At 39.8% G+C, this 144,179-nt stretch overlaps 8 protein-coding genes across 11 annotated transcripts in view; 3 read left to right on the top strand and 5 right to left on the bottom strand.

The window, feature by feature from the left end:
- Positions 1-22,938: 22,938 nt before the first annotated feature.
- Positions 22,939-24,341, bottom strand: LOC131103379 (cytochrome c oxidase assembly factor 3 homolog, mitochondrial). The gene is made up of 2 exons (XM_058049626.1): positions 24,125-24,341; positions 22,939-23,820 (listed from the first exon to the last, which is right to left on the bottom strand). Exons 1-2 carry the CDS (start codon positions 24,339-24,341, stop codon positions 23,714-23,716), a joined length of 324 nt encoding a protein of 107 aa, XP_057905609.1. The 3' UTR covers positions 22,939-23,713.
- Positions 24,342-27,451: 3,110 nt separating this feature from the next.
- On the bottom strand, positions 27,452-76,413 carry nags (N-acetylglutamate synthase). Its single transcript, XM_058049931.1, has 11 exons — positions 76,294-76,413; positions 73,634-73,770; positions 63,297-63,364; positions 33,180-33,554; positions 32,391-32,656; positions 30,840-31,053; positions 29,435-29,615; positions 29,295-29,334; positions 28,125-28,256; positions 27,842-28,018; positions 27,452-27,755 (listed from the first exon to the last, which is right to left on the bottom strand). The coding sequence occupies exons 4-11, from the start codon at positions 33,543-33,545 to the stop codon at positions 27,581-27,583; spliced, it is 1,551 nt and encodes a 516-aa protein (XP_057905914.1). The 5' UTR covers positions 33,546-33,554; positions 63,297-63,364; positions 73,634-73,770; positions 76,294-76,413; the 3' UTR covers positions 27,452-27,580.
- LOC131103566 (homeobox protein Dlx4b-like) lies at positions 66,142-78,142 on the top strand. The gene is made up of 3 exons (XM_058049933.1): positions 66,142-66,750; positions 69,780-69,976; positions 76,791-78,142. Exons 1-3 carry the CDS (start codon positions 66,426-66,428, stop codon positions 77,031-77,033), a joined length of 765 nt encoding a protein of 254 aa, XP_057905916.1. The 5' UTR covers positions 66,142-66,425; the 3' UTR covers positions 77,034-78,142.
- An 8,854-nt stretch (positions 78,143-86,996) lies between these two features.
- LOC131103261 (homeobox protein Dlx3b-like) lies at positions 86,997-102,333 on the bottom strand. Of its 2 annotated transcripts, XM_058049372.1 has the most exons (4): positions 102,298-102,333; positions 99,057-99,700; positions 90,809-90,993; positions 86,997-88,610 (listed from the first exon to the last, which is right to left on the bottom strand). In XM_058049372.1, the coding sequence occupies exons 2-4, from the start codon at positions 99,376-99,378 to the stop codon at positions 88,158-88,160; spliced, it is 960 nt and encodes a 319-aa protein (XP_057905355.1). In that variant the 5' UTR covers positions 99,379-99,700; positions 102,298-102,333; the 3' UTR covers positions 86,997-88,157. The 2 variants fall into 2 exon arrangements, with proteins under 2 accessions (XP_057905355.1, XP_057905356.1); XM_058049373.1 differs by lacking the exon at positions 102,298-102,333 and having other exon boundaries at positions 99,057-99,775.
- A 1,282-nt stretch (positions 102,334-103,615) lies between these two features.
- LOC131103163 (26S proteasome non-ATPase regulatory subunit 11A-like) lies at positions 103,616-114,814 on the bottom strand. The gene is made up of 13 exons (XM_058049192.1): positions 114,602-114,814; positions 113,712-113,813; positions 111,524-111,720; positions 109,763-109,820; positions 109,421-109,615; positions 109,104-109,248; positions 108,903-108,963; positions 107,569-107,631; positions 107,377-107,502; positions 107,229-107,264; positions 107,085-107,136; positions 106,547-106,690; positions 103,616-103,979 (listed from the first exon to the last, which is right to left on the bottom strand). Exons 1-12 carry the CDS (start codon positions 114,690-114,692, stop codon positions 106,548-106,550), a joined length of 1,269 nt encoding a protein of 422 aa, XP_057905175.1. The 5' UTR covers positions 114,693-114,814; the 3' UTR covers positions 103,616-103,979; position 106,547.
- A 744-nt stretch (positions 114,815-115,558) lies between these two features.
- On the bottom strand, positions 115,559-117,230 carry rpain (RPA interacting protein). The gene is made up of 7 exons (XM_058049428.1): positions 117,040-117,230; positions 116,762-116,935; positions 116,590-116,662; positions 116,398-116,509; positions 116,249-116,312; positions 115,954-116,094; positions 115,559-115,663 (listed from the first exon to the last, which is right to left on the bottom strand). Exons 1-7 carry the CDS (start codon positions 117,109-117,111, stop codon positions 115,634-115,636), a joined length of 666 nt encoding a protein of 221 aa, XP_057905411.1. The 5' UTR covers positions 117,112-117,230; the 3' UTR covers positions 115,559-115,633.
- A 2,630-nt stretch (positions 117,231-119,860) lies between these two features.
- On the top strand, positions 119,861-130,936 carry LOC131103690 (cyclin-dependent kinase 5 activator 1-like). The gene is made up of 3 exons (XM_058050156.1): positions 119,861-120,350; positions 122,548-123,168; positions 125,493-130,936. Exons 2-3 carry the CDS (start codon positions 122,653-122,655, stop codon positions 125,982-125,984), a joined length of 1,008 nt encoding a protein of 335 aa, XP_057906139.1. The 5' UTR covers positions 119,861-120,350; positions 122,548-122,652; the 3' UTR covers positions 125,985-130,936.
- A 1,992-nt stretch (positions 130,937-132,928) lies between these two features.
- The window catches only part of LOC131103034 (vesicle-fusing ATPase), a 33,905-nt gene continuing 22,654 nt past the window's right edge, over positions 132,929-144,179 (top strand). For 2 of the 3 annotated variants that reach the window (XM_058048884.1, XM_058048882.1), the window contains exon 1: positions 132,965-133,035. In XM_058048884.1, coding sequence (XP_057904867.1) covers positions 133,024-133,035 — 12 coding nt within the window. In that variant the 5' untranslated portion in view covers positions 132,965-133,023. Of the gene's footprint in view, positions 133,036-144,179 lie in introns of all 3 variants that reach the window. The other variant, XM_058048885.1, reaches the window with a different exon arrangement.

Here is a 144,179-nt window from a genome sequence, read left to right as displayed (position 1 = left end):
ACCATAGGTGAGGGTAGGAATGTAGATTGACCGGAAAATTCTGAGCTTTGCCTTTAGGCTCAGCTTCCTCTTCACCATGACAGACCGATGCAGAGTCTGCAACACTGCAGACGCCCGCAACAATTCGATCTCAAGACCCCCCAGGGTACTTAAAGTCCTCCACTTGGGGCAGGATCTCATCCGTTCTTGCAAGCTTAAAATGTTAACACAAAATACGTTTTTATTGTTTGACAATTATAGTTGGACATGCAGAAAACTGTTATACATATGACTGTTCCCAAAGACACGACGTGGCAGCGAGATCAACCACCACCACCTTTGTGTTTTGCCATGAAATATTTATTTAATTCAAACATGTTTCTCACCTCAATAACCCACAATGGAGCCTAAGACAATAAAATACTAAGATGGTGGTGGTTGATCTCGCTGCCACATCGTGTCTTTGGGAACCATCCTGTCTTCAATGAAGGTAAAAGTCAACATCAATGTTCATTTAGCAATTTCGAATATGTATATGCACGGAAAATAATTGTAACTGTAGTATACTAGTGTACTAAGTATCACTAGTAATACTCACCAGACTTGATCGGCGACATTATCTTCCTGTCCACACGTCCGACACATATGATCACAAGTCTTATTAGTGTCTTCAATGGCTAATTTAACTCTAATTATATCTATCATATTGAGTAATACAAGTGTAAAGATGACTATAGGGGTGTTATTTCATGTCTTGAGGGCTCTAATTAAGTTAAAAACTAAATGTAGAATATTGTAAACAGGTTTTCTATGCTGTAACAGAAATATTTGATTTATAAATAAGGAATCCTACTATACAAGGGATTACTGTAAGTCCATTGCCTGTATGTACTTTGAATCTTTCACTGGAGCTTACTCTTAAAAGGAAAAGCCTTCTCGTTCTCCTTGCCAATAAAGTTTTTTCTTCTTCTTCTTCAGAAATGAAGACCTAAAGAAAGTCTCTTCATGTACATTTTTTTACATTTTACATTGAAATCTATTTATAAGACTTTTCAAAGCCCAGTATGGTGTTAGTCAGTCTCATGTTGAGTTCTAATTCCGTTTTATAAACCCTTTTGACCTCAGTTTGACGGAGGGAAAGCGAAAAGGCGGACGGCCCATCCTCTACGTGGCAGGGTGATGTTGCAAAAGCCAGACGGCAGCACTGAGAGAGGCTGAAAGAGAGAGAGTCAAAGTTTTTTCCAGACTGAATGTAGACATGATGGTTGTTGAGACTTTGAACAATAATGAAACTCTACGTCTGGTGGTTTATCCGCCTGACTTTCATGCAAGCGGTGTGGGTTCCATTCCCAGATTGAGTGATTGTTTGTCAGCTGGGATAGGCTCAAACAGGCTAGTATTCATTACTGTGTTATTATTTTTGATGTTAAATTATCTGCAGAAACACACTGTCTCACATCGCTTATCTTATCATGGCAGGATATCCTCACTTGGGAGTGGGTGGAGCTTACATGTGCTGAGCGTGGAGGGAGGCGTGGTTATAACATCTGGCTGTAAGATGACTCCTGTCAAACAAGTGCATCTTTACACTCACGTTGTGCTCCATGTTAGACCCATAAGTGACTTTACATCACTATTTTATCGGCTAGGGGTGTCCAAAGTGTGGAATGCTTTTGTCAGCATGTTGCCACTATATATGGAATATCTTTAATTGCTAATCAGACAATAAAATACAGAGAAATTATAGGAGCGACATAGTTATCCACCTCACCCTGAATTGGTGGGGTGTGCTTGTCACTGCTGTACTTCCATTTACACATCAGCAGTGGAGAGCGGCAAGAGATGCAGACTACATTTAAAAAGAAGCAATATATATTTAAAGGGGTAAATGTGCCAATAAAAAGCAGACGCGTGCTGCAAATGGTCCCCATGCCTCACTTTGGAGACCCCCTGGTGTTTATACATAGATTCAAGCAAAGTGCTCTCAAGATGATACATCTCCGAGCTTAAGTCAGAGTCAGAAAGTGACTACCATTATGGAGAAAAAAAGAGTGAGAAAAGTCTGGGTCAAAAGTGGAAAAAAAAGAACATTCTCTCTCTCTTCCACTCCGTGGCAATTTAATCTAACCAATATGTGTGTGTCTGCACAGGAGGGGGAGGAGAGGGAGAGCGAGAGAGAGACATTGAGAGAGAGAAAGAGACGTAGAGAGAGGGTTTGCATTCTTTTCTACTTAGGTCAGTCTTTTGCTAGCTTTTGCACAGAAACAAAGAGAAGAAATCAAATATTAATTTGAGTTTTACTCAACACTTTACACATTTGACCGACTGTGGTATTGTTCAAATCTATAATAACACAACAGCATTGTCCCACACTGATGACTTCACCAGATGTTTTCATTTTCTGTACTATGAGATATATTTTATTTACCATACATGGTTTATAGGTCAAACAGATCTACATTATACTGCAGGGGCATAAAATATAAACAGCAGGTAAGAGTTAAATTCACTTAACACATAAAACTGAGTGTTTTCTCTCCTTTCTTCTCCTCCCATCTTCTTTACTCTCCTCCTCCAAAGTCCCCCTTTTTTCAATGTGAATGTGAAACCCTCACTAATGTTTTTATGACTGCAGAGGCCCACATGTCATTTTCAGCAACTTCCGTTTTCCTCTTTTCATCACTTCCTCCCAAGTCTGTTATCTTTATTTTTCTGTCCAGTTAACCTTTCTGTTCTATCCTTATCGAAATCAGTATGTACTTTATTTACTCTTTAAATGAAACAACACTTTGATACAATGTAAAGTAGTCAGTGTACAGCTTGGATAATAGTGTACCCTCAACACAGCACCTCTAAAGTCCAAACAGCTGACAAAAAAACCAAGTACGGTACCCAACCCCTGTTGGTTCCAGACCCGGCCTTGATTAGTGAATTTGAGGTTCCTTCCTTATAAATTGAATATTTTATAGTTTGAGCGTAGAAAACGTGTTTAGAAGCATCTAAATACTGGTTTTAACATTATTAGAGCCCTAGATGGAATATTTTTATAGTCAGCACATGTAAAATCTGTTTACAACCTTTTTAAACATTAGAGATCTCTAGAATGGAATAACACCCCTATAGTCACGTGTAGATTTGTATTCCCCAATATAGTACACATTCATTCATTGATTTTCTACCTCTTATCCTCAAGAGGGTCGTGGGGGTGCTGGAGCCTATCCCAGCTGTCTTCGGGAGAGAGTACACCCTGGACTGGTCGCCAGCCGATCACAGGGCACATATAGACAAACAACCATTCACACTCACATTCATACCTATGGAAAACACGGAGTCACCAATTAACCTAGCATGTTTTTGGAATGTGAGAAAACCCACACAGAACATTCAACATCAGGGGAGGGCATGTAAACTCCACACAGAGATGCCCGACGGTGGAATCTAACTCAGGTCTCCTAGCTGTGAGGCCTGCACGCGAACCACTCTACCGCCGTGCAGCCCCTTATAGTACACATAATAAGTGTAAATAAGCCATTTAAGACATAAATAATGGTTGTCCTTTTGTGTTGATATAAATCAAAGAGTGAGGAGAGGACAGGAAGTGATGAGGCTGGGGGGGGGGGGGGGGTCAGAGTTGAGTTTTGGCTTGTTGTGGGTTATGGATGCAGCTGTAGCCCGTGTTTTATTAGGGACTGTTGTGACTGAGAGATCATTCAAACCTGCAATAAAAGCCTGTTGATCACCTAGAGATCAGCGTGGAATACAAAAAAATCATCAAAGTCTTTGAATGCGTCTTTTGAAATCCTTATATTTGTATTTCAGTTCATTTTGCCATTTTTATGTAAAGTAAATTTGCTTCAATATGCATATATATATATATATATCGACTAAAAATAGGTTGTATTCTACCATGAATTAAATATGACCCTGATGACAAAGTGTTGTGGACAAAACTACAATGGTATGTTGCAAGTGTCACACAATGCAATGGTGGAAATACAACATACATGACAACACATTTACACCCACATGGCCTCAATGCTAAAACAAGTGGAACCAGACAAAAAGAAGCACACATGCTACAAACAAAGCTAAATGTTGTAGTCATATGTAGCAGTGACACTAATGCAAAAAGAACTACACACACACACACACACACACACATATGTATTATTTTTATCGGCTTCCCTGTAATTTCACGGCATGAACGCGGTCAATGTGGAAGGAGCGTGAAGGGTTAACTTCCCTGTAGACGACTTCTCTACACTCTGGTTTCTCTCACACTCTGGCCACTCCCTAACATGAGTTATACGGCCGCCGCAAGAGTGTGTGTGTGTGTTGGTGCGTGTGACCTTCCAGCTGGGTTTGAAGTCTTGCTGAAGTCAGTTGTGCTGCACGTAGATATCGTGAATATGTTTTTAGATTGTTCTCAGTGATGATATTGATAAAGAATTCATATAGTGTATATGCTGTATAACATTCCCTTTATTCCCGTACACCACAGCCACAATAGTCTTGTATACAGTTTACCAGGAATATGTCTATTTGTGTTACTGACTTGCTTTGCTTGCTTTCCTTTTTTCCTCCTTCTGTCTTTTTCCTCCATCTCCTGTTACGACAGTCTGCTTATTCGCTTTAAGGCTCCTCTCTCCTCCGCCATACTAAGTCACTCACCCACGTGACTTCACAGATTCCCCCATATTTTTTCTGTCCCATTTTGTTTTGCTGCTCGTCTTTCTCTGAACCAAATCTGGTCCAGCAAGCGTCTTAATCCGTCATTCATAATTTTTAAAACCTTTAATATCGAAGCTGTATCTACCCACATGACTTGCAGTGCTATTGTGGGATGCTTGAGTCGTACAGGAAATAGTCAGATGCAATCTGTAGTTTATACAGGGTCAGGCAAAATGATGTAACACATTTGTAGGTTAAATAAAAGGCAAATTAAGTAAAAAAACAAAAAAGGATTTTTATTTTCCAAAAGTACATATTTTTGAAAAGGCAATTTTTTTAATATGAGGCAATTTTGCTTTATTTCTTTATAATTCATTCATTCATTCATTTTCTACTGCTTTTTCCTCACGAGGGTCGCGGGCGTGCTGGAACTTATCCCAGCTGTCTTGGGGCGAGAGGCGGGGTACCCCCTGAATTGGTCGCCAGCCAATCACAGGGCACATATCGACAAACAACCATTCACACTCACATTCATACCTATGGACAATTTGGAGTCGCCAATTAACCTAGCATGTTTTTGGAATGTGGGAGGAAACCGGAGTACCCGGAGAAAACCCACGCATGCACGGGGAGAACATGCAAACTCCACACAGAGATGGCCGAGGGTGGAATTGAACATTGGTCTCCTAGCTGTGAGGTCTGCGCACTAACCACTCGACCGCCGTTCTGCTGTTTCTTTATAATGATTTATATATTTATTCATTCATTCATTTTCTACCGCTTTTTTCTCACAAGGGTTGCGGGGGTGCTGGAGCCTATCCCAGCTGTCTTTGGGCGAGAGGCGGGGTACACCCTGGACTGGTCGCCAGCCAATCACAGGGCACATATAGACAAACAACCATTCACACTCACATTCATACCTATGGACAATTTGGAGTTGCCAATTAACCTAGCATGTTTTTGGAATGGGAGTGGGAGGAAACCGGAGTACCCGGAGAAAACCCACGCATGCACGGGGAGAACATGCAAACTCCACACAGAGATGGCCGAGGGTGGTTTACATATTTATATTATATATTTTTATTTATCTTTGTAATAATTTCAGTTGCTGCCATGAATTGGACTGGTAAGCATTGCGCTTTCATTGTGGAAACGTTTATCAAAACAAACCAATCTGTAACTGCAACAACCGTCCGACCTTGCACTGCCAGAACTGATTTAATTATTAAAACATAATGAAACAGAATGGCATTATATGTACTTTTCGAAAATAAAAACACTTTTTTGTTTCTTTACTTTATTTGCCTCTTATTTAACCTACAAATGTGTCACATCATTTTGCCTGACCCTGTACAAAAACACACACATGACGCACAACGTACATACTGCACCATGTGTGCATGCAAATGAATAGGACAAAATTACACCCATAGAGTCCTACCGCAAGGCATGCTGGGTAGCTTGTGGTACTCTCTCTCCCAACATTTTGCTGTGTGCCAAGGAGGGACGTTAACATACTCTTGATATCCAGTGTTTTATTGCTCATTGCACTACCCAGCATGACTTGCGGGCATCTGTAAATGACAGTTTGTTACATATTAGCTGTTTTATCACCCACATACAGGTAGTAGTTGATTAACTTGCTGTGGATGTGTTGTGTTTTTGTTTTGTTGCACCGTGAGTAAGTATGTCCCATTATTACCCATGTATGGTGAATGCGGTGTGTTTTCTGGGGGTAAAAAATTGCCTATTTTTGCAGATATTCTTTTAAAATTGCAGATGCAGATGAAGAAAAAAACATCAGAATGAGGGGGGTATATTTTGGTGCAGCATCAAGACAAATACCTTGGTGGAAACAAGTACACACATTTAAAAAACATTCCTCACGGTCTCAAATTGCATGTTGGACCACTTCCTTTAAAGACCCCACTCCTCCTTCTCTTCTGCCGTGTCTTTCTAGTTGTACCACCTGTATTCATGAAGCAGGTGTTTCCCATGCTGTCTTCGGTCTGAAATATGTGACATTGAGGAAACAGGTTTCACGTTAACACTCATTTAAGACTGTATATGCTGTACTGTACTGAGAGTTGGTCCGCTTCCTGATTTCTCGTTTTTTTGCACGTTTGTCACACCTAAATGTTTCAGATCATGACAAAATTTTAATATTAGTCAATGACAACACAACTGAACACAAAATGCAGTTTTTAAATGAAACCTTTTATTATTAAGGGAGAGAAAAAAACTCAAAACCTACATGGCCCTGTGGGAAAAGTTGATGCCCGCCCCCCCCTCGTTAAAACTTAACTGAGATCAATTGAGATCTTTTCAGCAAACCACAGTGAGAGCCATTATCCACACGGATAATGGTGAAAACATGGAACAGTACTAAACCTTCCAAGAGGTCACAAAAGACCCCACAACAACATCCATAGAACTGCAAACCTCACTTGCCTCAGTTAAGGTCAGTGTTCATGACTCCACCATAAGAAAGACACTGGGCAAAAACGGCCTGCATGGCAGAGTTCCAAGACCAAAACCACTGCTGAACAAAAACAACATTAAGGCTCGTCTCAATTTTACCAGAAAAACATCTTGATGATCCCCAAGACCTTTGGGAAAATACTCAAAAGTTGAACTTTTTGGAAGGTGTGTGTCCCATTACATCTGGCGTAAAAGTAATGCTGCAGTTCAGAAAAAGAACATCATACCAACAGTAAAATATGGTGGTGGTAGTGTGATGGTCTGGGGCTGTTTTGCCGCTTCAGGATCTGGAAGACTTGCTGTGATAAATGGAACCATGAATTCTGCTGTCTACCAAAACATCCTGAAGGAGAATATCCAGCCATCTGTTGGTGACCTCAAGCTGAAACCAACTTGGGTTCTTTAGCAGGACAATGATCCAAAACACACCAGCAAGTCCACCTCTGAATGGCTGAAGAAAAACCAAATGAAGACTTTGGAGTGGCCTAGTCAAAGTCCTGACCTGAATCCTATTGAGATGCTGTGGCATGACCTTAAAAAGGCGCTTCATGCTGGAAAACCCTCCAATGTGGCTGAATGACAACAATTCTGCAAAGATGAGTGGGACAAAATTCCTCCACAGCGCTGGAAGAGACTCATTGCAAGTTATCATAAACGCTTGATTGCAGTTGTTGCTGCTAAGGGTGGCCCAACCAGTTATTAGGTTTAGGGCAGGGGTGGGCAAACTTTTTGACTCGCGGGCCGCATTGATATAACAAAATTTCCGGGGGGGGGGGGGGGGGGGGGCAGACTATAATTATATAATAATTATTATAATAATTAAAATAAAATTATTATTATGTAAAATATGCAAATATAACAATATTATTATATATAATTAATATAATAATTTGCATTCATATAATAAATATAATAATCATAATAGTTATAATAATAATATAATAATTCTTATTTTAATTTTTATTATTATTATGTGCTTGTGTCTCTTTTTTCAGGAGCACTAAACAACAGACCATGTCAAACAACGAAATTGATACAACCATCAAAAGGTTGGCTCAGGCCATGATGCCAGGTTGTATGTTGAGTTTAAATTAAATACTTTTGAAAGATTGGGCGGGCCGTATTCAAACACTTGGCGGGCCGGATGTGGCCCCCGGGCCGTAGTTTGCCCACCCCTGGTTTAGGGGGATCACTTTTCCACACAAGGCTATGTAGATTTGGATGTTTTAGCTCCCTTAATTTAAAAGTTTCTTTGAAAAACTGTATTTTGTCATTTGTTGTGTTGACATTGACTCATATTTAAATGTGACGATCTGGGCCATCTTCTTGACACCTGAGTAACAATCACACTGTTGAATCAGCATCTTCATATGCTACACCTGTGAGGTGGATGAATGATCTCATCAGAGGAGAGGTGCTGGAGCTGCATGGCGGTCAAGCTAGGAGACCTGAGTTCAAACCCACCCTCGACCATCTCTGTGTGGAGTTTGCATGTTCTCCCCGTGCATGCGTGGGTTTTCTCCGGGTACTCCGGTTTTCTCCCACATTCCAAAAACATGCTAGGTTAATTGGCGACTCCAAATTGTCCATAGGTATGAATGTGAGTGTGAATGGTTGTTTGTCTATATGTGCCCTGTGATTGGCTGGCGACCAGTCCAGGGTGTACCCCGCCTCTTGCCTGAAGACAACTGGGATAGGCTCCAGCACCCCCTGTGAGGATAAGCGGTCGAAAATGAATTGATTAACATCATTAACTCTACCTTAAAACCCTAGACAAGGTACAACCAGTTACTCGTATTCATCTAAAAAGCTGAAAATTGCGACCCAACAGAAGACTATTGATGAACAGAGTCACATGGTAGGAGGAATAGATCCACCTCAGAAAGTATCTGCTCTTTTACTTGTCCTCTCAAGGTATTTTTAATCCATTTACTTCTACTCCCGCCAATATTTCGGGGACTGGCTTTAGCTTGAGGCCTGTGGTTGTAAACGGTCATCAATCTTGTTGTTAAATTGAAGGTACACTCATGGAACGCTTGAATCTTCAGGGGAAATGATGCTTTAGTGTATTTATTCAACTGGCCCACTGTCCACCGAAAGCAGAAACAGCAGCATTTCGGACCTGGCGATGTCAAATGAACTGCATCTGCTTTTTCTTTCTGTCATACGTAGCAAGGAAATGGTGTATAATATTAGGACCTATGCATAATAAATGCTGCATATTAATACTAGAGATGTCCAATATTATCAATGTAATGTATGTAAATGTAACATCGGTCAATATCGGTATTGGGCTTTTTCCCTGTAATGAACTAGGGTATGCTGGAGCCTATCCCAGCTGTCTTTGGGGTACACCCTGGACTGGTCGCCAGCCAATCCCATAATTCGGAGTTGCCAATTAACCATGCGGCCCTCACAAATATTCTTGAAATTAATGCCTCATAACTTTGGGTTTACATTTTCCATCAAAAAAAGTTTTTGACGCAGATTTAAGTGGGTTCTGTCATATTATGCAGTGGTCATAATGCTGTATCCATCCATCCATTTTCCATTTCCATTATAGGGGTATACTGGAGCCTATCCCAGCTGTCTTTGGGCGACACCCTGGACTGGTCGCCAGCCAATCACATAATTCGGAGTCCCCAATTAACCTAACATGTTTTTGGAATGTGGAAGGAAACCCACGCACGCATGGAGAGAACATACAAACTCAGGTTTTCCCGATCTCTTGACCGTGGGGTCGAACATGCCAACCACTTGTGCACCATGCAGCCCTCGCAAAAATATTCTTGAATTAATGCCTCATACTTTGGGTTTCACATTTTCCATCCCAAAAAGTTGTTGACGCAGATTTAAGTGGGTTCTGTCATATTATGCAGTGGTCATAATGCTGTATCCATCCATTTCCATTACAGTGGTATGCTGGAGTCTATCCCAGCTGACTGAGGTGTGGTACACCCTGGACTGGTAACAGTGTCATCCATTACATTTCAATAGTCTTCTATCTCGTAAAACCTGACTAATTTCCAGTCCTGTTCCCCGTCTGCTATTGGAGTGCCTTCATTTCTTGTAGTTTCCTTTTTGTTGCCGAGCAAAAGTCCAACAATAAAGACATGGTGTGGCGGCTACAGGAAGGGAGGAAGAGGAGCGCTGTGTAATCACGCCTTTCCATTTTCCTCCATCCACTGTGGCGTTCAAACCATTCAGGCCACTAGGACTGCTATAAATACACATCAAATTAGAGAGTCTCTTGTGTGTGTGTGCGTGTTTTGGAAGTGTTCCTACTTGTGTGCGTTACATTGCTGCAGTGCTGACGTTCATGTATTTAACTCTTTTGAAGGGAGCTACAAAAGTTGGATTTTAAATGTAACATTTTCCCTCAATGAACTCCGTTGTGACATAACCGAAGTTCACGTGTCCATCAACACAACCTGCGATCTGCTCTTAACATACTTGGAGTGGACCAGCAGGTGTGGAGAAACTCTAAAAAGCCTCCAACCTTTTCATTTAGTTGCACGGTGGATGGAGAAGAGGAGATGTTTGTGTGTGTAGGCCGTCATTCACAGCACATCTATTAACGTTACTACCACTGCTTGTCTTTTATTAAAGGAAAAGACCTCCAAAAGACTGTAACTTGCCTCAAAGCAGCTGTTGCTCTCATTCCTGCTTGAATATTGTAGTTTTGTGAAAATATTTTTTCAGCTTCTTCAGGTATATATTTAGAAATGACTTTAGTTTATAGCTTGCTACATAGAAAGTAGTTCAAATATGACAATAACTTAGATATCTAAGTAATACATTCCACTTAAACAGTTGATATATAAAATGAATAACATATTAACAGGGCTGCACGGGACGCGAGTGGTTAGCGCGCAGGCCTCACAGCTAGGAGACCCGAGTTCAATTCCGCTCTCGGCCATGTATATGTTCTCCCCATGCATGCATGGGTTTTCTCCGGGTACTCCGGTTTCCTCCCACATTCCAAAAACATGCTAGGTTAATTGGCGACTCCAAATTGTCCATAGGTATGAATGTGAGTGTGAATGGTTGTTTGTCTATATGTGCCCTGTGATTGGCTGGCGACCAGTCCTCGTTGTACCCCACCTCTCGCCCGAAGACTGCTGGGATAGGCTCCAGCATACCCGCAACCCTCTTTTTTTTACAAGGCTCAACAAGAGACAGGAGTGACAGTAAGTTAGTAAACTACTAACTCATAGCACAACAGAGAGGGGTGCATCCATCCATTTTCTATACCGTTGGAGCCTATCCCAGCTGAGAGGCAAGGTACACCCTGGACTGGTCGCCAGCCAATCACAGGACACATATAGACAAACAACCATTCACACTCACATTCATACCTATGGACAATTTGGAGTCACAGATAAACATGTGGGAGGAAACCGGAGTAAACCCATGCATGCGCGGGACACCGCGCGGCAAAAGTAAGGCATTTAAAACACAAATAAAGCGTCCTGGACATGTGGACAGAAAGTGACATCTGGGGTAGAGTTTTAGCAGAATTACGGCTGCAAAGCAATAAAAGGCTGTTGTTCTGGCGATCAAGTCTGGTCTGATCAAGTTTTGGAGTCAAGTTTCACTGACAGCTAGTGACCGGGGTAGAATACTGCATATCACAATCTAAATGTGTCTTCTCTATGTTTTATACTTGTATTTTAGTCAATTTAGCCATTTTTATGATTGAAAAAGCTTAAATTTAGGGCAAAAAAACCCCATAAAATTGTCAAATTTGCTAAAATATAGGCATATTTTTATTACAAATAGGCCGTATTATACCATGAAACAGCATGATGTATAAATTCATATATTTTGGAAAAACCGTGATAGAATCTGAACCGCCAACCGACACGGGACGACTGTACAGTGGATCCTATGTTTACAATTCAGGATTCACAGCCCCAGCTAATTAAAAAAAATCCCAAAGGAGCAGATAACTTAAAACAAATAACTTAAACATGTTAAATAAAGACTGGAATTTGAGAAAAAGAGCAATGAAATTGGGAATGATACATTTCACTTGACATCCCTTCAGCATTTCTTCTTGGCGCCATACATATACATATTCTACACATTTTTACACCCGAGGCACCAAAACATTCCGGGAAAGCCCTGCTAGGAGGCTTAACTTCTCATTAATGAAGCTCTATTCATGTCGCTAATTAGCCTCTGGAAAGCAACACACAGAAAATGAGTTTACTGCTCCATACGTGCATAGTACATGTGCACACACTCTCACTTTGCCTGGAGCTGCTGAAGGCATCATTTTTTTTTACACAACAAAAGATCAAGGGGGATAAGCAGAGTGCCTGGTGGGATACCCGGTGTGTTTACTGCTTCCTTACAAACCAGAACCACTGACTAGGATTTTACTGCATGTTTGTGTAAAGCCAGCAATACAGAAAGATGACGTTACAAAAATGCTCTTTGGTATTTTTCATGTCAACATTCACGAGGAAACTTGGTACACAAGTCCAGAGACCGTAACGTAACATCTTGAATGCTGCAATGTCACAATGTTTCATTGCTTAGCCATTTGGGAACCGTGTTAGCTTTTTGCTAACCGCTAGTAGTCTTTGGCTGTGTTCAAAACAGCATACTACTACATACTTCCAAGCCCATACTATCCACACTCCATACTGCAAACCCAATCTATCAGACGGTATGCAAAGCATTTACACTACAGTGTACTACATGATAACCCACAATGCATTGCGCTCCTACCCGAGCCGAAATCGACAGGCTGAAGCTGATTTCACTTTAGCTCTAAACTCTTTAAATACATCACTTTATTGAGATTTTTTTTTAATCATGCGAGAAAGTGGCTGTTTAGATCCAGAGTGTGCCATTTATTTGTCCAAATACCAACCGTTCGGACGAATTTGGCAAAATTTGAGTTAGCCGAGGTTAGCAACACCCCCTTACTTTTCTCATACAAAAAACCATAGTGATAAATCACTGCTTTGACTTTGAAAACAAGAAGCGAACCAACTCGCAATATATCCTGCTTGATACCGCCGTTTGGTCCATCATGCTGTGCTCCGTTGTGCTCCGGTTTCCTCCCACATTCCAAAAACATGCTAGGTTAATTGGCGACTCCAAAGTGTCCGTAAGTATGAATGTGAGTGTGAATGGTTGTTTGTCTATATGTGCCCTGTGATTGGCTGGCCACCAGTCCAGGGTGTACCCCGCCTCTCGCCTGAAGACAGCTGGGATAGGCTCCAGCATACCATTCATAGAAAATGAATGGATGGACATTTTGTGTCATAATATTATGACTTTGTTCTTATATTTTTACTTTCTTGTACTTTCTTTACTTTATTGTAATATTCTAATTTTTTCCCAACCTAATTTTCCAAAAATTACAACTTTGCTTTTTGTTTTGTTTGTTTCTCATATTATTACTTCTTGTTTTCATTTTTTCAGCTTTTGTAATTTTTTTACACTTTAGACATGTACTGTATCATACAATTAACTCACCTTTTAAACACGTTTAACATTATTTTTTAGGTTAGGTTAGCACTTGGTCAGGTACTGCATGTGTGTGTGTGTGTGTGTGTGTGTGTTGTTACTCATCCTAATATCTGAATATTCCACCCTCTTGCACCCCACTCAACTCACACAAGTTAGCCATTTTTGTTGTCAGCTCATGATAGCAATTTGGCAAAGTTTAGCTACAACATGTATAGCATATAATAACCACACACTGACTCCACGTTCTCTGTACGTTCTATGAGAGGCTGCTTTCGTGTATGTATACACACCACGGACATGTGTGTGCATTTCTGCCTGTATTATCACATGGTGGTGAATGTAATGTATATTTTCTACCTATTTTCAGAGAAAAAAAAAGTTTGACCCAAAATCCACAAACTGAATTGTGAATATGCATCACATGCAATATGCATAACTTTGGACTACATATTGTCATATCTTGCATAAATTGCCACATCATGAACTCGAATGCAAAGGTTCCCACCTAAACATTTAGTAGGGAAAAGCCCCACAAGTCCTACTTAAGAGGCCACCATAAAACATCAAAAACATGCAGGACCTAATGTAAGCATTTCACCCCCTGCTAACGTGGCTAAGTGCTAACAGGAACCAGCAGGTTTCGAGATGTGCAAGCGTGGGTGGGTGGTGGGGGGGCGGGAGTTACGTTAATAGGCTTTCAGCGCGGCTAATATGGAAAAGAAGTGTTTCAAAATTGCTGAGAGCGATAGAAAGAGGGACATGAAACGAGGAGAAGAAAGAGGAGGAAGAGGTGACTTGGGGCCCCCCTGATGTCATGCTGGAAACTGCTAGAGGGAGGCATTTTAAAACTACTCCATAAAGACATTTAGGAGGGCATAGGTGCCAGCAAGGCAGCCAGGTAGCTCTTTAAGCGTGTGTGTGTGTTTACATGTCTTTAATTCTGATTAGAAGAGTCATAATCAACAAATTAAGAGCAGATCTTTAAAACACTCAAATAGTGAAAATAGTGAAAAGAAAATACCGACCCTATATTTACTTGGTATCACATCAATACCAAAAATTGCAGTATCGTCCAACCCTAATTTCCAAGCAGGTGAGGTTCCAGGACAATTTACAGTATGTCCATACGGCTGATGAAGCAGCAGAGGCAACATCCCGGGGTGATGCATTAACGCTTCTGAGCATTTTTACCACATAAAAACAGCCACCAGATGGCAGAAGTGCATTTGAGTTCGGCAGGGATCGTGTTCAAGAACAAATCACCACATGACAGGAAGCAGGACTTGAGCGAGCGTGGAGGAGTGTAGCGTACAGAAGGTTACGCATTGTAGGAAAATTTGAATGCATACACACGTGTACCCACACATAGTTCAGTTCCAAATGTGAAAATTGAAAATTAAAATCAACCCATTTTTGTGTTGTTTATGTTGGTATGTTTCCATATTTCAGCTGTCACTAAAGGAAAAAATATTTGTGTCAATGTGAAAGTTATGCTTGAAATTGAAAAAAATTAGTTGGGAACTGATATTTTCCTGAAACTTACCTATGCTGTACTGCTGATTAATAAAAAAACAGGAAAAGGTTGAAACTAACTTTTTTGTGTGATGAAAGCCGCAAGTCTAACCTTTATTTTGGCGGGTTCCATATTCATATACCCTAAGAACTCAGCATTCTTTGTGCTTTGAAAGATCAGTCAAAATTGTCTAAAATGGCCCGTACCAAATCCAAAGGAGTCACAAGAAATTAACAGAATGTCGACTATTGACCATGTTGACCATGTACTGGAGTACATGGAGTTCATTCATTCTTTCATTTTCTACCGATTATCCTCACGAGGGCCACGGGGGGTGCTGGAGCCTATCCCAGCTGTCTTCGGGCGAGAGGCGGGGTACACCCTGGACTGGTCGCCAGCCAATCACAGGGCACATATAGACAAACCACCATTCACACTCACATTCATACCTATGGACAATTTGGAGTCACCAATTAACCTAGCATGTTTTTGGAATGTGGGAGGAAACCGGAGTACCCGGAGAAAATCCACACATGCACAGGAGAACATGCAAACTACACACAGAGATGGCCGAGGGTCAACATGGAGTTAAAAGACTTAATTCAGCAGTACTTGATGAGTTCCCTACATACAGTATTAGTATCTATGTGCTATGTTTTCTATGCTGTCTGATTCTAGTGACAAGAGTCAAGCCAGAAAACACATAGACTAGCGCTAGGGTTGGGCAAACTCCATTAGGCCCGCCATGCGTCTTAAACACCCATATATTCCCACCACAAGGTATGCTGGGTAGCTATTTCTCCCAACATTTTGCTGTGTTTGTAGCATTTTTTCTTGGGAAAAGAAAATAAGTTGAGGAGGTCATCAAATAAGTGAACAAGGTTAGCATACTATTGATATCCAATGTTTATTGTTCATAGTTGATATTGTTGGGCTGCATGGCGGTCGAGTGGTTAGCACACAGTCTCGGAGACCTGAGTTCAATTTCACCCTCGGCCATCTCTGTGTGGAGTTGGCATGTCCCGTTTTTCTCCGGGTACTCCGGTTTCCTCCCACATTCCAAAGACATGCTAGGCTAATTAGTGACTCCAAATTGTCCATAGGTATGAATGTGAGTGTGAATGGTTGTTTGTCTATATGTGCCCTGTGATTGGCTGGTGACCAGTCCAGGGTGTACCCCGCCTCTCGCCCGAAGACAGCTGGGATAGGCTCCAGCACCCCCGCGACCCTCATGAGGATAAGCAGTAGAAAATGAATGAATGAGTTGATATTGTTGTTGTAGCTGAACTACCCAGCATGCCTTGTGGGCATTTGGAAATACAATTTTTAAGTGTTATGTTTAGCGCTTTGTTGTAGATTTATGTGATGCATTAACTTGCTGTAGGTGTGTGGTGTTTTTGTGTCATGCCCGTCTCCGCAAAATATTTTAAGCCATTGTAGCCTACGTGTCGGGAAAAGTTTTCCCATCCCTGGACCAGAGTCTAGTCATTCTACATGTGAACCATTTCAAGACATGGTTTTCCATCCAAAGCTAAATGACTTTCATGTTACTGATGCAAATGAGATGCGGCATCCGTAACAAAGAATTTCAAAGAATTGTCCTTGAAATGAAAATATATCCATAAATGTTCTTACTTTCTGCAGCAACATTCACAAGATTTCATGTTGGGGCCTCCAGGCCTTGATGGGTAGGGCTTAGTCAAATGGGCGGGTTCATCAGCATTTCTTGCTTGTGATTGGTTGATGCCAACACGCTATTTGCTGGTGTCTTGTTGAGATGCAGTGGTAGACGACGAGGGGACGAATACACACCAAGTACTGGCATTCAGTGGCATTGAAAACACTCTTCTCTAATGTGTCCCTATTTATTTGTCTTGTCACATATTTGATGTCACCATGACATTCATATGGGTTGAGGAGAGAGAGTGAAAATACCTCCCCCGAGTGAGCTGTCACATAGTTTCATTTGTTATAAACAACGTTGAGCATTTATCAGTTCCGACTTCAGAAGCAGTCGGAACAGTTGGAAGGCGTAAACAGGAAATAGAACCGCAGTCCGTTCTAAATGCTCCATGCTTCCATGGTAGATCCCACCATGAGATAGCCATTTTGAACACAGATAATATTAATATTACTATACTTTCTGCTCTAAAACACAAAGTGGACTTCAACGTTCAACACCCTAAAAACTTTCTCTGCAGTTTTTTGGTCAAGCTCTCTATTTTTGGAATAGCATGCATGCACTTCGGTTTCAGCTGGAGGCATCAAAGAAAACACAAACAATTGCTACAGCGACCCCTGGTGGTGATTACAAAACTATGTCCTTCCTCCAACCAGAACTCCCATTCACACCCTGCTGCTCCTCCATGCTGGTGGCTGAACAAGCACTGGTTTGGCTTATTGGTGGACCAGTATATTTATTAGTAAAGTCATATCAATTCACAATGAGTGATATAACAATTAATAAGCAATATGAGGAAAGAAGTCGGTAAGAAGGGAGGGAAGATGGTCGGGCGATGGAGCGAGAAGAGGCGTGGTTTATAATTGGGTGGAGTTAAGGGATGATGAATGGTCTCCAGGTTGTATTTGAACCACATGTTCAATACTCTTTTTTCAGTGAGTATGGGGAGATTATATCATCAAATCAGCTGACTGAATAACACAAACACTAACACATATTAATAATTTATCAACAGTTTATTGAACCTAACATAGAGTACCAGTCAACACACCTTTTTGATCGATATTGCCCTCTAATGGCGTTTAAACTTTGACCGGCATTGTGCAGGGTAGCCCTAAAGTCTTGACATATTTTTGTAATACAAATATACTATATAATAAATATTTTATTCATAAATACCATAATAATAATAATAAATATTGTCATCCTTTGAGTGGAATGTATTATTTTTTATTTGGATTATAATACTTATTATTTCTTTTATATCTATTTTTAGGGTTAGGGTTAGGGTTAATGAAATAATGATAAATTATTTGTTTTTATTTTAATTATTTTTAATTATTAATGAATTTAATTACATTAAAAATAATAGAACTTTCTTATTTCCCCCTTTTACACAATCTACAAATAAAAACCTGGAAAATAGGTTTAAGAAATTAAATTCCAAATGTAATATGTGATATGTGACGCCAGGTCGTAGGAGGTTAATAAATAATAAATCAAATAAATAACATTAAAAATAGATGTATATCATAAATAAATAAATACAGGAGGAACATATTGATCAACATTATAAATAAATATTATTATTATAAATATATATATATATATAATAGTTATAAATAAATAATAATAAATCATGGAAAATAAATTGAAATAATATAATTTCATAGAATAGCACATAATTAATATATTACTAAAAGATACTGTACTTTACTGTATTAAAATAGACATGAATAAATAATCTGTAATATAATATGTTATTTTATGTTAGTTCCTTAATCAGGAACTTATAATATATACGATACATACACACAATTAGTAAAACATAAATAATGAAAGCTGTGGATATTAAAAAGAAATCATGCGTAAATGAATACCTGAATAAATAAAGACAGTAAAAATGGACAGACATAGTGTATCATGAATGACTATATTCACTAATGGTATATCAGTGAATGAAATGAATAATGTATTGCTTCTACTACAGTCCACGTATGGTATATCCTGCATGTATTGATTGATGCCAGGCTTTAACAGTCCCTATTTAGCAGCTAACACTTATGTTGGTGTATCTTATGTATCTGTTTGTGGGAAGTGCTGTCTTAGAGCTGTGCTGTGAGATGAAAAAGATTCAGCAAGTAACATCAGCACACCAGATGTGTGTGTGCGTGTGTGTGTGCGTGTGTGTGTGAAGAGGGCGGAGTCAATGGAACTTGAAGACTTCTGAGTGGACGGCCTACGATGACGTTGCGAGTCATGTACTTTTGGCACTAAATATTTCCCTTGCTGTGGTCAATCTTTTTCTGATTTTCCTCTCTCTCTGGCACACACACACACACACACACACACTCACTTCTTTCCCTCTGTCCCGGATGGAAAAAGCAGACTTTTTGCTAAGCTGACTTTGTCTCTCCACGTGTAAAGTACTGGGTTATTGTGGTTGTTCTATGCAGTGGTGGACGACGCCATCATAGGGAGAGGTGTTTCTAATATTTGGACATGTTCGTGTAGCCACAAATCAGTCTGATCAGGGTCACAGGTGAGCTGGAGCCTATCCCAGCTGGTCTTGAGTTGGGGGGGGGGGGCGCAAATCCGGATCCACCTAGCTTTGAGGCAGATGTGCTAACCACATAGTACACCACTGTGTGGCACAGAACATTCCTGCTATAATAAGACTTCACAAAAAGTCTCTATATCGGTTGTTATTAGGAAGATCCCGATACCGATATCATCCGATATCAGATTTTTAGGCTGATATTTTAGACTGATAATTATCACTTGCTGATATGATTTTTATTATTTTTATTTTATTTTACCAGATTTTTGTTGTAAAATTGGGCCTTTTTCCCCACATTTTTTATTTTAAATGTACGTAGTATTTAAACGTAATATTTTATTCTTGAAAAAAAATTGTTTTCATTCCTGCTGCCTTCCCCCAAAAAAGTTTTTCTTCTTGTATATTGTCTTCCCGTATTCATGACTATATTCCCATATTATTATGACTTTATTCTCATAACATTCCAACTTTTATTGTTTTGTTTGTTTCTCATATTGTATTTTTTTCATTATATTTTTAGAATGTGCAGTATAATATAAATATTTTTATATTTTATATGTAATTTATTACATTTATTATAATTTATATTTTTATTAAAATTTTGACATAATATATTTTTATTTATTGCATTTTTATTGTTTTCATTGTTACTCTCGAAATCCATGTTTGTCTAATGTATGTAAGGTATGCAATGCCTCACAAAAGGAAATATAAGATTTGATGATATCAACAGTAAAGAAATGACACTTCCATAAAATGGAATGGCCTGTATGAATGATAGGAACAAGGTCTCAAACATCCAGCAGCTCCATGATGGAAGAGTGGAAGCTGTGAAGCTCTAGTGAACTCCATGCCCAAGAGGATTAAGGTTGTGCTGGAAGATAATGGTATCCACAGCAAATATTGACACTTTGAGGATTAATGGCTGTGCGTTGACTTGATGCTGACTACTTTACGTTGCATCAGAATGTCATTTATTCATTGTTGTCTCATGAAAAGACGTAAGGACCTGCTTTTGGACCAAAAATATAGAGAAAAAGAACATGCCTTAAAAGTTAGACACATAATGTTTTGGTTAGATGAAAAAAAAAACTACTTTTCATTGTCCATAAACCTGTGGCTCACGTCATCCAATGTAGCAAAGTGTTCATGCTAGACTCCTTATACTATTTCCTCTTTTTTGCTTCTTCACTTGTCCGTGCCTGCATGCCTCCAGCATACCTCAACTTTTTGCATTTTTCTAGCCAATCATATGAACTGCTCTTAGCTATAGTTACTGGTTACATTCCCCAAAGATGTAATTCAATTTGTAATTCACAAATGTAATTAGTTACCAGGAAAAGTAATATTTGTGTTACTTTTTAGAGAACCCCTCAAATATGTAAGAGAATGTGGAGTTTGACGAAACATGACTCATGAGACTAACTTGCAGTGACTTGCAGTTCTCTACCACAACACCAGTGGGCAGTGTTTTCCTGAGACTGAACATCTAAAGTTCTTGTTGGCTAGCTGTTTAGCTTCCTGTATAGTTGTGGTGAATTATGGCGACTGAAGCCACATCCAGATGATTGATATAGATATTGGTACATAATAACGTACCACATTTCACTGTTGGTAACGTTTGAACTAGTTTGAACTAGTTCTTTATAGCTTGTGGTGGTTGGGTGTTTGACAACAACTACAAGCCAAAATAATTCATTGAGTTGAGTTTGTGATGCAGTTAGGCACATCGATTGAATGTATTTCCAATACACTTCCTATGTGTCTGTAAGTAATGTGCAATTGTAATTATATGATACCCATGTGGGTTGAGAAATGTGGTACATATTTTTGGACTGATGTCAGTTATAGTTTACAAAGTATATTTTACTGGGTTCTTGTAGGAGTTGCATATGCTTTCACTATTCATATGCCTTGAGACCCATTTGACCATTGAGAACACAAACAGACAAGCCAAGACAGGCCTGCTGCTGTATAGACGCTCACACATTCACAGGAAGATGTCTCCACTGCCTGGTGGTGTTGATTTTACAACTATTTACAATGTTCTTGTTTTGTTGGTTTACTGCAAACTACCACATTAGTACTGAAGATGTTGAAAATAAAAGCAATTGTACACAGTACCCGATATTTTAGACAATTTTGACTGATCTTTCAAGGCACAATACACATACGTAGAACCTAAAACATAGGTAAGTTTCAGAAATAGTTGTTTAGATTTTTGAACTGTCACAGGTTCAAGTATCTTGAATGGGACCTATTATGTTTACCTATTATGCCCTTTGTATTGCGTTGTGGACTCCTATAGAGCAGTTACACATAATAACCAGCACACAAAGCATCATAGTTCTTCCAGGATCTGCACCTATTCAGCTGTATTTCTTTGGATTCTGTGGTTCCCGCAAAAACGGTTTGTTTTAATTCATTACTGTCACGTCCAGTCTACAGGCACCCACTCCGCTGTGGTCGGTCACACTCGCCGCTAGCTGCGAACAGGATAGGAGTTGATAATAAACAGCAATGTTTTTAAAATGTCGGCTTTTAACATACAGCCATATGTGTTGGATTCCGAATCCGATCTGGAAGTAGAGACTGGACAGTCTGAAGTTTCTCAAGAAAAGAGGTTACTTTAAGACATCTCTCAATGGTAAGTAGCATTAGCTTTTTAGCATTAGGTTTTTGTACAGCATCAGTAACGTGTAAAGTGTTTTGCCGGACTCCCAGTGTGCAAAAAACTTGGGTAGAGCCACTGATTGTGGTGGGAAAAGGCTACTAGCAACCCTGCTCTCTGTATGCACACTCTTTAATGCTACACAGAAAAGTGCTTTTGCTCCATGACTTAAACAAAATAAAAACAGTTAGCACACTGATAAATTGTTACTTACCGCTTACTCTTCTGACTCTTCTACGACCAAGTAACGTGGAAAAGGCGTCCGGCTTCAGCAGCAGTTTGTCGGCTAGTCCAGCTGAATACTGGCGGAAACCCGCTCCTCTATGACATCACAAAGAGACAGTTTTGCTGTTCCCTCTGGAACCCAGCATTTCGAGCCATCGCAAACTTCTTTCAGGGCTCACTTCTAAATGCCTCATTATCTGAAACCTTACTATCGTTTAACACGGGAATTCTAACTACATTTATAGGGCACAAAAGTGGAAAAAGCATAATAGGTCCCCTTTTAACAATAATTACATCTAGTCCTCACAGTGTCTGCCAATACATATTCTGGTCCTTGGATACATGAAATTGAGGATGCATCAGTAATAAGTAAAAACTACGGATTGTTAATAGGAGTTATCCTTCAGTATTTACTAATTAACTCCTGAGTGTGTTCATTTATTTAATGTGTACACATGCAATTTACATTATTTGCTGTGTGGTGTTCAGATCGTGGTGGGCTAATTGAGGGGTGTCCAAATTGCGGCCCACAGCTTGTTTATTGGCATAAAAAAAACTAAAGCAAAAGCAACTAAAGCAAGTAAACAGCAAAAATTGGAAATTAAAATAGAGAAAAAAACATAGTTTTGTCTTTATATATAAAGGGTTTCTTTAAAGCTTTTTAAAATCATGGTATCACATAACTGTGAGTGGGATTATCTAATAACTGCCTGATGCAGTTGTATAATACAATGAAAGGCGCCCTCTAGTGGAGATATCCTGTAAATCAGATTAACACGTCCAATTGGTATAGCACGCTCATCATGCATGAGGAAACATCTGTGCATTACGGAAGTGGAGTTGACCAATCAGATTACTCGGTTGATGGGACCACTGTTTTACGCCTCATTTCCTAGAGAATGCCGCCCCCTGGCGGACATTTCAGACGTTACAATAGTTTATCATGGTTGATTTTCCTGTGTAATTAGTTTTCATTTAAAAATAATAAACAATGGTGTTCAAAATAGCTTGTCATGAATATATTTATAATATATATAATTATATTATATATCGCTTTGTGTCCTGGTATGGTTCTATGAGTCTATGCCCATAATAGGTTATATTACAAATGCAAAGGTCAATAATACATACAAACTGTATAAATACATGACATTGTAAAAGTGACGTCATTTCAGGCTACATTAAATTCTCATTACAACGTACTTATTCGTATTTGTAACAGTCTTATTAGACACTGAAATTAAAGCACCTATTTACAAATGGATGCAGTCCTGTTAGTCGATATTATTATTGATATTTATACTTTATTCTCACATTTAACTGAAAATCAGATCCATTGCTAACATTGGTGCAGGTTTTGAGGGGCTAAGTGTTACCAATGACATGAATAATAAAATAACAAATAACATCCTTAGATGGCCTGAGAGTTCATGTTCTGTGCCCTTAAGAGTTGGCCCCAGTCCTTGGCCCCCTGATGATATGGATCCTGGCTTCGTCGTCTATTTCCTCCAGGATTCTCTCCTGTTTGACGGACAAAATGGTGTAGCTGACTGGACAACACGTTAAAGGAAAAGCTCATATATGAACAGCAACTAAGCTTCTTATTTATATATTTTAAATATTACAAGTGCATAGTCAAACCCCACGACAAGCTCAAATAAAGGACGAGGTATAAACCTGCTCAGAAGGAAAGGTATTCTCAAATGACCCTATACAGAAAATAACATTGATCTTCCAAAGTGTAGTAACATATATGATTATACACTACAAACGTAAATAGTTCTTATATTGTTCTACATTTGGTGTTACATCACTGCACTCCAGATTGAAGGACACGGCATAAAGGAAGGATACACATGCCGACGACAAATGCCCCAATGCATAAGCCAGTCACAAGGTTCCTGCTGCGGATCCGCGCTGCGTTTTTCTTCCAGTAATCCAACTCTTGTCGGCGGCGAAGAAGCTGCGCTTCTGCCGCTGTCATTCGTTCAGCCGAGCTCTTCGCTGCTTTCTCCGCCATGGCTTGTTTAGGTGTAACCGCGCATGCCGATGACGTAATTATTTTCGGCATTCTGATTGGCTGAATGGTTAAAGACGTTGTTTGATTGGCTGTTTGGCGGGGTTGGGGGAATTGGCTGACGCTTATATACTGTACATTAACGTTTAAAAAAATTAGATGACATAGGTGTTTTAGGCATGGTGATTGGCTGAGCGGTTAAATAAGTTTTTGATGGCTGTTTTCGAGCGGTGTGGATGGTAGGGAATTGGTGGAAGATCAGCTAAAATTAGCTAAAATGTAAGAAATATTCCCGATGGACGCTGTACAAGGTTCCAGAAGTATGTGTACAGAAAATCTAGCCACTACACAAATGTAGGAATTGTAGTTCCTGAAAAAGTACATGTTAAATTATAACATTTTGTTCCCTTTGCTGAAAGTGTAAAAACATTCTAAGCTCCATTCAGAGGTTAAGAAATACAAATATTCTTCATTCATTTATAAAATTAAGTACCATAAAACATATCTGATTTGACGTTGCTTCGACTCTCCTACTATACAGTAAAAACAGCTCTAAGACCTATATTATATTTTTCCCCAAATGATATTTTGTATTTTTTGAAACCAGCATCAGTTTTCTCAAAAACTAAGAATTTTTCTCTTTTCTTTAAAAATTCAAATTAGACAAGTCTCACACAAATACTTAACACAGTATAAAATGTATAGGTACCTGTCACTAATGAATTATAATATAAGATGATCCGTAAGATGATTTTTTTGTTTACACCGATGTCCAGCGGTTGCAGTTCTTTTGTTAATCCTCCTGGAATTCATGGAATGAATCCTCCTACATTCATTTGCTTCACTTGTTTTTTCACAGTAGCGGAGAGATGGGCACAATCTTGTTTTGCAGCCCCGAACACTGCGGACAATACAGTAATAATATCGATGGCCATTTTTTTTTTTTGTAAATGTCGACCTGAAATCGTAGAACTCAACATCAAGTTTGTCAAGTTTAGAGGGGGCGGGGAGCAATCCATGGGTCAAAAATAAACATTTTTATGTGCATACTGTAACTGCCTCTCAGTCACTGTATGCTGTCAGTATTAAGTTCCCACCTATTTTCGTTTTTGGTTCCTACTTAGATGTTAATAGTTAATAAGGCGGAACAAATTTTCTGTAAAATCGTCGTTTCCACATGTGCACGTTTAATCGTTACACCAATAGAAATTAAGATCAGTTGTTGCCACACTATTTAGAGCTCAAGGGCTGATGGGTGCTGAAGGATTAAAGATCATCTCTATAATTCCCTCCTAAGGCATGCGTGCAGCCATTAAGTTCTCATGTTGGTTTTGTAATAAATCCATCAGTAAACACAGGAACTAGTTGCTGTCTGATCGTTGCACATCCGAGGGAGTTACACATACCAATTGGGGTGGTCCTACGTATTCAAGAGGAACTGCACTTTTTAAGGGCGGCACGGCGGTCTAGTGGTTAGCGCGCAGACCTCACAGCTAAGAGACCAGGGTTCAATTCGACCCTCGGCCATCTCTGTGTGGAGTTTGCATGTTCTCCTCGTGCATGCGTGGGTTTTTTCCGGGTACTCCGGTTTCCTCCCACATTCCAAAAACATGCTAGGTTCATTGGCGACTCCAAATTGTCCATAGGTATGAATGTGAGTGTGAATGGTTGTTTGTCTATATGTGCCCTGTGATTGGCTGGCGACCAATCCAGGGTGTACCCTGCCTCTCGCCCAAAGACAGCTGGGATAGTCTTCAGCACCCCCGTGACCGGTAGAAAATGAATAAATGCACTTTTTAAAAAGATCTTGCCCATCATTCACAATCCTTATGTGAAACATGAACATATATTTCTTTCTCTTTTCTGTGCATCATAACACGAGAAAACAGAATTTGAGCTGCTGTAGCTTACAATGATGTCATTGGGATACACCTATTTCCACTATGAAGACCTCTAAAAAAAAACCCTTGAACAACGTTGCATGGTTTGATATACATGCTGTGATCTGTGAACTTATGATGATTTTTTTTGGCGCATTGATACACATACTTATGCTAGTTCCTTCAATAAAAACAGCAGCAACAACACCTACGATGTCCGCTCTCTTTGGGATGGCTGTGTCTTCCAGCACAAGACATGTGCTCCAGTCCTCAGGTTAAAAATGTTGCAACAAGCATCTTGTTGAGACTTTGTAGTGAAATGAAATAAGCTACGTATCCATTCTTCCATCTGTGAATGACGCTGAGACTAGCGATTAGCAACGCTGCTACAATAATAATATTGTTGTAGCTAGGTTAATATACGTATAAGTCAGGTATGTAAATGGAACACTGTTGGCGTTTTTTTTAAAGAATCAAAATAAGTATTTCTCATGACGTTCCTTGCTAGATAGCTGATATAAACTCATTTTCTCACGCTAGAATGCACATAAAAGGGAAAGAAATATGTGTTCATGTTTCACATAAGGATTGTGAATGATGGGCAAAATTGCAAAAAGTGCACTTCCCCTTTAACCCCCATGAAAAGCTGTACAACACTGTTAAACACATGTTCTCTTTTGGAGAACATTTAGAAAATTCTCTAAAAATAGACTGACTAGACTAGAAGAATGTATAGCTGTCAAAATTCTTAAGACACTGCACTTTTTGACTGTTCCTGTTTCAGTGTGCTTAAAGGGGAACTGCACTTTTTGGGGGGGGATTTTGTCCATCATACAAAATCCTTACATGAAACATGAGCACACATTTTTATTTCCCTTGTCTGTACACTTTACAAGAAAAAACAACTTAGTAGCTAGCTAACAATGCATGTCATTGGGACGTGCCTATTTCGACTACAAAGCCCTCTTAGAAAAACAATGTTTTATCATTGGATGTACATGCTGTGGTGCTTATGCTACTTCCGTCAACAACAGTAGCACAGAAACAGACACTTACAATGTCCGCTCTCATTGGAATAGCTGTGTCTTCCAGCACGAGACGTGTGCTCCAGTCCTCAGGTAAAATTGAGAGCTAGGTATCCACGGGACACTCAATGGAACACTTTTTTTGTGAGGGCTTTAGTGTAAAAATAGTTACTTCCCATGACGTCCATTGTTAGCTAGCTCATATTAACTCGTATTCATGTTTCACATAAGGACTGCGAATGATGGGCAAAATAAAAAAAAAAGTGAGATTCCCCTTTAATGAACAAATCAAGAGAACTTTAAAAATACACAAAGGTTTAATGTGAAGCATTTTTGTAGCTAAAAGGAATTATTGCTTAACGTCATGGAAGATTAAGGAGCTCACACATCAGTCATAGGATGCTCTCACGCTCTGGGAAGGCATGAGTGGGGAGACATGGAAAGAGTTTGGAAGATTCTTAGCGTACTCCACAAGCTCATATGATTCTCGGATGTCAGTCAGACCGTACCAAAACACGGTCCATTCCCCATTTACAAAGCTACCATCACAATGCTTGAAGTACCTACAGTAGATACACAGAGGGAGAAAAGAACATCACGCAACTGGAGGTGTATAAATCTATAAATGCTGTCTTTGTGTATTCCTTACCAGGGATTAACCTTATTGGTGGTTCTGGACCTCCAGAAGAGTTTACTGAGATCTTCTCTGATACACTCCAGCATCGCATCACCGGTGCCCTGGCCCTGCTCACTGCTGCTCACCACCAGCTTATCAAGGTAAGGCGTGTTCACCACTTCCTTGGTGACAATGCCTGCAGCTGTATAGCTGAACAGAAAGAAATTATGAGTCAGTCCCTCACCAGCCATGAATGTCGCCGAATATCACTGATGGTAACATGCATACTATATAAAAAAGTAGTAGCTTCACGTACCCTTCACAGAGGTAGACAGAATGCAGCCGCCCTTTTAGAGAGTCAATGTAATCTTTCTGTAGAGTTTTATCGAATGCCTCGTTGATGAGAGACAAAAGACGGTCCACATCGATCCCATCAAAGGAATTATACCTACACAGTTGTACACCATGCAAAAGATTCAGACTGTGGGGATGAGACTAGGAATTATTTGATTCCCTGACAATTTTAAAACATGGACAATCCAAAATATCAACAAAAGATCTAGAAAAAAAACACATGAAATGAGTTTGTATTTGTGTGAAAGTATCTCCAAACACAATGTGATGTAATACTTAGTGGATAAAACCTTGCTGGCAAGCACAGACATCGAACATTACATGGTTTGATATACATGCTACGATCATGCATTAACACATACACTAATGATAACGTGTGACAGTTGCAGTATCTTGCAACTTTTGATGATTTAAAACACTACCGAAGCTTTTTTTTTTCGGTGCATTGATACACTTATGCTAGTTCCTTCAATAAAAACAGCAGCAACAACACTCATGATGTCCGCGTCTTCCAGCACAAGACATGTGCTGCAGTCCTCAGGTAAAAAATGCCGATGGCAAACGAGCATCTTGTTAAGTCTTTGTAGCGAAATCCACTCATCCGTCTGGGAATGACGCTGAGACTAGCGATTAGCGGTTTGCACACATCTGAAGAGGGACTTGGGCCCATTCAGCTTTACAGATACCCCCAACCCATAAGAATTTACGGTGAAGCCGTCCTGTACTCTTAACTGAGAAACAGCCCAGATTTTGTACAAATGGAATGTTTTTCTTAGGGTTATATTCAACTTTGCACTTTGGGCGTGTGACCAATCACAGAGGAGTGGGCATGCCCGTAGGCGGACCGTGGGTGGAATACATTAAAACAGACCGTTTTGGAAGAAAGGACATATCAAAGAAAATACAGCTGGAATAGGTGCATATTCTGGAAGATCTTGAACTTTTTCTTTGTGGGTTATTTAGCATTTAAAAAAAAGAAAAGAAAAAATCTGACACTGATATCGAGCGATATCACATTTTAAGGCTATATAATTATCGGTACCAATAATAATCGGACATCCATTCATTTCAATGTTTTTCTTACAGATTTTTTTGTTGATATTCCATGTCTCTTTAAAAAAAAAGTTTTTACCGGTGTATGGGGTTTCTGTTTTTAAAGAGCGATCCAGACCCTGAAACAGAAGTAAAGACAGACATCGAAAAAGCAGATGTACAAAAGGGATAACATTAAGCACAATTCAAACACATTTAAAAGGCAAAGTCAGTCTGCACCTCTGTGACTGAACAGTTCCGTCAGCAGTGTGTCAGCAGAGGTGATGACTGCAGAGGACTCCGTAGGCAGATAGTTGAGCAGTCTGGCAATACCGACGACCCTGTGACGCTCGGCAGCACTTAGCCATGGTGCTGTAGACAGACGAGGGAGGTTGCCAGGCAGCGCCACTGTACCCAGCACCTGTAACACAAACAGGCTATTAAGTAGCACCATCATTACATTTAAGCTGCTGCATTTCATTGGCTGTGACCTGTATAGTCGTGCCTCACCACATCAAATTTAAATACATATTCTAATGAATAGATCACGCTGTTTTGTGGTTGAATATGGCCTAGGACGCAACTTCCTATCCTGCACACATCTGGAACAACTTATCGAACGGACGTCCTCGATAGGCGTGTTTTCATGACACACAGGCTGGATGACAAGAGTGCGCATTGGTTCTATAAGTGGAATGAACCGAGAGAGTGGGCTCTCATCTCATTCAGCCTCTTTGTGGAGGTGGGGCTACTAGCTACGTAGCTACTCCCTTAGCTACAGTTAGCCAGCTCCGTGAGCATACGCTAACATGAATGACAACACAAAAGCGTTTTTAAGGTGAATGCCACAGCCACATTGTGGGAATATTTTGGTTTTAAACACAATTCAATTTATGTCTCCCAACTAGTAGTGTGCCAAAGAAAAGGAAAGTCATCACCATGGAAGTGAAAATGAACATGATGAAAAGCTGAGAGATAGGACACACACCCACCAATATTGGCCGTTCTTTCGGTCACAACCGCTTGACTGTTGTTTCCATCATTAAGGATAAAGATTATTGAACGCTAAAGCGGTCATGGATTCTGTGTGCTGCTACACGGAGATCTGGGAGAAGAGGAGAGGAAGTTATCCTGCCAGACTAGTGTGGGAAAAGCTCAGGGATAAAAAAATACGCAGTTATTCTCTTTTTATTATAACATTTTCCTGCTGGAAAATGTTGAATTAAGCTCTATTGGGTTCATAGCTGCAACAATCATTTGCCCTGCAGGTAACGCCATCACTTTCTATTTCAAAAATAATTACAGTCAAACCTCAGTTTTCAGACGCCCTAATTGTTCAAATGTTTTAGAAAACAATTTTCACCAATGTCTTGGTTATCGTAGAATATTCTGAGGAACATACTACTCTCTGTACTGTATCATTTCGTGAAACTGAGTGCCCAAACACATTGATTTTTGCAGGTAAGACTAACATTTTTCTCTATATATATTTCCTTGAGGAAACAATTTTTTAGGAATAAATAACAAAACTTGAGGTACTAATATAAAGTCGATACAAGAAATCTGTGAAAATGTGGGGTCGCACCACAAATAGGCAGGAATTTACTGTGCATTGATTACAATTAGTAAATGGTAACATCCATGCCTTGTTTTCCTGGTCTCGCAGACCTCCAGATTTGGTCAAGAACATGACTTTGTGGGGCTGCAGTGCACGAGAAACTGCTGCCGTAACTTCCATCGGGTCCAGAATTACTGAGCAACCTTGGTTATTCTTCCCAACAGGGCAAACCAAAGGAATCATCCCACATTTTAGACACCATTGGAGAAGGCTGGTATCAACGGCAACAGACGGTAGAGCACTATCGAGAGGAGATTCAGAGATGTTAGGAAGTGGTAAGAAAGAAGACCAAATTCTATATACATATACAGTGGTGTGAAAAAGTGTTTGCCCGCTTCCTGATTTATTTTTGTTTTGCATCTTTGTCACACTTAATAGTTTCAGATCATCAAAGAAATGTAAATATTGGTCGATGATAGTCGATGACAACACACCTGAATACAAAATAAAGTGCTGAAATGAAACTTTTTATTATGTGTGGAAGCAGCAACAGCAGCAACAACTGCAATCAAGCGTTTGTTATAACTTGCAATGAGTCTCTTCCAGCGCTGTGGAGGAATTTTGTCCCACTCATCTTTGCAGAATTGTTGTCATTCAGCCACATTGGAGGGTTTTCCAGCATGAAGCGCCTTTTTAAGGTCATGCCACAGCATCTCAATAGGATTCAGGTCAGGACTTTGACTAGGCCACTCCAAAGTCTTCATTTGTTTTTTCTTCAGCCATTCAGAGGTGGACTTGCTGGTGTGTTTTGGATCATTGTCCTGCTAAAGAACCCAAGTTGGTTTCAGCTTGAGGTCACCAACAGATGGCCGGATATTCTCCTTCAGGATTTTTTTGGTAGACAACAGAATTCATGGTTCCATTTATCACAGTAAGTCTTCCGGGTCCTGAAGAAGCAAAGCAGCCCCAGACCATCACACTACCACCACCATATTTTACTGTTGGCATGATGTTCTTTTTCTGAAATGTGACGTGACTTCTACACCAGATGTAATTGGGACACTATTTTTTGTCTCGTCAGACCACACAGTATTTTCCAAAAGTCTTGGGGGTCTTCTGGCAAAACTAAGATGAGCCCTAATGTACTTCTTGTTCAGCGGTGGTTTTGGTCTTGGAACTCTGCCATGCAGGCCGTTTTTGCCCAGTGTATTTGGTATAATGGGGTCATGAACACTGACCTTAACTGAGGAAAGTACGGCTTTTAGTTCTTTGGATGTTGTTGTGGGGTCTTTTGTGACCTCTTGGATGAGTTGTCGCTGAGCTATGGGGTCATTTTGGTTGGCCGTGCACACGTTCATCAGTGTTCCATGTTTTCGTGACTTGTGGATAATCTCACTGTGGTTCGCTGGAGTCCCAAAGCTTTAGACATAAGCATTTCCAGACTGACAGATCTCAATTAATCACAGTTATGTGTTAACAGGGGGAATCATTTTTCACAAAGTTTCATTTAAAAACTGCATTTAAATTTTTTTTTTGATGATCAAAAACATTTAAGTGTGACCAACATACAAAAAAATGAAGAAATTAACAAGAGAGGGGGAACACTTTCCCCACCACTGCATATATCTCGTTCCTCACCTACTTCCACGTGGAGGTTCATGCAGCATTAGGAAGGCCTCAGCTGAGAAGAACGGCAGGACAGTAGCTGCCTGCTGTTGCAGAACTTCAGTCAGCTGCTGACCTCGTTCCACCAGACCCTCGGTACTCTGGGAAATTCCCACTGCTGGAACATACCCAGACATGCCCATGACCACGACAAGCTTCATGCCCATCCTCTGGAGGAAAGACAGTCCAAAGGCCAGGCACTGAACCATTTCCCTGCTGTCAAACACTGAGCTGTCTACCTGGGGAAGACATCAAGATGAATATGAAATTGTATTATGAAGTGAGTGTATTGTAATAGAGGGAAAACAAAATATGGTTCAATAACACAGAGATCTCCTGACTGTGAGGGCAACATGCTAATACCTCGGACACTGTGCGGCCCCTGGCACAGTCTACAATATAAATAAATAGAAATAGTACTCCAACAGGGCATTTTAATAATGGCTATATGGAACTGTATATACCCAATGTAATGATGTAAATAACAATGATATTACTTTAACAAACAAAAAAGTTGACTTCCTCATTGTCCTTGTTTACCCATCTATATTTTGCTCTACAGTAGTTTTTCTTGCTTAAAAATAAGCATGACAGTCTTTGAAAGAACTCCCTTTAAAGTTGTATTGCACACATATTTAGTATTTTCATTAATGGCCCAGGAAGAAACAATGAAAAACAGCATATTTTCACCACATTCCCAAAGAAAAAATGACGGCCAGGACAGGGCGTGATAATGGGATCAGCCGCTAATATTAAACATACCTCAACTACAGCAAAGGGTGACTTCGTAGAAGTTGCTCGAAGGAAGTGTGTGAGCCAGTATCGGGCTTCCCGGGGGTCTCCTCCAACTTCGCTGAGAAAAGCCTTCACGTCTCGGTATATCATGCTAGCTTGGGTCCTACCCGAGGAGGACCAGGAAACACCGGGCTCTGGTGGACCGCAAGCCGCCGTCCTCTTTTCCTCCACCCCAGTCCCGTCCATGCTCAGCGTACGCGTCGGGGGACGGAATATCGTCAGCTGTGAGGTTCTTGACAGGTACTTACCCGCCGTTACCAAAGCCCTGCATCTGGAGGGTGGACAGTTGGCCATGTTGCCTGCTGTGACACTCTTCAGTGCCTCAGCTGTCATTCACAAGATCTGGCAGGATCGAGTCAGATATCAACATTATCGACACCACAGTATCAGCTGCCCGGAGTCACTATGTTTGATATTTACTAACGTCAGGTCTCTCTAGCTATCGTTTGATTTTATAATAATTTAAAAAATGAAAAAAATTAACATTATACATATATTTAAAGCCAATTTGTGTTTTATTAGTCATTATATTTAGCGTTTTGTAGTTTACGTGGTATCACATTGATACCAAAATTGCAGTATCATTCATTTCTATCGTCCAGCCGGGCATGGGCGGGGCTAATGGGGTGCTTTGTCCAATAAAGGCACATGATAATGTCAGCGCCTAGTCAGCAGTCATGTTGTTGGAGTCCTCAGTCACGCTTCTAGCTATAATCTAGTAAATCAGCCGTTTATGACTATTAAATAGTTTGTGTGGCTGGCAGATAAATAAAGAGACAAAAACACAATTGTCATTACAAAAGTTGTTTTTTTGTCAAACGAAGTGGTAAAATCGGAAAATGAAATGAATATGCTAATTCTTTAGGGACGGATATTCCCAGGTAGCCTAGCGTCCGTTTTATTCCATTAACTACGGCTTCTCATAGAGATCAATGTAAGTCAGACTGCACAGAAGAGGTCTCGGTTTGATAAAAAAAAATGGATGTAGGTGTTTGTCTGAGGTATGGTTTGCTATGTAACAACCATTGGGAGTTATTTATCTCGGAAGTTCCAATCTGTATCAATATATGTGAATATGTGTGTGCGAAAAAAAAGACGCTCTCGCTTGGTGAGGAGTCTTTTGGCGCCACCTGCTGGTTTGCATATGAAACTCCAATATAAGACGGCGTGTCTTCATTTTGCGTTGTTTATCCACACTCTGACCTGATATCCTGACTTTGACATGCGTGGTACTTTTCCTGTGTTAATTGCGTAATTAAAGTACTTGTATGGCGGGCCAAGATGAATACTTGTTGAGTACTTAGGCAGTACTTGCTATCAATGTCTGTCATCTGCAAGAAAACACATGCTCTCTCTCTCCCTCGCCCTCTCTCTCTTCTCAGGCACGCACTGTATAATAATCTTCAGGAAGTCATTATCGTACATGTGATTTTCTTTCTTTCTTTCTTTCTTTCTTTCTTTCTTTCTTTCTTTCTTTCTTTCTTTCTTTCTTTCTTTCTTTCTTTCTTTCTTTCTTTCTTTCTTTCTTTCTTTCTTTCTTTCTTTCTTTCTTTCTTTCTTTCTTTCTTTCTTTCTTTCTTTCTTTCTTTCTTTTCCACAAAAAAACAGCATTCCACTCCATTCTGCGGCTAGTATGGATAACTTAATTTAGTGTATTTCCTTCTGCCACAGTACAAATGCAGTAACTGTAACAGGACAACTGAGGTGTCCAAAGTGAGGCCTTTATTGGCCCAGGGTGCATTCTAAAACAAAAATAAAATAAAAAAATAACTTAAAATGAAGGTAATTTTTAGTAATTGATTGATTGATTCATTCATTTTCTACCACTTATTCTCACATAAAGATGAAACTGGACCTTCACCCATTCATGGTAAGGTTAATATTACTACAATATAATATTCATATATTATAGTATTACTAACACAAATTTTCCGGGTTTACTTGTGTTCATTGTGCAAATGAAAGATCATGTGTTTTTATCAGGCACAAGAATTGGATGAGGCCTTTGTTGACAAAGATACACAACCCTAAAGCATAGTAGAGAAGAGGAATCGCCTCAAACCAAAAATTGTTAAGAAAAAAATGTTTTTGAATAAAAATCAATAAAATCTCCCATGTTCTGTCCAAGTTACACAAGCATACATCTTAATACATCTTCCTAGTTACACAAGCACTTTCACTGAGCCCATGCCAGGTTACATAAAACCACGATGAAGCATGATACATGGCATTTATGGACAAGAAAACATTCAGTACTTTATATACATACTGTATATTTTTATCTCACACTTTGTAGATTAATCATTTGGTGATCAAATTTTTTGTAGCACATAATCAATTACAAGGGCTGCACGGTGGACGAGTGGTTTGCACGCAGACCTCACAGCTAGGAGACCCGAGTTCAATCCCACCCTCGGCCATCTCTGTGTGGAGTTTGCATGTTCTCCAAAAACATGCTAGGTTAATTGGCTACTCCAAATTGTCCATAGGTATGAATGTGAGTGTGAATGGTTGTTTGTCTATATGTGCCCTGTGATTGGCTGGCCACCAGTCCAGGGTGTACCCCGCCTCTCGCCTGAAGACAGCTGGGATAGGTTCCAGCACACCCGCGACCCTCGTGAGTATAAGAGGTAAAAAATGAATGAATGAATAATCATTTCCAAGAGCCAAAACAGATCAACATCCAATGCATCACACATGAAGCTACAGCCGCCCGTAATTGTATCCAAGGCCAGCAGGTGGTTTCATGTGCACAAGAAAGCGTGCACAGAAAGCCCACGCATGCACAGGGATAACATGCAAACTCCACACAAAGATGGCCGAGGGTTGAAGTGAACTCCGGTCTCCTAGCTGTGTAGCCTGCGTGCTGACCACTCGTCCGCCATGCAGCCTTTAGTAATCGAATTAGTACCAAATGTACGCCTTCATGAATGTAATTAATTACCAAGGAAAGTAAGTATAAATCCATATATATATATATGTATATATATATAAAAGCTGCCAGGTGACGACCTGTGAGGCGTCTTTGTCTTAAACTACACACTCTCAGGTATTTGTCTTCTAGCACAGTTGTGCATCGGGGCCTCCCACTCCTTTTTCTGTCCTTGTCAGACCCAGTTTGTGCTGCTCTCTGAAGGGAGTAGTTAACAGCATGGTGAGAGATTTTTTTAGATGGGTTTTCTATATATATATATATATATATATATATATATATATATATAGTGTATATATATATATATATATATATATATATATATATATATATATATATATATATATATATATATATATATACATATATATACACTAGCACTCAAAACTTTGGGATCACTTGCAAATGTCTTTGTTTTCCAAAGAAAAACATTTTCATGCATTTCAAAAACAATTTTTTCCAGCGGTAGAAAAAAATATATATATATATGTAAATTCTGGTGTTTACTCACTAAATTTTGAGAGAAAAGCAGACATATATAAGCTGCATCAGATAACAAGCCGCACATGTCCACATCATCAAATGACATATTTCGTGAGCACAAGTCCGTGAGGACCATGCAGCTCTTTATTTGACAGGAGCCAATCATGAGCTATGAACAAACTACCAACAAGTTTGAAAAAAAACCTTTGGAAAACACAGGAGGTCACAGGCGGTCATTACTCAACATAACATGGTGTCATCCAAAAAAGACTGAAACTTAACACTCAAAAGTTACCTACGAATTTTACAAGTACAAATATAAGTGTAAAAAACAATTTTAACATTTTCCCATAATGCATTTTGTCCCAGCAAAGCATTTAATTGGTTATTCCCGCTCGGGTGCTGCAATGATGTCAGCCTCCCTGTAGTCTCCGGCCTCCTCGAGCTCCCTCTGGTTGGACAGAGGCGGCATTGCAGCGCCCCGGCCGGAATAACCAATTAATGCTTTGCTAGGAGGAAATGCATTATGGGAAAAAGTTACAATTGTTTTTTTTTTAAATATTATTATTTTAACCCTTATACAGTGGCTGTTGAGGGAGGTTTCATAAGATTAAAGAGTTTGACTTGAATTCTCTACCAAGCATCCAGATTTGCTGATATAGATGTCAGTGCGTTATAACGCACCACATTTCAACGTTACCAACTTAGTAACTGAGCCACATACATATGGTAAAACGCAGCTGCATGAGCATTGAAGCTATACAGACACACAAAGCGTAGGTACCACAAAACAAAAAATGGACAAAATGAAAGCAAAACGGCGTCCGTGGCTAAGTACTACATAGAATGTTTTGGCGTACACACAATTAAAGGGAAGTACCTTGAATGTCAGTCCAAAATAAGGCACATTTGCGACTGTACATAGTCACACTGTACACAGGACACATGAAGGGCATATAAATGTAAAAGAAATACAGTTGAAAAGCCATTTTGAGAAATGCTGCAAACGTTTGACAGACAAAAATGACCAAAATTAAATTTGCAATGTTGTCAATTGCAATTTGCATAGAGAGATTTGCATTAAACTGTGGGGACATACTAAGATATGCCTCGTACAAACCCATTAACTTTTATTCCATGACTTTATGAAGGGGATCCTCGAATCTAAATATATAAATCGCAGATCCCTGAAGTTTTTTAAAATTATTTTTCTTTATTCTATTTTGTCTAATCTCCGATATATTAAAACAGGAAGAGAGGGTCACATCAAAAGGATGAAAGAAAACATGTTGGAATTTCTTTCCGAGCAGCAATTAAAGGAAGTGTTACCAGATGCTTCTTGACACTGTCAGCCCCCTACTTCTGAAAAAAATATGCATACATCTATAATGCATATAAACATACATATACATATGTATATATATATATTTGTTTCATGGTAAAAAAAAGTATTGATATTTGATACAGATTTTTAATCTAGACTTAATGACGGTAATATTTAGTCAAAATGAATGATTTATCTCATGCTGTTTTAGAACGTCCAGTATAAGCATAAATACACTGATAAATTGTCATTGATTAGGGCTAACACAAACATCTGTATACCGCTCAGCCTAATAAGGCATATGTTGTGTCAATTTTCTCCAAACAATGTAAACCTACTTTAGGACTGTAGGACCACCCTTGCGTGGCCAGATGTCCAATAATGATCATGTTTGTATGATAATTTCACCCACTGTACAATGAATAATAATTAAAAAAATCCATTAATGTGGGATAATTTGACCCCCTCAATACATGGCTTCATGGCTGCTCTGATGGCGTGCATTGCTTATCAACAGCCAGGTGAGGGTGCTGTTCTACCAGTGTATCCATCCATCTGTTTTCTTTGCCACTTGTCCTCATTGGGGTCGCTCGGGTATGCTGGAGCCTGTCAGCTGACTTTGGCCAGAGGTAGGATACACCCTGGACTGGTGGCCAGCCAATCACAGGGCACATACAGTGAAGAAAATAAGTATTTGAACACCCTGCTATTTTGCTATTTCTCCCACTTAGAAATCATGGAGGGGTCTGAAATTTTCATCGTAGGTGCATGTCCACTGTGAGAGAGATAAACTAAAAAGAAAAATCCAGAAATCACAATGCATGATTTTTTAACAATTTATTTGTGTGATACAGCTGCAAATAAGTATTTGAACACCTGTGTATCATCTAGAATTCTGACCCTGAAAGACCTGTTAGTCTGCCCATTAGAAGTCCACCTGCACTCCATGTATCATCCTGAATCAGATGCACCTGTTTGAGGTCGTTAGCTGCATAAAGACACCTGTCCACCCCATACAATCAGTAAGACTTTAACTTGTAACATGGCGAAGACCAAAGAGCTGTCCAAAGACACCAGAGACAAAATTGTACACCTCCACAAGGCTGGAAAGGGCTACGGAGCAATTACCAAGCAGCTTGGTGAAAAAAGGTCCACTGTTGGAGCTATCATTAGAAAATGGAAGAAGCTAAACATGACGGTCAATCTCAATCGGAGTGGAGCCCCATGCAAGATATCACCTCGTGGGGTCTCAATGATTCTAAGAAAGGTGAGGAATCAGCCCAGAACTACACGACAGGACTTGGTCAATGACCTGAAAAGAGCTGGGACCACCGTTTCCAAGGTTACTGTAGGTAATACACTAAGACGTCATGATGTGAAATCATGCATGGCACGAAAGGTTCCCCTGCTTAAACCAGCACATGTCAAGGCCCGTCTTAAGTTTGCATATGACCATTTGGATGATACAGAGGAGTCATGGGAGAAAGTTTTATGGTCAGATGAGACCAAAATAGAACTTTTTGGTCATAATTCCAATAAGCGTGTTTGGAGGAAGAAGAATGAAGAGTACAATCCGAAGAACACCATCCCTACTGTGAAGCATGGGGGTGGTAGCATCATGCTTTGGGGGTGTTTTTCTGCACATGGGACAGGACGAGTGCACTGCATTAAAGAGAGGATGACTGGGGCCGTGTATTGTGAGATTTTGGGGAACAACCTCCTTCCCTCTGTCAGAGCATTGAAGATGGGTCGTGGCTGGGTCTTCCAACACGACAACGACCCGAAGCACACAGCCAGGAAAACCAAGGAGTGGCTCCGTAAGAAGCATATCAAGGTTCTAGCATGGCCCAGCCAGTCTCCAGACCTGAACCCAATCGAAAATCTTTGGAGGGAGCTCAAACTCCGTGTTTCTCAGCGACAGCCCAGAAACCTGACTGATCTAGAGAAGATCTGTGTGGAGGAGTGGGCCAAGATCCCTCCTGCAGTGTGTGCAAACCTGGTGAAAAACTACAGGAAACGTTTGACCTCTGTAATAGCAAACAAAGGCTACTGTACCAAATATTAACATTCATTTTCTCAGGTGTTCAAATACTTATTAGCAGCTGTATCACACAAATAAATTGTTAAAAAATCATGCATTGTGATTTCTGGATTTTTCTTTTTAGTTTATCTCTCTCACAGTGGACATGCACCTACGATGAAAATTTCAGACCCCTCCATGATTTCTAAGTGGGAGAAATAGCAAAATAGCAGGGTGTTCAAATACTTATTTTCTTCACTGTATAGACAAACAACCATTCACACTCACATTCATACCTATGGACAATTTGGAGTCGCCAATTAACCTAGCATGTTTTTGGAATGTGGGAGGAAGCAGGAGTACCCGGACAAAAACCCACGCATGCACGGGGAGAACATCCCAACTCCTCACAGAGATGCTAACCACTAGGCCAAAACTGCACATAAGCTATACCATACATGGTTTTTGACAGGAGTATACCAACACATTACAGACATGGATAAAACATTTATTATTTATTATCAGGTTTGCAGGGGGTGCTGGAGCCTATCCCAGCTGTCTTCAGGCGAGAGGTAGGGTACACTCTTGACTGGTCGCCAGCCAATCACAGGGCACAGCATCAGGTTTGGCAAAATGAAAATAAATATAACATAAACACTTTGAAAGTTTAATTTAAACTAAATTTGATGTGACTCAGGGGCGGCACGGCGGTCAAATGGTTTGCACGCAGACCTCACAGCTAGGAGACCAGGGTTCAATTCCACCCTCGGCCATCTCTGTGTAGAGTTTGCATGTTCTCCCCGTGCATGCGTGGGCTTTCTCCGGGTACTCCGGTTTCCTCCCACATTCCAAAAACATGCTAGGTTAATTGGCGACTCCAAATTGTCCATAGGTATGAATGTGAGTGTGAATGGTTGTTTGTCTATATGTGCCTTGTGATTGGCTGGGGACCAGTTCAGGGTGTACCCCGCCTCTTGCCCGAAGACAGCTGGGATAGGCTCCAGCACCCCCGCGACCCTCGTGACGATAAGCGGTAAAAAATTAATGAATGAATGAATAATTTGTCTCATTGTGTTTTGAGACTGAGAAAGATGTCAGTTAGCCCCAGGTAAAAGTACGTAAAAAGCATAAAAACATAATATAAACATAAAATATCTGTGAATACAGAATGCAGAGTATGCGGGTCCCAAGCTAAAAAATAGGCACACATCGACTATAACTGAGTAATGTGTACAACGCAAGGCAGCTGAACAATTTTAGGTGAAAATGCACGGAGGGAAAGTTCCAAGTGACTACAAAATGAGCCATAGTACATGCATGAAAGGTTTATGAGTCACAAAGAACTCCACTAATGAGTGTAACAACAGGAAGAGTGACATCTCTGGGAGAAAGATACTCGATGTGCTAAGTCATCCTGCTCTTAGGTGAGATAAAATGAATTTCCACCAATAAGGGCAGCACTGAAATTGTTCATACATTTTCAAATGAACTTCTAAATATGATTTTTTTACCATTATTGAAGCCCTGTAAACATGAAATAACACCCCTATCGTCACCTTTACAATCGTACTACCTAATATGGTGAACATGACAACCGATAATAAGACGCATGTCTTGAACCTAATGTGGGTCGATCACATGGCATTAAGATCATCAGTCCATCATCACTGTGATAGACTAAACCATTTTTACAAACAGAAGAGCTGCCTGTGGTCTTTTCGAGGCGCATCGATACACATAATTATGCTAGCTCTGTCAACAACAACAACAACAGCTGCGACAATGCAAACGATGTCCGTGTTCCTTGGGATGGCTGTGTCTTCCAGCACAAGAAGTGACAGACTCTTGTTGAGTCTTTGTAGCAAAATTGAGAGCTGTCAGCAAGGTGACGGGTTACTTAGCATCAATGCGCAGAGGAAACAAGTTTCAGTACAACTATTACACCTTAAAATGTTTATTGTATGTTCTTATTCATTGTTTGTTCTCTTTTATCTTGTATTTTATATTTGTGTTTTTATCTTCTGTACGGTGACCTTGGGTGTCCTGAAAGGCGCTTTGAAATAAAATGTATTATTATTATATGTGTTAAAGCATGATCACAGAACATATATCAAACAATGCAACATTGTTAGAAATAGGTGTATCCCAATGAGAGCATTGTAAGCTAGCTTATATTAACTCTTTTTTCGTGTTATAATGCACAGAAAAGGGGTAGAAATATGTTTTGCGGACTGAAGAGGTAGTGAATTGGATATACAGGTTATATCATATTTTGAAGTCTTATGCAGCGACCATGTTTTGATCGGACAAATCTTAAGTACCTTTGATCTGCTGCAGAATTACTACGGCTCCTGCTTGGACTGCGGCAGCTGTTGAGCTCCAATGGAAAAATGCTTGTAGAGTGAAAAAGGGATGTGGGGCGAAGATTGCAAGGTTTCTCATGTTACATTATAGACTAAAAGCCTAAATATGGACAACATTTTTTTCTCTTTAAATTTGGTGGGTGTGGCTTACATTCAGTGGCGCTCCATCGTCCAGAATTTACAGTGCTCACTCTTGTGAAGTACTCCAAATTCAGTTGTTGATCAGGGCTTTTCACTGCTTCCATTTCACAACAGCATAACAACAATAGCAATCGTCAATTGATTGATATTTGATTAGCCAATAATGGGACTGTTTTTTGATTAAAAGAAAGAAAAAACACTTGCTCGGTTTAGTCTGGCATTGGTTTGGAGTCAAACCCGTGCTGACTGCATGAAAGGCAGCAGCCCATACCATTACACCACAAGTGTTTTATTCTTCCGATTGTTGCGACCCGTCTCTGTGACGCTCCTCTTCTACCCTTCACTACATATTGCGGTCTTTAAGAAGGTTAATCAAGGCTCAGTTTAATTGAGAAGATGGTGCAGGGGTTTGGTTAACGCTGGACCTCTGGGAGAGCACCACCCCAAAACCGGAGCCAGTGGTTTCAACCTCGACACCGAATTGGAATGAGTGAGAAATTGATGCTACAAAACTTTCTTGTCAGCCAATGGACCACAGTCTTAATCTTGGTGGGGTTGGCTCCGAGTTGGCCCTTCTCCACTACAGAACCCAGGAATGGTGAATGATTGACAGTAGCACCTTTCAGCTTTAGCAAATAATCTATTTCTCAGTCGCCTTTGGAAGACAAGTGAGAATATTATTCAGATAAAGTCACTGGTCGATCTCCTCTTTTTCGCTAAGGTGGCTGAAAAAGCTTTCAGTTTTCTTGAATCCACCCTAAGACAGTGGTACCTCAAACAGAGTAGTCATGACGCTATCTTTGTTCCAAATGTATACTTTATACGATTTGCATTTACACTTGTGCAGTTTTGCATTTAAATACGGTAAAAGTGCCCGATAATTCCCTCTTTGACTTTCATTCATTCATTTTCTACCTCTTATCTTCACAAGTGTCATGGGGGTGCTGGAGCCTATCCCAGCTGGGGGGCTGGTCGCCAGCCAATCACAGGGCACATATAGACAAACAACCATTCACACTCACATTCATACCTATGGACAATTTGGAGTCGCCAATGAACCTAGCATGTTTTTGGAATGTGGGAGGAAAACCCACGCATGCACGGGGAGAACGTGCAAACTCCACACAGAGATGGCCGAGGGTGGAATTGAACTCAGGTCTCCTAGCTGTATTGCCTGCGCACTAACCACTCGCCCACCATGCAGCCCTATTTCTCTTTGACTTGACTTATGCAAACTTTGAAAGTGCCACGACCTGAAAAGATTTGTTTCTTGTCATGTTATTTAAAAATGAAACTAAATAGATTATATTCTGTCACCTGTCTTAACGTTTCGTCCACCTACACAGTAGCTGAAAATATCATTGGTGGGTGTCCTTTGTAATCATTAACTGACAGTGGAACATTGCACAATACTCTGATTACAATGGTTTTACTTTTAGTTTAGTTTAGTGTGGTTTCACATTTGATATAATGAACATTTGATTGAACTGTAATGACATAATGACATAATTGCAACTATTAATGTTCAGCCATCACATGAAGCGTTCACGAAAAGTTCACACTACATTCAACCAGTAACCACAAACTGTATAATTTGTGTTGGATAGGTTACAGTCAAATATTTTAGGTAAAAATAATTTAGTGTTGTAAGTAACAATATATATAAAGCAGCTACTGTGCTGTCAAAGTGGAGCGCTTGTATAAACAACTGAAATCACAGTTAATTATTAAGATCTTGAAAACTATTAAATTAGCATCTTTCTACTTAATGATTGTGCATCTTCTGACCAAACAGATGGTAACAGATGTTTAAAAGTTTTTGATGAGCAAATACACATACATAAAATTAAGGAGTGGGACAGGTTGACTAGCAACACTAGCATAACTTCGTGAGCTAACGTGCTAGCAGCGACATCATGCTAGGTTAGCCTCTGAAGAAAAACAACGTGACAGAACTGATGAATAGTTGGCACAGCTCCGGGTTTTATTTTAAGAAGTGTAGCAAAACCTGATTTGTTTTTGTTTTTTTGTTCACGACTTTTTTTTAAAAACCAGAACTTCAAAAGCTCTACCGTTTGAGCGCCGGTTTTGGCAGTGATAAACAGGCTGAAGGGACGCATACTCTACATTCCTGATCAAACAGGAATTAACATTTTGGATACTAAGGAGGTTCAAGTAGAGATTCAAAATGCAAAAAGAAGAAATGGGACCATGAAATTTATTTCAAACGGATATTGGCTGTTCATATTGGCTCTCCGGTGTTTCCAGAACTCAAGTGGGAATGTTGCACCAGGTGGTGAAGATGGGTGAAGATGTCATTTTTTTTTTAAATTTCCCTTGCCATCCATCCCCAAATGTTCTCAATAGAATTTTCTAATTATCGGCCCGATATCAGTCTAAAAATGTAATATCGGTATTTGGATTTTCCCTTTTATGTGAACTGATATATTACGGCGATTGTAGTCAAATGCAGTTAACACTGTGTTGCTCAAAATGATATTAAGCCCTACATAAACAAGAACTTAAACAACAATTAATTTGCCATTTACAACAATAGTACAGCAAAGCACTATGGGAAACAGGAAGAGGTCCCGCATTGTGCAACTTGTGCAGTTGTTGACGTTATCATTTTAATGCAGACCTACCAACATTAATTCATTCATTCATTTTTTACCGCTTATCCTCACAATGGTCGCGGGGGTGCTGGAGCCTATCCCAGCTGTCTTCGGGCAAGAGGTACACCCTGGACTGGTCGCCAGCCAATCACAGGGCACTTATAGACAAACAACCATTCCAAACCAAACCACCATGTGGGAGGAAGCCGGAGTCCCACAGGGAGAACATGCAAACGCCACACAGAGATGGCCGAGGGTGGAATTGAATGCGGGTCTCCTAGCTGTGAGGCCTGCATGCTAACCACTCCTCCACCGTGCATAAAAATATATGTGATGTTACAGATATCGGTATCGGTTGATATCGTAATTGGAAATTGCGAGTTTGACAATATCGGCATATCGGTTATCTTCAAAAAAATCGGTCATCTCGAGATTTAGGTCAAGGGAACAGGCAGGCTATTCCATTGTCAGGCAGGCATTGTGAACTGCATTGTTGTCCTGTTGAAAAAGCCAGTCATTACCAATCATTACGACGCAGTCCTCCAGTCATTAGCCATTCCCCGAGATAGCTGCCGCATGACACCCCTGCACAACCTTCAAGGTCCATTGTTCCATTGAAGGAAAACGCATGATGTTGCCCCTTCCAAAACATCTCAGGTGGGATGTTCTTGTCACGTCAGTAATGTTGGAAGCCATCAGGGCGGAATAACAAGACGGAATACTTGGATTGTTTCTTATGGGCAAAATTGACTTGTTTAGAGTACGTCTCGGTTTAGGTCAGACCATCTGTATTAATGACGCTAACTAAGGTTTTATTGTATGATAGTAAATAAAAAAGATCTTCTATTTGTTTTTTTATTATCACAACGACATTCATCATCACACCCGTCCTACCAAGCAATTACTGTTATTCTAGAAGTTTATCCGAGTGGTTCAGCAAGGAGTGGCGTAAAGAGTATTTTGTCCACCAAACTGAAAGGTTAAGAAAAACAAGATCACATCTGAAGTTAATGAGAAGGAAACATTAAGTCGAAGCACAACAGAGTTAATCATTTTAAATGTGCACGGCACAAAACACACACACAACAGGAGAGACCCCCCCTAGTGGGTCCACATATGGCTGCAATTGACCAACAATGTGGGTGGATAAATGGCAGCCGACCAACGGGTGGTATCATTATCTGACCAACCACTTGATGTCGCCTTAAATAGCAGTCTTGTTTGCACTAAAAATAAACTGTCACCCTTGACATCAGACCCTGGGCCAGAAAGGGCAGAGGTTAGTCATCTTGGACTTGGTGCTAAAAATAGCACGGCCTTGAAGCTGAAGAAATATTTGTATTAATATTTAAATGTTTTACTTTTAAACCAGAAACTAATTTATAATTAGTTGCAGTCATTTCTAGATACGAATATAGTAGAGCCACACCAGGGCCATGGCGGGCATGCCTTAAGTTTTAGTTTCTTACGGCTTTTGCCGCCACATACGCCGCATACTGATTTTTGGCTTGAGCCCTTTATATTCCGGATGCACTTCCTGACGAATACCGATGGTGCTTACGAGTAGAGATTCAAACCTGAGGCGTCTGCTCCAAAGTCCAGAACGCTAATTACTACACCACTTTGGGCCTTTCTACTTAATCAAGTAAAAAAGTAAATTAAGTAAAGTTAAGTTAATTAAGTAAAAAAAGCAAATTATGTCTAATTTAAAGTTGAGAAAAGAAATCTGCCGATATGCAGGGTAGCAAAACCGCAAATAGGCAAAGATCTACTGTAATCATAATATGGTGTGGATTTAGTTTTACAAATATAAACACATTTTCCTCACACTTCACAAAACGGTGTGTCCATCCTTCAAATAATGATAATTATCAGAGGATTTTAAAGGATTAATTGGATGATTAGGAGCCTATTAGCTGTCAGTCATTTGCATCAATCACCTGTTATGGCTACTAATTGAAGTTAATCATTTTATATTGGTAATTGATTATTAGAAAACCCTTTTGTAATTTCATGACATGACACAGAAAAGAGTTAATGACAGTGACCTGTGATTAGGATAGCCTGTGGGATTCACTGGGATTGGCCGATCCACGGTTGCCAACTTTTCAGTGAGAAAAGTAGCTATTGGCTGTTCTATAAGTCGCTAGATTATGCCATGATCTAATTTGCTATAATTTGCATACTTTTTAAAACTTTTAGAGTATACTATTAGAATCAGAGTAAGACATTGGACAAAGACAAAAAATATTTTTATGAGAGCTAAAGTGAGCTGGGATAGGCTCCAGCATACCCGCAACCCTATTGAGGATAAGCGGCATAGAAGATGGATGGATGGATAGGGCTGCCAAATGAAAACATTTTAATCTGATTAATCACAGTTTTCAAACAAATTAACAATGATCAATCACATTTGCATTTATGTCTGAATTACATATACCCATTTTGACTGTATTTTATCAACCGAAAGATAAATGACACGGCCATTGCAGTAATCCCTCGCCACTTCGCACAGTTTTTCAGAAATAGATTTATTAATAAGTTATACTGCTTGTGGTTGAATCTATAGTCTTATCTTATTAGTAAAGAAATATGCATATTGAAGAAAATTTGGTGTGTTTTTTGCTTAAATGAAGCACTTTCAAGCATGAAAATGGATAAATGAAGTAAAATACAAATTCAGAAGACCACCCTCGGCCATCTCTATGTGGAGTTTGCATGTTCTCCCCGTGCATGCGTGGGTTTTCTTCCTCCCACATTCCAAAAACATGCTAGGCTAATTGGTGACTCCAAATTGTCCATAGGTATGAATGTGAGTGTGAATGGTTGTTTGTCTATATAGGTCCCGAACATGAGTTACTATTGCGCACGTAAGTCACATCCTGTCTGCGCCCCATTCTGCTCCCCTACCAGCAGTGGAACACATTTACAGCAACATACATGAGGAGGATCACAGAGTATCTAACAAAGTGGTGAATATAGTACCTGTAATTGTACCAAGGGCAGCTATCACGCCCTTGTTTTGAACTCCCTGAAAGCAATTATGGCTGATTACGTTTGTCCAACCAGTTCTTACTGAAACGAGAGCAGCAGCAATGCAAATTGATTGATGCGTATCAGCATAAAGTATCAGCCTCAAGCAAAGATAAAATGAATGTGGGGGAACGGGTTGGTGTTGACTGGATCCCCACAACTTTTTTTTCATTTTCAAACTCTCAAAAATTCCATAGCTCCTTATTATTCATTCATTTTCGACCGCTTATCCTCACAAGGGTCACGGGGGTGCTGGAGCCTATCCCAGCTGTCTTCGAGTGAGAGGTGGGGTACACCCTGGCACATATAGACAAACAACCATTCACACTCACATTCATACCTATGGACAATTTGGAGTCACCAATTAACCTAGCATGTTTTTGGAATGTGGGAGGAAACCGGAGTACCCAGACAAAATCCTTATTATATTATTTATATTATTTCAAATATAAAGCATATTTTTCCCAAGTAGGACACCCCATCCAAGTCCTAAAAACTGATACTGATGTGCTTAGTGACTCATCAGTACTTTGTTTTACCAGCAGTGAACTACAGTCGCACACTAGCATGGTTGAAATTCCGAATAGCCGATAAATACAATAATAAAGAGAAGTACTTGCTTTGAGTATATATTTTCCATCAAGGAACTAGAGAAGGAAGTGCGTTGTCATGTCATCTTTCAACAACATCACCGTTGATAAGGTATGACATTTCAATTGCTCTGCCACCACCCACGTAGGTATCAGTCATAGGAATACCACACCTCTGTTCCGGAGAACTCCGATTTCACAAAACCAAATACCCTTATATGAACCCACTGGTGCTTTGGAGCACAATCCTAGTACTTCAATGTTCAACTCAGACAAGAACGTCAGAACAGAGCCCACTCCATACACACTAAGACAGATGTCCTCCAGGCATGACTGAGGAAGTGGAGGAATCTAGGAAGCCATGGTGACAGTCTGTTTCCCCTGTTCAGCAATTATCAAGCGTTCCACTCTGCACGGAGGCTCATTACAAGCAAGGACATTTGGAAACGCTTGAAGGAGGCCCATTCCACTTTGTTGTTGTTTATATTATTGACTGTGCTTAGAACGGACCATTAAGTCTCACTTGACTTCTTCCTCTTCATTCATGTTTCAAATCTCCATCAGTCGTACAACAGTGATGAAAATGATAGATAGGCATGAGGGACTTCTAATAATCTTTATGTTACACTGTTTGTTACAAAGTGCAATTCGTTTTTAAGTCGATATCCCTTGTACGTACCGCCATTATTGACATGGTTTTCATTCATTTTAAATTGAATAAATTGAATTTATCATACATTGAAGGTGTGGAGAGGGCATGACATATAATTCATTCATTCATTTTCTACCGCTTATCCTCACATGGTTCGCGGGAGGTGCTGGAGCCTATCCCAGCTGTCGTCGGGCGTGAGGCGTGGTACACCCTGGACTGGTCACCAGCCAATCACTGGGCACATATAGACAAACAACCATTCACACTCACATTCACACCTATGGACAATTTGGAGTCACCAATTAACCTAGCATGTTTTTGGAATGTGGGAATGTGGTTAGCGCGCAGACCTCACAGCTAGGAGAGCAGGGTTCAATTCCACCCTCGGCCATCTCTGTGTGGAGTTTGCATGTTCTCCCCGTGCATGCGTGGGTTTTCTCCGGGTACTCCGATTTCCTCCCACATTCCAAAAACATGCTAGGTTAATTGGCGACTCCAAATTGTCCATAGGTATGAATGTGAGTGTGAATGGTTGTTTGTCGTTGTCGTTGTTTTGTTGAAAAGTGAAATGTTACGTATGAACCTAAATCTGCATAGACGCACAAAGCCCGTTGTGATGCGTTAAAGTGACATCAAACTTGTGTGGTTTGCAAATATGCTGCAGGAATCTAACAAGACTTGCCCTTCGTTATGTTCACAGCAATCACAACTAATTGGTAGCAAACAATTCTTTCAGATGAGACAGTTGCATTTGGTATGTTTAATGCTGCCCTCGTCCGTCACCACGACAACACAGGTGTGACAGGCATGCCACAAGCTATGATTAGAATTACATACACTCATTTAATTATTTGCATGGAACCGGTCATTAAAGGACAAACAATGGAAAGGCGTGGATGCAGAGCAGGTTATCACAACGCATTCAATGGAATATTTCTTCTTCAAGACTTTCTTTAGTTGTCACCCACGCAAAGGAAGCGGAGAGTCTATGCTTCTCACGCATTTTCTCTTCCCTGTTCGTCATTTCTGAATTGCTGTGATTTTTGCGTCGGTCGGTGTAAGATTCCTGTTTAACATCAAGTGAACTGTAATGTTTGCAGTCCAAAATAATTGAGTTCACCTCCCTCAGACAGGATTTCATTTTGTGGTTGTATTAAAGAAACCTTCCATGCAATCCATAAGCTAGTCAACACTGTAGCATTTATTTCGCGGCATAATTACCATGATTAGGGATTCATATTGGATGACAGTTAAAGTGATCTATGATTGAATAATTAGCATTGCTAATGAACTTTGCTGAGATTAAGTCAATCGTTTTGCTACCGTTGAGTGAATACCTAATGCTTGTAAAAAAAAAAAAAAAAAGTTTCCCACTGCTCTTGTACGGCACTAATGGGGTGTCCTTGCTGGGTTTTTCATTTTAAAATGGCGAAACCAAATGTCATATAAACATACATACATACATACTTTCACTCTGGTTAGAGTTTTTTTACAGTTCAAGTCAAAAATTGACGCCAATATTTTGTCTCCATTTGTGTACATTTTTCAGTTAGCTTCAATATGGGTTATTGTGTGAGTCCAACTGTCCAAAATGTCTTTGTTAGCAGTTTGCTAATACATTGAAACAGGAACTGGACGTCAGCTCTGCCACCCGTCAATGATGTCATCAGTGGTTGACTGTAGTTCTTTGCTAAAGAACACAGTCATGCCACAGCTCTCAAAAATGTAAACACAAAACACATTTTTATTGTTTTCCAGTTATAGTTTTACATGCATAAACAATTCTATGTGCAGAAATGATGAATGAAAGGGATCAATCAACATTTAAGATTACTTTTACCTTCATCAAAGACACAATGTGGCACCATTTTCGTCTTCTGCCACAAGTTATTTTGTGTTTCTCAACACATTTATCAAATGCTGGTACTTGCAACTTTCTTTAGTTACATTTTTTTATTATTTTGCAACCATAATTTAAGGAAAAGCAGCAACCTGAGGTGAGAAATACAATTCAAATTAAGAATTAACTCATGGCAAAACAAGAAGGTAATAATATGTATATAATCATGTCTTTAACGAAGTTAAGTTATGTTATATAATGCATGTATAACTATGATTGTGTAGATCTAAAACTATAAAAATGTCTTTTGTGTAAATCTACAGAGTCAACCACTGATGACGTCCTAGCTTGGGCACAATGACTTCTGGTTCCGGTTTCCATGCTCGCACTTTGTCAACAGGCATGTTTACATTAAGAACACAGTTGAACTCACGCAACACAACAAGATGTGTGTCGTATTGTACTCTAACTGGAAAATGTACGCAAACCAAGGCAAGGTTTTCACATCAGTTTTCTACTTAAAACAAAAAATACGCTAACCAAGGTTCCACTGTATAATCTTTCCAGGTGAACTTAATTAATTTTGAAGGCACATGTCCGACTGTTCAAAATGTAAGTAATTCTGCACAACTTGGTGTTCTCCTGAATGGAGCTGAACGGCTGAATTCACACTAATTATGGGTCAAGTGAGTGCTGTCAAATTACTGTAATTTCTGTCGCTACTTTTTTCTCGCTACTTTAAACCCTGCAGCTGAAACAAGCGGGTGCAGCTCATTTATGGCTATGTTCTCATCTTGTGACATCTCCTTTACTTCAGAAATACTAATTGTTTAAATCAGGGGTCTCAAACTCGCGGCTAGACGCTAGTTTGAGGCCCCCACCTTGATACCAAAGTTTAATGTTGAAATGACAGCTTAAAGCTGTGTGCACACCGGACACAATTAACATGATTTTGCCCCGCCCATACCTTTACCCTACCCTGTTACCCCGCCCTGTTTTGCTTTGGATTAGCAATGAAGCTAAAGGCTTATGACGCTGGGTACAAATAAATGCAGGAAATGATTTGGAATAAAACGGAAAATACACGTCAAGATAAAGCATCTCATCAAACATGTTGTTAAAGTTACGACGCTGCTCCCAGATGGAACTGAGTACGATGCTAACTTGCTAATTGGGTAAAATGATTACGTTTAATTAATGTTCATGTTAAAGGTTAAGTAACTGTTAATACTGTACATTTGAATCTGAAAAAATAATTTCTCTACCAACTGTATGTGGTTTCTTACGTTTTTCTTATTTGCTGTTTTATTATTATTTTACTTATTTATTACTGATTGATTGATTTATTGTCTTTGTTCTTAATTTGTTTATTTATTTTTTAATCTTATTTTGTGTATAGAAAAATAAAAATTAAGATATTTGAGAACAGTGGAATGTTTTATCAGATATTTTGGTGTGGAAAACCAGAACCAAAGTACTGAAAAAATGTAGGGTATAGCAGAAGCAAAAGCATTGAAGAGTTTTTAATAAATGCATTTTGGGGTTTTTTTTTAAAACCTGATGCGGCCTGGCTTCATCCAGAACCTAGCTCCAGTGGCCCCCAGGTAAATTGAGTTTGAGACCCCTGGTTTAAATACTGTGCTACTCGCGTGTCAGTGAGGTAACGGTAGCAACCAATCACAACTTATAAGGGAAGTAACACTGAGATTGTCAACACATTGGAAATCGCAGGAGGTTATGACTCAATATGATGTCAGCCTCCCTATAGGCTCTGGGCGCCTCTGGCGGCATTGCAGCATCTCAAAAAGCATAACCAATAATATACTTTGCCTGGACAAAATGCATTATGGGAAAATGTAAAAAAAAAAAAAGTTTTTTGTACTTGTATATTTCTTAGCTATCCTTTGAGTGTTAAGTTGCTGTGTGATGAGTTGTATTGTTCTTTGTAAGATGAAACCGTGAGTCAGACTGTTATACTGAGTTGTGAGTCATAGCTCATGGTTAGCGCCTTTCTCCATTCTCAAACCTTTTTTACCTCTTTAGATTCAGATGTTGGATGTATGGATTTATTTGGGTTGGTTGTTTGATTTAAACTTTGCGTAAATTAGAGAAAATTATCAATAAATTCAAATATGTGCACCAAATTCCTGTTGTTAAAAAATCGTTGAAAGAATGGTTGAAATAAATCATTCATTCATTCATTCATTTTCTACCGCTTTTTCCTCGCAAGGGTCGCGGGGGTGCTGGAGCCTATCCCAGCTGTCTTCGGGCGAGAGGCGGGGTACACACTGGTCGCCAGCCAATCACAGGGCATATCTAGACAAACAACCATTCACACTCACATTCATACCTATGGCCAATTTGGAGTCACCAATTAACCTAGCATGTTTTTGGAATGTGGGAGGAAACCGGAGTACCTGGAGAAAACCCACGTATTCATGGGGAGAACATGCAAACTTCACACAGAGATGGCCAAGGGTGGAATTGAACACTGGTCTCCTAGCTGTGAGGTCTGCGCGCTAACCACTAGACCGCCGTGCCGAAATAAATCATTAAAGACCTAAAATGAATGAAATTCACACCCATGAAGAGTGAGTGTGTTTTTGTACGTTCTACTCAATTTCCTTCTCAACATTCACACAATACAAATGAGAGAACTGTTATTGTTTTTGTCTCTTCTTCACCCATTGTAGCACGCCGAGCTAAGGAATGTCTTGTCTTTATCCTCAAACCAATTAGCTAAATCTAGTCCTTAAAAAAAAGGCTTGCCCGCCGCACCCTGCAGGCACCCAGGCCACCTCGTGAAAGTTCACATGTTCGCACACAATAAGAGCATGTCCACATCAAACACCAAAATGAATACACACATCAGTAATACAATAGAATTTTTTTTTTTTTGATGAACTTGAACTGCGTCCATACACATCCACACCTACAAAGATCAAAGCTAACACACCTATAGGTACGCCCTGTGTGCTAATAATACATCAGTGAGAAAATGAGTCCCAAAAATACAAGACATGCAGCAATTGCTTTCACCTGAACATTTACCTGAAAAAACATTCCTGCAAGCGAACCTGTAATAAAGCATGAATGTGTTTAATATTCGGATTTCAACCTCAAGTTATAATTTATATGTCATCCATGGTGTTAATGGATTGGGTGAATTATTGCTTCTGCTTCTTTCTAACCTGTGTATTAACTTAATTACCCTCCCAGTTACAATGCAACTGAGCATCTAAAGGAGTGGTTCGGCTTGTTTTTTTTATGGACCTGCAGCATGTTTGAAAAATACAATTGAACAAGAAAACTAACATCTACAAAAATAACGCTAATAATAATAAACGTTTTGTCACCTATGGCACAAAATATAGTGTATATATTGAAATATATAGACACTAGAGGCACATTTTTCATAGGGGTTACATTCAGGGACACCTGTCAAGGGCAAAAACTTGAGACGATAAAAATGTCATCATATTTTGACATCAGTCAAGAGGAGTTCAAACCGAACGCCTCCCTCACTCATGCTGCAAACGTAACATAAGCACCAAATGTACTGTAGAACACACAATGCAAGTGACTGACTCTCACACACTGATGTGTATACCCAACAATACTATCTTATACTAATCTGTAACCTGCAAGGCATACTGGGTACATTCATGTCGGGGAAGTGTGCACTTGGGCTGGTTGTAAAATAGTATGAAATAGTATTTTTGCATGTATTAGCACATTACAGTTATTTTTGCACCATGGTAAGCTCCTGCCAGTCTACCAGTAAACGGTCTAATTACGGAGAGTCTAAGCACAAAATGGCAGCTTTTCCCACAAAATAATATTTCAATGTATAAAAGAAGTCATTTGTATTTACTGTTGCTGTGAGTTGAGTACGTCAACTGCCATTGTTATTGTTTTTATTGATTTTCATTTTATTGGCACACGAATGTCCCAACTAACAAGCGTTTTTTTTTAAACGCGAGCCACCATTTTTTTTTTTACTTTGAACTGCAAGCTAAAATTTACAGGCATAGCTGAGGACAGCTACTTGGGGATTTTGTCAATATGACCATGACTGAAGGTGAACATGGATGTAAATAGTATTAGCAGCACGCTACCTACTCACCAGAAAAGATTTTCAACACATTAGCTAAACATACATACATTATGGCGATGTAATTTATCTTATTTATTGTGTATTTTGTAAAACAAAAAACAGATCCATCAGAGGCCAGTATGAGCCTGGAGTTGTTTTTTCCAGAAAGGTATGCATGTTAGACCTCAATCAGGTCATCAAATCTTATTTTTATGCATTCTCACGTAGTATCAGCATTTGGGATTAAATTAAAGGAGGAACATATATTATCTGTGCAGCGTGGGCGAATGCTATATGGTGCATTCAAGGACCGTCAAACAAAATGGGATGGACAAGTTAACATACAAAAACTGGGGGATTTTTTTGTGTGTAAATTTGGGTAAACTTTAAAGTATCCCAATTCAATTTTAGACAAAGTGTTGTCCATGGACCCTAAGTTAAATGGGAACTACACTTTTTTGGAATTTTGCCCATCTTTCACAATCCTGCAAAACATGAACACATATTTCTTTACCTTTTCTGTGTATTCTAGCACAAGTTAATATGAGGTAGCTAACAACGGACGTCATGGGAAATACCTATTTTGACGCAAGAAACAGCAACAGTGTTCCATTAACATAACTGACTTGTATATTAACCAAGCTACAGTTAAAATATTATTGCAGCAGCTAAAACGAATAATAATTTTTCGCTAGTCTCAGCGTCATTCACAGATGGAAGAGTGGATACCTAGCTCTCAATTTCACTACAAAGACTTAACAAGATGCTTGTTTGCCGTCAGCATTTTTCACCTGAGGACTGGTGCACACGTCTTGTGCTGGAAGACACAGCTATGCAAATGAGAGCGGACATCGTAAGTGTTGTCTCTGCTGCTGTTGCTGACAGAACTAGCATAAGTATGTGTATCAATACGCTCTTGAAAAGAAGTTTCAGTAGTGTTTTAAATCATCAAAATACGGCAAGATACTGCAACTATTACATGTTATCATCTGTGTACATGTTAATGCATGATCACAGCATGGATATCAAACCATGCAATGTTGTTCGATTTTCTTTTAGAGGGCTTTATAGTCAAAATAGGTGTATCCCAATGATTTGCATTGTTAGCTAGCTCATGTAAACTTGATATCATGGTGTAATGCACAGAAAAGGGAAAGAAATGTGTACATGTTTCACATAAGGATTGTGAATGATGGGCAAAAAAAAAGTGCAGTTACCCTTTAAAATCCTGTGATCTAACGGATTCATGATGTGCAACTGATTGACATTACACATTAAATGCGGCAACCATTGTGAATATTAAAAGAAAACAATTAGAAGATTATATAAATATGATAATTGTAATGTTTTAATTTGTTTCTGACATACTTAATAAATTATATTCAGATTGACACGTTTACACTTGCATAATTCGAAAATAGGAAGATGCAGAGCTTATTATTAATCCTACCCCTTCATCATGTCTCAGTAATTAAGTTTCACGTCATGTCGTTCTCTGTTACACACATGTGCCACAACCTGTTCTGCATTGAAATAGGTGTGAAAATATACACTCGCAATCTCACAATATCCTCAAATACCCCCACCCATCCCCACGTTAAGATGTTGACATCACCGTCCTTGAACCATTTCTTCACTACCTTGGTCATCATGGTCTTGCTGATACTTTCTCAGCAGATCCTTCATCAAGGATCCTGATGTAATCCTTTCTCATGGTTCCTTGGACCCTGACGAGGTTCCCTGTGCCCATAGCATAATGTTTCCACCATTATGCTTGGGCACTTTGTCTCTTCGTCTCCTTGTTTTGGTCTCAAAGGACCTCCTCAACATGTTTAGTAATCAAGCAAAAGGAACAAACAACACACAAGTATAACTTTTCTCCATACCCGTAAAGTGGACCTATTGTACTTTTTCTCTTTTCTGATCTATGAATGTTACAATGTTGTATTCTCGGTTTAAACTAGGCCCAAGTATCAGATAATGAGAGCTTGGATGATTCAGCATTCTCGTTTTACACCTGATAACCGCCCTAATGCCAGTTACTGGCATTAGGGCCTCCTTATATGGGCATGCCTATATACACTGTAGACCTCCTCCCTCTGATCTGCTTAGCTCTGTTCACAGTGTTAGCAATGACTATGCTCTTATGCTCTTATTCTTCAGCTTTTAACTCCAGTGTTTTTTTTCATCTTTTTAGTCCTATTTTATGCTCTTTGTCTTCAGCTTTTAACTCCAGTGTTTCCTCAGGGGGGTCCTCCACACTGGGGGCTGTGTCGGGTCTGCTGAGGGGGTGCCATCCTTGGGTCCCTTCGACCCGGCCGGCTGGGGGTTCCTCCCTTTAATGTGGGGGTCCACCCGTCTGTCGGAGTCGGGGGGGCTGGGTGCTGGTCCCCCGATTGCACAGCCTGCAGCTCCTCCCAGTGTGGACGGCCCCAAAGGTGGCGTTTCCTTGATTCTCAGTGCCATGCCATGTCTCCCTACTGTGTGTGATTGTGTGTGTGTGTGTGTGTGTGTGTGTGTCTAGTATGGAGGGTGAGAAGGAGGGGCTTTCTTTTGTTTCTTTGTTTTTTCCTTTTAATTGTGTAATTGTGGTAATTGTTTTAATTCTATAAAGCACTTTGTGTTGCATGTCTTTGCAGGAAAAGTGCTATACAAATAAAGTTGATTTGATTTGATTTGACTCCTAGGAAATGCGTTTTTATGTGTAAGGGAAAGCTAATTGTGTTGAGCTTTCCTAATGAGGCAAGCATCATGCAGAAGTGGTTGGAGTTACTGATTCCCGGTCAGGAAGAGAAAAATATGCTCATCGGTTAATGGCAAGCGGAACGGGACTGTTTTGTGAACATGAGCGAAACTATTCGAAGCTGCACTATCCGCAAAACTGTTGCTGAAGTCTGACTTCTAACATTACATGGTCATGTTGAGGAGTCATAAGATTGTATGTAAGAATTTTATCGGTGTCCTAACTGTTTATTTTGTTTAAGTAGTCGCACAAAATGATCTCGGCAGCTGTTTGGAAGACCTTGGGAGTGCTTGGGAGTGTGACCAATCACAGTGGAGTGGTTGTACCTGGAGGACGGCCGGTGGAGGATTATCCATGAAAATCCATGAAACACCGCAGAAAGAGTTGCAGAATCTGGAAGATCTAGAAAGCTTTCGGTGCGGTTATCAGGTGTAGCTGCTCTATAAGAGTCCTATTGTTGGCTTTGTTCAAAGTTTATTAAAAAGAATTTGCTATATGGCCCGCAAGCTGTAGTTTGTGTGTGTCGATCCTATAGGAAGAATTTATTTGCTGCAGTTCCAATTCAAGACCCTGTCATTTACTTTTCAGCTATTGTCAGCTGTAAAACAAATTGGCCCTTGGGTATAATAAAGTTGACATTGACCTTGACTTCCCTGCCTGAACCCGATCCTTCAATTTCTATAGGTTTGGTCTATAGCCCTCATATACAATTTATATACAAATATTGATGAAAATTGGAGGTCAATTAACATCCCTGCATGGATGGTGTTCCACATTTAAGGTTCCACTGTATATGTGGAACCGCAACTCTGTCCCCTCCCTTCCTGCCATCTCTTCCACACACAAGGAGATGTGGGAGAGTTTGACGCCACACTGTCTGCAGTGTGCAGAGGTGTATTGTTATTAACTGCAGGGTGAATAGAGGCAGCAGTACTGTATACAGGGGATACCGGTATACCTCTCAGGCTGCTGCAGGCCTGTCGGGCTCGCCTTTGTTGTGCGCTCCGTAATGACGCACCGTAATTATAGTCTATGCAGACATTGCCAAGCCACACCTCACCAAAGGTACATACAGGGCCAGGAACACGGGCCTGCGTTGAAGTGTGTCGCTGTCACTGGGGTGATTTGTTTTTTTGGTTGATTACAAAGTACTGCAAAATCAGTCATGTGAACAAAATTGGGACACCCCATGGACACATGAACATTGAATATTAATTTAATGATACTTAGATAAATAATCAAATATAGCAGAGGTAATGTCATTTAAAAATGATTTGTAAAATGTGTTTTCAGTGGAATCGATTTAAGTTGGCATCTTTTGGATTTTCATCATAAGTAGCGGTCGACTGAAGATGACCTACTTTACTTGTGTCTTTGGCCAGAAACTTGCGGAGAATTTGTGCTAATAAAATATTTTTGAAGCGATGACAGTTTGTTGACATCATTTTCCTCCATTTGTGCAATATTTAAATGTGCATTTTGTTAGTTAAATTTGTTAAATTCCAAAACCAATTCATTTTAGTCCAGTGCTGGAGCTTTGATGGTAAGTGACAGCTCCTTTCCTGGCTAACCTTTTGACATAACCACAGTTAACAATAGTACGACATGTCAGACCCGTTTTTCATATACGTTACTCCTTTAGGTCGCAAACACTATGTTTACATGGAGTCAAAAGGGTTATTAGTGTTTACATGGCCGTGTGCAACCTGGTTATTGCTCATATTCCGGTTATGATAGGGTTATTTGACTGCATGTAAACGTAGCCAAACTGTACTTAAAGAAAAACTGAACTTTCTTTGGAATTTTGCCCATCATCCACAATCAATAATAACGATAGTGGCATGCAAAGTTTGGGCATCTTTGACAATTTATATATATATATTATTTAAAAAAGGTAGTCAGGTACCTAAGATTGGGCACCCTTAATTGATTTGAATACCTCACAGACCCTTGGCCTACATACATTTTTCGTGAAGCCAATCACGAGAAAGGGTATTTGAGGTGGCCAATTGTAAGTTGTTCTCCTCTTTGCGTCTTCTCTGAAGAGTAGTACTGTGGTAGCCTCAAAACAACTGTCAAATTACGTGAGAGGAAAGATTGTTCAACATCATGGCTTAGGGGCAGGATACAAAAGCTAGGTCAGAGATTTCAGCTGTCAGGTTCCACTCTGCCTCCGTTTTATGACAAAACGTGGATGTTATACTTTTTTGGGGGAACAAAAAGTAACAATTTAGTGCATTTTGCAAATCGATGCTTTAATTTGAGGGGACTACTACAAAGAGACATTTGAAACTGAAAAGTGTTTGGAAAATAGCAAGCAACGTCTGCACAAGGAAGGTATATTTGTAGTGTCAACTATCAGCCCATTCCACAGCTGCAAACTCTTCCTGGTTACACAAACCTGTGGATTGTGATGTTTTTGTGTTGATACAAAATACTGCAGTTTGTGCCTGGATGTTGGGAGGATGACGAAGAGGTGGTTGATCAACAATCACTACATGACCGTGTAGGTTTGGATACTTTTTCTCACTTAATAATAAAGAGTTTCATTTAAAAACTGCATTTCGTGGGCGGCACCGCGGTCGAGTGGTTAGCACGCAGACCTCACAGCTAGGAGATCAGGCCTCGGCCATCTCTGTGTGGAGTTTGCATGTTCTCCCCGTGCATGTGTGGGTTTTCTCCGGGTACTCCGGTTTCCTCCCACATTCCAAAATCATGCTAGGTTAATTGGCAACTCCAAATTGTCTATGTGAGTGTGAATGGTTGTTTGTTGTTTGTTTATATGTGCCCTGTGATTGGCTGGTGACCAGTCCAGGGTGTACCCCACCTCTCACCCGAAGACAGCTGGATTTGGCTCCTGCACCCCCCGCAACCCCCGTGAGGAAAAAGTAGTAGAAAATGAATGAATGAATGAATTAACTGCATTTTGTTTTCAGTTGTGTTGTCATTGAGTCATATTTCAATCTGAAACATTTAAGTGTGACAACAAACCTCCACTCTTCCACAACAAACTCATCCAATCATCTTTATGGAGCCATGCACAAACGGAAAACCGGACTTCCCCATACTGATTCCATGAAGTTGGAAGCAGATAATTGTCCAAAACAACTAGTTTAGATGAAATATGAAGATTTGCCCACACTGAAACTCAAGGCTTAGCCCAACCAGTAAAACCAACCTGTTTCATTTATCCTCCCACACTCAAAAGTTGACTTGATGCAGTCAAGCAAGTAACGTTCACCACAACTAAACTGGTCTATCATATCACCGGGTTGCGAAATATGTTACTCATTTCTTACAACACATTTCCACCACTCCACAGTCAACCGTGGGGAGTCGCTTCCGGTGCTTGGCATTCATTCGTTCAGCTGCTAAACCATGAACGTTCACGCTTGCATACTTTTTCAAAAACACACTTTCTACCCTTAAAGACAAAAAATTATTTCACGAAAAAATTAAGGATGCTTTTGACACATTTGGTACGTTAAATTGCAAGATATTTGGATGAAAAATACACAAAAATACATAATAATAATCTAAAAACATATCTCATTATGATAACACGTATTAGTCCAATTAATCACAGTTTTCAAATCATTTAATCATGATTAATCACTATTTGCAGTTATGTTAATGGTCATTCACTTTTATAGCACTTTGACACTGTTAGCATATTTACTGACTGATGAAGCAGCATCAGGAGCAACTTGGGAGTTTAGCATCTTGCCCAAGGATACTTCGACATGATCACGGCAGGATAGAGAATTGAACCCACAACCTTCAGGTCTACCAGCTGAGCCACACCGCCCCACTATGTGTTAAATATGCCAATTTTTACTGTATTTTATGAACAGAAAGGTAAATGACAGGACATGAAATGTATGAAACAAGAGCTACAAACGAACTGAAAATTTTAATCAATTTAAAATTCAATATTAAATATACTATCCATCTATTTTCCTTACACCAGTCTCTTTAACAGTAGCAGAATTGAATTACATGGAAGCCGTGTTATTATGAGCAATAAGAGTTGAAGACACCAATAGTTGAAGTTGAATTGACCTTTTTTGAGTGTAGGCTACGTGTATTTTCGGGATTTCCGAGCAGGTTTAAATGCAGCAAATTGTACTTCTGTAGTAAGACAACCATTCGCGAGTGATAAGAATATTCACATACACACATAATAAAAACTTTTTGTAATGTTATGAATGTCCTTGAATGCACCTCGTGGCTGTCTAGTGACAATGAGGAAGTGTCGTGTCAAATGCACTGGAGAAGTGTTTTTAAGTTGGAGGAGATATACGTACATATACAGTGTTGGAACTGTACTGATGTGTTCAGGTCAGAATAAAGAAATAAAAAGCCATCAGACTATGTATGACTGTGGGGTTGCTACAATGTGTCTCTGCCTGCTGTCATAACAGAGGTGTGGCTTGTCATGATGTGCATGCGTTAATTACACTAACGTAATTAATGAAATAAGTTACTTTCAAATCCTTTGGCTGTTTGCCTCTGTAATCCTTCCTCTGTCCAAGAATGTATTCCTTGAGTTTGTAAACAATATTACATCATATAAATATAACACATATGTACGTATATGTGTGAAAATTAACATAGACAAGTACATCTGTTTAATTGGCCATGAGACATGTTTCTTATTCTTTTTTCTTCATGTCAGGGTGTCCAAAAGTCTCCAAAAGCTAAATTTAGCACAAAAATGTATAAACTGGCAACACTGATTCCCCCTGCAATTCTCTGCCAAACCAGATGCGTATGAGGCGTGTTAAGGAAGACTTAGAATGTTGGAACATTCACACACAGCCCCATTATAATGGATTCAAGAGCGACAAGACAGGTAGCGCCAAGTTTATTGGCGCTTGTTTATTTGTTGCTGTATGGGACACACTGACTTTCATCATATAGTACAATCCAATACGGATACTACCCTTGATATCAACACTACACAACACTTGAATTGATCCGCACACTACTAGTCATCACCACTTATTTTTCCTAAAGGCAGGAATTGACATACATAGTACTTTATCTGTCAACTTCAGACAGGGGTTACACTTCCTGCGTCACACTGGAAGACAAATTGCCTCGGTGCAGTCTGACAAATGAATAGGGTTGTGCCATGAACTATTTATCTTTTGTCAATCAAAATTGTGAACATTTTGGCCCTTTGGACAAGTCGTCCCGATACAGTATACAGTCCATTATCCCTGAAACTAATCTGAAAATGTGATTACCTGAAATGTGCACATTTGCAATCACTTCCGCTTCCATGTTACTTCTTCACCTTTGCCATCACTGTGTCCTGAAAACAAAAAAACAAAAGAAACAAGCTTATGACTGTGCAAAGCTATGCTGGAAATAACAGCTGACAGTAAGGAGGGTGTACCCTCAAGGGAGGAGAGGAATGTTGGATGCAGATGAAAGAAAGAGTGTTACCGTGGACGTGCGAGAATTCTGTTCACATCAGTTTACATTGAATACAATCCAAAGGATAAACGAGGACGAAACCCGTCGAAATACCTCATTGGGTCCACGTTTGTGGATGTTGTTCATTTATTGACTGAGATACGACTGACACAAAAACATGGACTCGTTTATAATTTCATCAGAAATACATTTGGTGTCTGTGAGTGTATTTGTGTATTGTTTCCCATTTTTAATGCTACATTTGTGCTGTTTTGTGCAGTTAAAATGAACCTCTGTTCTGCTTTTGTTTTTCAGTCATGAACGATTTCGGTTTTGGCCTATTACATAATTCTGAGCATGTTGGGGGGCTGGTTATGTAATAGGCCATAACTTAAATTGTTAATGAAAGCAGCACAAAATTTAATTTGAACTGCACAGAACAGTACTAACCAAGCACTAAAACATTTGACTATTTTGTAATGGCAATACTAATGGTAATGGTTTTATTTCATTTGAACATGCATCAGATTACAATTGAATGCATCACATAATCAGTTCACAGTTCCACATGTCCAAAAGAAGTAGGAAGAAGCAAAGCTTATTAAATCCTACCCCTCCATCTGGTACTTTTACAATCAGTAACTGTTAAATTTGTTCACTTCCTGTTTTCCTAATATAGTTTAAGTTTTTAATTTTTTATTATTATAATTTTTGTCGCATACCAAAGTACGAGGTGATATGACCATACAATGGTACCATTTTGGTTCAATTCAGTGCATGCTGGGGGGCTGCTTATGTGATAGGCCAAAACTTCAATCATTAAGAACTCAAAAACTATAGCAGGACGAATGTTCATTTTAACTGCACAAAACGTAGCATTAAAAATGGGACTATTTGACCAGTTTTGATTGAGGTGGGGGGCCAACTTCCCTAAGATCCTCTTCAGTTAATAATCTTGGTTTTGACAAGCAGCTTTAGTCTCTCCAGTGTGTGTGTGTGTTCGTGGGACAAAATATCAAAATAGTAGTTATGCCAAAACATTGTGTTGCTGCTGGATGTTCACAGGATCCGAGCGATACTGTAAGTTTGTTTTCTTTTCCAAAAGACGAAGGTTTAAGACGACAAATGACTGCCCACCTGCAGTTCTGTTCTTTGCAGTGAACACTCTGCTGATGTTTTGAAGCAACACCTTTAAGAGAAGCGTTCACCTTGAAAAAGGATGTTGTTCCTGATAGTGTACACAGGGGAAAAAAATTCACCCCGATAACTTCACTCCCGCAAGAGCTAGCTTGTGAACTATAAATGTAATTTTTCCTAATTGACTATTCCTTTGGGCTGCATGGTGGTCGAGTGGTTAGCACGCAGACCTCACAGCTAGGAGACCACATCTCTGTGTGGAGTTTGCATGTTCCCCCAATGTTCTTTTCTCCCACATTCCAAAAACATGCTAGGTTAATTGGTGACTCCAAATTGTCCATACGTAGGTATGAATGTGAGTGTGAATGGTTGTTTGTCTATATGTGCCCTGTGATTGGCTGTCCACCAGTCCAGGGTGTACCCCGCCTCTCGCCCGAAGACAGCTGGGATAGGCTCCAGCACCCCCGCGACCCTTGTGAGGATAAGCGGTAGAAAATGAATGAATGAATGAATGAATGAATGACTGTTGCTTTCAGAAATTAAACAGTGTAAAATGTAATTAAGAACAATGTATAACATATTTAAACATATTCAAAACTGTCAGGGACACTTTAAATAAAATAAATAAAATACTGAAAAGTGCAAAAAAATACAATAACAAAAAAAAGAAAATTGTAACTACATCCTTTGTGTGTAAATATTAATAAATGTGTGTCTTTTTGGTTGCATTTAATTTTATAACAAGAAATCTTGTGATTTTTCCAGTGAGGGCCACATAAAAATGAAGGATAAGAAGGACCACTTTTACATTTTCTATATTAAAGATGCTAAAACCAATCCAATGTACTGATCCAAGGAACCTACTCTAACTTTTTAGCGCTGAAACTAACTGTTATTTTCCTAGTCAATTAATCTTAACGTTGTTATTTCAATTAACTGTAATGGTTAGACATGACAGACAGACAGTTAGTGGTTTGGTCTGTAAAATATCAGAAAGGAGGCAAAAATGTTGATTGTTGTTTTCCAAAGTCAAAGCTGATCTTTGTGAAGATCTTATTCCTCTAAAACATGCACAAAGATAATAGGTCTGCTTTCATGGATGACTAAGAAAACTAAAAATTATTCACATTCCAGAGGCACTAGATGTGGATTAATTGAACAATAAATTAATCATTAATTCATAGATTAATTGTTGCAGCTCAATAACCTTTACAAGTACGCTTTTTGTGACGTTTTCTTTCAGTAACTTTTCATTTTGTTGAAAAAAAAGGCTAAATCATTTTCAGACAGGCTAATAAAAAATAATTTCACAGGCTCCAATTAATGCGTACTTTATTTCATCTAAAAAATTAAGTAAAAAAACACGTTTTTTTTTTAAACATAATAAAAACTTTATTATGTTTTATAAACTGCAGTAGAACTTGAAAATGATCAGGCGTTATTTTCTGTGCCAAAAATGAGCACTGCCATTTTCTTGCTGATGTGTGACATGTCAGTCTGACAGCCAATGAGAGCTCAGTGCGCCAAGTTGCGCCTGACAAGACGGCCGCAGACGCACATTGTCTGTCCTGACAAGCAGCAGCACACTGTGGACTAATAGTGCGGCTTCAAGTTTCATCTTTGAAGAAAACTTTTTAAGGCTTTTTTAAAACTCATGTGGTGGACTACACGCACCTTTTAAAATTAATTTATTGTTTTGGGATTTCAACAACTTGTTAGAAGCTTATTTATTGTTTTCAATGAGCGCAGTCCTGTCATGACATTTATCCAGTACTCATAGCTCATCCAGTCCAATCCTCATATTCTCATCCACCCTCATTATGACTATGAGCGCCATGTCGGACACTTTGGTCTCCTCCGATGTTTCCAAATCGGCTTTTTTGGAATTCGGGGGCCACGGCTACCCGGGACACCAGCAGCCCTCCCCCGGAATATCGCACGGCCATTACGCCTTCCACAGTCTGCACGCTGTCGGACCCACGCAACACGACGGCCCGTTCCAGTCTTCTGCATCCTCCTACGGCCGCCCGCTCGGGTACCCTCCGTACCACAGCCCCGTCAGCCCGCACCAACCCGGGCCTTACGTGGCGTACCAGCACGGCGGGCACAGCGGCGCGTTGGGACACACCAGGCTTGAGGACAACGGTGGGTTTAAGCACTTCTAGTTTATCTTTTTCTCTACTTTCATTTTAATGAAAAAAGTCGATTCTGACATGTACAATATTGTAGTTGTTTGGCCAATAGACGTTGTAAAACGGGTATAATATAACACATTTAAAAAAAAAATAATCCACACACCGATTACCTTCATTTTGACTTAATTTGCTCATCTTTAATTCCCCTCATATTGTGTTACAATATGGACAAAAACATATTTTTGCCACCTACCAGATAAGAATTTTCCAGGCCTCCTGACATAAATAAGTAAAAATAACTCTTCTTTGAAGGGTTGTAACATTTATTAGAGTGTTAAGTAAAAAAAATTATCATAAAATAAAATAAAGAAGGCCACGCGGTGGCTGAGTGGTTGTCCATAGGTATGAATGTGAGTGTGAATGGTTGTTTGTCTATATCTACCCTGTGATTGGCTGGCGACCAGTTCAGGGTGTACCCTGCCTCTCGCCAAAGACAGCTGGGATAGGCTCCAGCATACCCGAGACCCTACTGAGGATATTTTTTACATTTTTAATTTTTAAATTCATTGTATTATTTATTCATTATATTATTATTTAGCATTTAATGATTTCATTATTGTTATGACTTTATTAATTGTATTGATACAATATGCCATGGGTTAACAATCATTCCAACTGCAATTGGCTCCCAGTTTGCAAACATTGGATAAAGTACAGTTGGCCTATATGTTGTCACTTTATTGCTGCTTATTCTGGTCTACTTTTGGTCTATGAACACTAATACTTTTGTTCTATGAACACTAATATCTTTGAAGAACGGCAAGTTTTCTGCAAGCTCAAAAAATCCTGTTATCAGTTTCAAAACTTCCCATGACGTCATTAGAATTAGAAGAATACCTGCAATGTCTTATTTTGCTCTTAAAATCAGTCTTTAGCATTTTCATTCCGTGTGTGATTAAAAAAAATATATAATATGCTTTAATTGACCACTTTTGTGATATAAGTTGAGATTATTTGAGTTTTTAGTCTTTCATTTACTGCTTCAGAACCGTTGCATGCTTCATGAGCAGTTATCAGAGCTTCTTGGGGGGTATGGCTTTAGTCCACAGCTGTTCTCTCCCGCCATAGGCGAGGAACGTATGTCATAACAAAGATCACCCCGAGTAAATAAATAGTGGTATAGCGTGCCTGGCAAAAAGACAAAATAGTTTTTATTCATTTTACCAGCGCTACATCCTTTATTGAACTGCACCGTGTATGCCTTCTGTGTGTGAGTTTATCTTTAGCCAAATGTAGAGAACCTGACTGAATACACTAAAATTGGAAGATGCTATCGTTTCTAGTCACAATTCTGCATTTGCGTCTCTGCAAAGTCATTTCAACACTTGTTTCGCTGATATTGCTTTTTCATCAAGCGTTGAGATTTCACACTGTGGACTTGAACGCACCATAGTTGTGTGCTGGAAGACGTATATCATTCATTCATTTTCTACCGCTTAACTTCACGAGGGTTGCAGGGGGTGCTGGAGCCCATCCCAGCTGTCTTCGGGCGAGAGGCGGGGTACACCCTGGACTGGTCGCCAGCCAATCACAGGGCAGACGTAAAATCAAATCGGCCTCAAGTAAATGTATGATCGTCAGTTGTTACAGCTTAGAGAAACAACTTCTCTAGCCTGCTAGTGCTAACCTGATGACCAGGCTAAAGGCTACACCGTGACTCCGATTCATTGATTATTACAGTCACTTTTATTGCAAATGTTGAAATAGACATATGTGTCACATAGCAGGGATCTACTGTATGCCATATATAGTATTATGTTTAAAAAAACAAAATAAGTTCATAAGCCTGTTAGAAGCACCATTGCACACATTATGGTGATTTGTCCAGTACCGATTAATCTTTTAACTGTGGGTTTTCTGCCTGTGTTGCTATGGTATACTTGCTCAATATCAGTAAACACATGCCTATTTGCCCAAGAATGTCAGCTAAAATCAAAATGTAACAAATTTAAGATTAACAGAAGACAGTTCAAACCACAAGCATCTAAATGGGGCAACTGCCACGTTGGATCACGTCAGGGTCACCAATGTGGCAGTAGTACAAAACATGCAGGGTTTTGTGTCATGCGGAATTTAATTTTCCCATTTGCGCACCAAAACCTGGGACATAAATGACGCTTCCAACCCGACTGCGGACTGTATGAGAGTCATGCCACCGAGTGTCCACCACAATATACTGAATTAGGCTTTGTCACCTATAACAGCAATTTCCAACCACTGTGCTGTGGCAGATTACTTTAGAAATATATCTGCTAAAGAAAATATCTATAATTATCTATTATCACTTAATTGCTCAGAAATTTACGTATTTGCTACAAATAATGTATCTTAGTTCATCTATCTGTGCCAGCAAAAGTGACAACAAAATGAAAGAACAATTAAATGCTCTGCCACTCTCTGGCAATTAACTTTTAAACCATTATTTAGGTGTATAGTAATCTTTTGTTTATCCTGGTTAATTGGTTTAAGTGAATTCGTTTGAAGTACGATTCCTTCTTTGTGGCATAAAAGCCTGTTTATGACCCTCTAAATAAGTTTTTTTAACATTATTAGAGCCCTCTAGATATGTCATAACACCCATGTCGGCACCTTTGCATCCATATTACACAGTACAGTGAATACTGTGTAATTTGAGAAAACATGTAATTTAAGACATCGATAAAACTCATGTTTGTGTGTGTTGCAATAAATGTGTCCGGTGTTTGTATAGGGAAGCAGAATGGGTGGCGGACAGAAAGTAACGTTGGAGGTTCAGAGTTGAGTTTTAGTTTGTGTTTAGGTTAGGGCGGTAACTGTAGCCTGTGTTATTATTATGACTATTAGTATTATTATATATACGTACTTGCCCTACGATTGGCTGGCGACCAGTCCAGTCCTGTAATTACATGCAATTCTTACATAGCTTTAAAACATATCAGTGAATCATTTGTGTGTTGGTCACTTAACCATTTTTATGCTCTGTCTCTCCTCCTCATACAGAACATGAGAAGCCCACAACGGTCTTAGAAAATGGAGAGCTACGGCTCAACGTGAAGGGGAAGAAGAGCCGAAAAGCTCGGACTATTTACTCCAGTCTGCAGCTCCAGGCTCTCAACCAGCGTTTCCAGCAAACCCAGTACCTGGCTTTGCCCGAGAGGGCTGACTTGGCTGCCAAACTAGGCTTGACGCAGACGCAGGTAATGCACACCTTTCCTCCTTCTTTAATTATAATACTGATTGAGTCACATGAATGCTGTCTTTATTTGTTTGTGTGTTTATAAATGCTCAAACATGAATGGGAACATTCTTTTGAGCGCAGTCATCACACACTCGCATAATTTCCTCTTCTATTAAGACCAGTAGCATATGCAGATGGGGAAATAATAGTCGGGCTCCAACCCTGTATGAATGCTACATACCAGTATGCTCCCGATTGTACAGCCACTTGAAGTTGCTAATTTACGAGGGTGTGAAGTAAAAAAAACACAACTTGTGTCATTCAAATAAGCCTCAGTGCATTTAGATGTTATGTTTATTACATTACATGACTGTAATCTTACTTTTGGCCCACCCTGTGTGTGTATATACAGTAAACCTCGGATATATCGGATTCAATTGTTCCCACTGGTTTTGTCCGATATAAGCGAAATCCGTTATATGCGTATACCGGAAAATGTCCGTTTTACGCATATATCGGATTTATATCCGGTATATGCGTAAATCGGATTTTATCCGTTATAAAAAGGCACTTCCTTGACTATGTTTCCAATGTACCTGGACACGGAGGCAACGCTGCAAACGCTGCAAATGACGTCGTATAGCGGCCTGTCACGATTCGGCGAATCGGAGCACCACGATGCGGCCATCCGATATATGCGAGGGAAATTTAATGGAAATGCATTGGAACGGGACTGGAGATTTTGTCCGAAATAGGCGAAATCCGTTATAAAAAATCCGATATATGCAATGAATTTTTATTGGAAATGCATTACAGAAAAATCGGTTCTTTTTTATCTGTCCGTTGTGAGCGAATTTCCGATATATCCGAGTCCGATATATCCGAGGTTTACTGTGTATATATATATATATATATATATATATATATAATGTAAATTCTGGTGTTTACTCACTAAATTTCGAGAGAAAAGCAGACATATATAAGCTGCATCGGATAACAAGCTGCACATGTCCACATCATCAAATGACATATTTCATGAGGACAAGTCCGTGAGGACCATGCAGCTCTTTGTTTGACACGAGCCAATCATGAGCTATGAACAAACTACCAACAAGTTTGAAAAAAACCTTTGGAAAACACAGGAGGTCACAGGCGGTCATTACTCAACATAACATGGTGTCATCCAAAAAAGACAGCGAAAATCATCACAAAGCAACTTAACACTCAAAAGGTACCTACGAATTTTAGTACAAATAGTACAAATATAAGTGTAAAAAACAATTTTGACATTTTCCCATAATGCATTTTGTCCCAGCAAAGCATTTAATTGGTTATTCCCGCACGGGTGCTGCAATGATGTCAGCCTCCCTGTAGTCTCTGGCCTCCTCAAGCTCCCTCTGGTTGGACAGAGGTGGCATTGCAGCTCCCCAGCCGGAATAACGACTTAATGCTTTGCTAGGAGGAAATGCATTATGGGAAAAAGTTACAATTGTTTTTTTTTTTAAATATTATTATTTTGACCCTTATTGAAAAACAAATCTAGTTGACGACATTTGGGGTTGGATGGCAAGGGAAGTTTACACAAATGGACAAAGGGATTGTCTTTTTGGCATTTGGTAACACACCAACACATTTAAACGGGGAGTGGCATAAAACACAGACTTCTTCATTACAACAGTAGACACGGAGAGAGCATTCATTCATTCATTCATTAATTTTCTACTGCTTATCCTCACGAGGGTCATGGGGGTGCTGGAGCCTATCCCAGCTGTCTTCAGGCGAGGGTACACCCTGGACTGGTCGCCAGCCAATCACAGGGCACATATAGACAAACAACCATTCACACTCACATTCATACCTATGGACAATTTGGAGTGGCCAATTAACCTAGCATGTTTTTGGAATGTGGGAGGAAACCGGAGTACCCGGAGAAAACCCACACATGCACGGGGAGAACATGCAAACTCCACACAGAGATGGTCGAGGGTGGAATTGAACTCAGGTCTCCTAGCTGTGGGGCCTGCATGCTAACCACTTGGCGGCCATGCAGCCCATAGCCAAAATTATTGCCCGCATTTTTCAAGAGCAATGGGTTAATATTGTTTCTAGGGGAAAAAAGGTCAGAATGCCAGACAGCAGTACTAGAATCTTGTTGATTGATTGATATGAGGAATGTGTATTTGTTCACGCTCATGTTCATGTAGGTGCTGAGGTATAATACCACATTGATGTTATCAAATGCACAATCATCACCCTGAACCACAATCATGTTTACACTAGATGTAAAGATGATCCTTTTGTTTGCCTGCACGTTTATAAAAACCAAGTAGGCGTGATTGCGGTTGGCTGCAAGTGAGTCACATTAGCAGGATTGCATAGAAGTGAGAAGTTAGTCGAATTTAAGGATCTTATACAAACTTTCTCTTTGGGTTTTTCATGAGATGTTGTAACTTCAAGAGGAATTTTTGAGTGGGTGTTTAATGGAAATTTTCCTACAAAAAAAGTAAAATTACAAGGAACAGATACCTTAAGACAAAGACTACATTTTGCATCAGAGTTAAGGAATCGTCAACCTGCTGGAAAAACAGTTCATTGTTCTTTCCATGGAATGAGGCAATCTTTGGGGGAGAGATGTCAAGATATTGTTGAAAGCGGACAATGAACAACCTCTATTAAGAGAGGATCTTTCATAGTTTGACACCCCTTTTAAAGCCCCAGGTTGCTTGGTCTCTCCAATCTAGGGGACATTGCACTTCACTGCATTGTGGGCCCAACTACCGTGCATACATTGCAGTGCATAAATAACATTGCTGAGTTTGCTTCTGGGGATTTGTCTGGGATTGAGCCAGCTTTTGTCTGAGGGTTATGCTGGGTTTTCTTTTTTTATGACAGCAATATCGTACTTATTTAATTATTAAATACATTTTTGGTAAAAAAAAAAAAAAAAAAAAAAAGCAACTTCATTGCTAATCGGGTGCATATGACATGGCCCAGCTCTCCTGATTCTGAAGGGCCAGGGCAGATTACATTGATATGGCAACACATAGATGCTGAAATCTGATTGGACAAAAATGCATGCACTATGTATAAATTAAGAGAATTACATGGAACTAATACTAGAATTGGCTACACGGCGGATAAGTGGTTAGTGTGCAGGCCACACAGCTAGGAGACCTGGGTTCAATTCCACCCTCGGCCATCACTGTGTGGAGTTTGCATGTTCTCCCTGTACATGCGTGGGTTCCTCCCACATTCCAAAAACATGCTAGGTTAATTGGTGACTCCAAATTGTCCTAAGGTATGAATGTGAGTGTGAATGGTTGTTTGTCTATATGTGCCCTGTGATTGGCTGGCGACCAGTCCAGGGTGTACCTGAAGACAGCTGGGATAGGCTCCAGCACCCCCGCGACCTTCGTGAGGATAAGCGGTAGAAAATGAATGAATGAATGAATAATACTAGAATTGAAGTTGTCAATGTAGGTCAGTGCTTCTGGTAGTGGTGAGGCCAGCAGGCTTCTAACAGGCCGCTTGTGTAGGTACACATAAACACACACACACACACACACACATGCACAGCTCATGGTGCATTCCCACACACACACGGTAACATAAACACATGCATTTGAAGATTGGCATCATACATCACACGCCATTAGGCTGCCGGCCAAACACTGACCGCTATCCCTCCTCTGTTCCCAGGCGCAGCTGCCAAGTAGCACGTAGCACATAATGTTTCCCTGACTTTGTAGCCTATCGTTGTCCATCTCTGCCTGTTTCACACAAAACCATCCAGCATAATGAGGATTCTTATTCCTGCAAAACACAACACAGGGATATGCTTTATATGTGTACACACACGCATGTAGCACCTGGCACCCTCCGCATCTCATGTCGGTGTCATTAGCTACTCTCACAGAGAAGCTGTCAGCTCCATGTTGCTGCTGCAATACGAAACCAATAATTACAGCAGAAATGCTCTCAGCGAGGCTGCATTAACTTTGCGTGCTGTTGATTGACCCAAGTACTCCTCAGCGCTGCTTTATTCACATTAGGGTTTTGACTGCTCTTTTGTTGGAGTAGTCCTCTTGATTTTTTTTCTACTATAGGCAATGCTCTGTTGGACTGCTGTACAAATTCATGACAAAGAGATTATGATAAGGACATACTTACAATTATTTTATAAGCATGAGTATGACAGACAAATAACCTTTTCGGTCCTCCTGCCAAAGCTGGGGCTACCAAAGTGTGGAAGTTTTTATCATATTCTACAACAGGGGTGTCCTACGTCTGACCTGGGGGGTATTTGTGGCCCACTAAAAATAGTCTAAAAATAAAATTAAACAATAAACAGCAGCAAAAATTGACAAAACAGCAGTAATTTTATGACAATGAAGTTGACATATTAGAATAATAATGTCATAATAGGCTGAGAAAAAAAGTCATAATTTTACGAGAATAAAGTCAGAATATTATTGGGAAAAAACATGGAACTTTCACAATCATAAAGTTGAAATGTGAAATAATTATTTCTAAGCTTATTGACAGTACATGGGTTGGTTTACAAAATGTTTAGATGTTATTTTATGCCTTATAGTGTGGAAAATATGGTAATTTCTGTGAATTAGGATTCAATATTAATAAATAGTGTACAATTTCTGGTGTATAAATCAGTACTTTTTGCTTAAGTGTTGACCCCTGTGGCTTATCCAGCAATGTTCGAATCTCGTGACATCTTTGATTCAAAACTACTACTAATTTAAATACCCATGAGCCCCTTTCTCCTATCGCCCACAGCAACAAGCCAAGCACCCAAACAGAGTGTGGTTTGCTCATAGAGTCGATGCCACAAGCCTGACCGGATGAAGAGCCACAAAAGTAACAACTAATAACAACACAAAGCTTATTATATCTACATTTATCACCTTTACAATATAATATTTAAATATGCTGTGTAAATTTCTCAGCACACACACATCTGTGAGGGGGATGGATCTGGATCAGAGGTAGGGAACCTATGGCTCGGGAGCCAGGTAGGGCTCTTTTGATGACTGTATCTGGCTCTCAAGCATTTCTTACCACAATAAAAAAATATTTTTGCTAACATTTTAAAGTAAACCATCACAGAAATGAAAAAAATAATAACAACAACTTTCTTATGCATTTTAATCCGTCCATCTATTTTCTACTGCAATACGGCTGACCATATCCATCTTTCTTGAAGATATTTTCCGGGTCAAACACCAAAACTCGATTATTACTGGGTAATGCGGTAGTCTACCTCGGTCATTGAGATGTCAACATGTAAATGTAGACTTTCCTCCTTTAGTCAAATAGTCACCTAGCTAAAGCTGCAGAACCAAGCCTTCTGGCAAAGATGGCCAAAAGAATGAAATATACTGAGTATGGTGCAAAAGTATGCAGCAGCAGAAGTTGCATTAATGGCATCAAGTATTTGATTTATAGTTGGACACTACGCTGCTCACGAAAGTGTGCTGGCCACACCCCATTGGCGTGGGGTAGTGTGCCTGGTCTACACAATTAAAGCCCATTATATCTAAAACTGTTGGTCTTACATAAAAATGCACACATTTTATTGCAATCAATGTTTAAATAAATGTATATGGCTCTCACAGATACACATTTTAAAATATCTGGCCTTCATGGCTCTCTTAGCCAAAAAGGTTCCCGACCCCTGATCTGGATTCTCCCTTGAAAACATTCCATAAAGTCATGGAATATTCTCAAAACAACAGGACAGTAAAAATATAAATGTTTTTACATTACTTGTGGCCATGAATGATATAGGTGCACAAGCATTTAATTTTAAACATCCTTATTTCATGTTCTTCATCGGTTTAGCCTTAACGTGATGAGTTTAATCCTCGTGTTTTCTTTTGCAGCCAGTTAAACTTGTTTAACACAAATGTGTCGACTGCCTGTGTATTTATAATTATGTGCTTATCTGTGAATGATTTGCTCTCCCTTATTTGGATGCTTGCTGAAAAGCACAGTTGTATCATTCAAGGCTCAATTTGGAACAGTTTAGATTAGATCATTTAAGATTAGATAAAACTTTATTGATGTCGTAGGGAAGTTAGAGGTCCGATAGCAGCAACAAGGTATGTAGGAGTGGCAATAACAGACTAAAACAGATATACATAACATACAATAATGAAGGAAGACTAAAAAACAGCAATGAAAATACAAAAATTACAAAAATGTTGGTTTAAAACGAGTGAGATTTAGGCTAACACATTATGCTAACACTGGCTTATTTCATTAGCTAATATGTTCATTTTGACGACACACTGGCTGAGCTACAAAAAATGCACTCACGTCCTTTTTGTTTGCCGTTCTTCTCCAACTTTTTCTCTTTTCGTCTTTTGACTCCTATATTTTTATTTTTGGCAGCATGTTTTCGCTGTATGGAAACTAGAACGGATGTGTCGATTGACATGAAAGTAGTAGTGGATCAAACCATTTCATGTAGCAAGGGTGTGTGAGGGGGGTGGTCAGTGAATGTGGAAGCTTAGTTTGGTCAATGTGGATATTTAACTGTCATTACTAAATACAATATATCGTTTTAAGTGTTTTCTGACTATATTTCAAAAGAAAAAAAATCACAACCACACAGCGAAATTATTTTACCTATTGAATTTAATTGTCCTAACTCCCCCACCCCCTTGCGCCCCTGGACGATTGACATGATATCATGACTCAATAGGGTTCACCTGACTTGTGCATTTCATTGGGATGGGTATTAATAAAACAAATAAAACATATTAATAGTTTTTATGTGGCTCCATTTATAATTTGTCTTCTCCCACCTTCAGGTAAAAATCTGGTTCCAAAACAAACGATCAAAATACAAGAAGATGATGAAGAACGGGCCCTGCGGACCTGATGGCGAACCCCTTCCTCCCCCGGTATCATCTTCCACGTCTCAGTGCGCCCTGTGGGACATGAGCATAGCTGCCAAAGGGCCAGCAGTGCACCCTGCTGGATACATGAACAACTACAGCCACTGGTACCAGGGACACCAGCAGGACAGCATACCGAGGACTCAAATGATGTGACCCTTGCCTGTGCCGAGGCTTTTTCTGTGGCAAAAACTCACTTAGTTCAGCGGATCTGACACTGTTTTACACTGGAAGCCAAAGATGACAGAAGAGGGCGTTAAACTTACGGTTTAGGGGCTATAAATATGAATACACTGATGTGCAGATAGGTAGTGGAGAATGAATCAATCTATTGTTATTTACAGTTGCACTCAATGCAATTCAAACCTCAAAGTAACTTCTATTTATTTGCAAACTTTATAAACCTGCCACCTCACGTATTTACGGATTTGTTTTCTCTTAGCCAGGACTGGCTGTAAATAGAGCAACCAGTTTTCACAAGCACTACAGCAAGGGTGTCCAAAATGTGCCCCAACCCACATATTTTTGTCTACCTTAATGTAAAGTGAGACCAAACATATAAAGTTGAGATCAATTTGTGAAGCTGAAGAAAATAATGGCCACTGACCTTTAACCCCCACAGCTCTGTGTCAAAACTGTGTTTTTGTGCAAGATATTTGCACTGTTTTCAGGGATTATGTGTACACAGCATGCACAAAAAAGTACTGCAATACATAAGCACCATGTCTCATGGACAACGCCAGTGCTGAGGCATCTGTGATTCCAGACAATGTTTTTCTCTGTGGGATTTAGTGGCATAATTACATGTGGGAAAGGGCTCATGTGAAGGTTTTCTATTGTTTCAAACTTAAAAGAAAATCGGATTAAAGAGCCAAAGGACAAAAATATAGAGGCAATGAGATTGTTACTATTTTGAGTGTTTTTAATAGAACTGAATCACAAAGTTATATTACAGATGGCAACAGCTACTCCTTCCACTGAGCTCAAATACGGTCAAGGCCTATATTAGTTCTTGGTCGAAAATGGAGATGATGGGATGGAGAATTATTGGGATTGCAGGCGATGTTGTCATTATTTGGATATTTGGGCAAACTGGTGAAAATCAAGGGGTGGATGGACACATGTTACATGTTACATGTTACATACCGGGGTTTAAAGAATAAATAATAAAGATATTTTTGGTATAACAACATTTTTTTTTCAATGAATGGGTCTGTCATATGACCAAACACTGACTGTACATAATAATAATAATAATAATAATAATAAACAAAGAGAAATAATTTCATTCATTCATTAATTTTCTAGTCCGCATATCCTCATGAGGGTCGCAGGGGTGCTGGAGCCTATCCCAGCTGTATTCGGGCGAGAGGTGGGGTACACCCTGGATTGTTGCCAGCCAATCACAGGGCACATATAGACAAACAACCATTCACACTCACATTCATACCTATGGACAATTTGGAGTCACCAATTAACCTAGCATGTTTTTGGAATGTGGGAGGAAACCGGAGTACCCGGAAAAAACCCACACATGCATGGGGAGAACATGCAAACTCCACACAGAGATGCCCGACAGTGGAATCAAACTCGGGTCTCCTAGCTGTGTGGCCTGTGCGCTAACCACCTGTCAGCAGCCCAAGAAATAACAATAATTTAAACAAAAAGTATATTAAGTAATATATACACATATGAAGAGTCATCTTGAATTGACACTATAAGCCAAAGTTGAACAACAAAAAATGGAAAGCAACAGCAAAAAGACATACCGTACCTTCTGCAATCATCATTATGGACTATGACAAGAATGAGGCAGTTGTAAAGTCGCACACAAACACAAAAGAGATGTGCATTCTACCGGTTAATCGCTGCTGCAACTTAAAATTGTGCAATTAAGACAAAAAAAGTAAGCCAACAAAAACAACATAGCAACTTTGGTGAGATACAAGAGTGTATACCCTATGATACTATTATTGTCTAGAGACAGTGCCACTGAAAAAAAAACAGGAAGCAGAACTGGAGGTAGCAGAGATGCGAATGCTGAGGTTCACATTGGGAGTGACCAGGATAGATAGGATCAGGAAAGAGTAAATCAAAGGGACATTACATGTTAGAGGCCTTAGAGATAAAATCAGAGAGGCCATACTGAGATGGTTCAGAGGAGAGATAGTGACTATATTGGTATAAGGATGCCAGGTAGGAGGCGTAGAGGAAGACCAAAGAGGAGGTTTATGGATGTAGTAAAGGAGGACATGAGGGTAGTTGGTGTGAGAGAGACAGATGCAGAAGACAGGGTTGGATGGAGGAGATTCATTTGCTGTGGCGACCCCTGAAGGGAAAAGCCCAAAGAGGAAGAAGATTAGATGACAAAGGTGAGTTCACCCTTCACACCCAAATGAAGATTTCACAACTTATTACTGGGCAAAAGGCAGCATGGAAAAAAGAGCATCACTTACCACATGACATAAACAGCAGGTCACCTTTTATTTGCTTGTTAATCTCTACCTTGGCTGGCACAGCGGAAGAGTGGTTAGCATGCAGGCCTCACAGCTAGGAGACCCGAGTTCAATCCCACCCTTGCAAATTCTCTGTGTGGAGTTTGCATGTTCTCCCCGTGCATGCGTGGGATTTCTCCGGGTATTCCAGTTTCCTCCCACATTCCAAAAACATGCTAGGTTAATTGGCGACTCCAAATTGTCCATAGGTATGAATGTGAGTGTGAATGGTTGTTTGTCTATATGTGCCCTGTGATTGGCTGGCCACCAGTCCAGTGTGTACCCCGCCTCTCGCCGGAAGACAGCTGGGATAGGCTCCAGCACCCATGATAAGCGGTGGTGCACAAACACAAACAAAAAAGGTTCATTTGTGCAGCTCAGGCACTCTGAATTACAGCATATTACAGCATACATATAAAAATGTGCATTTTTAGGGTTTCAATCTGGATTGTGTATTTAGCTTGTTAGCTTCCATTGCTAGTGAATAATTTCAGAGGATTCTGGAGTTGAATCTAAGAATTCCAACAGTCACTTTTATTGCAAATGTTGATCAGAAATCAGAGGAGAACATCAACATCAGGCTAGAAGGAAGGTTTGGAGGAGGAGAAATAGCCATTTTTATGGCCGACATTACTTGTTTCATAGAAATAATACCTTCTGGTTGCAAATTCTATGTTGACAAAGTCATTAAAAATGTATGTACTACCAACAACTTGATGAGTTAGTCGACATAGACAGGCTCGTCAACATAAACGGGACCAACTTAAATGACTCATACATTCAGTCCAGCCTTGTATCTTGTAAAAAATAAGATAAATTTATTATAGCTATAACTTCAAGCTAAAGAAGAACATTTTTCCTGTCATTCACCTCCAAAATAACATCAGAGGCCAATGGGATTTGACAATTACCTAGAGTGGCAGGTACTTACATTGCATTAATCAACAACATGCAAAAATAATTGGAGTATATATTTAAACCAATTACATGATAATGAGCGTTAATGATCACCTTCTATTGTTACTTGTTGGCATGGTGTCACCGTAATTGAAAAGTTAATGTTAAAGTGCGAGAAAGAGGAAGTTTATGATCTGTGTCTCCCTAATTTCCCTTGTCATGTTGCGTACTCGTTAATTGACGGTAATGGAACCAAATCATTTGATTATTATTACACACGATTTGACACAACATTAAATGATAATAATAATAATCTCAGGATCTAGTTACACGTTCAACTTGAAAAAGTCTGGTTAAACCAATCAAACTGTCACAGACGGAGGAGACTTCCACACATGACAAATGAATAAAATACAACGACAACAATGCCATGTGGAGTTGAAAAATGTCAAAAATCCAAAGCTGAATTTGTGTGGGAATGTATTAGAACGCCAATATAAATAAAATCATCAAGATATAACACTATTAATGCACAAAGTCATCATTCATTCATTCATTCATTTTCTACCGCTTTTTCCTCACGAGGGTCACGGGGGTGCTGGAGCCTATCCCAGCTGTCTTTGGGCGAGAGGCGGGGTACACCCTGGACTGGTCGCCAGCCAATCACAGGGCACATATAGACAAACAACCATTCACACTCACATTCATACCTATGGACAATTTGGAGTCGCCAATTAACCTAGCATGTTTTTGGAATGTGGGAGGAAACCGGAGTACCCGGAGAAAACCCACACATGCACGGGGAGAACATGCAAACTCCACACAGAGATGGCCGAGGGTGAAATTGAACCCTGGTCTCCTAGCTGTGTGGTCTGCGCGCTAACCACTCGACCGCCGTGCCGCCCAGTCATCATTCAAACGTGCTTATTTGTTGATAAAACACACACAGAGCAAGGAACAACTGTCTCCTTCCGGCTGTGGTCTCCTCGCACTTTGAGGTGTTTAAGCGCACTCGTAATTTGGAGTGTCAGGCACAAATTATTCTTCATTTTTATTCACGTATCCCCTATAACAATTGGTGAACCCCTACTTTGGGAACCACTGTACGACAACATCCCTGTGTGAAGGTTGCATGTTGTGCTGAGTCATGATCTGTCAGTTAGAACCTTGACTTTGGTGCAAACCATCTTTCCTGTAGGGGAGGCGGCCACAGGTCACTACAAGTCCTTGTTGCCTCCCTCGGAGATGTTCAGACACATTCTTCCTTGACACCTTGGAGCTGAGGGCTCAGCACAGGAAGGTAAGTCCTAAATAAACAAGGAAGGTGTCCTTGGAGGACGCTGCTCTTGGGTTCCTTGTTTCGGTTGAGCATGATGTTATGATGAAATAAAGGGGTGTGGCTGTGAGTGTACGGACAAACGGAATAAAAATATTCTTCTCAGGTTCCACAAAACATCCCGTAAGACCTCAGTTCAGCGAGCCTCAAAGCGTTTAATGTTTTTTTTATCTCGTCTTTGTGACGCGATTACAGGCATTGCCTGGGACAGCTATGAAAAAGACGACGAATGTGACCTTTGGCATGTGGGGGGGGGGGGACATGCTAATCTTTTATAAATAAAAGCTAGCCTGAAGCAAGAGGAGTTTCCTATGCTTTATTTCCTCTTTGACACATACTGTAGGACATGTAGTATTACAACTAAATGTACTACTTTATTTTCCTTTTGTTTTGTAAATTTCAGACTTTCATCTTGTAAACGTATTACTTTTTTCTTACACAATTTTATTCTTGTAAATTGACACTTTTTTTTTCTTAAATGTCTGACTTTTTTTCATTGTCATTGTACAACTTTATTCTCGTAAATGTATGACTTTATTCTCGTAACATTAGGACTTTTTCTTGTATATTTACAACTTTCAGCTCGCAAACGTTATTTTTTTTTCTCGTAAATTTATTACTTTGTTCTCGTAAATTTACAATTTTTTTCATAATATTATGACTCTTTCCTTGTAAGTTTACAAATTATTGTCTTAAATGTAAATGTACAAATGTTTTCTTGTAAAGGCACAACTTTATTCTTTTTTATTCTTTTTTATTCTTTTTTATTCTTTTTTATTCTTTTTTATTCTTTTTTATTCTTTTTTATTCTTTTTTATTCTTTTTTATTCTTTTTTAATTGACAACTTTTTTTTCTCTTAAATATCTGACTTTTTATCATCAATGTACAACTTTATTCTAATAATATATAACCTTTTCTCTGAAAATGTAGCACTTTTTTTCCTCATAAATGTATTACTTTGTTCTCGTAAAATTTACAATGTTTATGTTCTCGTAAATTTACAACGGCTGCAGTTGGTTCCAATCACATAATCTTTGGCGCAAACTGGCACCAACTGGCGCCGGCCCAGTGGACTCCTAGCATCATTGGTGCAACTTGGCGCACGCCATTACATTCCAGTGGATTCCAGTAGGCGGGTTGTTTTGATTGTTTGGCGGATTTGGTTCCACTTGCTTGACACTTTGCACTGATTGCTTGATGCAAGTGGCGCGATAAATTTTTATCATTATTATTAACATTTTAAAATTTTCTTGCCGCCAAACTCTATTTTTGCCGCCGTTACGGGCCACCATGAGCCAGTTGGGAGGCAGTTTGAGCCACTGCGCGCCACTAGGCACCTTATCGGCGACACTAGGCGCCAAAAAGAAGCACATTACTGTTGCAAAGTGGACCGCAGTACCGGGCAAGTGACAGCCTCGAAACCTTTAGGATTTGGAGAATAGCTGCAAAGAGTGTTTGGACTGATTTACTATTGTTTGAAAGACAAACTTCCCATGATGGTGTCTTGTTTATGGCACCATTTTAAAGTTGAACCTGTGGGTTTGGTTTCAGAAGATCAAGGAAAGACGCTTGTTTGTCTCCCACACCCGAACACACACACACACACAACAACACCCGCCTCCACCCTTTTCCAACTGTGCGCCACATGAAAGGAAATGTACCAGCCTCTCTGTTTTGCTGGTGTGTTATTAGCATCCAAAGACTCCGGCGTGTCTGCTGCATTGTCACCTCCCACAGCCTTCTTATAAACGGTGTGGGAGAGATCACGTACACACATGCGCACACACACACATCCCCCACCCCCCCAAAAAACCACTCGGATATTTGCCAAATTAGTTAGACAATCACACAAGGAAAACTCAAGTAAAATGTTTTATTTCAACACAGGCAGAGACTGATGTACTGTACGTCATTTGATCTCAAATTGGTCCAAAAATATAAATAAAAGACTATAATACATACCAACATGTTCCATTAGATGTGCTATTATGAATTATATTGGACTATTACTGTTTTCTTGTGTTTTGGGATTTGTGCCAAACAACTAGCCCCCAGTCGGCCCTCGTTCATCACAAGAAGTGAAGTAGGATTCAACATTAATAAATGGAATATTTTTGTAGTTATGGCATAGAAAACTTGTTTATGACTTTCTAAAATTCGATTTTTATCATTGTCCTCTAGACCTGAAATAACACCCATATAATGGTTTGTGGTTAATTTACCAAAAATATTGAAATACAAGCTATATGTAGTATTCTGGTCACTAGGTGTCAGTAATGCCACAAAACATTCCAATCACTAACCAATTAACCGTGATCAATGAATGGCGACTGTCTTCACCTTTACACTCGTTACTCCCAATTTAGTTGCTCAAATAAGCAAATATAAGCCATAAATGAGAATCATACTGTGTAATTATAAGTGTGTTCCCTAGGAAACCTGAAAAAGAAATGTGGACAGGAAGTGACCTCGGTGGTTCAGGGATGAGTTTTAGCATTACGTGGGTAATGTCTGCAAAAGTAGCCTGTGTATTTATTAGAGATTATTGTGCCTGTAGTGAGAATATTCAAACCTGCAATAAGCATGTTCTTCCGACGTTCATGTCTGGTGCTTGTGTGTCTATGTAACAGTTACACTACTGACACCCTGTGACCGGTGTATAATACTACATTTCATCAGCATGTCTGAATCCATCTCTTGAATGCCTTATATCAGGGGTGCTCATTAAGTCGATCGCGATCTACCGGTCGATCGGGGAGGTGATACTGGTTGATCGCTGGTCGATCGCGGCGTGACATTAAAAGAATATCATCCTCGCATCAATGCCGTCACTTGATTGATATACAGGGCAGCCATTCAGATGACAACTGAATGTTGCCCTTCGGGCGACCAATCAAATCAAACAACGTCTCTAAGTGCAGCAGAACTTACGATGTCAGCCTATCATCCATCCCCGTTACTTGATTGACATACAGGACAACCAGTCAGATGACAACTGAATTTTGCTCATGCGTAAACAGCGATGCAAAGTGCTAAGCTAGTCGGCGAATTGCGTTAGATTTTAAGCCCTCGCTAAAGTTTATGGTCACTAAAATGAGTGAAGGAGCTGGACCAAGTAAAAAGGCAAAAATATATCACTTCCATACGGAATGGGAGGTGGACTTTTTTTTTCACAATGTCTTTTTCGAAGTGCGTTTGCCTCATATGCCATTCTACCATCGCAGTAACAAAGAAGGGAAATGTGGAGTAATGTGGAGGTAATTACAAAAAATGTTAATAGTTAATTATGTGTGTTTTGCAATATTGGCTCATTTGGTTATGTAAGGTACATCAACATACATTGTACGTACAAATAATCCTCAATACATTTGAAAATAAATCGATGTTTTGCATTTTTGTAGTGGGTAGATCATTTTGACTCGGTCATTTTAAAAGTAGCTCGCATGCTGAAAAAGTGTGAGCACCCCTGCCTTATATTGAATACTTGTCCTCACTAGGGTGACAGGGGTATGCTGGAGCCTATCCCAGCTGGCGGGGTACACCCTGGACTGGTCGCCAGCCAATCACAGGGGAGACAAAAAAATCATTCACACTCACATTTATACCTTGAGAGTGTCCAGTGAACCTACCATGCATGTTTATGGAATGCGGGATGAAGCGGGAGTACCCGGAGAAAAACCCATGGGGAGAACATGTGATTACTGCGTGGCCAACATGCTAACCACTAGACCACCATGCCATCCTAAGTGATCACCATTGTTATTATTATTATTATCATAAATGTTTTTAAATTGTTGTTTTTTTAGTTTTTGTTTTCTCTTTTAATGACATTTTTAGAATGTGGTTTGGGCCAATGAAAAAACAAACAGCAGGCCATTGAACTCCTTTGTTGTATAGCACATAGTGGGGAGGAACAAACACAGCAACACAGAAGGTTGGCGGCACATGTTCTCTATTTAAAAGTCCAATTACAATTGCATCCTCATACCTCAATGACAAAATCTTTGTCACATCAACGACGCCACCCACAGTAGCACTGACGGACAAAATATTTGCTTCGGGTTTGGCAAACGTTGGTCTTTATGTCATGACGATCACATACTGCTAGAACCTTTAAAATTGCCAGCTGCGTTGCACTTTATCGTCCACGAATGATCACAAACAACAATTCAAACAAGATGAGGTGACACTCCGTTTTTGACATGCATTTCAAGCACACCGACACCCTCCCTAGCTTGGATTTTCTCACATTAATTAGACCTCACCTGACGAGTTGCATGACGCACTTGCATGTGTTGACATTGTTTTGCTTGTGAGGCTGCCCAAAATGGCTGCACGGCGACCAAGTGGTTAGCACGCAGGCCTCACAGCGAGGAGACCAGAGTTCGATTCCACCCTCGGGCACCCTGTGCGAAGTTTGCATGTTCTCCTCGTGCATGCATCGGTTTTCTCCGGGTACTCCGGTTTCCTCCCACATTCCAAAAACATGCTAGGTTAATTGGCGACTCCAAATTGTCCATAGGTATGAATGTGAGTGTGAATGGTTGTTTGTCTATATGTGCCCTGTGATTGGCTGGCGACCAGTCCAGGGTGTACCCCACCTCTCGCCCCAAGACAGCTGGGGTAGGCGCCAGCATTCCTGGATAAGCGATAGAAATGAATGAATGACTGCCCAAAAGAGCTGCCGTATTGATACAGGGAAAACTGCTAGATTGTTGTGTTAAAAAATGTTACATTTTTCTTTTTTTTCCCAAATATAGGTATTTTTTTCCCACAGAAAATGCATCTCATTCACCCTGAGTTAGCAATAAGTTGTAAATACAGTCGTCCTTTGCCACTTCGCACTGAAAATTATGCATTTTTCCAAAAATATCTTAATAAATCATGCTGTTTCGTGGTTCAACACAACCTATTATGAGTAAAAAAATGCACATTTAAGCACATTGTATGCATTTTTTCCCCAAAGTAAGGCATTTTCAAGCATAAAATCCATAATCTATATGATACATTCAAAGACTTTGTGATGATATATCGTAGCAAGGCTTGCAGCAATGTTTGGTGAGACACACAAGCACCCGGCTTTCATTGCTGGTTTCAATTATCTCACAACAATAAAACAATAAAACCTTGACCTTGACTCAACTATGAACCCCAGACATCTAATTTATAGTATATTTGATATAATTATATCGTATATTTATACTATAAAATTTATAGAATATATTATATTGGGTAACCTCTCATCTTAAGACAGCTGGGATAGGCTCCAGCACCCCCGCGGCCCTCATGAGGATAAGCGGTAGAAAATGAATGAATGAATATTGGGTAACATAAGTGCAAAGGTGACTTTAGGGGTGTTACTTAATGTCTAGAGGGCTTAAAGAACATATTTAGAAGGTCTTAGCAGGTTTTCTATTATCTAACCACACAAATGTCCCATTTGTCAGTAAGGAATCCTACTTTGCAGAAATTCACTTAATTTCTGTGATTCCATCTGTTCATTAATCAGATTAATTATCATTCATTAGTGGTGAGTACCTATACATTTCATACATTAGGTGTGTTAAATAAGTGTGTGAGGCATACTGAAGCAAGACGGGGGAGGGCTATGGAGGTGAATCTCATCAGGCACTTTAATTGCAAATGTTGATCCAAAAATCAGAGCGGAAAATCAGGGTAGCTGTATGGTACGGAGGGGAAAGAGCAAGCCGTGTGTCACAAAAAGCACCATTCATGGATGTCGGTATTACGCGTGGATTTTTGCCATTCGCTGGTGGCCCTGTCACATATTTGTTGTGTTATTTTTGGTTGCACCGTGAGTGAGGTAGGTATTTGGGTTGAAAAGCTCCTTACAGATTAAAAGGAGGGGTATCTCTTTAACAATGAATTCATTTTTTTTTAAGAATATTCCAAGGGCCCCGAGACCAGATTTTGGACACCTCTGTGTTATAAACTGACATCAGCTCCAAGCCAGAATTGTTTGACAGGCTGTGGGGAGCAACTGAATCAAAATAATAATTCTAGAAAAAGTTGGTTATTAACAAGATATTCTTATTATTTACACATGCTGGACTGTCATTTGGTTGTCAAAAACCACAGTGAAATCTTCCCAAAAAATGACCTGCTGTCCCATACTGCTTTACAAGAATATACAAATGTATACATTTATGATTCCCGACCAATGTGCCGTGGTACATGATCCAATTTTACGTAATTGGCCCCAAATTATTATTAATTTACCACAAATAATCTTTTTTCTCTAGCAATGCCAGCAAACATGCTCCTCCACTAGATGGCAGAAAGTACATAAATACACCTTTGGATTGCCATTCATACATTCATTATAATAGAATAATAATGTAAGATATGTTGCCCTGGTTGGGCAACACTGGCATAAGGCATCATGTGAATGAATTATATTTTGGTACTACGGTCATGTGAAGATTGTACATTATTACGTTGCATTAGATTTATGACTCCAGGTATGTCTGGATAATCCAAAACATTCCCGTTTAAGTTGAATGGGTCCATTTAAAGTGTTCCTACAGGAGTCAGTAAACAGCGCCCATACTCGGTGTGGATGCTGGTGCTGATGGTGGTGTGTGGTGGGCGGGGCCAGCTGCTGGCAAACCTAAATGCGTGTCTTGCTGCTGGTACCAATTCTGGTGGGCGTACTCATCCATGTAGACTGCAGAGGAATCACCCTGAGGCTGATAAGACTCCTGCCCCCTGCTGGTTGGGTCCAGCATTGTATTATTCTTGATGCTGCTGCTGCTGTTCGTATCGTTGCTGTTGCTGCTGCTGTTGTTGTTGGTGGTGGCGGCGGTGGTAGTGTTACTGCTGCTGTTGTTGTTTTCCCATGCTGCAGGGGATGGAGGCGAGTTGCAAGCCATTGAATCACTAGCCTCTGGGCTATGCTCCAGAGCAATGTCTCCCAGTGGAAACTCTCCATTCTTGTAGAGTTTCTTGAACTTGGAGCGACGGTTTTGGAACCATATTTTCACCTGAAATTATAAAGTATTTGGGGGTGGGGGGTGGGGGGGTGAGACAATTAATTCAGTGCCTTGACCACTAGGTGCGTGATGTTGGTAGATTACAATTAAGTGTTGTTATTTTGGTCAAGAAAACAGGGAAAAGAGAAAGTCAAAGCCTTCGGGTGCACAATTTAAAAAGAACTGCATAAACGGACCAGTCTGACTCTCGCCTCTAGTCAGCTGGGATTGGCTCCAGCCACCAGATATAACCGCGCAACCCTAGTGAGGATAAGCAGCATAGAAAATGGATGGAGGATAAACGTGGGCCGAAGATGAAGGTTTATCGTAAATATCTTTAAAAATTGTCTCGTAAATGCAGAGATTTACAATGTGTCATCCGCCCAGGGCATCATTCCAGCCAGAACAGCCACTGAGTCTAAAGAACAATAGCAGATACATAATTGAAGACTCCAAATTGCCCATAGGTGCCCTGACAGGTGTTCTTTATTAAATTAGCTTTTAGAGAAACATGTTGACATTAGTAACATTTCAACTATGTCAATATCTTTCAGTCTGCTGTGTGAGCTCTTCGACATTTAACCTTTATTTTATATTTTTGTGACGATTTTATTAATGATTATCAGGGGTGTCACAAGATCTCGCGGGATTTAAATGTGACAAGAGTTCTCCTTCCGGACTATAAGTAGCTCGTACAGTGAAGTGTAATGTACAATGAAGAGGAAAGATGACTCAACACAATATGGAGAACAACGGGCTAAATGGGCGTCTGTAACATTGAATTGGTGGTATGTTAACATAACATTAACAATTACTCAGCTAACGCTGGCCCGCAAAGTCATCCATATTCATCCCCTTGGCGCCTACCTGGGCGTGGAGACGTAACTGCACTGTTGACAAGCCTCTCCCGGCAGACATTGTTCAACTTGTTCCTCTAGCTGTGGCTATCTAGCTTTTAGCCCGTGATTATTTTTTTTGTTTGTTTTTTTTTGTCACTGCACTCACAAATTTGCTGCTTGTAATCTGCCGAATATTATTTTCTTATTGGGTCGCTTGTGTTCCATCTTTCTCGGTCAGCGTCGTGTGGCGCTGTGAATTGGCACGCAGGTGGAAACACATGACACTCCAAGCATAGAAGAAGAAAGAACGGGTGCGCATAAGTCCGCCGTCTTCCGCTTATGAAAAGTGGAATTTCGACTGCGAGTCATTATATAATGACAGTATAGAGTAGAGTCAGTATAAAGCTACAAAATATCAGGATACTGTCAGTTGAAGTGAGTCATGTCCGTCGAAATATTCAGATATTATGTTGGCTTGTCATCACTTCTGGTCACGTGACAGTGACGAAGCGTTGGAGGGTCGCTGACGTCATTCTCATATCGCATGTATAAACCACTGGAAATAGAAAGACGTAGAAAGCTCACAGCCGGCACACGCCGCCATCTTGTGTAGCACAACTTGGCCGCTCAGCGTGCGCAGTGTATAGGCATATATAGGTAGCCCCGTGAAACCGAGTTTGCCTACATTCTGCCGAATTTGTTCTCAATTAAGTGCTGGAGGGCTGATGATACTCATTAATATTTTTACAATCCCATCACTCCCCTCGACAATTCTAAACATCTCATTTTTATGAATGAATGAACAAAATGATTAGGCCTTTCAAATGAAAGACTGCCCCCCGAAGAGTTTCAGAGGTAGTGCTTACAAGGTAGTGCTACACAAGATGGCGCCAAAACCGTACGGCTCATGAGTTTTCTACGCAATGTAGTTCTGTGGTATAAACACCGACTCTGGAAACACAGTTTGTGGTCACCCAGAATGCTGTTCCCGTGTGTATGAGAGACTTAAATGATAAAATACTTATGTGCATGATTTCTTTCTTCTTCTGTAGTTTTGGTGTGTCACGTGGTGCTAGGTGTGCCTCATTTATTACATTGTTTTCACCCAGTGATCCCTTCCCATACAGATGCGACTGACTATTTATGGATTTTTTTTTCAACCCACCCCAAAAAAACCCAAACCAGCAGTGTTCAACTGAGGCTGTGTGACAAGTGTCACACAAGTGTGACAAGAGTGGATTGCACTCTCCAAAAACAACACTCACCTTTGATTGACTTGTCACTGACGATGAATTAATTGAATACTTTTATGTCAACAGTGTCAACTCAAACCGATCTTATCTTTCTAACTGTGTCATGTTCATCACTCACTTGTGTCTGTGTCAGACCCAACTGTGCTGCAAGCTCTGCCCGCTCTGGCAGGGCCAGATACTGGGCAGACTGGAATCTCCTCTGCAGGACTGCCAGCTGGTAGCTGGAGTAAATAGTCCGGGGCTTCCGCACTTTCTTTGGCTTCCCGTTGACCATCCGAACCTCCATTTCTGGTTCTTCTTTCACTGGAAGAGGATACACATTTGGTTAAATATGTCCATCTCTTTAAGAAACTCGGTTTTAAATTTACTGCTTTGCACTGCACTGTATCTGTGCGTGTCTTCTCTTCACGCTTCACACAATAAAAGCAGCTTTAAATGGGTCTCTTCCCGAGCAGCCTTCACAGCAGCGACATAGCACAGAAATAGCCACGGCCGCTACAACCCCAACATTTCAAAGAAATTCCACCAGCACTCTGAACTTATAATTTTGGTCGGAGTGTCCCACACAGCCAGGGAGGGAGATGGAAATTTATTGGAGCTTTTCATGTTGTCCGGAGGACAGCTTCTATACATACAGCACAGTACGTTGCTCCCGTTGAGTGACTGGCAGTACTCTTGCATCACTTTTGTTTATGCAGTCACACTCAATATTTTATCAATTAACTTGTGACGTTTAGCACTCAGGTTGACTTCACGGTCAGGAGATCTGGCTTGGAACATCTCTGTGTGGAGTTTGCATGTTCTCCTCGTGTGTGCGTGGAATTTCTGCGGGTACACTGATTTCCTTTCACATTCCATAAACATGCGTGTCAGGCTACTTGGAGGTTGTAAATCATCCATAGGTGTGAATGGTTGTTTGTCTATGTGTATCCGGGATGTCCATTAGTCTTTACCATAGCAAAGACTATGCTTCCTTGGGGCCACAGGCACATTACAGTTTACAGTTTGTTTGTTTTTTAATCCCTTTTTAGAACAAAATTAACTTAAAATTAACTACTACCACTAATAGTCTTCCAGGGATCACTAAACATCCATACACAAAACTACAAATACATACAACTGACTTTGATGGTATCAATTTTTTTTCTGAAGAGCTTGGAGAGTCCAAGAAGCTTTGTGGTTGTCTAATCACATGTAAGGGGGAGGGGCTTCCTCATTTAATGATTGGAGCAGCCAATCGGAGTTGACTGACATCTGTTTGTGTGCCATTGTTTTTTTAAATGTTGCATTTTTTTTTTATCTGTTCATCCACGCCAGGGGTAGGGAACCTATGGTACGCAAGTCCTATGTGGCTCTTTTGATGACTGCACCTGCATCATTTATTAATGATGTTGTTGTCTTCCGCATTTTAAAGTTAAGTATAGCAGAAATCACAGGTTTAAAAATAATGACTGCCAAAGCCGTGGACCGCTTGGTCTACCAGTACCTGTCAGTTGCCGCTGAAGTCCTATGAGCCAAAAAGCCCCAACAGGACTCCTTGAGCTTGACGGCATCCCTCACCACAGGTGCAATATAATCCAATGTGTTGAGAAAAAAAGGCTTCACTACACATATTAAAATGCTGTCAAAATTCCAACAAAAAGATTTGGGCTAATGCTTCCAATACATCAATAATTGATCTACCACGGTTTTTCAAACATCCATTTTCTATGCTGCTTGCCCTTACTAGGGTAAGGTATGCTGGAGCCTATCCCAGCTGACTTTGGGTGTGAGGCGGGGTACACCCTGGACTGGTCGCCAGCCAATCACAGAGCACATATAGACAAACAACCATTCACACTCACATACTCCATGGAGATTGGCCACCGTGCAACCCCATTTTCCCCATCATATATTAATTAATAAATCATGCAGTTTCATGGTTAAATATGACCTTCACTTATTTGGTGATACACGCACACCAAACCTGGGCTAAATTATCTCACAAGAGGCACAATATTAATAATAATCCCAATTATAATAACAAGGGCTACTGTTGCAGCCGTCACTCATGAGCTAAAAGCTAAAACACAGCTCTGATCCGTCGATGTCACTCCACACATTCGGAACACAAGCTACTATATTGGGTAAAACAAATGTAAAGGTGACTAAATGGGTGTTAATCCATGTCCAGAGGGCTGTAATGATGTTAAAAAATATTTAGAAGACCATAAACAGTTTTCCCGTGCCATAAGAAGAATCCCACATGTGAAGAAATTCACTTTTCATGGTCGGGTCTGGAACCAATTAACGATAAACGAGGGATTAGCTCTACTCATTTTTTAATACGACATACTACTACTACAAGCCCAAGATAATTATGTGGGAGTTTGGCTTCATTCACATAGTTGAATTGTTTGTGGACAGATTTTACAGTACCTCTTAAAGCCTTAAAGCACTGTGACCAATCACAGCGGAGTGGGCATGCCCAGAGGCGGGCCATGGGTGGAATAAATTAAAACAGACCGTTTTGGCAGGAAGCACAAATCTAAGGAAATACAGCTGGAATAGGTGCAGATTCTGGAAGATCTAAAAATAAAAATGGTCATTTTTTTCAGCAGAAAACAAATCTCATTCACCATAAGTCGGTAATCATTAATAAATATGTCATACTGCATATAAAATGTATAGCATACATGTACCTCTGTTAGAAAAAACACAATTTTGTCTTAAAAATATACCATATATCGATATTGTCCAATGTTTTACTTCCAATACCGATACGGTCAGTATAGCTCAGGGGTGGGCAAACTACGGCCCGGGGGCCACATCCGGCCCGCCAAGTGTTTGAATACGGCCCGCCCAATCTTTCAAAAGTATTTAATTTAAACTCAACATACAACCTGGCATCATGGCCTGAGCCAACCTTTTGATGGTTGTATCAATTTCGTTGTTTGACATGGTCTGTTGTTTACAAAGTGCTCCTGACACATAATAATAATAAAAAATAAAATAATAATTATTATATTATTATTATAACTATTATGATTATTATATTTATTATATTAATGCTAATTATTATATTAATTATATATAATAATATTGTTATATTTACATATTTTACATAATAATAATATAATAATTATTATTTTTAATTTTATTTTAATTATTATAATAGTTTATTATTTTTAAAATATTTAAATATAAATATAAAATAATAAATAATAATAGCAGATTGCATGACAATTTTACAGATACAATAATACCAGGTGGACTGTTACGTGTAAAATATATAGTCTGCCCCCCCCCCCCGGAAATTTTGTTATATCAATGCGGCCCGCGAGTCAAAAAGTTTGCCCACCCCTGGTATAGCTCATCCCTCAAACTAATGCAATGAATAAACATATTTGCCCTTTTTTGTTTACCGTGATGCCACCAGATTGACATAAAGACATTGTGCAAAATAATACAAATACTGCAATCTGCAATGAAAGTCATAGAACGTGGTCCCAGAACCTGAACCCTGTGAAAAGCAGCCATATACTGCATTGTTTAAATATTTCCAGTTGTGTGCCTTATTTCTTGAGGGCGGGAGGTCTCACAATATCTCGTGATCTGCTTTGCTTGAAATCAATGCGATCGTCTATTGGTTATTTTCTAAAAACATTTTATTAAATAAACTAACGTGTTTTTATTTATTTGTGTGGGGCGCAGCTGTAAGCCTCGCGTGATAAGGAGTCAGTGTTGTTGGATGATTCAAAGACCAGGGCTGACTGACATGTCGTGACACCTGATGTGCTGCGTGGCTGAGGGCCAAAGTCCCCCGGAGCCATTTCCAGCAGTCAACTCCCAACTGGAATGTCGAAAAAAACAGTGCACCAGTCTGTCGAGTTTACATTTCCTCAAGTAATTCACACAGAGATGACTTTCAAAGTGATGTTTTTAAACCTTGTCTATGAGGACATGGTAAGTTAAAATGTGAGCTATGTTATGTGTGTTCCGTGCTTTTGCTCCACAAATCCACATAAACAAGGTTTGTACTGTTGATATGAAAATGTAGTGCAATGTTAATGTTTTTTGCCTGCATCTGTTTATTTGTGTTCAAAATAAGTTAAAAATTATGAATAGTTTTGGATCAGGGGTCTCAAACATGCGGCCCGCGGGCCAAATGTGGCCCGCAGGACACTAGTTTGAGGCCCCCGCCTTGATATGAAAGTTTAATGTTAGTGCGGCCCGCGCAAGTTTGATATGGATGCTGTATAGTATCATGTACCCAGAAAAAATTATTACGTTTGATTAATGTTCATGTTAAAGGTTAAATAACTGTTAATAGTTATCCTCCCTATCCGTGTGGAAGTGGTAAGTTTTTGGCTATTTAAGTTTAAAGGAAATAACTTGAAGGCTACAGTTTAGGTCACTAGCTCTCTAGTTTGCGAGTTAGCATGTGTCTCAAGACCCTGCAGTTGCGCAATATGTTGTAAATAAAAAGAGTATAAATGTGACTACAGTCGTGTTTTGTCATGTCTACAGGGCTCTAATAATGCTTTGTTAATTTTAATCTTATTAAAATATATTATATTTAAAAAATAATTTGTCTACCCACCAACTATATGTGGTTTCTTACGTTTTTATTATTTGCTGTTTTATTGTTATTATTATATTTATTATTTATTACTGATTGATTTTCTTTATTCTTGATTTGTTTATTTATTTTTCATCTTATTTTGTGTAGAAAAATAAAAAGTAAGATATTTGAGAACAGTGGAATGTTTTATCAGAGCTTTTCTTGTATAAAATCGAAACCAAAGCAAAGTTTATTCATTTTTCTGTTTTTAATAAATGCGTTTTTTTTATTTTTTGAAAACCTGATGCGGCCCAGTCTCGCCCAGACCCTAGCTCCAGTGGCCCCCATGTAAAGTGAGTTTGAGACCCCTGTTTTGGATGAAATAATTGCCAGAAATGAGTATGGTCATTGGATCATTTTTGTGCATATTCATTCATTCATTCATTTTCTACCGCTTATCCTCACAAGGGTCGCAGGGGTGCTGGAGCCTATCCCAGCTGTCTTCGGGGTACACCTTGGACTGGTCGCCAGCCAATCACAGGGCACATTTGGACACTCAAGTTCATACCTATGGACAATTTGGAGTCGCCAATTAACCTAACATGTTTTTGGAATGTGGGAGGAAACCATAGTACCCGGAGAAAACCCATGCATGCACAAGGAGAACATGCAAACTCCACACAGAGATGGCCGAGGTTGGAATTGAACTCGGGTCTCCTAGCTGTGTGTCCTGTGTGGTAACCACTCATCTGCTGTGCAGCCTATTTGTGCATATGACTCACAACAAATAGTCGGAGCACTTGGAAGAAAATACAGGTTGTACAAAATATCAAAGACTGATCCAGATATGGGAATAATTCTGGATAATATGACCTTTGGAATTGTCATCATAGGATGACAATCTGGCGTGTGCCAGTGGACTTGTTGTGTCTTCAAAAGCTACAGTATGAAGGTAGACGCAGAAGAAAACCGCCATTACGGAAAATGCCATTTCTGTGACTAACTACTGAACTAATATTGATATCACTATGAATGTGATTGCTAATGGTATGTTTTCATGGTCAATGAATCTAAATATGTAGATAAAAGAAATATAGGAGTAATATTTATGGTGAAAAATCACAATGGGGCGGAATCTGTGCTCTACGAGTGCTTTTAACAGCAGAAGAATGATACTTTTTTTATCGTAGAGGCTAAGTTTTAGCGTTCAAACTATTAAATATGTGTTGCTCACCCCAGTCCTCAGTCCTGAGGTCCTGCGGTTTTAAAAAGGGTTAATAGTAGAATGCGGGGTTTTGGATTGTCACTGAAAGATTTTGCACTTCACACTCTTTCAACATTGAAGTCCCATATTCCACAAAAGTGAAAAAAGTGCAGGATTAAAGCCCCTAACTGTTATTACTGCCATGTACATACTGCAGTATTGTAACAAAATTATGTTGTTTTAGCGCTTTAGCTTTTACTTTTAAAAATGATTTTCCTTTTCACCCACAAACGTGGCTTATGTCACAACCTGAGCCACCGCTTTCCTTTCATTTTGGTTTGAAAAAGTTTGTGATACTTTGAAGTGGAGAACCTGCTCCTGCTTGAACTTATTTCCCTCCATAGCTGCCAATGTGTGACATCACTGCGGTGCATGTTCAGAAGCGCGTCCACTGACAACAAATCGTGTGCTGATTTGGGTTGTTCAGCTTAAACCAGGGTTACCAAGGGTACCAAGGTACGGCCAACCGTACATTCTAAAAATGAAAGAAATGAATGGGAAAAAAACTACAAAAATGTCACCAGAATAAAGTAAAAATATTAATAGAAAAACTTTTTAATGTAAGGAGAAAAAATGTAATTTTACAAGAATAACGTCATAATATTATGAGGGAAAATAACCTTATTTTTAAGGGTGTCACGGTGACACTTAACTCACCTATAGGTCTATGAGAGTGAGATTAAATTTTAACATTAATTTTAAGAAAAGTAAAATGGAAAAATATATAACTGGACAAACAATGCCTCTGCTTTTTGAAATTTTCAATGTGCGGCAAATGGACACTAAAGGATATTATTGCCAACATTTTTTCAGACCAAAAAAACGCTAATGTTACGATAATATGAGGATATATCATAATAATGCAATATTTCCTCTATGATGTCATGTTTCAGTTGTGGAATTGGCATGTATTTTCTCACAGGAAAATTGACCTGGCTTTCAAATGTTTGGAGCATTTCTTGAAATGCTGCCTTTTCAACTGCATTAAAGAGCAACCATTTTTTTTGCAAAGTATTAAAGTGCACTCTCTGTGAACACACACCATTTTGCGCTGTTTTTGTCTGTTTGTATAAACGGCTAAGTGAGTGTGTGACTGTCATGTACATCATTGTACTGATAATACACGTAAAATGTACATACACGTACGACTGTCAGAAAGCCCACAATGTTTACATGTGTATGTCTTTATGCTTCACTGACTGTGTCAAGCATTTAGATTTCACATTTTTTGAATGTCTTTGAATGCACCGTAGTTGTGTGGTAATTCACAAATGTTAGTTTGGTTGTGGAAGCACTAGCTTCAACAGCCATTGATCATGCCTTTTTGGACTTGGGTTTTCATAGGATTCAGTTTTGGAGGAAAATTATTGCTAAATTATTTTTAGCATGACTGCAAAATATCCCCACCATGAAGCCCAAAAAGTGGCAAATTGTAGGTTGTGTACTCACGACAGTGTGACATGTTGTGCCGTAAAGCACTGTCTCGAACATGCATTTGATTGTATTATCTGATTAATGCATTAACTTGTTAATGCACTAACTACATTAACAGAGTTGTGGTTGATGTGTTCTTGGATTGAAAATACTGTAAGTGCCAGCACTTTGATAAATAAGGTGGGAAACACTATTCACACATTCAGTAAAGAATGGATAGTGGTTAGGACACTATAGACAGATTCACTCATTGACTAGCATAATGCTATTTGTTTCGATAAATAAGGTGGGAAACACTATTCACACATTTAGTAAAGAATGGATAGTGGTTAGGACACTATAGACAGATTCACTCATTGACTAGCATAGTGCTATTTGTTTCGATAAATAAGGTGGGAAACACTATTCACACAGTCAGTAAAGAATGGATAGTGGTTAGGTCACTACAGACAGATTCACTCATTGACTAGCATAATGCTAATTGTAACAGTGAAAGGCATTTCAATGAATTAATGTTTATTTACTAAATCAACATCTGTCAGTTCCAAGATAAACTATGCATCCCATTTGGCCCCGGGGAAAAAAAGTACATCTTATATCTCATCTTTATGGTAAAATCTGCACTAGCGTTAAGGATATTAGCTAAATCCATCCTCAGATACACATTAAACCATTCAGATGTTCATATAAAACAACATCAAATGGACGAAAACATAAAAGGTACAAAGAAAGTTTTTTTGCTCTGTAATAAAAAAAAAAGATTTAGCTCGATTTGGATAATTCAAGAATTATTTAAAATTGCTAATTTGGTTTGGTGGTCAAAACAAATATTTGCCAGTAATTAAGTAATTTATTGAAATATAGTATTTATATAGTAGTTGGATAACCAGGAAATATACATTAAAAAATACTTGAAAGGCCTCTATTTTGTATGTTTAGGGTGTTTATAAACAAAGAATATCAACATTTTTGTGTATTGGTGAAAAAGGTTTGGACACCTTTGCTTTACCCCATTGGGACCTTAAATATATTTTCAAATTAAATACTGTATCATTAAAGGCATCCGTCCACAGCCAGCATTAAAAGGCATGTAGTAGTACTTTTACATAGGGTGAAGTCACTCACCACTGTCCGGTAGCGTTGGCTGCGACTCTCTGTTGAAGCCCCCGGGCTCTCTGTACACCGAGTGCGGGTACGTGTAGTCACTTTTACCGCACGGGAAGCCCCCACTCGGGACCATCCCGTTCAGGTTGTAGTGGGTGTACGAGTACGGGCTCATGTGTTGGGTCGAGTAGGGTTGCTGCGCCGCGTAAAAATCCTGCGAGCCGTGGAGCGCTCCGTGGCCGCCGTAGAAGCCCATGTCAGCGGGGGAGGTCTCCGGTAGGCTCGGGGACGCGCGGAGGGACGGCTTCTTCTCCTCGAACACAGGTGACGGCTGTCCGTTCATGTTAAGGATGTCGAAGTCCCACCGAGTGTTTAAAGTAAAAGAAAAAGAGTCTGGAACTAGCCTTTCCCAAAGCGGTCCACCGTGGCGGCGCCCAGCCCACAAGTGGAGCTCCTAATTACAGGGCGCGCCGAAGTGAGCCGAGCCGGGCAGGAGAAAAGGAGTGGAAGTCTCCTTCTCATTGGCTCACCCTCCCACGAGCAGCCTCTGCCCCGCGGCCAACACGGCATTGCTTGTCGCCTGTCTGACTGCCTTCTCCTCCCCGCAGAAACCTCCAGTCAACCTCTCCCTTGAAGCCTGAAAGCAGGGGTCTCCAAGGAGCGGCCTGGGGGCCACATAGAGCACATTGAGTATCATAACGTATTATCCAATGCCAATATGAATTTGTACTTTTCAAACTTGCATGCTGGGAAACATCCAAATGATCTTATTGTTACCAAAGTTGAATAAAAAACAATATCTGACGTGGTACAACATGCAGTGGAGACAATAAATGAACCGTTCCTAAACACACATGCATAACGGTGTTGTGATAAGGCCTGTTTACACATTAGCTTTGCTCCTATTCAAATGTAGATTCTCCTCCAGACCGGTGTTGGGATTCATTTAGTCAATCAAGGCATCTTTAAATAAAGCTTTGTGTCTTTACATGTGTTGACTTGAGCCCCAGGCTTCCACCGTGCCCTCAGCAGGAGGCAGCCTTTCCACAGTGGACCCACCATAAACTTAAAAGCCCACAAACACTCCCTGTGGGATTCCCTGTAGGGCAGGGGGGGTCCAAACTTTTTCCATCGGGGGCCACATGCTGAAAAATGAAAGGATGGAAGAGACACTTTGATATTTTGTAAACCAACACTGTAGATATGCTAAAACGTTGTATATAGTTTTATTTTTATGTTGGTGAAAAAGCATATTATTACATTGGTCTTTGCACATATTTTTTAATTTGTAAATAGTTCAACTTCTTAACATTCATAAACTTTCTTCTCATTATGACTTTATTCCATTATAATAAGACCCGGCAAAAGTCTTTTTTCAACTCTATGCTCCTAAAATAAATTTTTTAGGGATGTCCGATAATTATAGGTACAGCATAAAAATGTGATATCAGTTGATATCAGAAATTGAGAGTTTAACAATATAAAAAAAACATATCATACATACATATACTCTAAACATTTTTCCTAATAATATTATGAGTTAATTCCTGTAAAATTGCTACTTTCACTGAATATTGATTTCATTTCCATAAAATGTCAGCTGTATTTTCCATTTCTGTTGTTATATTAAAAAATATATACTCATTTAACTATTTAAAATTTCAATATTATTCTTTAAAAATTTCTTCTTGTAATTACACTTTATTTACATAATATTTTGACTTTATTCTCATAACATGATAGAATATTTCCTTAACCTGATCTTCCAAAATGACAACTGTATTCATTGTTTACTTTCTCATAATCTAATATTTCAACTTATGCCACTAAAATGACATTATTTTTCATCATAATAATATGACATTATGTTTGCAAACTTGGATTTTCTTCGTAATATTGTGACTTTACACCACTTAATTTTCCCTTTTTAATTTTTCGTTTTCTTGTTACATTATATTTTCTGTAATGCGCCACAGGCCAAAAAAAAAAAAAAACACAAAAAATCAACACTCACAGGATTCAAATGGCCGCACTTTGGAAAGCCATATTTATATTGTATGTGGTGATAGCACCCATATATTTCTGCAAAATGCAAAAAGTGAGTTCAAATGTGTTTTTACACACTTTTGTGTTTACCTTACTTCACCTTGAATCAATAGTAGTGTCTCTTTTGTGTGGTTTCCTTTTTTCAGTATAACCTCTCGTGTGTGACTGTAGAGTTATTTTTTCATTTTTACATCCTGTACTAAACATTGGATCTAAAACCACTCGAAAATCCGTATAGGGGAAATTTACAATAGATTTAGCATTTTTGCTTAAAAATAATATTTAAATTTTGAAAATACTTACCTACGAAATATCTTAGGACATCATGTGATTGAATATCTTATGAAAAAACAGCTAAAGTATCACTTAAAACAACAAAGTTCCCTTTATTCAGTATCTGAATGATGCTCTTTGGCTCGTCTCTTACACTCATACTGACCACATTCCAACGCTTTGACTCCACTTTCACTTTCTCCATAGCTGCAATGTCCTGGTGGAATCGTTCCCTGTGTTCAGCACTTACTTCTTCACAGTTCAATGGAAACAAATCTAGATGGGAATGCGATTCAGTGACAAATTGCAGCCAAGGGCTTTGTAGGACTTGAAGTGGTTTGCCACCAGCTGCTTATAATGATCTATACTTTTCAAGATATTGTGATGAAAAGTCAATTTCTGCTACCATTCATGAAATCTCGTTAAATGCATGCATTTTGTCCACTTCCAAGGGAGATTTCTGCAAATAAAAACAAAAATTCTATGTCTAAACTCTATCCATCCATCCATTTTCTATACAGTTTATCCTCTGGTATGCTGGAGCCTATCTCAGCTGACTTCAGGCGAGAGGCGGGGTGTCAAAACTCTGGACATATTAAAATATTTCAGATCGAACTGGTTGCACATTATGTTCCAATAAACTACATTTAAAAAAATTATTTTGCATAAATTTCATATTTTGACCCAATACTGTATTTTGGAAACTAAATGGCTGTCTATGAAAACTCGATCCGTTTAGTCAATCATTATTATTACTGGACAGTATGAAACAACAGCGACATGTCTAGTTGCACAGCATTAAAACAAGCACACAGTGACTTCCTGTTCAGTGCAAAGTAAGCTTTTTTTGGCAGATTGTTAGCCACTGGAATAACGTTTTGTGCATGTATGAAAGCTTTGATGTCATTGTAGTAATGTATTTGTTTGTATCTAACAAACTTACAGTCACTGCACGGTGACCACCTGGTTAGCGCTTAGGCCACACAGCAAGGAGACCCACATTCGATTCCGCCCTCGGGCATCTCTGTGGAGTTTGCATGTTCTCCCCGTGCATGCGTGGGTTTTCTCCAGGTACTCCGGTTTCCTTCCACATTCCAAAAACATGCTAGGTTAATTGGCGACTCCAAATTGTCCATAGGTATGAATGTGAGTGTGAATGGTTGTTTGTCTATATGTGCCCTGTGATTGGCTGGCGACCAGCCCAGGATGTACCCCGCCTCTCGCCCGAAGACAGCTGGGATAGGCTCCAGCAACCACCGCGACCCTCGTGAGGGTAAGCAGTAGAAAATGAATCAAAATGAAAACTTAGTCACTCTTCTTCTATCCTAGGCTGGCTTTAATTAGCAGGCCAATGCCACTGCCCCCCATAGGCCAACCATTGAATCACGGCTCAGAACCGTACATAATATTCCGTGGCTACAATATGAAAAAAAAAAATCTAACTAAGTAAAAAAAATATATATTACTTATTATTAGTAAATGTGCAACTAATAGCTTAGTAGTTTTGGTTTCGATTTCGGTCAAAGGTCAAAATAAGCAAGTTCCACTATGTTTTATTGATCATTATGCAGAGTTTTTTGGCAAGACATAATTGTGTTCAGTTTGAGTCCCAGAGAAGAGAAGCAAATGGAATTAGGCATAAGGCAATGGCTGCTTGAAATGTGAAACAATGTCACAGTCAAACAAATGTGTTGAATCAAACTACATCACTTACTTCCATCTAAATGTTAGGTATTTTTACTGTATACTTTAGCTCCTACGTGAAAGCAAACATTACATGGTTTATGTTTTTTTTTCCAAAAATTATTAGCACTTGTTCTCATGTATGGTAAACCCTCATCCCCTGCAAAAGTACTTCCTGTGTTCCTACACATGAGCATTGAAAGTACTCTGTGTGAGCAGCCGTGCCCTCACTGGCGAGATGTACATGTTTCTTACATCTTCCAAAAAACTAGACCTTATAATTACATGGGACATTGCATGTAGTTGGCAAACAAGCTTGGCGATGTTATATACAGAGAGGAGGTCACATGATGGCGAGTGGCACGACAGTAACATGATGGTTTTCTTGCGACATGGTCTGTGGCATCCCAAAATATATTGTGCGGATGAGCCTGTGTGAAAAGCTCACGTCCAACGTTTGCTAGTACTAAATGTGGGTCCATCGTGTTATAGACAAATAAGAAATATAGGCTGAATCCAATCAACCCGTATTTACATCTGCAAGATTCTGTTGATTTTATAATACATGGATGTGTAAGTGCGGTTCATGTATATTGTTTATTATTTTTTACAAGATTCCCTGATGGCCAGCACAAGGAAAAAGGTAAGGAAAACAAAGATAAAGAGGATATTTGACCTATTTTACATATAGTAGCAGCCATCAGCTGAGGAAGAGGGGCCGTGGCGCCTATATCTGTCCATAAGGATGTACACCCAACCTGATAGGAACAAGAAGAGGAAAAGAGAGCAGAGGAATGGAAGGGAGCAGTGTGTCCTCTGTTGGAGTGTCTCCTGAGGTTCATCGAGTCTTTTTAAACGTCTTTATCCCCTTCATCCCTTCCTTCTTCCCTGCAGGGGTGTGTCTGACTGGCCCACGACACTCCACACTGCTGGTTTTAGTCACTGTAGCGGGAAAACGAAATACAGATGTTTTAATCTGTATCATCTATAATCATCGCTTAAAAGCAGCATCCCAAGTCAACCTGGTTAGTGATGGGAGCATCGGTTCCCTCGTATAGATGATGGAAGTGCGGAATAGGAGCCAAGGATAAAACGGTACTTCCTGGGTCAGATCTGGATCATTGGACATTTGCTATAACATTATATGTTGTTAATGTTACAATTCTGGAAATACATCCAGATTTACACGATGAGGTTGTGTGGCTTTGGCAGAGGCTTCTGGACCGCCTTCTAATTGCTGTTGTGTCTTGTCTCTGTTTGGAACCCTGGGAGCGACTGTGTAACGACTGGAACTTGGCAGCAGAACCCTCTTGAAGTGGATTTCAGAAGTAGTTCAATCCCTTTTTGAACTGCAAATATGCTCAGGTCAAGTTTTAGTTCTACAAGTCACAGCCTGCCGACGCAATGGACTCTGGAGTAAGACCAGTCCAATTGGAACACCTATCCATTTCATGATCTTTAACTCTACATCACTCAGCTTAGGTAAACATGGAAAGTTGGTAGACTGAAGGTTTGATTCTCAGGTCAATCTAAGGAAATAACTTGTTGAATGATCCAACTTTGTTATAAAATGCTATTGATTTTTGATATTAGTATTCATATTGATTAACTCTTTCAACTCCTTCAATACTTTCAATCTTTTTATGCACGAGGCAAAAAGAGGTGAACAATAGTAGTTTAAAGTCATATAAAACGGCCACAAGATGGCAGATGTGAATTCCATAGGAGCTTAGCATGGATCTTTAGCATGTATAACACCTCCACAACAAGGAGGAAGTGAGAGAGGTTGGGGGAGTTTAGAGTTTATGCAGAGTTCATGGTGTTATATTTGTAAAGAAATTGTTATTTTTGATATTTGAGCTGTCACAAAAGCAAAAAAAATGTTACTGCTGATTACTAAACAATGGAAACATTTCAAAACTAACTTTTTTTCCTGATGAATCTTTCTTTTCGTAAATTCCATGTTAGCCATGGAACACAATAATCTATGTGCCTTGAAGAATCAGTCAAAATCATCTAAAATGGCCACTACTTATGGGATCAATTTTTTTTTAAATGTCTGGGATTGAATGAGTTAAGTCCAGTAATCCCTCGTTTATCATGGTTAATTGGTTCAAGACCAGACCATGATAAGTAAATGTAAGTTTATTTACGAATCAAATATTTTCAAACGTTATAGCATATAAAAACGACCTTCTACATACACATGATGTCACTAGAGCCCTCTAGACATGAAATAACACCCCTATAGTCATCTTCACATTCCCAATATAGTAGATATGAGAAAATAAGACATTTATGACATAAATACTTGCACTGGTATATGTTGGCGGTTCATAGTTAAGTTTTAGCTAGATTACAGCCATAACAGCAGCCCATGTTATTGTTATGCTTATTACGTTATTATTGTGCTTGTTGTGAGATAATTCAAACCGGCGATCAAGTCTGGTGTGAGTGTTCCGAGGGACACCTAGTGAGCATTGTAGAATACTAAATTTTAGCCATTTTCATTATTGAATTTAGGCAACACAGATGTAAAATTTGCTTTAAAATGCATCTAGATCAGGGGTGGGCAAACTACGGCCCGGGGGCCACATGCGGCCCACTAAGCGTTTGAATCCGGCCCGCCAGTTGCTTTCTAACTTTTAACATACATGCTGGCAACATGACTTGCAAGTCGGATGTCTTCTTCAGTAAAAAAAAATAACAATAAAAATAATAAAAAATAATTTTTAATGTAAAATTCAAGTTTGATGTGGTTTGATGTTTAAAGTGCTCTGGAAAAAAAGGGATATATGGAACATATTTAAAACATATAGCTAATAATCTGACACGTTTACAGATAGAATTATACAAATAAGTACATAAATAAATTAATAATAAATATATAAAAATATAATAATTGATACATAATGTAATTAATAATAATAATATAATTATAATATATATATATAATAAATTATATATATATATAATATGTAGATTAAATATAATATATAATAAATAAATAAAATTAGACAAATAATTCTAGGTGGACTGTTATATATACAAATAAGTAAATAAAATAAATAAATAATAAAAATGTAAAAATATAATATCATATATTAAATATAATATATATAATAATACAATTAATATATATAATATAATTAATCAAAATATATAATAAATAAATAAAATTAGACAAATAATTCAAGGTGGACTGTTAGAATTATGAGCGTAACAAACTGTGTGTGTTAAAAATATAAAAAATATATATTCTGGCCCCCCGGACAGTTTTGTTAAGTGTGTTCAGTGTGGCCCACAAGTCCAAAAGTTTGCCCACCCCTGATCTAGATCGTAGTCAACCACAAAAACAGCAATCATTTATGAATTACTTAATTTTTTAGAAAAACTGAGGTTTGAAGTAGCGAGTGTCAACTGTGTGTAAAATGAGTCTTTAAGAATTATCTTGAACACGCCCCAATCTAAAGAGTATGTTATTGTTGAGGAAGAATAATTACACCAACCTTATGTTAGCTTCTTGGCTTTATTGTAAAGCGAGTCCACCACCTTGCTCATATTCTGAATGGTCTCCAGGGCTGCCTCATATGTCTTGTCCACCGCAGGTTCATCAAAGACAATGAGCACACCTTCACCTTGGTCTAAAATACCTGTCATAGAAGGAAGGACAGAATTGTAAATATGAAAAAACCAAACACCTTTGGGCTGCTAAAGACGGCCGAGAGCTAGGGTTTTCTAAGTGTGCAGCGAGCCTCCATTAGAGGGCGCTGGAGGCCTTCAGGGGAGGTGCGAGAGAAGGTTGGCATCGGTGATTAGACGGACAGAAAATACACACTTAAAACTGCAGTGACGCCTTAAAAGCCACCAGATGGCGACCAAAAGAAAAATAGTATTGATGACTACAAGACAGTGTTAAGACCTAATAAAAATCCCAAATTCAAAAATGTTTACACCTGAGCAAAAATAAGACACAATTTAGAAAATGAAAACAAAACGAAGTCCTCTGTTATATTTAAAAGACAAGCTGCCGTCTCAGTAACATACCATGAAACTTTTTGTCCAGAATCATCTGTGATAATTTCCTCTCAACATCTCCCTGGAAGAAAAGACGCCATCAGATTCTGCTCATCTTGCTGCCTGTTATTGATGATCAAGCGTACAGTATTACAGATGTTCAGGACAACTTACCTTGGAGAGTTTAATGAGGGAGGAAATGTGGGCTATCTGGTGGGGGAAAGATGTACTGAGATGATAAATTTGCATGACATAACAATATGTTTATTTACATTAGTTTTTAACTGATTATGACTGAATATGACTGTGGTCAAATGCTTACCTGGACCCTGGAGAAAGGTTCAATGACCCTGATGAGGTTCTGCTCCAGCAGGTTGTCATAGAGTTTGGTCAGATGGTTTCGGATGATGGGATCGTCCCTCAGTTCTGCTTTGTACTCTGTTAGTGCCTAACAGAGTACGGAATTAGAATATTACATTATTTTCTACTGGAGTACATTGGCTATAATACAAACCTTTTCAAAGTCTGCAAGTGATCGATTCTTGCTTGCCTGCGCCACACATTTCAAAGAATCTGTCTGTGGAAAAAGAGAGGAAAAAAGTTGCAATCAAAGTGGATGAACATAAAAAGTACTGTTAAAGACATTTTCCAGCTATTTTTCATCATGAGGTCAGCCACTGACACTTCCTGGCAATGGTCCCACACCAGATAAAAGGGAGGGCTGTGTCAGAAAGAGCAACCAATAAAAATAAATGACCAAACACATCATGCCATTGACTTGTTGTGGTGATCCCTAATGGAATAAGCCTAAAGACAATAAAACGATTTTTTTAAATAAAGAAAAAAAGTGATCCTTTTGGGTGCCTCAGGGAAATGACAAATTCTAGCAACAGCAAAGCTACAACAGCATAAACAACAAAACAAAAGCGGCATACAACTGCACCAAACCACAGCTACAACAAACAGTACAACTTGCCTCTATGACAGAATACTCCAAAACTGTGCATTATCTTTCATTTTCATTCATTCATCTTCTATCGCTTATCCTCACGAGGGTCACGGCTGCGCTGGAGCTGATCCCAGCTGTCTTCGGGCGAGAGGCGGGGTACACCCGACCCTGGACTGGTCGCCAGCCAATCACAGGGCACATATAGACAAACAACCATTCACACTCACATTCATACCTATGGACGATTTGGAGTCACCAATTAACCTAGCATGTTTTTGGAATGTGGGAGGAAACCAGAGTAGCCGGAGAAAACCCACGCATACACGGGGAGAACATGCAAACTCCACACAGAGATGGCCAAGGGTGGAATAAAACTTGGATCTCCTAGCTGTGTGGCCTCTCGACCACTCGGTCGCCATGCAGGCATTCTTAGATCTAGATTGTGCAAGTGTGCTCATTAATGTGGCTTGTCCATTTATATGCATGGTAAATGTCAATCTGGAATGGCTACACCAGCCTTGCAAAACCACAAATTGAGAACAATTTACTGAGTCTGTGAGGACCAAGCAGCTCTTCATTTGACAGGAGCCAATCATGAGCTATGAGAAAAGCAGCTTGTCAATCCATTGGAAAGTGTAAGTAATTACTCAATATAACAGTCTGACTCACAATGTCATCTTACAAAGAACACTAAACTCATCACTCAGCAACTGAACATCTAAAGTATACAAACTTATGTGTATGTATATAAGTATGTGTATGTATATATATTTGTTGTACTGTACATACTGACCTCCTGTGATATCAAATGGGTTGACCTTGTTCGTGCACTGATAGCTTGTGATTACTTACTGACTAGTGAGCAGCAAAGAATTTAAACTATTAAAAAAAAGTGTTACCTGTCTGCCAGCGTACTGCAGAACAAGCTTGCCACTGATGAGGGCCTGTACATCCTCTGGTCTGAAATCAAAACATTAGTATCAGAATCATGGGTCCATTTAAAGTGTCGATCATTATGTGTAGCTACTTTCAGCAATTTCCTCCGACAATATTGTAGATTGATCGATTACATGATGCAAAGTTGTATTCCAATCACTTACGCATTGAGCATGATTTTGCAGAGAAGCATGTATTTGAGTCCTGTAATGGCTCGAGGACTGTCAATGGAGTCATAGCCCTCAAAGGCCTCATAAAAGTAGGAGTAAGCCGTCTTCCAGTCTTTCTCCTCTGCTGCGTGAATGATCCCTTGAAATACACGCAGTACTGTCAGGTACAGCATTGGAGGGCATTTCCCATACAATCACTATCACCTTTGTCAATAGCGTCCTCCGGATTGTGTTTGAAGCAATACACACCTTGTGACTGTGCATGGTATGCTGCTGGATGGTGATTCATTTTGGTTTCTTCTGCTTTTTACCTGACTGCATATCTAAAGCTGCTTGGAGTTTTGGTGGGCAGTAGATGGCGTTGGCGGTTGTCCTGGCTGACGTGAGAGCGGCTCGGGCTTTGGGCAGGTTACTGAGGGCGTGATATGTTTTACTCTCCAGCAGCTGGACCTCCACCAGTAGGGCTTTGTCATCCATCTTCTTTAGCTCCTGCAGCAACTGAGAGCCTTGAGGTGGAAGATAATGTGTTGTTGTTACATAATCATGAGAAGTTCCCCAGTTAGGGCAGAATGTGTATTAAGAAGCGTGTAAGGAAATGGTGGAGACTTAGATTGTAGTGATACTCAAAAAGAAAAACAAAAGAAGACACTCACCAAGTTGTAGGGCCTCTTGGTAACACTTTGTGTCGAAATATAGTGAAACAAGCCGCGCCTACAGAGTAAATGAAATAACAGTCTTATAATGGAAATGTACATTGTTAATGAATCCTGTCCATGCATAAGTCAATAACGCTGCTCTATCAATGTTTTCAGACTTGGACTGCAGAAATGAGTGCAAAGCTTGGTGCACTTTCAACCCGAACATGACAAATACATTTTATCAATACAACTTTCCACTTTTTGTGCTATTAGTCAGTCAAGATTTTTTTTACGTACAAGACGACAAAAATTGTCTAAAAAGCACCAAAGCTACCTAATGCTAGCCCAGGGGTCTGCAACCTTTACTATGAAGAGAGCCATTAAAAAATAGCCTGGAGACGCAAAACATAGCTTTAAAACAACATCTTATAAACTCTAACAAGAGAATTCAACAAATAGAAGTGCAGTGAGTGTGCATGTGTAAGCGATGCCAACTAGTAGGGTTATCATGGTATCATCTTGGTTAAACATGACTACCTGACGCCTGAAGAAATGTGTAGCACGGTGAATTGACAGCCGGTTTCTTTTAGCTGGCGACCAACAGCAGTGATGAGCTCACATGCTGAGCCAATTATGAGTCTCTCGCCGTTTTGGCCGTCAATTTGGAGGGAATTTTGGGGTATCAAAGTAGTTCAGATAAGAAAAGATGAGTTGATTGAGTACTCATGCTAGTATTGTATATACACTTACATAAATGTATGTGTCAATTACTGTAAACTTACCTAATTTCTTTACTCTGGCGCAAACAAGTTCCCGTGCCGCTGTTTTTTAAAAATTATTTCTTATTTATTTTTTAGAAATGTGAAATAGCTCAGGGAAAGTATGACTTTTTTCCTCCATGTTTACTTGTGTGAGAGAGAACTGAATAGCATCCTGTCTGCTCATTAGTTGCTCCATCCCACTGATTGGTCCTCGTCTGGGCGAAAGCGATGAAAAGTTGAACATTTTTCAGTGTGGTGAGATTGCGTCGTAAGCCAACGTGTGCACGATGACATGCACAAAGAAAGAAAGAAAATTTAACAAGCACAGATTTTGCGTATCCCTTGGCTGCATAGAGACTTGCCCGGTTACATTACCACATTGGGGGGTATACGCGTCTGTGACATCACAACCAACACAGGTAGCCAAACACTGGCTTCCCCTGCCTTCCTTGTGTTCAGAACTCAGCCAGAATGCATTCATTGTCTCACACAAAGTTGGATTTTTTTTTAACTGATGACAAAGACGTGCATTTTCCCCATTGACCCCTGTGCTAGCCGCTAGGATACCATTCTAACTGACAACTGAATCAAGGTGATAGGCTGGCAAAGGAATGCCTTGCAAAATAAAGAAGACAATCTCTCATCCCTGACAGAAAGGTAATCGATGCAGCAGCAAAAAAATAACTCCATTATAACCTTTCACAAGCTATTGATGAAAGAGTTATTTGAAGTATGAAGAAATATGATACAGGAAGGAGGTAAAAGAATTCTCAGACCGACAAAGAGAGCAACAAATGGAAATAGCATAGGAGATGACAAGAGCTCTCAGATCAACCAAAAGGGAATTCAGAGTTATGAAAACGTTCTTTTTTGGTATTACTGCCCTGATTGGGCATAATTTAGGAATCGAGAACTTGTTTGCAGCCCAAAGAAAATTGAAAAACAATGACTGACTATTAATTTTCTCTATAATGAATCCCTAATTCTTATTTTTCCTTATTCCAGTATTTCTCACCTCTAGAGCCTGTCTGAGGAAGGTCCTCTTCTCAGCCTTGGCCCATTCTATGCACTCCAGGCAGAGTTCCACTTCCTGTCCTGTGGCAGCATCCATATCCAGGAACAGGTCAAGCAGGGAGCGGACCAGCCTGGCTGCTTTGGCCTTGGAGATGGAGTTGAGGAATGGTCGGACGTACTTCAACAGGCCACCGAGCTCTGAAGGCAGAGGGAAAATAATGAATACACGAAGAGAGGTCACAGCCTGAAGGATAACTGAGATAAATTAGATCTTGTTGAGTTGCCACCGATAGATGTGTAATGTCTTTAAAAAGGGCCATCAGTGTTTCCCATGCATTCATTGATCTGTTCGCCATCGCTCACAAACACATTGTAATGGGACTGTCTATGAATGTAGCATGTCGTTACAACTGCAGGGTTTCCTATACATTTATTTGTGCCAGCTCGCCACCAATACATTTGGGCCGACACAAATGGGTCATTTGGAGGGACAATAATTTTTCTAAAGATTTGACGAGACATGTTGGCCCTCAGCTCACAAACACATTATCATGGTGTATCTTGTCGTTACAACTCTGCTTCTCAAGACTTCTCATACACACATACCACAACTGACTTGGCCATGCATTGAAACACATATGTCATAAATATTGTGAGGTACAGTTGAGGACAAAATTATTAGCCCCACTATGAAATTTGAAGTTTCTTAAAAATATCCCCAAATACTTTTTTAACAGAGCAAGGAATTTTCAACATAGCATTTCTGAACATACAAGTTTTATTTAGAAGTGGCAAATTATTTTTATTTGTACACCAAAAGAGAATTACTGAAGAAAAATTAAAATGACCAGGGACATTATTATTAGCCCCCTTTAAGAAATGACAATTTATGAAGTCATTGCACTACTTTTGTGCAAATAGTTGCATCACAGGTGATGTTCTTAAAGCAGACCAGGTGAATCAGGAGATTTCACTCAACAGTTAAGTTAAACATGTTTTAAAAGCCTCAGTGTGGGTATTTGAGCTGTTAGTTGAGAAAGCACCATTCAAGAAATCAGTTTGGACTTGAGAAAAATAATTATTGATGCACACAAGGGTCAAGAACTGGAATGAGAAGTAAAATCCAGAGATTCAAGGACAGCCTGGCAGAGGTAAGAAGCAGAAGGTTTCAAAGACCCAGGACAAAAAACTAGTGAGAGATGCGTCTAAAGACCCCAGAACAACTGGCAAGACATTGGTGAATCACTTGGCCACATCAGGAAGACAATCACCAGGACTGGACTGACTTAAATCCCATTGAAAATGTGTGAAGAATGTCCATGCCAGAAGGCCATCACATCTGGAGGAGCTTGAGAGATTTGCCAAAGAAGAATGGGCTGGGATTGTTCAAAAGAAGTGTGAGAGACTTGTTGAAAACTACAACTAATGAACGCATGCTGTTATCCAGCAAAAAGGATATTCAGTTGACTTTTAGTATACGGGGGGCTAATAACTTTGACCCTGGGCATTTTTGTTTTTTGTGGAATATTTTCATTTCTGTGTGCAAACTAAAATATTGGACGCATCCAAAAGAAAACTAGGATGTCTAAAAAAAAATGTTAAAAATGTAATGCTCTGTTTAAAAGTACTTGGGAAATACTTTAAAAACAGTGACATTTTTGTGGGGGGCTAATAATTTTGTCCTCAACTGTATAATACAGTGATGCCTTGGTTAGCGTCATTAATCTGCTCTAGAAGGTCTGACTCAAACCAAAACAAACTCTAACCAAGGCAAATTTTGCCTTGGCAAATAATGTAAAGCCAAATATTTTAACATAAAACACATTTCATGGAAAATAATTATGGTTTTACATTTTACAAAAATTACAAATGAAAAATGAATGGACAATTGAACAGTTAATATAACTTCTACTTGGTTTTGCAAAGATGGAGGACGAGGAGAGAAGATAATGCTTGGAGGGCAACCCCTTTTTTTAGGTAATATTTGTGAAAAGTGACTCATTTCATACATCATACACCAATCAAAGGCCAACAACAATTAAAGGGGAAGTGCACTTTTTGGGTAATTTTGCCAGTCATCCACAGTCCTTACATGTGTTCATGTTTCACATAAGCATTGTGGATCATGGCACACAACACAATGATCCTCATGAAACGACACATTCAGATATGATTATTGCTGTGTTTACCTGTAGCCTGTCCTGTCTTGGCCAGCAATCCACCCAGCTCCAAGATGCTTTGCTCTTTAACCCGCACAGCCTCCTCATCACTGCCATGGATGTCCCGCTTTACTGCAACACACAAATGTCACAAATGTTGTCTTTAATTTGTTGATCATAATTAGAATTAGTATATACGTAACACATTTAAGGGAAACAAAACCAATCAATGTCAAGATCACTATCATTTGCTGTAATAAATTTAACATTATCAATTACATATACATTAGGTATATTAAATACCTAAAATTTCACACTCATCCTTTCTCAACATTCATATTACAATGCTCTGTACTGACTGGAGTGTAATTACAACTCGGACCAGTAGATGGCATTGTAACTGCATGAACTTATCTACCAAGTGCCCACAAGGCATGCTGGGCACTCCCACAATACTCTAAGCTACAAGACAGTGAGAGATAAGAATAGGCTAACCCCGGTTGTGTGCATGGGGTGACCAAGATGGGTTACATAAATATAATACAAAACAACTGATGTTTCTGGACATAAACACACTATCAATGCACACACTCCTGGCAGTTAATATTTGACACAATTTGGGGGGAAAGTAATAAGCGGCAAATCCGACACACCGCCAAGATGAAGTCGCCAACTGTCATCCAAGTCCAACTGAAATGAATGCAAGCCGGTAAAGCTAACTTCCGGTATGATGCTAGCCGGCTAGCACGCTGCTGCTGACTCACTGTATAAGCATGGGCAAACGAGACTGCCACTTAGCTAACTAGCCAATAACATAACACATTCAATTGGTCTACTAGCAGAATGGCCTGTGCAGCTACGAACGCTAGACGCTACACGAATTGACTGTCTAATGTCACACACTGTCAGTTATATTTTACCTATTGAATGCAAGATGTCGATGGAGGCATTCCGGTCTGATCCAAGCAGTGACTGTGCTCTCTGAAACTCAGCCACTGCCGCGGCTGCCATCTTTCCTGTACCTGCCCGGCCACACTTCCCTCCACTCTGCTGCTTAGTGTTCTGTTCAGGTTGTTGGAACAATGCTGCCCTCAACCGGCCATACCTGGTTTTTCTTCTTCCTCTTTAAGACTTTGATTGGCGTCTGACACCGGCACCAACTTTGGCCTTTTACCGCCACCTACCGGACTGGAGAGTGGCAGAGTGGCTGGGTAGTAGCGACATTTTCAGCCGCGTATTTTAGCCGAACTTGAGCCCTTTTAGCCCTTTTATACTGAAAAAGGTCTCCTAATTGCCTCATTTTGTAGAAAAAGTATTCCAACTTGTGATATTGGACTAAAACGTGTAAATGCAAATGCTCAGAATGGATCCAAATCCAAAAACCCAAACATCATTACGCACATGCAATCCCGCACCATCATATGTGAGCCCTTTTAAGGGCTTTTAAGCCCTTTTATCCTGAAAAAGGTCTCCTAATTGCCTCATTTTGTAGAAAAAGTATTCCAACTTGTGATATTTGACTAAAACGTGTAAATGCAAATGCTCAGAATGGATCCAAATCCAAAAACCCAAACACCATTACACACATGCAATCCGGCACCATCATATGTGACCTATTCTGAGACGTGTGATAACTTGCCCAGTCTTCTGCTACATTAAACATTTTTTTTGAATGATGTACTGTATAACTGTCCTCCTGCGTCTCCTCTGTCCCAATACTGTTGCCATGTCTTTTGCAGTTGTTTCTTTATGATGGATTTACCATCTTCTCTACTTAGTGGAACATTCATGTTCATTGTTTCTGATCTGACCTTCTGGTTAAAACTGATTTTCTCCACATGAGCAGCAACCCAATACAAACAAAATAGTAAATTACATTTTTTTTTTTTAAAAAAAGAGTTTATTTGAACATACATATGAAGGAACTATACATTAAAAAAATCTTCTGGCAGTCACAGGACGATGGAGAGGTAGTCACAAACCTGAAAGCAGAGTGACAATGTGATGGCAAAGTTAATTTGTAAGATTAGAACACAGCATGCTACAATGAAATCCATTTAAGTCGACTGGGTGACCCATGTCGAAAACACAAAGATAGCCATTGCTTGCATATTTTTTATTTTTAATTCTTACCCCATTGCAGTAATATTATTTTTGAACATCTTAATTACAATGACTTAATGGGTTTCCACTGTAGACAGTAAATTACAATGTAGCATGCAGCTTACTGGTTCTCAGGTTGCAGAGACACGCTTGACTCAGTTTGTCGTACCTTGCAGGTAATGAGCAGGTTGGCAGATGTATCAGTGTTTGACGCCAGTGAGAAAACGGGATCATAGGGACAGTCTTCCATGTGCTCCGTAACTCTGGATTCCAGAAGATGCCGTAGGACATCTGGCGTCATGTTCTTCCCCTGAAGCCAGAGTACAACAAAAGATTGAGCTACAATCTTCATAAAGCTGTTCTTTTCATCAACTGTATGTATCATTACACCCCCAAGGCACAACATGACATTTTGAAGACATATGTTACCCATTGTTTTGTATTGGTGACTGCAGTACACAAACCTTCGTATTACTGTAAAGTCCACAGGGGCAGGAGATGAAATGGCTGTCAATGTTCAAGTAATTCCTAGCAAACACAAGCATATTATGTCAACTTATAAAATGTCTTAAAACCATTCAACAGGTACAATTTCATCCATCATCATACTTACATGCGGCACAAGGGGCAAATAATATGACTTTCTTCCATTCCTTCAACAACAGATGATAAGTACTGCTCCTCAAATTGTTGGTTCCGTTCATACTCTTCCATAATAGACATTTCTGGAGTACAGAGGGGAAAATGTTCAGCCCTGCTATTTATGTTTGTATTTGCAGTACAGTACAGTGGATGAACGTGTTACCATAGGACAGGAGCTCCTGTTGGATTGTCTCCAACACTGCCAGTTCATCATACTCCTTTGTGACAGTGTACATCTATTGAGCACAGAACAACATGCATCTCCTAAGTACATGGCCGAATTTTTTTTAATGTTTTGGAGGTCTTATAGGCCACCGTATAAAAGGCTTGCGTACCTCTGCAATACTATCCGCACCCAACAGAGACGGCAACCTCTGGCCTTCCGACTGCAGAGCCGTCCACTCCGCCTCCATGACCTCTTGTACGATGGCGGCAGTGGAGCTTTCACCCATCTTGCGATACTTGTCAAGCAACCTCGACCGGCTACCCTTGAGTCTTTCTACACAGCGCTGTTAAATACAGAAACAAATGTACACACAGTAAGCCACTGTTAATGTATAGTCTATTTGTGAAATGGCTACCGCTAGCTTGACAAGTATTTAAAATGTACTACCTTGCGATATGTTTCTCTCCATGGTGGGGTTGTTGCTTTATAAAGCAAACGATGTCTCTGCAAAGCGTCCATTTTATAGTACAGTAAATAAATTAACAAATGAAACAGCTGCGACGTTAACTATACCACAACAGCTCAACTTCCCAATTCCGCGAAAACACAACCAAATCCTCTTTTAACACATTGAACCGGAAGTGAACGCGTTGCACTAGTTGCATTATGGGTAATGTTGTTCAATATTTGTTGAGACTTCAAGTGCTGTATTAGTGCAATTTAGTCGTAATATTACGAGAAAAATACGTACTTTCCAAAGAGTTAAGTCGTAATATTACGAGGAAAATGTCATATTTTCAACAAAAAACGTAAGATTCTTATTATTTAACTTAGACTTAAACCATTAACGACTTGTTTGTAATTTAAGTTACTGACAAGTACTGTAGTTGTGTTTAAGTCTGTGTGGGAATTTTGCCATCCACTCTTTCTCGTAATGTTATCATTATTTTCAATAATTTTACAAATTATTTCTCTCCACTGTGGCCACAATACACTGTTACACTAGTTTGTCGCAGTCTTCATCCTCAATGGAACGCTTTCAGATCGGACCTCGTAAGCTTCAGTGGAAATAGTTCCCATTTCCCTGAAATACGAATGCAGCATCACATTGACTTTGGCGATCGTAACCGGATGTAAACAAACAAATCTGTCTGTTTCTTTATCAGATGGGTGCTGGGAGTTTGCAAATGGTGAGACAGATAGCTTTAGCAGTTGATAGAAGTAGGAAAGACAGCATACATGGCCACATACCCCTTAATCGATATGTTCTAAGCTTAAGTAGTAAATATGAGCTATCTTTATAATTATAGATAACTATATGTACTATAGATATACATTGTTCATTTATGAATCAGTAAAAGAAGTGGGTGATATTGTAAATGTTGGTTTTGCTCTGATACTAAGTCAATATAGGGCTAGTATTACTGATACTAATAGGGTGACTTTTTACTTGAAATCTTTCAAGATGATTTGTTACCTTCAATAAATTAAAACAACAACAAAGTTATTTGTCAAGATAAAGATTTTTACAGGCATACAGTATTGTACTTATAGAATAGGAATGACAACCTCATGTTGTCTTGTCAAAGCATCTTACTGCTGAAAAATGTTGAGTAATTGAGTTGTGGGACAGCGTCCTCTTCTGGATTCATAGCTGCAGCACTTGTTTTCTCCTGCATATATAGCACCATTATACAACTTTCCACTGAAATTACTAGGGCTGACGATATTACTCATTTAGAGTAAACCTATCTTGTGAGAACAGGGTAGCCAGAAGCAGGTATGGCATCGCTAGTGTGAATGATAATACACGTAACGTGAAAGTGGCAGTGCATGAGGTAGTACTGAAACCGTACATTAAATGCTTTCTGTACACTATAAACCTTGCAATCCTACCTACCTCGGTATTACCAGTGTCAGTTGCTCGTGACATGTGGCTATTTTTTCCATCAAAGTTGAACAACCGCTGCCATGTGAATATTCGAGCAGAAGCTGTAGTAATTCTACATTTGATCGAAGTTACTTAAGATTTTTCAGAAAACACATTTGCTGCATAAGACGTCAATCAAAACATATACAGTAGAATCTATTTCACTACTTCTTGGTATGGCACTCTAAATATAATGTGAACTTTCTTTTTGCTTAAACATTAAACTAATCTGGCTGCATGGCGTATGAGTGCTTAGCATGCAGGCCACACAGCTAGGAGACCAGAGTTCGATTCCACCCTCGGCCATCTCGGTGTGGAGTTTGTATGTTCTCCCCGTGCATGCGTGGGTTTTCTCCGGGTACTCCGGTTTCCTCCCACATTCCAAAAACATGCTAGGTTAATTGGCGACTCCAAATTGTCCATAGGTATGAATGTGAGTGTGAATGGTTGTTTGTCTATATGTGCCCTGTGATTGGCTGGCGACCAGTCCAGGGTGTACCAAACCTCTCGCCCCAAGACAGCTGGGATAGGCTCCAAGCACCCCCGATGACCCTCGTAAGGATAAGCTGTAGAAAATGAATGAATGAATAAAACTAATCTGTAATCTATTTTAGCATCAACAACTGCTGTCATTTTACCTTCTATAATATTTAGTTTTTCAGTCCAGCCATCCATTTTCTATGCCGTTTAGCCTCACTAGGGTCGCAGGTATGCTGGAGCCTATCCCGGCTGTCACCCTGGACTGTTCACCAGCCAATCGCAGAGCACATTTAGACAAACAACCATTCACACTCACTGCCCTGCGATTGGTTGGCGACCAGTACAGGGTGTACCCCGCCTCTCGCCCGAAGTCAGTCGGCTCCAGCATACCCCTTGAACCCGAGTGAGGACTAGCGTCATAGAAAATGGATGAATGGATTGACACTCACATTAATGCCTGTATCCCTCTTTCTCTGCTTTCTGATTCTTAGAGGTACTGCATTCATCTCAGCTTTTCAACAGTAAAATCCACAGGCGGCTTTTCCACACGCAGTGTAGGTGGTGGATTGGCCCACACAAACGTAATCACCAATCCCCAGGGCTGACTCACTCTATCACTACATCTGCCTCCCGGCACCTCCTCCCTCTGCCCAACAGCAGCTTTGACACATCTGCTCGGCTGGGGTCAGCACCTCGGACAGCGGAGGGATTCTGATTGGCTGGAGTCGGTGGATGTCCAATGGTTTCACGGAGAAAGCTGCGACAGAGACCGCGAGGCGGCAGCAGCAGCAGCATCCCACGCATCAGCCAATCAGAAGGCGCCATTTTCTTCCTGCATCCAACCCGAATAACTGTAGACACCCGCATCAAAGCAGCGCCTCTCTCTCTCTTTTCTCGCAGGTTTGCATTGCCAAGGGTATAAGCCGATGTCTATTTTTGGAAACTGTAGTGGCCATTTTCTCCTGCTTTCTTTGTGTTTGGTGCATTTTTTGTTTTGTTTTTACATTTTATTTTAAGGATTATACGTCGTGCTGTATGCGGCCAATGTGAGCATCTCTGTGGCCGTGTAGATTTTGGAATGGAAGACACCTTCCGGCTGCACATTTCGCATTTTCGAATCGCATTTTAATCCCACATGAACACTCCAGTGTCTGAAATGAAGATTGAGAGGAAGCTTTAGCCCACGGGGGACGAGATAACAATCGGGCCTGCAGCGTGGGGGCTTATCACGGACCGGTGTTGCGTGCAAACCGAACCGAAGACCTGGAATTCGACTGCATTTTTTTTTTTTGCTGCAAGGTGTTCATCGTCTGCATGGATACCACAAGGAGAGTCGACTAGTTGTCAGGTGGGAAAACACAACACGTTTCTTATGAGTGATATCAAAATCTTAACAATAGACCTCCCAGGACACAATATAGACCAAAAAAAATAGGACCAGACTACCCAAATTCAACAATATACACCCACCAGGACACAATATAGGCTGTTTTTACAGTACGGTGGCTAGTTTTGATTATACAAGTAATTAAAAATAACATCTTTTGTGGAGTTATTTGACTGAATGATAAGCTAACGCAAATATGAGCTTTCTGAGTATGCCTTGTGTTAAAAAAGGAAGAGGAGGTGGGGAGTCTTGTTTTCAGGGCTTCCATTTTGAAGCTAAGATGGATGCTTGCGCACATTTCTTTCTTGGCCTATCTTGATTCTTATATAATACCGATGAGCACTGCGGGCCTGTAGGGTAGGATGCTGCATCAGCATTGAAGTGTACAGGTGAAGATTAAAGCCCAATGCATGTGGTTTTTATAAAGAGTTATGATCATCATGTGAAGGAATGTCATCCAAAAAAAACATGACTTGTTGATTTTTGGAGTTAAAGACATCATATCCGTGTGTGAATCTGGTTCTGCTGACGTAGAGATGATGGCGGCTTCCATTAAATGTGCATACACTGATCAAGAGGTCCATTTGTTGGAAATGACACAACAAAGTGGGAACATTACTGTCTGGAGATATAAATGATCTGTGGATAGGATTATTTTGAAATAGATCTTGGTTAAAATAAGGTTCATGGGCTTTAGATAGATTTAGATCGATAGAACATTTAAAGGAGACATCAGTAGATTACGTGAGTGTAAATATTTTTACCATACAAACATTACAAACAGACAGTAAAAAAACACCCTGACAAATAGTGGTGGGCCATTAACTTTTAAAAAGTAATTAGTTGTTACTTGGTTTACCTAAAAAGTATAGGAATTAAGAAGGTAATTAGTCAGATATGTAAAATAATTCAGATTTATCAAAGCTGAGGGCCAAGTTTGTGAGTTGTAAGTCCCTCCCAAAACACTAAGGGTCAGTGAGCGTGAGGAACCACAACTCTTGTTGACTAGCTGTTTAGCTTCCTGTGTAGTAGCGGTAAACAACTGCGACTGAAGCAACATAGTTTTTCCTGATAGTTTATATAGATATCAGTGCATAGTAACACAACACTTTTCAGAAATACTAATTCAGCATAGATTACCCTTTACTAGAAAACAGTAAGGCTGTTACTACTGTAATGCTAGTACTCACAACATGGCTGACAAATGAGTAGACACATTTCTGATGTTCGTTCATTCATTCATTTTCTACCGCTTTTCCTCACAAGGGTCACAGGCGTTCTGATGCCTATCCCAGCTGTCTTCGGGTACACCCTGGACTGGCCGCCAGCCAATCACAGGGCACATATAGACAAACAACCATTCACACTCACCGGAGTAACCAGAGAAAACGCACGCACAGGGAGAACATGCAAACTCCACACAGAGATGCCTGGGCGGGGAATTGAACCAGGGTGTCCTAGCTGTGTGGCCTGCGTGCTAACCACTCATACACTGAGTTATACATATGTACGTCCATACGTTCCACAAACGCTTTTCACATATATAACAATATATATTTGTGTTTTATTCTAAAGAAGAGGGCTGCACAGCGGTCGAGTGGTTAGCGTGCAGACCTCACAGTTAGGAGACCAGGGTTCAATTCCACCCTCGAGTTTGCTCCCCGTGCATGCGTGGATTTTCTCTGGGTACTCCGGTTTCCTCCCACATTCCAAAAACATGCTAGGTTAATTGGCAACTCCAAATTGTCCATAGGTATGAATGTGAGTGTGAATGGTTGTTTGTCTTTCTGTGCCCTGTGATTGGCTGGCGACCAGTCCAGGGTGTACCCTGCCCCTCGCCCAAAGACAGTTGGGATAGGCTCTAGCACCCCTCATGAGGAAAAGCTGTAGAAAATGAATGAATGAATTCTAAAGAAGAAAATAACGTGAAGGGTATAGTCCTGATTTTTCTGGAGGGGATGGAGACTGCTTAGTTGTCATAGCAACTGGGCGACTGTGACTCACAATGGAAGCACATTTCTACTGTAGGGAGCCAACTTGAGCAAAATACTGGGATGTGTTTCACAGCTCAGAGGGAAAATGGAGGATTGCTCTTTTAGCGTGTGCTGTATTTGTTTGGACTGTCTTTTATTACATCGAGACTTCTTTCTGCTCACAGATTCACAGAGGTGAGACATTTTGGTCCGGTTCCAATAACGGAGCTTTCCTCCCACTGGTCCCAATCATCCGTCCTCTGTCGCTCCGCTGACCCTCAGCAGGCATTATGGGTACAGTGCTGTCCCTCTCTCCCAGCTACCGCAAGGCCGCCCTGTTTGAGGACGGCCCTGCCACAGTGGGTCACTACACGGCCGTCCAGAACAGCAAGAATGCCAAGGATGCCGCCGCAGCTGCTGCGAAGTCCCTCAAACGTCCCTCCATCATCAGTGTGCTGCCGTGGAAACGTATAGTGGCTGTGTCAGCAAAGAGGAAGGGCTCCAAAAAGCTGCAGTCTGACAGCGGAGATGGCGGGAAAGGATGCTCGCCCGACGCGGACGCCGTCATCACCTCTAGTTCGGCTTCCAACAGCTTGAAGCTGAAAAAGTCGCAGTCCTGTGCAAACCTTTCCTCTTACGCTTCCTGTCAGGATCCCTCGACCACCACCACGACTACCTCTTCCCACCTCCCCACCTCCAAGACCCTGATTAATGTAGCAACAGTAGCTGCCAAAAAGAATTCCCTAACAGGCTCCGGGATCCAACCTTCGACTGCAGTTGGCACACCAAAGCGTGTTATTGTTCAGGTAACCTCATCTTGCACAATATTGCCCAATAAGGGTTTTCCTACTGATTTGAAGTGTTTTTTATTGTGGAGGCCAGAGGTGTGGACTCGACTTGACATTATCATCAAAAACTTGGACTCTGAAATAAATGACTTCCCTCAAACTTGATATTTTCATGGGATGCAGTAAAAAGTTTTCCTATTCAAAGTATAATGACATTTCTATGCACTGACTAAATATTGAATGTTCAAGTCTGTGACTCGGACTTGACGCAACCGGTCTTGTCTTTACTTGAGACTTGACTCTAGACTTGAGATGAAAGACTTGACATTTACTTCAGGCTAGCAAAACACTGACTTGCTTCCACCTTTGGTAGAGGCTACCATAACAGATGCAAATAAATGTCACTCGCTTGCACATTGAAGAGTCGTGCTGGATGATGAGTTGACAGCTCGGGCTTTTAGTTTGTCAGCTTACGCGGCTCAATTCTCATCTGAGGACCCTGGTTCGAGCTCTGGGTCTGTGCAGGGGCGGACCTGTCGGCTCACACTACCTAACGCAAAGAACAAAATGTATGGCAAGTGAGTGAATACCTTCATCAATACATTTTTTCATCATTATTAGAGCCCTGCAGGCATGAAATAACCCATATAGTCACCTATACACTTATGTTACAATATAGTAGACATAATAATAGAAAATAAATAAATAAGATAAGCAACCAGCATTATCATTACTGACCAGTTAAGAATACTACTCTACTTCTGCTGAATGCAGTGATCGTTCACACAGGAGCTGCTGTTGGCCACTCTCTACACTGCTAACCTGCTACTGCCAATCAGCTAACAGTCAACCCTGGTTAGCTGATGTCACATCGGTCACTTCCCAGGTCCCGCTTCTTAAAGACGTACACAAAAAAGTCAAAGATTTTGAATTACACTTTATACCAGGGGTCTCAAACTCAATTTACTTGGGGGCCACTGGAGCTCAGGTCTGGGTGAGACTGGGCCGCATCAGGTTTAAAAAAAAAAAAAACCCAAAAAACGCATTTATTAAAAACAAAAAAATTAAAAAAACTTCGCTTTGGTTCCAATTTTCTACAAGAAAAGCTCTGATAAAACATTCCACTGTTCTCAAATATCTTACTTTTTATTTTTCTTCACAAAATAAGATGAAAAATAAATAAACAAATTAAGAATAAATAAAATCAATCAATCAGTAATAAATAAATAAATATAATAATAATAATAAAACGGCAAATAATAAAAACTTAAGAAACCACATATAGTTGGTGGGTAGACAAATTATTTTTTCAGATTAAAATTAACAAAGCATTATTACAGCCCTGTAAACATGACAAAACACAACTATAGTCACATTTATACTCTTTTTATTTACAACTTATTGCGCAACTGCAGGGTCTTGAGACACATGCTAACTCGCAAACTAGAGAGCTAGCGACCTAAACGGTAGCCTTCAAGTTATTTCCTTTAAACTTAAATAGCCAAAAACTTACCACTTCCACATGGATAGGGAGGATAACTATTAACAGTTATTTAACCTTTAACATGAACATTAATCAAACGTAATAATTTTTTCTGGGTACATGATACCATACAGCATCCATATCAAACTTGCGCGGGCCGCACTAACATTAAACTTTCATATCAAGGCGGGGGCCTCAAACTAGTGTCCTGCGGGCCGCGTGTTTGAGACCCCTGCTTTATACAGTATATTCTTACTTCATAATTAAAAAAAAACGCAATAGAGTGAGAGTAAGATGTTTGAACTGCGATCAACCGTTTTAGTCAGTGAGTCAAAACTCAGTGCGATGTGTTGTAGTCCCGTTGACAGTAACAACATTACTGTTTTCCAGTAATCAAATTACTTATCTAATGGTTGTCATCCACTCACCGACTCACTCATACAGTCATGGAACAAATTAGACGACCCATGTTTCTTTATTTTCTTGTTCAATTTAATGGCTGGTACAACTAAAGGTATATTTGTTTGGACAAATATAGTGATTAAGGGTGGTCTAATCATTTTTCCCACCTCATGGGACACATATAATCTATTCCTGTGTCATGAATGGGAGTACAAAATTAAGTGACAAACAAATTAAACACAGCAGCAGGCTAATCCAGACATCATTCTCCATATCGGACGGTGTGGCTGTTTGTGGTTGCCGGAGAGATGTGATGTGTCAGGTTGAGTTCCTGACAATAATTCAAAAATGTACACGCTGGTTCAGATGGTTAAATTAAATAGCGGTTGCTGTGTCCTTTACCAATTACCTTTGTGTTCCCCTCCCACCCTGAACCTTCCTCTTCTGGACACTTCAGGCCTCCACCAGCGAGTTGATGCGCAGCCTCGGTGAATTCCTATGCCGCCGTTGCTACCGACTGAAGCGTCTCTCCCCGACCGATCCGGTCCTGTGGCTACGCAGCGTGGACCGCTCCCTCCTCCTTCAGGGCTGGCAGGATCAAGGCTTCATCACCCCGGCCAATGTGGTCTTCCTCTACATGCTGTGCCGCGACGTGGTCTCCGCCGAGGTGGCCTCGGAGCGCGAGCTGCAGGCGTCGCTGCTCACATGTCTCTATCTCTCTTACTCCTACATGGGCAATGAGATCTCCTACCCATTGAAGCCCTTCTTGGTCGAGGCTGAGAAGGAGGCATTCTGGGACCGCTGCCTGGAGATCATCAACCGCATGAGCGGCAAGATGCTCCAGATTAACACCGACCCGCACTTCTTCACCCAGGTGTTTGCTGACCTGAAGAATGAGAGCAAGAAAGAAGAGGAGAAGACCAAACTCTTTATAGGCCTTGACCGATAAAAGGAGGTGGGAGGTGGGAAGAAAATGAAAGGAGGGTGTTAATATGTCATGGACAGGTGGACTACTGTACTGCAGTGTACTTTAAAACAGTGGTGTTGTCTGGCGTCTCTAATGTTTTATACTTGTCTTATTTCGGACAACAAGGGAACAGAAAGTCAGTTATTATCTGCTAAGTGGATTTAATTAGTCTGTGCCCGACAAAGCTAAAATCCTACTAGGTCATGGGGTCCAAACACGACATCACCTCTTAGCTTTGTTTTATAATAAAAATAGTGTAATATCGAATAATAAATCTCATTAATAATGGCTTTTATGTTTAGAATTTGGTCACCCCTGAACTAAGTGATAACATTAAATAATAAGGGCATGCCCAAGCTTGTGACCTATGTGTTGCATCAGTGAGGTAAGAATTGTCAGTCCTGTTGAAGTGGTAGTGATAGTTTTTTTTTGTGACTGAAAGATTAGAAACACCAGACAACATGCAGTTATATAAGTAAAGCTGAGTAGTATACGTAATCATAAAGTTACAGGATACTGATACCACGTTGCATGAGGTCACTAAGTCATCAGTCACCGGACATGACCGCTTGCTTATTGCCAACTCCAATTAACCTTTTCCCTATTCTCATAAGCTTATTGCACTCATCGGCACTCTGCAAGCTCTGAGGTGTTGAAAACATACGATACAAATATATTAGTGGGCTCATTTTTAATGATGTTCTTATGTAGGAGCTGCTTGGAATTGTCATTATCAGTGGAACTCGTTTACGTCAGTCCCTGTTTATGTCACCCAAACCAACCAAATCATCAAGTCCTGATGCATCGTGTTTTTATTACTAAAAAGTGCCCACTTAAGTTGACGTTGACATACATTGTTGATGTAAAATTTGAGATCCAAAGGAGTTATTTATATGATAAATGGTTGTGCAAGCAATGGTTAGTTTCGATTTCATTTCATTGTCAGTCTACCATGATGTAGACATAAACAAGTTCCACTGTATTATCATCGAACAGACCCATCAGTAAATCGTATACAAAAACATACTGCTTATCCTCAATGGGGATTTATATAATAACTCCCCATTCTCCTGCACTTTTTTCCCCGAGGTCAGGGTTGTCCAAAGTTTGGCCTGGTGGCCAGTTCTATCCCGCTGATAAAATTCATTCGGACATTCCACAGGAATGGCGAAAATCCCCCTGAAAATGGTCGGCTACCAGAATGTCTTGATGATTTTTGTGCGTTACTCCTGCCACTCTTCAGCGGGGGGTGTAACTGAGCAGGGTTCAGGATGGGAGGTGTTGTCGGATCAGGTCAAGGGACCCCTAATGTACAGAATGAAAATGTTTGCCCGGATACACACATTGTTGGTTTTAGCTTTAACCTTAACATCCTCTCCGGTTATGCCAGAGTCAGGCCGTCAAAATAAATTTTCCCTTATTTTTCCAATGCAAATATTGCATCAACTGCCTCAATTCTTGCTTGAGTTAACACACAGTGGAAAAACTTTGGACACCCCTGCCCAAGATCTATAATGGTGCTGTCTTAAATGACAACAAGAACAAAATTTAAACTTTTTTAGAACAGTGTGAAAGTACAAAAGAAAGCAAACCACGATGGGAGCATCACTTAAAATGAGGATGTGGCATCACACTGGCACAAAGTGCTGCCACCATTTTATCATTTGACATCCATTCTACATATTTCTCCCCTTTACTGGTCTCATAGACTGTATAAATACTGATGCAGATTCAATTCTAACGTTTGTGTTATGAATGAGGGTGTGGATCGGAAGATAACGTTGACTTCTCTGGAATGAAAGTGTTTTGGAGTGTGGATTTTGTCATGGAGAGATTGTAGTTTACCCCAAATGTGAATGAAGTCAATGCGCTAAAGTTCTTCTAAACCAAACTCCTTCATGGACCTTGCTTTGTGACGCACAGTCAGTCAAGTTGGAAGCATACAAATGCCTTTTGTATGCATCTTGACCTGCATCAAGCGCCCTTTTATACAGTCTATGCTCCTCGTGGCAGCAGACAAACACCGCAGTTCACAACTTCATTCATCCAGCAAATTGCATGTGTGCTTTTATAGCTTGATAGGCATGCTGCTTTTTGGCTAGGCGCTATACTTTACAAGAAAGACTGGGTACAAGTGCAGAGAGGTCGATTCCTGTATACAAAGACTCACTCTTGAAGGAAAAGTGTGAAAAGGTAGTCAATGCTATGCACATATCAATAAGCATTGACTGTTAAGGGCATCTTGGTCACATTGTAATAACAGAATACTACACTTCAAAATCTACAATTAACATAAATTGTTTTAATTCACTGAAAGGAAACTGTAATGAAATTCTATGCTGAATACATATTCAATCATAATATAATAGAGAAATACAGTGGAACCCGCTTAAGTCGGTCAGCCAATTCATCAAGTCCTGGTCCACCGTCTTCCTATTGGGGATATTTCTAAGAATAAACGGTCCGTTTATGTCGACATGCATTGTAGTATTGTTTACTTACCAGTGTGAAACCACCACAACGTAACTACTGCCTAGTTACACAGTATTAAAACATACACACCGTGACTTCCTGTTCAGTGCAAAGTCGGCTTTAAAATAACAGCTTGGCAGCATTAACCTGGATTCTACTACAGTAACTAACAAAACACAGCCTTTTTATTTCATTTTATAGGATTGTCAATGTAGTCAAGACATACAATGAAGTTAATGCAGCAGCTGTGTTACATATGAGTATAAAGTATCATATCAAAATGCAAGAATCTAAATAAAATATGCACAAATGGAGGAAAAACTGTGCTAAAAATACTTTACTCTATTTTCTGGATCTGACTTTTTTTCATGGTTTGGCTGGTCCTGGGACTTATACTCCAGAGCGACTTGTGTATGTAAATCATATGGTGCAGATTACAAGCTGCAAGTAAACTCATTATGTTGTGTTGTTTAAGCTATAGTTATCTGAATAACTGTCAATATGTTACATTAACGGCTGCATGTTGGACGAGTGGTTAGCGCTCAGACCACACAGCTGGGAGACCCGTGAGTGGGTTTTCTCCACATTCCAAAAACATGCTAGGTTAATTGGCGACTCCAAATTGTCCATAGGTATGAATGTGAGTGTGAATGGTTGTTTGTCTATATGTGCCCTGTGATTGGCTGGCCACCAGTCCAAGGCGTACCCCACCTCTCGCCCGAAGACAGCTGGGATAGGCTCCAGCATGCCCGTGACCCTTGTGAGGATAAGCGGTACAAAAAATGGATGGATGTTACGTTAACATACAGCCTATAGACGTTATGTCAACAGACGCCTATTTTATTAGTAGTAGTATAACTTGCCTTACAAGATGAAATGTCGGTTCTTGGTTCTTGGTTCTAAAATACATATCCCCACAAAATATGGTCCAGTGCGACTTATAGTCCGGAAAATACAGTAAATGTGTTTAGTTTAGATTTCAATTTCAGTCGAGTTGACCATAAACGGGTTTCACTGTATCAGCTAATTTAGAGATACTGTGAAAGAAAATACAGAAGAGCAGTTTCCTTTTTGAAGAAAGTGTCGGTTTAACCGTCAAATCCAAAACACCAAAACCCGGAAACATCGACATTTGGAGCATTCTACTTTGAGATTAGTCTGCACACAGGGACACAGGGAATTCCAATGACTAAAACACCATAAAATGCCATGCCTATGTATGGTTGTTGATGTTTGAACTCTTGTTTTTCGTTCTGGTGGTAATAATGTAGCCCGAATCCAGAATCTGACCTCACAATTCATGTTATGCATATGAATAATGATACACGTGTTTTTATGTTGTTTTCTGTTTCTGCTGGATTGAATAGACTAATAGTAGCATTTCTCTAAAGGACAGTTGCTTAGGTGATATTATATATACCGGTACTTGGTTTGGTTGCAATTACACAACATAATTTCAGGTTTGAATATTCCTAATACAGTCACTTCATTGACACTCAAGTGAATAATACCATTTATTTATATTTCACTTCATTTCTTAACTGTCAGTATTCTAGGTAGCTACTAGCCGAACAAATAGGCAGATATAATACAAGCTTTATGAGTTGTGTGAAAGCACATACAGTGGTTTAAGTCTAACAAAATTGCATATCTTTTTTTAAATCGGACACTAAGCTCACGCTGTAGCTTATTGATATGCTGAAACACTTACTTTTATTGTTTGTGCATGTGAAAAGGCTTCTTACTGGGATGTTTTTCCAGTATTAAATGTTTAAGCTGCTGCAAATGGTGCAGCTACCAAACCCAATTACTGTAAGAGCAAGACATGACAGTCAGTATTAGGCTGGAATCTTTTCTAAGCTGTGTGGGCTGGATCACGTAATATTTATTATCATAGAGCAGATGAACACTGTAATGAATTCTCTAGTCTTTTTATATTTGGACAGGTGAATTGTCAACCATACGGTGTATTTTAGAGGCAGTTTTCACCCACTGTCCGTGTTCTTCATCACAGAATTGCATTGGGACTATTTTGTGGCATGCGGATTTTCCAGAAAGAAGAGCGGGTGATGATGTGTTTGTGATGAATGTTGTTGGAATTCTTCACAAATGGATTCCGCCCGCTTCAATGAAGAAATGTGACAAGGAGAGGCAGCATTTTAAAGACCTTCTGAGAGAACTTTGAATCCTTCCAATCATCTCTCATCAACTATGTGCCATATTTGCAACGCGTACAAGACAAAAACTATCGTGTAATATAATTATTCTCGCATTATTATGTTTTTTTTTTCATTCGTGAAACATACTGTGTAACAAGAATCTTTGTTGAAACTGAAATCTACTAGTGTTGATAGAATACTGATGCTGCAGTCTGTTACTATGTGGATGTATGAATATGTATGCAAGAAAGAACAAGTCGATCAGCTGTTACAGGTACTTTGTATTAAAACATTTACAAGCAACGGGGTCTCGGCTCATTTCATTCATTCATTTTCTTTAGCTTATCCTGGCGCCGAAACCTGTACTTAGTCTATCCCAGCCTATCTCAAGAGGCGAGGTACACCCTGGACTGGTTGCCAACCAATCTCAGTGAATGTGAATGGTTATTTGTCCAAATATGCCCCGTGATTGGCTGCTGACCAGTCCAGGTCCTGACAGCCAATCATTCATTCATTCATTCATTTTCTACCGCTTATCCTCACTGCTGGAGCCTATCCCAGCTGTCTTCGAGTGAGAGGCGGGGTACACCCTGGACTGGTCGCCAGCCAATCACAGGGCACATATAGACAAACAACCATTCACACTCACATTCATACCTATGGACAATTTGGAGTCGCCAATTAACCTAGCATGTTTTTGGAATGTGGGAGGAAACCGGAGTACCTGGAGAAAACCCACGCATGCACGGGGAGAACATGCAAACTCCACACAGAGATGTCCGACAGTGAAATTGAATTCGGGTCTCCTAGCTGTGTGGCCTGCATGCTAACCACTCCACTGCCATGCAGCCTCAGCTAATTTCTTTGACGACTAATCTCTTTTCCATCAAGGTGGGAGGAACTGTATTAGCAAATTAACATTACACAAAAAAATGTTAGCTTCACCATCTTTGTAGCATGTTTACTTCCATTGGCCCCATGGTGTGTTATATAGACATCCATGCCGCTTGTCCTCACCACAGGTCACGGGTATATGCTGTAGCTTATCTCAGCTGACTTTTGTGTACCAGGGTACACCCTGGGCTGGTCGCCAGGCAATTGCAGGGCACAGGCAAACCATTCACACTCCCACTCATACCTATGGGCAATTTCACACACATTTTAGGATTATCGATTTTAATATTAAGATGATAACAACAATATACAGTGTGCAATATTATACTGGGTTAGAGAGGTACAATATACTGTATGTACACTACCGGTAAAATGTTTTAGAACACACATTTTTTCTGGAGTACTTTCTCCAGTACAATGCTGTTTGACTGATGTTCACGAGGGTATAGTACCACAGTGGGTTCCGAACACTGTTTTTTATGCAGACAGAGGAGGTAGGAAGTCATCCAGAAGTTGGAACTCCTGCACCAACTCCCAAGGCTTGATCAACATCAATTTCTGCAGAACAGCTTTAAATCGTTGACCCATTTTGTGGTCTCCGAAACAGACCTTTTAGTATAATTCTGAAACACATAATATTTTTCATTTTTGGATAACCTTTTTTTAACCTCTGGTACTTCACCACTGACCTTCATTTCAAGCTATTTCAACTATTTCAGGTAGTCTACTCTGTATAAATGATGATATTGTGTTGCTGTCCATGGTGCTGATGCAGGGACATTTGTCAATGGAGGGCCACACATCGTCACAACCTGCTGAATAATAAAAAAAAAAAATATGCATTTTTATGAAACCTGAACACTGCCATTAAAGTGTTTTATTTTGCCTTTGGAGTAAAAGACAGTCTGCACTGAAACACATTTTTTTTTCCAATTACAGCACATTGTCCTCATTGTGTAATGTTGACTTCCTGGTTTTCATTCTTTTTTCAAATTTTTTGTTTTTGCCAAAATGTTTTTCAATGCCAAAACTTAATGGCAGGACTTGGAATCTCCGGTGGAACAGGCACATATATCGCATACCTGTACACATTAAAATGCATTCATATTAACTTGCTAGCATTATTACGCTGCTAAATACCCTTTTTAACATAGTCTAACTAATTCAGGCACAATTTAGATCTGGTAGCGTTGTAGTAGCGTTACATATTTCAATTTCTGTCAACATGTATCCTGGTTTGTCTATATTTATCATTTTTCTTCTATACGTTTTGGGTGCTTACACGTGAGCGTAATGATACGTCACACAGGCAAGCGCGTGTAAGCTACTGGGGCGCGCCCTGGTATGTATACTTCCGGTTAAATCAGCCAATCAGAGAGAGGTGCGCTGGACCATATAAAAGCCATCGGCTGTCCCGCCTCCTGGCTCACTTGTTCCCCTGTCATATGAACCGTCTTCAACCGCTACTGCATCACTAATCCACTACAACCGCGAAGATGGCTACTCGGGTAAGAGCATCATATATAGTTGAACTGTGACTATTACTACCACGTTGTTATATAGCGTATATAGCACGTTTCCTGATTTGTATCCACGGTAAAATAGACAGCAAAATGTCGGACTAGCGTTCGCTTCCCATGTATCGGACGCAGGACGTCTTCAGTCACTGAATGTCATTGGGTCTCTGTATATATTTGTATTTATATTATTTTTGTGTTTGACTCGATGCTGCAACATTGTGCCAATAATGTGACATGTTCTGACAAACGAGCAGAGAGCGCCATCAAGCTGCTCCTATTTGAGAGTATGGCTGCTTAATCCTGGAAGCTGCTTGCCCTTGAGCCGACGCTTCTGCGTAAAAAAAAGAGGCTCACTGATAATAAGCTTCCACTAGCATCTCACATAATAGTGAGCTGGTTCATTTTGTGTTAAAGCACAAAAATTACATTGGGTGACACTTAGTGGGTAGAAAACGCATCGTAGCCTCCTTTCACTACGCTGCAGTCTTTTTATGCATAGACTGCTCCCTTTTTAGCTGATAGGTAACATGATACCTTGCTTTAATGGACTTAAAGGTGGTGTTATTATACGTCGGGGCAACTTTTTTTTCAATTAGAAAAGCCTGAAATCCTGGATTATTTACTATAGTCCATGGTAGGGTTGCAGAATTCTGCATTTTTGCTTACAGTTGACATCATGTTTATGTTTATGTTTTCTTCTCGTCATAATTATTAGTCCTTGTTGTCTTGGCCTCCTCCAAAGAAACTCCTAGTGGTCTTTCTTCGTCAGTGGTTCCCATACATTTATTTGTAAGCCACCAATAGAACACAGCTGGCTTGGCTTTGTTAATTATGCCAATTAGACAATGATGTCATCTAGCCCAGCCCCCACCAACCACAGATAGATTGCAGTCTTGCAGGAAACAGTTCTTGGCAGCTCCTGGAAGGACAGTTGATGGCAGACTTTCTTGATTGAAATGAGTATAGTAGAGGTGGGTGGATCGATCCAAATATCAACGTTATCGATCGTTCTTGGTTTGATTCTATCTTAGTATTTTTCAGTTGTTGTTTAATTTCACATACGTATATACAATATCTGTATTTTTTGCTGTGTTGTGTCAAATACATCGTTAGACTGTTTGAAAACTTAGAAAAGTTAGAAACAGAATGGCGAAAAGCCAATATCAGTTTTTGCTTTCTTTTACTTTCAATTTTCACTTTCACTTTCACTTCATTTTGCAAAGTTGACTTTATTTTGCGCAAACAATTGTACATATTAAGCGGGACCTATTATACTCATTTTTCAACCCTTTGTATTGAGTTGTGGTCTCCTATAGAGCAGCTCCACACAATAATGCACAGAAAGCTTTTTAGATCTTCCAGAATCTGCACTTATTCCAACTATAATTCCTTTGATTTGTGGTTTCTGCCAAAATGGTCTATTTTAATTTATTCCACCCGCGGCCCGCCTACGGGCATGCCCTGTCCACTGTGATTGGTCACACCACCAAAATGCTTCCTGAACAATGAACCATATAAGGAAGTCTGCCCCTCTGTGACATCACAAAGGGGCAGTTTTACCACGCCTTTTGAAACCGAGCATTTTGAGCCATCCCAAACTTCTTTCAGGGCTCACTTTCAAATATGCAAACCTCATTATCGGAAACTTTGGCATCATTTAACATGAGAATACAACATTATAACTACATTTATAGGTCAGAAAAGTGGAAAAAGTATAATAGGTCCCCTTTAAAGGAGAACAGGGTGTCATTTTGTTGTATACTATACTAAATTACTAAATAAATAAGGGAGTTTGTGTCGACAGCCTGTCCTTGTCGATGAAATCATCAAGTCTGGTCCACGAGTGCCTGGTTAAGGGCACTAGACATTGACATGGCTTTTGTTGACATAACGTTTTAGATCCAAAGGGGTAATTTCTATGAAACATAGGTCCATTGTATTATTTGTTAACGTCATACTGTAATTGTTGGCAGCAGTTATAATTATACAGTATTAAAACATGCACACAGTGGCTTCCTGTTCAGTGCAAAGTAAGCTAAAAAACAATCCTCATAACACTTTATCATCACTGTAGCCAAGACATACAACGGAATTACAGCAGAAGCTCTGTTTGATAAGAGTATAAACTAAAATCCCATTCTTCTTCTGCTCTGGTCACAAGTAAATGTGGATCTACTGGTGAGATTTTGGTTATGTTGACAATCACTTATGTCTTTATGTCACGTTTTTTTGTATGGCCACACTCTATTGATATGAGGCTTGTGAGGCCCATTGCAAGGCATTGCACATTAGCCTATGAAATTGCCACGTGATGTGATGGAATATTGCAATCATCACACCTACATAAATGTATGAACATCCCTCTGCATCTTTTTGTGTACAAGACCTGGTGAAATCAAATGCTTAAATTTTTAATGTGAAGCTGAGAGGACTCTTATTTCTCCCTGCAGAAGGCAGCATGATTAAAACAGAAGCAGATTGATGCGTCTGAACAATCTGACCTCTTACTTGTGACTCAGCACCCACAGGAGCTTTACCAATAGCAATTTTTAAAGGCCATACTGTTCTACTTGTCACTTTTATTAAATTGTCGTTTGACAAAGTCATAAAAACCTGTGGTGCAACCTTATTAATTCACAAATTTGGACCACCGTGAATACATTTGGAGCTTAAACACCGTGAATGGAGCTTGTCGTGCCAGAGAATAAGAAGCTGTAGCAGGAGGGAACAGTGTTGCCAACTTTACTATGTCAAATCTATGTCAAATCTTGCAACCAATTGGATCTTTTTCGGATACTCTAAAATGAAAACACATATTGCTCATGGCCAATTATGTCAATTAGATGATGATGCATTCAAGCCCTCTCCCCTTCTCCAATACAGCACCACAAATAAATTGCCGTGAATATGCAGTTTCTTGGCACATGTATGATGGCATAATATAACTAAAATGCAACATTTCACAAGAAATCAGTAAGAAAATGACCCAGCAGAGCAGACATGCTAATATTTATTTGATGGTGCCTCTCATCTGTTTGGAAACATTCACTGGACTGCTTAAAATCCAATTCAGGTTTTCCGCACAGTACACAGTTCTTGTGAAGAGAGATGTGATGGTCATCTAGTATGAGTCTAAAGAGCTTCAGGCCACTGCTGACACACACACGCACACTTTCATCCTTCTCTCTTATTTGCCCAGCATGACAGTTGCTGGGCATACTGAGTCTTGTCAGTCCTACAAACATGTTGACAGACCGGCACTAGGCAACATTACTTCCATTTTACATGACGAACCTTAATCACTGTAAACATCCTCTGTCTCGTACACCGTTTGTTTACCCGACTGAAATTATCCAGATGATCTGGAAATCGTTCGTCATGAACTATAAATGTAATGTTTGCAAATTCATAACCGTGTATTTGCGTGTATGCACGTGTGTGTGCATGTGTGACCTCAAATCGAAGCAAGAAAATTGTGAATCACATGTTTTGCAGATTGGTGCAGCCATAGTCCACAATGATGCAGCAAATCTATGGGCTATAAACGTCTTGTTGTCTTTTCCCCTGAACAGTCAGTGGGTTGCTTTCCTCATAAATTTCTACTGCTCAACAGCGTTATCTTTCTCCTCTTCGGTGTCTCTTTGTCCACCCACTCTCTTTCATGGCCAAGAGAGGATCTGCTGATGTTTGAGGCTGTTTGGGAGAAGCTCTAGGCTGCATTTAAACACATCACCAACTCCAAACAACTAATAGAATCTTGTATTGTTCTGTCTACAGCTTTGACCTTCTCCGTCTGTTTGTTTAGCTTGTTCAATGTATTCATAAAACCCATTTGATAGAATAAGACAGCCCTCTCTTTTTAGGGTGTTTTGAAAACATGTATTTTAAGATCTTTTAATTATGTTGGTGTCAGTGAAATAGCATTTTCATCCCCATGTTGAAAATGAATTATCAATTATTCAATTATCATTCATTCATTCATCCATTTTCTACCGCTTATCCTCACGAGGGTCGCAGGCATGCTGGAGCCTATCCCAGCTGTCTTTGGGCGAGAGGCGGGGTACACCCTGGACTGGTCGCCAGCCAATCACAGGGCACATATAGACATACAACCATTCACACTCACATTCATACCTATGGACAATTTGGAGTCGCCAATTAACCTAGCATGTTTTTGGAATGTGGGAGGAAACCGGAGTACCCGGAAAAAACCCACGCATGCACGGGGAGAACATGCAAACTCCACACAGAGATGGCTGAGGGTGGAATTTAAATCGGGTCTCCAAGCTGAGAGGCCTGCATGCTAACCACTCGTTTGCCGTGCAGCCCAGCCTCCAATTGTTTTATTCCAAACTTAAGAAAGTAAGGAGCCGAAAACGTACCACTTCCACACGGAATGGGAGAACTTGTTTTCACTATGTCAGACATGTCATTGGCTGACTACATGCAGTGTTATAAGGTAATATAATGTTTGCAATGTAATGTCGTGTAGCATTACTGATGCCTAATGACCATAATACTACATATGACATGTCTTTCAATATTTTTTGACTAATAATAATTAGTATTATTAATCATGATAGACTGAGGGAGCACTAACTAAATTAATAGTAACTAATACGTTCGTAACATTCAGTAGTAACTATTGAATAACTGCTTACGTCATAGTACAGTCACAGGGCACATATAGACAAACAACCATTCACACTCACATTCATACCTATGGACAATTTGGAGTCGCAAATTAACCTAGCATGTTTTTGGAATGTGGGAGGAAACCGGAGTACCCGGAGAAAACCCACGCATGCACGGGGAGAACATGCAAACTCCACAGAGATGGCCGAGGGTGGAATTGAACTCGGCTCTCCAAGCTGTGAGGCCTGCGTGCTAACCACTCAACCGCAGTGCAGCCCCTGATCGTAAATATAGCTCTTTAAATCATGTTTTCATCCATCCATTCATTTTCTATGTTGCTTATCCTGACTATGCTGGGGATACATGTTTTTTGGAAAAATTAATCAAAAATAATACTCGTTTTGGGTGCAAACCAAGCTGGGAAAGAAAAACTGACCTGTAAAGGCCAGAAAATATACAACAATATTCTTTATTGTCAAAATGTTTACCTGTTAACAAGTTTTTAATAATTTACACTTCAGCTCAGTATGGCAATAAAGATCATTCCACTATTCATTAATATTTCTGTTCATTGATTTAATAGCTTTTAACCTCATTAAGTAGCATCCATTATACCAGGGGTGGGCAAATATGTTGACTTGTGGGCCGCATTGATTGAACAAAATTGTCCAGGGGGCCAGAACATATATTTTACACACACACACACACACATACTTATAATTTTCCTTGAATTATTTGTCTATTTTTGTCTGTAAAAGTGTTATATCAGTTGTATGTTCTAATGTCCCTTTTTTCAGGAGCATTTTAAACATCACACCACATCAAACTATGTTATTTTAATTTTAATTTTTTTTTTTACTAATATAAATAAATAAGACATCCAACTTGCAAGTCATGTTGCCAGTTTGTATGTTAAAATAATAATAATAATAATAATAATAATAATAATAATAATAATACATTTCTTTCAGGACACCCAAGGTCGCTGTACAGAAGATAAAAAAAAAACACCAATATAAAATACAAGATAAAAGACAACATACAATGAGTAAGAACATGGTGGAAAAAGCAACTGGCGGGCCGGATTCAAACGCTTGGTGGGCCGCATGTGGCCCCCGGGCCGTAGTTTGCCCACCCCTGCATTATACATTGTGCATGTTCTACTACTGGTTAGCATTGAGTTTATTGTAAAGATACAATAAACAGAGACAATTATTTTAAAAAATAACAGCCAAACTCAATAAAAACTTAAACCAATGGCGCCACTAGTCATTTAGTCACACAATAATAAATTAACAAAGTAAATTGTGAAAGGTGTGTGCATCCGACCGCGGAATTGTTTTATCCGTCAGCCACAGCAGCAACCAATGGTTACTTTCAAGCTGGGATTTCATTGTTGCCGCATAGCAACAACAGCGAATCATAGGTTCATAGGTCATCATAGGTCATAGCTATTGTGGTACGTAAGTGTCGCGTCACGATGGATACGCGTCACGGTGTTCAACTTTAGCCACATTTTCTCTTTTTTTTCATTTTGTTTTTTTCTTTTTCATTGCCTTGCTGCTTTCCCTAGCCTCTTCAATCAATTGTACTGTGTCTTCAAACGCATCCTTTGCGCATGTTGGTGACATAAGCTTTTTTCTCAAATTATTTGAATAATCGTTGGAAGTAATTCTCGATGATATGCAGGTGAAATCTCATGACTCAACAGCACCTCTGCTGTTTGCAGCCAAGTAGTGCACGCCATTTTGCATCCATTGCTTCAATGTGGGCTGCATGACAGTCGAGTGGTTAGCGCACAGGCCACACAGCTAGGAGACCCGAGTTCAATCCCACCCTCGGCCATCTCTGTGTGGAGTTTGCATATTCTCCCCGTGCATGCGTGGGTTTTCTCCGGGTACTCCGGTTTCCTCCCACATTCCAAAAACATGCTAGGTTAATTGGCGACTCCAAATTGTCCATAGGTATGAATGTGAGTGTGAATGGTTGTTTGTCTATATGTGCCCTGTGATTGGCTGGCGACCAGTCCAGGGTGTACCCCGCCTCTCGCCCCGAAGACAGCTTGGATACGCTCCAGCACCCCCTCGTGAGGATAAGCGGTAGAAAATGAATAAATGAATGCTTCAATATGTGCGTGTGTGTGTGTTTGTGATTTAATGAAAGCTATATTTAAGCAGCCATGTTGCTTTCACAAACTCATTAAAGCACATAACCACTAAGTAGACACACATAGGACAAACAAAAGGGAGACAGATACCGACAAACAGCAGTATATAGTGTTTCCATGTTGTGTATGTGATGCAGAAGCTGCTGGTGTTCTCATCAGTTCTGTCCTAATTCACCAGCCAGTTCCCTAATATATCCATCTGACTGCTCTGAATGCCCACCCAAAAAATCAATGTTTATTTGCAGTAGTAATCATTTCATTTTATCAGCCAGGTCGCTCTGACTTGGGTCGCTGCTTTCAAGTGAATGAGTGAATGATATGGATCATTTCAACCTCATTGCAGCCTAAAAATGTCACTAAAATCACTCATAACATAAAGGCGCCTGTCCTTCTCCACACAGGAATTTAGATCAGGTATGTGTATTTTTGTGAAAGTAAGTAAAATATGAAAGTCTTTTTCATTTATTGATATAATACATCATTGTCCACTTTTGACCAGTGAATTTTGAAGTAGTCATGTTTCAAAAATAGACAATTTTATGGCCGTCTCAATTTTCCGAGAATTTTTTGGAGAATCACCCCTGTGAGTAGCCAGCATCTAATTCATAACATGCTTTCTTCTCTCATTTAAATAGCATATTTGAAGCCTTGATTATGTCACTTAACCAAACAAAGGTTTCTATGCTCATTATCAGTCACAATCTTGTTTGTCGTATTGTCATACTCAAAATAGCACAACAGTTCCCACCCTTGCTGTTACAGTATACAGTATACAGTATATGTTACTATCTCAAACCCTCTGATACTGCAGCATTGATAGCTGGTGCAAACATCAAACTGGATTCCCCCCAGAGGAAAAAGCTCGATGAATAATTCAGTGGGATGCCTGGAGATGTGGCCTGTTCGGATTAACAAGGGCAAGTACGGGGTGGGACCACTTTACAGCTCTACTCATACGTGTAGTCCACAAATGGAGAAGACAACGGCATCAGATTTAATTCAGTGAAATGACATCTGTATTGGTTGTTAAGGTTCAACCAAGAAACACAGACCATGCTCCTGACTCTTTGTTATTTCACTGATGTACAGTAGTGCATGCATATTCATATAGGTTTCCATTTATTTTGTTTGCATGTGTATTGCAGTGATTACAAAACATGGAGGAGTAGGGACTCACATTATATTGAGGAAAAATCCTCAAAGAGTGCAGCATTTTCATACACTTTCTCCCTACGGTATTCATTTGCCTGGTTATGGGTTCTCTGGTTTGTGAATGGGTAGTACAAAGACAAATCATTACATAACCGGACATTGCACTCCATTTTTTTCAGCTGTTTTTTAACAGGCCTCACAGCTAGGAGACCCAAGTTCAATTCCGCCCTCGGCCATCTCTGTGTGGAGTTTGCATGTTCTCCATGCATGCGTTTTCTCCGGGTACTCCGGTTTCCTCCCACATTCCCAAAACATGCTAGGTTAATTGGCGACTCCAAATTGTCCATAGGTATGAATGTGAGTGTGAATGGTTGTTTGTCTATATGTGCCCTGTGATTGGCTGGCCACCAAACCAGGGTGTACCCCGCCTCTCGCCCCAAGACAGCTGGGATAGGCTCCAGCACCCCTGCGACCCTCGTGAGGATAAGCGGTAGAAAATGAATGAATGGTTTGCAAAATGTGAAATATCAACCTGGCCCCCTGTTTCCTTTGATCTTTCAGTATTATTAAAAATTATTATTAAAAATAAGAATAAGAATTCATTCATTCATTTTCTAGCGCTTATCCTCACAAGGGTCGCGGGTGTGATGGAGCCTATCCCAGCTGTCTTTGGGGGAGAGACGGGGTACACCCTGGTTTGGTCGCCAGCCAATCACAGGGCACATATAGACAAACAACCATTCACACTCACATTCATACCTATGGACAATTTGGAGTCGCCAATTAACCTAGCATGTTTTTGGAATGTGGGAGAAAACCGGGGTACCCGGAGAAAACCCACGCATGCACGGGGAGAACATGAACACGAATTCCACACAGAGATGGCCGAGGGCGGAATTGAACTCGGGTCTCCTAGCTGTGAGGCCTGTGCGGTAACCACTCGACCGCCGCGCAGCCTTATTAACCACATAATACATAAAAATGAACTCAATCATTTTGCCGTTCTCAATATATTGCCATGCTGTGCATTGGTTTCAGCACCTGGGCCCATTTACTCCATAGAACAACAGCACAAACGGAGTGAGCCCTTTTGTCAGTCATACAGTCTCTTTGTTTCGTTGGGTGGAGGCGGGGCTGTTAGCATACACTCAGAGTGCAAAAGAATGTAACTTAGTAGAAAATATGTCAGCATATTGTCATATATTTTTTATGCTTTTTCATTGTACTTTTCTTATAATCTCATATTGTGACACCCCTACCTATTAGCACTTGAGGACCATTACAATGTAAAACAGATTATTATTCACTGATATTTGAAGTCAGCATCTTTGAGTGTCTTGGAAAGCGCTTTTAAATAAAATGACTAATGTGTTCTAATTATGTTCTCATGGCTAGTATCGGAGCGAAATTAGATTCAACTTGTTATTGTAATTTGAAAATAATAACACAATGAATCACATTGCACACACCTGAGGACGTTATAGCTTGAAACCTGGTGAATTGGATTCCATTTTTCCTGGTGTGTGCTTTCAATTTATATGACAAGAATCAGTACCATCACGCCTCCCTTATGAATTCATCACGTTAAGCCCTTGCAATATTCGACTAATGTAGTGTTTTCCTACTGTGGCACAACACTAAAACAGGAAACAGACTTGTCATTGAGTGCTTTTAGATGGCTGAGGGTCCTACAGTGGCAGACTCATCATTGGATAAAAAAAAAATGAGTATGTAAATGGTTCTGATCTGATCCCTTCTGCTCCAGTGTATTATTTTCTGGCAGACCAGTTAATGTGTTTATGAGCGAGGGCGACCAGGTAGTACCATAAATAAAGGAATTGTATGAGAAAACGTCAAATGCAGAAGAAAAATGCTGAAAATACCAAAACACACAAATGCAGAGGAGAAATGTTGCCGGTTCTGGGAACAAAACGGAAGCAGGTTTGGCTACCAGGGGCATCAAACCTGTAACATAGTATTTTACAGTATTATACATTGACAGATTTTTACAATTTGTAACAAAGAAATAAGGAAAAATGTCCTTCTGGGTATTCCACTCAGGCTTTTAAAGATGGCGGCTTTCTGGCTTTATTGGTGTTTTTGGTATTTGCAGCCTTTTTTGTTTGCATTTATTTTTTATCCTGCAGGATTTATGTGGTTGCAGCATTTTTGAGTCACAGCATTTTTTCGTTGCAAGTGTTTTTGGATCATTTGTGTTTGGAGAGGCTGCGTGTTTTCCCCTGTCGGTCACCGTATTTTTCTCTGACCTTGTTTCATTAACTTTTATGTTTTCTCTGTCTAAGCATGCCAGCTAAAACGCAAACTAATCCAGTTTTAACAGCACAACACAATAACCAGAATATGTCAGAATGACTCCCCTTACACCACCACCAATCCAATTAGGAAATTAGGGTGTTGTACTGTTCCCACTCATTCATTTTCCACACATCCATTCATCCCATTCCTTGTGTTCATGCCGCATTAAGACTGTTGGAGCAGAGGAATACTGCCATGTCATCAACACTTGCATGACCCTTTTCTTATGGAGGCGTAGTATACCAGATTTGGGGTATAACTCGTCAACATAATGTAAAAATTACAGTCGTCCCTCGTTTATCGCAGTTAACTGGTTCCGCACTCAACCTCGATAACTGAATTTTTGCAAAGTAGGATTCAGTATGAATAAATTGATTATTTTTGTTGTTACGGCATATAAAACATGTTTATTTTCAGAGCAAATAAGACATATTGGATATAAATAAATTAACAGATTAGATGGACAGATGTGTAGAGGACAGGAAGTGATGTCAGAGGCTCATAGATGAGTTTTAGCTTGTCGTTGGTTATCACCCCAATGTTATGACTATTATGATTATTATGCTAATATTATTGTGCCTGTTGTGAGATGATTTAAAGTCACCAAATATCCACACCTAGTGGCCAATGTAGAATACTACATTCACAATTAGAACGCTTCTTCTGCTATGTGTTTGTATTTTAGTTCATTTAATTTGTTAATTTAGCAATTTTTATGCTTGAAAGTGCTTAATTTAGGCCAAAAATAAGTGCAATTTGGTTAAATATACATTTTCTTTCAAATAATATTCAACCACGGAACAGCAATTCATTAATTACTTTGTGAAAACCTGTAATAGAGTGATGGGGCGATGTTCGAACC

Source organism: Doryrhamphus excisus, chromosome 15, assembly GCF_030265055.1.
Source record: "Doryrhamphus excisus isolate RoL2022-K1 chromosome 15, RoL_Dexc_1.0, whole genome shotgun sequence".
Lineage (NCBI taxonomy): Eukaryota > Metazoa > Chordata > Actinopteri > Syngnathiformes > Syngnathidae > Doryrhamphus > Doryrhamphus excisus.
Note: the sequence above shows the minus strand (reverse complement) of the source record. Positions and strands in the feature narration are given on the sequence as shown.

Excerpts from the sequence above, each read along its gene's own strand:
- LOC131103261 (XM_058049372.1), bottom strand. The coding sequence starts at position 99,378 with ATGAACGGACAGCCGTCACCTGTGTTCGAGGAGAAGAAGCCGTCCCTC. Across the intron at positions 90,994-99,056 it reads GCCAACGCTACCGGACAGTG|TGAAAGAAGAACCAGAAATG; the intron begins GTGAGTGACTTC and ends ATCCTCTTCCAG. Across the intron at positions 88,611-90,808 it reads TGGGTCTGACACAGACACAA|GTGAAAATATGGTTCCAAAA; the intron begins GTGAGTGATGAA and ends TTATAATTTCAG.
- LOC131103163 (XM_058049192.1), bottom strand. The coding sequence starts at position 114,692 with ATGGCAGCCGCGGCAGTGGCTGAGTTTCAGAGAGCACAGTCACTGCTT. Across the intron at positions 108,964-109,103 it reads TGCAAAATCATGCTCAATGC|ACCAGAGGATGTACAGGCCC; the intron begins GTAAGTGATTGG and ends TTTTGATTTCAG. Across the intron at positions 106,691-107,084 it reads TCTGGACAAAAAGTTTCATG|GTATTTTAGACCAAGGTGAA; the intron begins GTATGTTACTGA and ends CTTCTATGACAG.
- LOC131103690 (XM_058050156.1), top strand. The coding sequence starts at position 122,653 with ATGGGTACAGTGCTGTCCCTCTCTCCCAGCTACCGCAAGGCCGCCCTG. Across the intron at positions 123,169-125,492 it reads CAAAGCGTGTTATTGTTCAG|GCCTCCACCAGCGAGTTGAT; the intron begins GTAACCTCATCT and ends TGGACACTTCAG.
- nags (XM_058049931.1), bottom strand. The coding sequence starts at position 33,545 with ATGACAGCTGAGGCACTGAAGAGTGTCACAGCAGGCAACATGGCCAAC. Across the intron at positions 29,616-30,839 it reads TGCGAGACCAGGAAAACAAG|GTGCTGGGTACAGTGGCGCT; the intron begins GCATGGATGTTA and ends TTTGTGTTACAG. Across the intron at positions 27,756-27,841 it reads ACCAATAAGGTTAATCCCTG|GTACTTCAAGCATTGTGATG; the intron begins GTAAGGAATACA and ends TATCTACTGTAG.
- LOC131103566 (XM_058049933.1), top strand. The coding sequence starts at position 66,426 with ATGACTATGAGCGCCATGTCGGACACTTTGGTCTCCTCCGATGTTTCC. Across the intron at positions 66,751-69,779 it reads CACCAGGCTTGAGGACAACG|AACATGAGAAGCCCACAACG; the intron begins GTGGGTTTAAGC and ends CTCCTCATACAG. Across the intron at positions 69,977-76,790 it reads TAGGCTTGACGCAGACGCAG|GTAAAAATCTGGTTCCAAAA; the intron begins GTAATGCACACC and ends TCCCACCTTCAG.
- LOC131103379 (XM_058049626.1), bottom strand. The coding sequence starts at position 24,341 with ATGCCGAAAATAATTACGTCATCGGCATGCGCGGTTACACCTAAACAA. Across the intron at positions 23,821-24,124 it reads GGCATTTGTCGTCGGCATGT|TCAGCTACACCATTTTGTCC; the intron begins GTATCCTTCCTT and ends CGTGTTGTCCAG.
- rpain (XM_058049428.1), bottom strand. The coding sequence starts at position 117,111 with ATGGACGCTTTGCAGAGACATCGTTTGCTTTATAAAGCAACAACCCCA. Across the intron at positions 116,663-116,761 it reads GTGCGGATAGTATTGCAGAG|ATGTACACTGTCACAAAGGA; the intron begins GTACGCAAGCCT and ends TGTGCTCAATAG. Across the intron at positions 115,664-115,953 it reads ACCTGCTCATTACCTGCAAG|GTTTGTGACTACCTCTCCAT; the intron begins GTACGACAAACT and ends CTCTGCTTTCAG.